This window comes from Tachypleus tridentatus, chromosome 8 (genome assembly GCF_004210375.1).
Source record: "Tachypleus tridentatus isolate NWPU-2018 chromosome 8, ASM421037v1, whole genome shotgun sequence".
In the NCBI taxonomy this organism is placed as follows: Eukaryota; Metazoa; Arthropoda; class Merostomata; order Xiphosura; family Limulidae; genus Tachypleus; species Tachypleus tridentatus.
Genome location: NC_134832.1, coordinates 127,339,208 through 127,483,386, shown reverse-complemented (window position 1 = coordinate 127,483,386; position 144,179 = coordinate 127,339,208). Strand labels below are relative to the sequence as shown.

The window sequence follows — 144,179 nt, the reverse complement described above, 5'->3', positions numbered from 1 at the left end:
TGAATATATATACAAGTTCTAGGCTTGTAAGTTTTGTTTTGTCGTTATTAATTTTTGTTCTTGTCTCTGTTACAAGAAATTCGTATCTACACGTGCTACAAGAGTCCTTTATTTCACAACTTCGAGAACTCCTGACTTGTTACAAAGAGTTATATTCAAAAGGAAAGAGTCCCAGTCCGCTTTGCTTGAATTGAGTGTTATTAACCCAATTTTTTTTAAGAGAGTTGAATTGGTATGGGAGGACCTATGAAGTAGCCCGCTCGTTCAACCTATTTAACCCCTTTAGATTTTTACCTCTGAGGCTTTAAAAAAAAAACCAAAAAACTTGGCATAACAAACTAAACTATCTTAAAGAACTGAAACACCTGATTCGTGATGCTATCTTATCCATCTCTACTCTGTATTGGAAAATGTTTTCTCAAAGGTTGATTAATTATATGGAATGGTGGAACACGTAGAAGTCCATTAATTATTAAAACTAAAACTTACAACTCCACTACTTTGCTTTATATTCAATTCTTGTTCTCATCTCATATAACAATAAAAGTATTCAACTTTATTTTCGGTATATTCATTTCCAGATATCCTGTACATAGAATGGAAGGTAGGCCTTCGTCTGACCTTAGCGCGTATATGCTTGTATTCTAGAGACATAGATCCATACCTCATAAAGAAAACTGGAGAAAACATTCATGACTGTTACTTTGAATGTTCTTTTAAGACACGGAAAAAGAAACATGGAACAAAACCTACTAGACCTTGTTAGTAATTTACCGCCTCTATTCCACACAGTCTGATTATTTAATCAAAAAATAACTTTCGCCATCTTTTCAGTCATTATTCATCTTTTACTATGAAGAGTGTTGAAAAAAGAAGTCCTAGCGTATTTACAGCACATTTCAAAGTGTGCCCGTACTCTTCTTAAATATAAATATGCCTGAAATTCTTGAGTGTTGAAATGCATAATGAATTTGTTCTTGTTTTCTCGGAACTTTGGCAAACATCTATAGGATTGTCTAATTTATTTTTGCCACTTACGATCGTGCATGAGCCCCACGTACGAACTATCATTGATCAGCCGCCGCCTTGTGCTTCGTCAGCTTATATACTAAGGACTAAAATAAGATGTTTAAATGTTTTCAGTCTCATTCTTACAACTATTTTTGATTTACGCGGAGAATATAAACAGAGAGACCAATGAGAAGAACCCAGAGCCCAGACAGAGTCTGTTTTATTACAGCTTTCAACTATTTACTTAAACTTTTCAATATAAACAAGGTTAGAAGGACGTGATTAAATGAAATACTTCGCATATGGTCAAATTTGGATTGTTTAGACTATAAAGTGGTTATGTGTATTTTGTATTTACAGTTATTTATTTGCATTGTAATGAAATGTTACTTTGGTGTGATGCATAGCATTACTTCTAACTTAAAAGGCTCGTACTGTTTCATCATCAGATAAGACACTGGAAAATTGCACATAGTTATAGACAATCATCCAACAATTTTTATTTGGCTGAAAGTGCCACTGTTAAAGAATTGTTTTTTTTTGGGGGGGTGGGGATGGAGGGGTAGTTACGTACATTTACCAGGACTAAATGCTCTAGACGTACCTAATTATGATCTGTCAGACTAGAAGGAAAGCAGCTGGTTTGTTTGTTTTGAATTTCGTGCTAGCTGCACTAGCCGTCCCCAACTCAGCAGTGAAAGACAAGCAGGAAGGCAGGTTAGTTATCACCACCCGCCGCCACCTCTTGCACTTTTCCTTTTACTATCGAATATTGGGATTAACCAAAACATTATAACGCCCCCACGGCTGAAAAGGTGAGCATGTTTGGTGAGATGGGAATTCAAACTCTCGACCCTCAGATTACGTGTCAAGCACCTAACCATCTGGTCATACCGGCCCCGAAACAGCTGGCTAACAGCATCCATCACAAACTCACGGGGTACACACTGATTTAATTTTGATTACCACTCTTTTTAACGGACCTACGGGTGGAGTGCAGTGTTTTGTGACAACTGGACCCAAACCATTGACCACTGAGTGCGGAATCTGACACGTCAACCATCAAACCACTCATAACCCATCACTGAATAACTTAAGTCTCTCTTTCTTCATTTGGTTTGTTCATTTACACATAACAGCAATTCCTTAAAATAAAACACTACATAGCAAAAATAAGATGGCGCTATTTTACATTTACCATACTTTGCAACAGTTGGCTTAAAATAATAAAACTTTTATATACGTATCTACTTAACACTTTTGTTTAGTAATAAATACACTTGACTGCGAGGATATTAACCGTTTTCAACCTTTAAATTAAAATAAGTACACTAACTTCAAATTTCGATCGGTTATTTTTTTTAAAATTAAAAACGTACGGTTCATATGAACGTATATTTATATTTCTGTAGATAACTTCACGAGGATTAATAGAAGTTATTATTTCAAAAATAAACAAACAAAAATCGCAATATATAGTCTGTAATGTTTAATTTATTAAATATTTGCATACACAGTCACCTATTTATGTATATAATTTCAGTAAAAACAAAACTTGTCGTATTTGTAACTTCAACGCTATAGCTGCGAATATAAACAAATAAACAATGTTTGACATCCACTACAAACACCTGATGATGAATCTCATTCCTCTATTAACACCTTCAGTTACTAATGTTTGAGGCAGCATCTTGTAATCGCTAGTGCCCGAAATCGCAGCTTTCGTAATCAATCTTTTGTAAGCAATAGCATATAAAATTGAAACTGACGAACTTTCACCTCAATAATGATAAGCCTAACTCCTTAATAACTTCTACTGATTAAAGTGACCAAATGGCAATGTTACTGTTCGGCTTTTATTTTGATTAGCAATTCAATCTTTCTTCTATACAATAGCTGTTTTTGAATATAAGGAACAAGATATTAAGTAAACACGTTGATGTAATTTCTATACTCCCGTCTCTATCTAATTAAGTTGTATAGATGATATCCCCCTTCACTCTAGTCTATCTAATTAAGTTGTATAGATGATATCCCCCTTCACTCTACTAAACAACCATGTCAGCTTCTGCACAAAATAAACACTTTTTGTTTCGTTATTAGCTACTATTCCGTGTTCCTAAGGTTACCATAGCGGTATTTAGTTGGTTCATTAGCGATTACATTTCATGGTAAGTTAATAATACACAACGAAAAAAAAAAAAAAAAAAGGCAGAGTGTAAAGGAAAAAAACTTTCTGAAAACAAACTTTACTTGAAAATTACAGAGCAAAAAAGAAACAAATGAAATTGTTTTTACTTTATTATGACACCGAAGAGCTTCGAGTATGATTCATCTACTGTGTATAATCTCAGCCCTGTAGTGACATACTGTATCAGTTTCCACGATTAGGTCAAATTACTGATTATAACATAAAGCCTTTTCTTTGAAGATCAACATATAAGTCTTGGATGTGGCTCAGAAATTTATTTACTAAACCATCATAGTTAAAATATCACCACAGTCATCAAAAACGTAATTCTAGTCTTTAATAACTTCTTAGAGCGTTTAATGAAATTGGCAATAATACATTAATTCTACACCAGCATCGGATGAAAAGCTTATTGTAAGTTCGATGATTATCTTGTAATGCCTGACAGACAAGTGTGAGAGTGTATTAATTCTGGAGGTCGTAACATGTGTAATATTACTTTCGTGCACATTAACATTTAACCTTTATTAATTCCTAGAATACTTCAAGGTCTTAGACAACCCGTGAAGTGTATTCTCGCTAACCAACAAGAACTCTTTAGCACTTTCTACGCTTTTAACAAAAGTATTAAGAAATAATAAAATAACGAATCTGACCTTGGAAGGCACCTATAGGTATATATAATTTACAAAAATAGGTAAAATTGTTTACTGACCATCGTACACTGAGGTTCTTTCATGTATATTTCTGTTTATATAAATATGACATCACACAGTAACGAGTCACGTTTTTATGTCGTACAGTTTTCATAATACAGCAGCACTTAGCAAAGATTTTTATCCCGTACACTTCCAGATACTTATTGGAACTAGTATAAACAACTTCTTAAAACATGGTACTTTCCTTGTCAAAGTTCCAACATAAATACAATTTTATGTTTTTACAAACGGCTGTACCTGTAAAATTATCTTTAGAACTAAATCTTTATCACCACTTTATCCCAAAAGTATGAAAACTGGATGAATATCGACGACACATTAAAAACAAAGCTATACACGTTTTAAGACATAGATGAAACGCATTTTGTTAAATTACATTTTGATTGGTACTTTACTTGGAAGAGTTTTAAAGTTGGTGTTAAGACCGTGCATACTTAGGTCACGGTCAATTTCAAGTACGACGAGGAACGTAAGCACTGACGTAACGAGAGGTGTTAAAGAGGTATGGAAAGTGCAAACCCAGACGAAAAAGAATAGCAAAACGTATCTTAGAATAATATTACAGGGCTGTGGTCATCACAGTGACACCTTATAAATCCGTGGTTTGTTTATTTAGCTTGCTAACTAAAACTTGTGAATTACTTCAATCGTTTCGGTGGTGGGAATTTTAGGAGGGGTTTGTAGGAACTGTTGTTTGTTTGTTTTTCAACAGAACTGGAATATCACAGTAAAAATAAAACCCTAGACGGTACACATCGACTCTAGGAAAAGGTAAAAAAAAAGTTACTAATCTTAGAGCACATTTAGAAGTTTCAGTTCCATCTTCATGGTTGTTCCTCTTTCAGAAACTATTTGTGGGCGATACAAAAAAGTGCAGAGAGGGGCAAATGCTAATTTTACCTCTCTTTCAGTTCAGATAACAGTTTGAGTGGAAATCATGAGGTTTGTAAAAACATTTTATGAAACACTTGTACTGTTGAAGTATGTGAACTTTTATTAGAAATCACTAACAAGTAAAAATAGAATTGCAACAATTTTAGCCACACTATATGAATTCACAAGCTCTAACCTCGTCACAGTAACTGTGCAACTGCTCATTATAAAGAAAAGCAAAGGTTTTTCCAACTTAATAGTATGGGACTACGATAAACGTTACTGGTTAATCAATATATTAACTACTGAAATTTTGCTTTTGAAATATATACATCACTAGCTACTTTGGATAAAATAAAACATCTAAACCACAAGTATTGTTTGTTCTTGGTGCAAAAGCTGTTTATTTTGTTTTAGTGCAAAGCTATATAACGGATTCTCTGCACTCTATCTAAAACGTGGAATCAAACCCTGGAATTTCGCGTTGTAAGTTCGTAAATTTACCGCAGCTCCGACAGGACTGAGTGAAAAGCTATATAACGGCTAACCGCACATAACATTCACTTCTTTAGAAATAATAAAGTAAAAGAACAGCACACGCCGCAACTATTGAGATACCATAATCGGTGGGATTTGAGTGTCATTCGTTAACGTGCCCTCGGCAATAGGATGTACGTCATGAATCATTGTTTCAAAATCCTGTACGCCCGCTACTACACAATACCTGACCCTACAAAATAATAAAAAAACAAAATCAGGCTAAAGGTTTGTTTGTTTGTTTTGAATATTGCGCAAAGCTATACGAAGGCTATCTGCGCTAGCCGTCCTTAATTTAGCAGTGTGGGACTAGAAGGAAGGCAGCTAGTCAACATAAACTCTTGGGCTGCTCTTTTACCAATGAATAGTGGGATTGACCGTAACATTATAACGTCCCCGCGGCTGAAAGGGTAGCATGTTTGGTATGACCAGGATTCGAACCAACGACTGTCAGATTACGAGTCAAGCGCCTAAGCCAAAGAAATAATGACAAGACTGTTTGATTACACTTCCTAAAAATGTTTACGTATATTAATTTTAACGATCCAACAATACAAAGAACACAAAAATGGTCTAAGATAATTTAGCTCTACATAAAACTACCGCCATCTACTAAGTTATCAAGGAAATATATTGATCCAATTTTATTTTATTCGTACACAACAGTTTTTCACGACTGAGAAAAACAACAACAACTGTACACCTCTTTTTACCATCACCATATAAAATACTATTAAACTGACTCAATCCATGTATTGTAATGTCTCATAAATAGTTTGATGGGCGACTTCAAACCTTAAATTGGCCAAAAATGAAAGTTCTATGTCTAAATTATATAATATATTTTGAGTTGCACCTTTAGGAATCGTTGTAAAGTTTAAATTTGGGTTAAATTTCTTAAACCTTTTTTGCCTTTTTCACTTGTTTCTAGTCAGCATTTTTCAAACTCATACATAACAAGTAATGAAAAACAATAACCATAACGTGACACATTCCGCGTTTCAATAACTGTTAGATATTTTATTACATATTAATAAAGTAATACACTGTAAGTCACATAACACTGTTGGCTAATAATCATACACAAACAAATATATAATAAAATGATGAAATAATAAAGTATTTGAATTAATTAAATACGTACAGGCCTTTAAAACTGATGTCCAAGTCCCTGAAATGAATATTAGACCTTGTATATTATTTACAACATAGAACACACTACACTTTAATAGATTGGTCAAATGAAGAATGCAAAAGGGGGGGAGGGGTTATATTTCACCCTTCTATTAAAATAATCTTACCTCCATCATGGGGGGAGGGGTTATATCTCACCCTTCTATTAAAATAATCTTACCTCCATCATAGGGGAGGGGTAATATATAATATTACCTCCATCATCAATGAAAAATTTATTGAAAATTGTGTTTGTGAGTATCTAAAAACACACACACACAAACTCCAACACACAAAATAATGTTAGAAGTGTAAGATTACACCATTATAAGGGAGAGCTTAGGTGTAAAAATACTCAGTTTTGATAGAGTATGATTTAGAATATTTTTATAAACTAATTTATTTCAAAATAAAATACTTATGATGATGAACATTTAGTAACAGTGGTAAGGACACCTCTCTCAAAGCTTTTTCCTCTTACACCTATATATATGTATGTATGTATGTATGTATATACACACACACAATAATGGGCAGAAGATACATGGAGTAAGCTATATATAAATCTGTTAGCTTCAGTTCAAAAGTCCTCTTCTTTTAGTGCTGGTTGACTTACGTTCTTTATGTTATTGATTTTACTCTGCTTCACCAAATAATTTCAAATACTTTAGGTGTATTGTGCATAGTGTTTCAGTCTTTTTCCATTACAAAATAATAATTAAAAACTGTAACCACAAGAAAACAAACAAAATGCCACTAATTTAAAACAAGAGATAATTAAAATGTGTACTTCATTACATTAAATGCTGATAAAATGTTTGAAGTATTTATGTTTATTAAATAAAATGACCAATCAGAACCATATAAAATTTAAAACAAAACTTCTACAAGGTTGGTTACACTTAAATTCAGTCTTTTATGTAGCATAACAGGTACACAAACATGCAAGTCTAGGCTACTTAAAACTATCATATACAAATTTAAAAATAGTCAACTTTCTTTCTGCTTATTACACATTTGGATCAGCTTTCATTCAAGAACCTACATCCACTTCACACCATGTCAATTGTACCTCAGGAAAACCTAGGGAATTTGTTTGCCTTCTTTGGAAAGGCCTGTAGCTTACAGTATTACCCCTGGCATCACAATAAACTGCACAAGAACAGCAGCATTGCATACTAAATATACCAACACAGCCAGAGATCTTGAACTATAGGTTGTACTGGAACATTAACTGTCTTGAATGTACCATAAACACTATAAACGATTCAGCATAGGTTGATAGTGACGTTGATTCCCAAATTACCATTATCAGCAAATAGTTTGGCTATGCTAGTGTCAAAAACCAAACAATCACTATTCATGATGGCTGACTGGACCCCATCATGAATACTTCTTGGAGTTGCCTCCCATGTTAATCTTCTTCTATGACCACTTAGTTCCAACCTGAAATTCATAACTTCTTTTTATCATGATAATATAAGTATGTCAACAACTCTGTTTAAACTCTCCTCATTGTTGTTTCAGTTCCACATATGTAGTTCTTTCATAGAAGCACAATAAAACACTCAAACTGACAAAATGTACTAGAAATCAATAAAACATCAAATCAAATTCTATATACATGGTATCCACAAGATGTACTGCAGAAATCATATACAAGAGAATGAGTAAAATTTACAGTTAAGTCTAAAATAAGGAACTAAATTATCTGCAACATTTATTATTGATACAAAGTGAAACAATACCTACAAAAGTGTTTATTCAATAACAAAATAAACACTAGCTAAGTTGGGGCATTAATAAAAAGCTCCAGGTTAGTGAATTTTGCATATTCTATAAGAAAATAAAAGAGAAAGAAGCCCTAAAATTACAGGACCCATGGAACCTGCCCTGTTTACTCCAGTTATAGTGCAGAACCTCAATGTTTATGAGTGCCAAATATTTTACACTTTAACAACTGATATATCGTTTATTACAAACCTAATGCTTGACAACAAAAAAGCTTGCACTATTTCAATGTAATCATACAAGCATTCTTGTATTCAAACCATTCTCTATAAAGATCAAGAAACAAAGTTTAAAAAATAGGCTAATTATCCTCTTCAACTATAATGCAATCTTTCTTTCCTTATAATTTTGTGATTTCAATTGAAAGTTCTTTGAAATATAATAAACTTGTATAATGTTTTTCTTTTAAGATGCCTACTTCTAATGTAATTAACTGAAATCATTTTACAGCTAGATGTTTTTGTTTTCTCTACCAATTTTCATTATTCTTCCTACTGTGATCTTTTACCTTCAACTATGTCTTAATGAACCTTACTTACAAGTAAAATGATAATTGTTTAAAAGCTGTTTCCAACTCATGTTTATTTATTCTTGGTGTTTAAGCCAACCAATAACAAATTAGGCTTCATAACAGTTTAGCTTCTCTAACAATCACAGTCACTGATATAATCTTTTTTGTCTTTACTCACTGAATAAAGTTAAGTTTGCAACACAAATCTTGCTACCCATTCCATACTTTGTGTAAGTTGAACTATGTTAAAACATATCTTGTAATAATCTTGTAAATGAAAGTTATGATCTTTTCATAGTTTCAGTTACTTTGATCAGTACAAAAAAATTGAACTTCCTGTGTAGACAGAATTTTCTGCCAATGTCTTTTTTTTTATCAGTTACAAAACATGAAAGATATTACCTATATATAAAATTTTCTGCTTGTTTTCTGGTACCAATCAGTTGAACGATTGCAAAGAATTGTTGATGGCCATCATATTTCTCTTGTTTTTCGAGGACCAACATGAAGTGATGACCAAAGCAAGATTGCATCATCACCCAGTCAACAGCACCAGGCAAGTTTATGTCAGTAGCTAGGAATACAATATCTTCACCTATGATAAAAAGAAGAGTTTTATGACATTAGCCAATAAACCATACAATAAAAATGGTTTGTTTGTTTGTCTATTTATTATAAAGCTTCTAAAGCTACCTGCCCCAATCAAAGGGAAGGCAACCAATCAACAGCATCCACAGTCATCTTTTAACCAATAACTAGCAGGACTGACTCACATTATAATATCTCTATAACATTGCATTTCCATCCAGTCAGCAGATTAAGAGTCAAGCACCCTAAACACAAGGACTATAATAAATTAGAAGAGAAAATGTAATTATCTGGTTGCAATCAATATAAGTGTAATTTACTGACATGGGATGAGAAATGTCAATTCATGACTATAACATCCACAAAAATAATCTATTTAATTGGAAAAAAAAAGTTTCAATCAATGGCTGCAACTTATTAATGTTAATTTTTTTTAGAAAAAGTCATTCAATGACTGTAGCAGTCAGATTGTTGGTTTGTTTCTGAATTTCGCTCATAGCTACACAAGGGCTATCTGCACTAGCTGTCCCTAATTTAGTAAGGTAAGACTAGAGGGAAGGCAGCTAGTCATCACCACCACCACCAACTCTTGGGCTACTTTTTTACCAATGAATATTGGGATTGACCGTCACGTTATAACACCCCCACGGCTGAAAGAATGCATGCCACAAGCCTTCAACCTCCCCTCTGTTGGAATTCAAAGTTCAATTTGTCTCATGCAAATCACTATGCAACACCTCTCCACCAACAGGAGAGCAATACTATAACAGGATGCATGTGACTCACTCTACACATCACCACCAGACTATCATTTTGAAGTTTGGCAGTAGACATGAGCACCAGAAGTAGAAAGTCTGAGTAGAGGAAAGTACCTATCAGAAATACATTTTCATTTAGGAAAATTATAACTTACAATATGGTACACTACCTTTACTCACAAGATTAGCTTGAATCCCACATTGAATTGGAGGAAGAACTGGTGCAAGGGAAGCACAAACATATCCCCTGGAAGTATCCAAACAAAACTCATAAGTTGAGGGGAACAGATCAAAAGATCTGAGGAGGGGCACTGTACCACATATGGACCAGGTATCTCTTCATCATGAAAAGTGAAAAGGTTGGAAGAACTAGACATGGCAAAACAAGTAGAAAATATGTTTGCGAGAGAGAGGATGGTGTGACAAAGAGACATAAAAGAAGTAGAATCACTGAGTTCCATGTTAAAAGGTAGGTAAGAGATGATGTGCTCTCAGGTATAGAATGGTACTTGGCAAGTCAATGCATCTAAAACCTCGCCCCCCCTGGTTAAAGACATCCTCTCAAGGATAGAATGAGAACCTATACCATTTTCACCTTAAGTGCTAAAGTCTGGAGGAAACCTATCAGAAAACTCCAGGAATTCACAGGGTGGCCTAATGCCAGGGACCCAAGAATGAGTTATCCAGAAATGAAAGAAAGTACATCACATAAATACAACCCCTGCAACTTCGAACAAGTCTGAAATGTGAAAACCCAGGACAGAAATTAAAACATGCCATGATGATTTTTTGCAACCAACTACACATAAGAGCAACTGAGAGGAATATGAACAACCTGAAACCTGTGTAAAAACTTACATGATTGATTCACTCAATCTCCAAAACCTCAGTCACTGGGTACTGACATCCATATGAGGGTAGGAAAATCACCCAGCTGGAGGATAATGTAACTCCATCTATACTGGCAGAACATCACCACCCTGCTGGGACTGGCAAGTGGGTAAGATTCCAGTACTTCACTGGAAGAAAAGAATGAAAAAGTGCACTGGTAGTCTGTAACACCCAATGTAATGCAAAAGGTGATCACAAAACCCTAGTTTTAAATAAGCAGACCTCATCAATTTATTCAGTCAGGGCATGACAGGGATGGGCAGCAATACCCTTCTTTTTTACACATGCCATCCATGGGTAGTAGGGTTCAGGACTGGCATATCATGATGCAAGTACCACAAGGAATTAAGAATTGAGTGATTCTGTTAAACACCCCATCTGAAGGGTGAGCATACACAGCCACTGAAATATAAGAATTAACATGGCCTACAGTGTGGATTTGATAGAAGAGTGTCTGCAAATGGTTATAGCCACCTGCATGGAAACAATTCAGAGTACAAACAGTATACCTGGTCAGGCATCACTCACCACACAGCAAGATATACAAAATGAAGCTGAAACAGAGGCCCCTGAAATAAAATAAAGCATTAATTAAAATTTACCTTGTGTCACAGTCATGTAGAAGTTGGTAGAATGGTCACAGAAAGCAGAAAAACCGATATGATGTCAAGAGTGGGAGTTAAATGTATGCATCTATATGCCCTATTGTTTAATCTCCTCCATTGGCTGATGAAGATTTGAGGCAAGGGAGAAAGGAAGGTTATGCAGTTGATGTGAGAAAATGTGCAAGAAATGACACCAGGAAGAAGCCTAAAAATAACCATATAGAGCAAACATCAAATCTAACTGGTCAGGGTAACTGGGGAAAGAACACAGGAAGAGGAAGGTTGCAAAGGGAGAAACAAATGGGAATGAGGACCTCAGAAAGAACCTGTGTGAACAAGATAACAATGGAGAGCATAGACAAAACACAGCAGTTTATCCCAATCAAGAGGAAGGCAGAAATGAAAAAAGAGGAAAGGCAGATAGGTGAAAAGAGGACCTGAGCATCATGAGTCACAGAGGCAGTAGGAAGGAAAGCACAATACAGATAAAGGATAAGGAAGAAGAAGTACAAGGATCTGGTAATATCAACAGTAAACTTAACTTGCCTACAGTTATCACAGGCTGAGAAGAAAAAGAAATATGCCATAAAGGAGGGGTAAAACAGGAAATACACAGACAGAGGTTCAAAGGATAAAGGACCATGATGATATCTCAGATCAAAAGTGACAGATGTCTCAGTAGCTGATGGAGCCAGAAGGTTGGTTGGTTAGTTTGGTGTTTTATGGCACAAAGCAGCTGGGCTATTTGTGCCAAACATCTGATAGAAAGTTAAAATTAAAGTAAATTTAGTAAAATTCATAAAAGGAAATTAAGGTAAAACAAGACAAAGTTTAAAAAAAACAACATAAACAGCATTAAAACTGATGTTTACATCTAGTCTACAGCAGAAAGAGAAAAACTACAGTAATACAAGTTGTAAAGGACTTTCTGTAGCATAATTGTAATTATCATAACTTTCCAGGAAGACTAACAGGTAAGTTCAAAAATCACCATCAGTCACCTGAAGTTGGCCTTTCCAGTTCTGGTTCCAAGTTATTTGACGTTATGGCCATTTTCAGAAAGTAAAGTAATAAAAGTTTAAAAAGACTTGTAGCAAAATTTTAATAATAACTTGACAGGATGATTAATGGGTAAGCTCAAACAGCAGTGTTCATCATCTGAAGTTGGCCTTTCCAGTCCTTGTTTGAAGTTATTTGACGTTACGGCCATTTTCTAATTTTAAATCGAACTAGATAGACTTTGATTCTTAAAAAAATGTCTACTGTATAAATTAAAAAACTTGAATAGCATTAAAAAGATTAATGGCCTTTAAAAAACTAAAACCATTTTAAGGTTGACAGTGTCACCACCACCAATAACACTGTCTAACTTTATGGATAAACCTTGGGATAGAACATGTTTAAAATGGTGCTGTTGTTGAGTCATAACAATGGCAAGTAAGTAAAATGTGGCTTATTGTGACCTGAGTGTTACACAGACAGCACATTGGTGCATCAGTCCAAGATAAAAGAAAATGATGAATTAAAAACTGTGACTAACGCATACATCTAGTTAGAACAACTTCCTCTTTCTGATCCTTATGGAAGCAAGACGGCGAAAGTCCAATATAGGGTTTTATTTGGAAAAGCTTGTTTTCATGTTGCTCACTCAAATTCGACTGCCAATTGGCATGGAGCTGAGCCTTGAATACAAGATCACAGTCCATGTATGGAACAGGCACAGGAGTGATAGTGCCAGAACAGATAGATTTAGCTGTGGTGTCGACAAGCTCGTTCCCGCGAATACCAACGTGGCCCGGTATCAAAAAAAACTGGACAGAATTAGATTTTAAAGAGAAATGGGCCAGTCAGTTTGTATATCGGCAAGAATAAGGCATGAACTAATGTGAAGTGATTCCAGAGCCAGTAGAGAACTAAGCAAGTCAGTACAAATAGTGCAGTTTGAGAACTGAATAGCTTCTATGTGATCTAAGGCAAGAGAAACAGCATACAGTCAAGCAGTGAACACAGAGGCTGTAGAGGGGATTCTGTACACAAAACCGAACCACAACAAACCATGGCAAAGCCCACACAGTCACCTGTTTTAAACCATCTGTGTAAATATGAATTGAAGGATGGTTCGAAAGATGTTCAGCAAATAACAGACAGTATTACCAATCAGGAGAGTCTGCTTTTCTCAGATGACTTAAAGATAGGATACATTTGGGGACTGTAAGAAGCTATGGTGGAATGGGCTGACCAGTGGATATAGCAATGTTATCCAAGAACAGACCCAATTTGTCCAATTGCACCTTGATACAAAGGCCAAAGGGAGAAATGGTAGATCATATGGTCTGAAAAAGTATAGCCCACAGAGGAAGGAAAACACAACCCCAGGTGGGTTGTTTTGGTAAAGAATGTAGTTTTGAAGCATACAGTAAAGATAGCTGCAACTGCGAGAGATGTAGAGGAGATTCATGAGAGTCTATGTGTAAGCTCTGAACTGGGGAAGTGCAAAAAGCCCCAGTGCAGAGCAGAAGTCGTTGATGATGAATGGGGTCCAGCATCTTTAAGGCTGAGGTATATTGATCTGCTCCCCAAGTAGTGGAAGAGAGGATATGGAAAATGTTCAGTACTCTTGTACATTTGACCTGTAGCTGCTTGATATGTGGTATAAAGGTCAGCTTATAGTTAAAGATAAGCTCCAAGAACTTTGTCTCAGGGACCACAAACAGCACAACTTCACCTATACAGAGTTCAGGATGAGGGTGAATACCCCATTGGCAGCAAGAGTGCATGCATACAGTTTCAGAGAGAGAGAAGTTAAAAGCTGTTTGTGTGGTCCACTTCAGTAAACGATTCAGGGCAGTATGTAGCTGCCACTCAAAATACCTCATGTTCGATGACTTACATGAGATGTGAAAGTCGTCGACATAGAGCCCATTTGCAACAATGAGAGGGAGTTGTTCAGTGATGGCATTAATCTGTATACTGAAAAGTGTGACACTCAAAACACAGCCCTGAGAGACTCCAAGTTCCTGTAGAAAAGAACAGAAAAGTGTTGAACCCACTAAAACTTGGAATCTCCTGTCCTTTAAAAAAATTATAATAAAAATGGGCAAATGGTCACGTAACCTATATATATGGAGATCTCATAAAATGTTGTATCTCCATGTTGTATCATAAGCCTTCTCAACGTGAAAGAATATTGATACAAGGTGTTGTCCTTTGAGAAAGGCTTCTCTGATTGACGTTTCAAGTCTAATCAGGTGGTCCATGGTGAAGCACTGTCGTCGGAACCCACACTGAGTGGGCTAGAGGAGGTTGTTTGATTCGATAAACCAAAGAGGATGAGCATTAACCATCCTCTCTAAAGTCTTACAGAGACAGCTCATCAAAGCAATTGGACAGTAGTTTGAAAGAATCTTGGGATCCTTCCCAGGCTTAGAGAAAGGTAGGACACTAGCCTGGTGCCAGGCATCAGGAAAAACATTCTCCTGCCAGATCTGGTTAAAAATAATCAGAAGAATAGCAAGAGATAGATGGCACAGCATTTTGTAGTGTGCATCATCAGGTCCAACTGATGTATTGCAGTGTACTGCCAGACTGACGAAGGGCCAGTATGAGATCCACCAGGGTAAAGGAACAATTATAGTCATAGAGACAATCAGCTTAAAAGGAAAGAGGTGATTGCTCTGTCTGAGTCTTGATGGTTAAGAAGGTGGAGGAAGAGGCAGAAGTGCTAGATACCCGGCAGAAGCTTCACCTAGAGTATTAGCAATGCTTCAGGTATCAGCTATTTCCTGGCCATCAGAGAGCAAGATCAAGAGGGGGGCAGAATAATATTGCTCACTGACCTTTAGAATCTTGTTCCATATTACTTCAGAACTGGTGGTAGAAGACATGCTGGTTGTGAACTTAATCCAAGATTCCTTCTGGCTTTGACGTTTTACCCACCCAAGCAAATGCAAGGCTTGCTGGAAAGTAATGTGGTGCTAGAGTATGGGATACCTACGACAATTATCCTGGGCCAATTTTTGAGCCTTCTATGCCATGTGTCAGGTAGGATTACACCATGGATGAAGATATCACAGAAAACGTGTGAAGGTTTTAGGAATACACTGAGCAGGTGCTTGCATAATACAGTCAGTTACTACTGCCACAAAGTCATCTATTGATGGCTTACAGATGATGGCAGGATCAAGTTTTGTGACAGCAGTGAAAAGAGCCAGTTTGCTTGATTCAGCTTCCACCAGGGCAGACAGGTCAGGTGGCATCGACCACAGCCAGTCTCTCCCAAAAGTATAGGAAAATAATCACTGTCTCATGGATTATTGTCCACCCTCCATGAAAAATGGGAGAATAGTGAAGGTGGAGCAAAATGAAAGATCAATAGCAGTAAAGGACAGATGAAATGCATGGAAATAAGTAGAAGAACCACTATTAAAAAGAAAAAGGTTGTGATCAGAGAGCATATGCTCTACAGAGTGACCCCTCCTATCAATTTCAGCACTTCCCCAGAGGGGATGATGTCCATTAAAGTCCCCCAGGATTATAAAAGGAGATGACAACTGTTCAATGAGAGCATCAAGGTCTGATTGATCATAGGTCTCTCCAGATGACAGGCAGAGAGAAAAAACAGTGATGACACGACCCAAGGAAGCATGGATGGCTATGACCTCAAAGGGTGTGTCGAGTGGCAAAGACAGAGTGGACACATGCTGATAAACCAATAGTGCCAACCCTCTATGCACTCATCCATCACACAGCCTGTCATTTCTGGATAAAGAAAACTGCCAAAAAGTGACTGTATCAGCAGGTTTCACAAATTTTTCCTGTAAGGAAAGACAAACAGGATGGTAGAAAGCAATCAGTGCATTTCATGTCAACCAAATTAGAACCTAAACCTCGACAGTTCCACTGTATCAGGGTGGCCATTTTTATTTACATGTAGGCGAACCATTCTGTTTACGACCACATCTTTTTTCTTTGTCTTCATTCAAGAGAGGTCTATTGACCTCCATGGATCCCGCCCTGTGTCGATTGGGAAGGTCTTTACTGTTGGAAGAGGATTCCAGAGACTGAGGATGTGAACAAATGATTGTTTTGCATCTTGGGGCGAGAGATGAAGATGTATCCGAGGAAATGACTTTACCTGGAACCAAAGGATGTGGATCTTGGCGTTTGGTGGAATGTATATAAGAGACAGAGATAAGTGTTGAAGTTGATTCATTAACTGTTTTAACCATGGCTGTCAAAAGACTTTTCATTAGTTTAGAGAATGATTCTTTAAGAGGCACAGAAAGATCTGCTTCCACTCCCACAGTAGCTGTGGAACGAAGCGAAGCAGCATAGTCTGAGATGAGGTGGTGGACAGCAATTTTTGAGCCTCAGGATAAGTAATGTTATGAATCATTTTCAAATGCTGCACCTTTTTCTTCCAACCATTTAGGGCAAGAATGAAAGTAGGATGGGTGAGAGCCAATTCAATTGATGCAATGAGAGTCTGCTTCATACTCATAGGCATCACGCTCTTTGCCACTGCAATGAGCGCATGTCAAGGAACCACGACATGACATCTTCAATTGACTGAACCACTGACACTGGAAACATCACAGAAGGTTTGGAATGTATTGTCATACTCTGCAATTAACATAAACTGCCTTGATGGTGGCAGGCAGACATGGTGATATAAGTGTGAGAATGAGGACATTGATTTGCACCGTAATTCCATCTTTGCGAGTGGAGATATGCCTCACTGCAGAAACTCCTTAGGTGAAGAAAGCAGCTAGAATCTCTGACTCTGGGATGTTCTTCAAATCCCTCTCAACAATATCTCCTTGCAATGAATTCAAAGTAGCATGAGGTGTAACCTCAATAGCTTACACAACCCCTTCCAAACATGTGGTCAGCTTATGGACAGTTACCTCTTTCTCTCTTTGTGAACCTGACGATGACTGAAGAAGGTCGAAACATTGTTCGCTCTTCTACGTAAAATATTTTCTCAACCCAAACGAGCCGTTCTTGCATATATATTTCTCGACATCACTGAGGTATATCCCCAATTGCCTTTGAATGCAAGAGGAGTTCACTGTGTTGAGATGTGGATGTTTCCACCAATATGTCACCAGATCGAAGCTTCTTTACTGACTTTGGAGAGCCAGCAAGTCCCTCTTGTCCCTTCTGAATGAAAAAGAGAGACATTTGCCCTGAAGGTTTGTCTGAAAGAGAATGTAGTATAAGAAAATGAGGTACAACAGGTGTTACAGATGTTGAAGACTACTGTTCAGAATCTTCAAAATGTTGTCATTTACCTATGGACTGTTTTTTCACTATTTTAGTTGGAGGATCGATAATAAAAAAGGAATATTTCAGTGCCCACTGATCCCACCCTTTATGGAGCCCTATGATGGGATGCACTACAATGCCAAACAAGGACACTGCAGCAATGTCAGGATTTCGTGAACACTATACCCAAACACCAGCATCAGATACAATGCTCACAACACCCATTGAGAGCATCCAACACTGGTACTTGGTTGACCCTAGCCCAGTGGACCAGCCGATTGACCCAAGGGGGCCACCTCAAGGCTGCCCATTTACAGGAATTCAAGGCCAAAGTGGTGTGTTAGGGTTGGACCCCTCAACCACTAGGACCCTCTCCTCCCCTTCATGGGTCATCACGCACAGCAAACATGTGTGAATGTTTAGATCCCAGAGGATGTAAACTGACAGAAAAGAACCTTCCCTGGGAGCTCCCCTCACCACGTACAGGAATCCACACCAATGGGGAGCCAGAAGGAATGGATCAACATGAAAAGAACAGTGAAAGCAAGGACCATCCAGAAATGGTAAAAATGGAAATTATGCAATAATGCTGTCCAACACCTGAAATCAAGGAGATTAAAAAAAACCCGGAGATAATGCCCAGAGGCAACAAATGTGCTATTTGCATAGACTGATGGCAAAAAAAGAAAGAAAAATAAAACAGGCTAAATGTGAAGCTATTTTGTGAGAGAAATTGGAAAATTTTTCCAAGGACATGACAAAAGCTAGGTGTAAAGATAGTAAACAAATGGTGAAGGGGGTGAATCACCAGTGACTGGGATTAATGAAACAGGTAAGGACTAAATGGAGAAGGAAGGGGAAGGACCACTCCTGCAGTTGAAGGAACTGAGGGAATCAAGGTTCCTTGGGATAGAATGGAATAACCAGAGGGGCCATGTCTGGAGCAAGGATGAAGAAGACCACCTAAGAAGTAAACGGATGGGAGGGTAAACATAAAGGAACAAATGAAATCAATCCTGACTGAAAGCATTGACAGCCTAAGCTTGAGAATCGGGAACCAGGGAGTAAAACTTGTGTAATTTGGATAGATCATGTTGGCAAAAGTGAGAATCAGGGGAATCCCAGAACACCAAAAAACTCCAGGATGCAGGAACCATATCGTGGGATAAATGAGGTCCAGATGGGAAATACAATCACCCAAGAGAGTGAAAGTACACTTGACATGATAATACCATGAAAAGAATTCTTCATCCAATAAAGAAGATCCATAATGCAAAAACACAGGAATTGAGACCTGAAGCCCATGGTTGATTGATAGAATGTCAGGATTGATTATTATCTGCTAGCATAGGGCAAGATAAAACAAATGATCCAAAGACCAACAAACAGCTCGGAGTTCAAGAACACTGGTGTAAAAAAAAATCTTCTCCATCAACCAATGAACCAAAAATCCTTGATGACAATTCATACATCCCAACTCTAAAGGAAAGTATCCTTAACATATGTAACTCAGGCCATGGAGGAGGAAGGGATACTCCTACTGACACATGGGCCTTGTTGAACATCAATGAAGACTGACAATCAAGGGGGAAAAAAGGTGAATAAAAGCATCCAAGGAATCCTTTGCAAGGTTTCAGTAGTCATGAGATGCCTGAGAAACAAATGCACATGAGCCCTGTCAAGGGATATGAAAGGTGTCAGAGGCAACCACCACCCAATAAGCTATAGAAATGTGTCAGTAGAAAGTAGAGGAGCAAAGAGGGAGGTCTGAATAGCCAGCTCTTTAGAATAGACCCTGAGATAAGGTAAAATCCAACTGAAATGGATGTTAAGGAAAACACTCAAATGTACAAAGTATTGAGGATGATAAAGAAATGATCCCTCCAATGTGTTCAACAATCCCACCTGTATAGATTTGATTTGGAAATGGCAAGAAGAAGCCAATTGTCCATGTACATGTGGAAACATGGTCCCCAGGATATGAATATGCAAGCAAAGGAGCAAATCACTAGATAAAAATATGCTGCAAAAGCAAGACCTAAGGATTCCAAAAATCTCAGATAGGAAAAAGGCCACTTTGAAAAAAAAAAAGGCAGAAGTAGGATGAACAGGAAATTTGGGACCTGTCCCCCCAAATAGGCAAACTGAACCCACAATTGGTGGTCCAGAATTTGGGAAGCAGCCCAAAAAGTCACAAGGTCGAACCAACCTGTAGCCCGCATGGGACAAGCATATCAATGCCACAACCAAACAAGATGGTAAAAGCACAGTGTCAATGAGAAAAAAAGGATTGGGAAAACAAAAAACAACAACAAGAAATAAAACAACACACATCTGTGGGAAGGCACAACAAACTACAGGGGAGAAGGCAGATCAAAATTTTTTGTCAGCCTATACCTGTGAAACGTCCAAAGAATACAAGAATAAGAACACAAACAGGAAACAACATGTCTTCCATATAGTGCTCCAGTTCCCTATAAACAAAGGTGGCAAAATCCCCCAATGGTTCACCAGCACCTGTGGCCAAAAGTGTGAGAAGAGACAAGTGATATGTACCAAAGTTATAATAGCAAATTTGAAATTCATGTGCTATATAAAACCCGTGAAAGTGTATGAAAAACGTGTAAATTAAATGCTCTCAAAGAAAGTAAATGAAGTTGAACAAAGTTAAAAAAAAATCAAACAGTGGGAGGGTTGAAGGCTTGTGGCATGTATTCAAAATGTTTGCACATAGAGAGCAGCACAAAACAAGAAAAACCTAATGGGAAACACAAAATTCCAACCCGAAGAAGAAAGTGGCTAAGTCAGGAAAAAAAAATACAAGATAAAAAAATATAAATAAAACTTTTAATCAATGGAAGAATCAAGAAACGTGACCTCATAATAATAAGTGTTGATATTACTATCGAGGTGAACAAGTATACTGTTTGTCTGAGAATACAAGTCAATTTATTGCCTTAGGCAGAGACTATTTAGTCATGAATTTGTTACATGTAATTCAAAATGTCTTCCCTAATATATGGCATGTTGTATGATTATAAAATCATGCATTCACTAGGGCAAATTTCTTCTAAACCATAAGATTCCATATCTAAAAACAGTTATGCTGAAAATGTTTTAGCAAACAGGAGGAAAATAGATAAAAGCTGCTATCCAACAAACAACCAATCATGTTAATATATATTTGTAATGGAGATTTAAAAATATACAACTGCAACATACATATGCAAAAAAACATGCTTTATGAATTTTCTTCAAAACAAGAGGGTTTAACATGACATTTTAAAGTATTGCAGTAAATTAAAATATTAATCAACAATGTAACAATTCCATCTTGTGTTCTCAATGTCTTAGAGCATATCACTTCCTTCCTTACCATGACATTCACTACAGATAATACAACGTGAAAGTACTATAATATACATTTTGTACTGTATAATTTCATCTAAATCAAACAAATACAATACTATAAGTTAACCTTTTGCCTAAAAAACATGAAAGCAATTTTGGCATTTGATAGAGACAAAACATTTACAATATGAGAATAAAACACCACTAATATAAACATTTGCTTATTACAATATTCATCCTATGGCAACATAACAGTCTAATAATGCTGTTGTATTTTTACGTAATATGTAGCAGACTTTTAACAGATCTTTTACTTAACCCTATCAGATTTAATACTATACCAACATAACAGGAAAGATTTAACACAAACCTTTTAAAGTGGTAATAGATTTGTGGACTGCTAAGAGATGACTCATTACTTGTTCAAGAGACCCTTGCCATTTACATGATGCTCCAGGACAAGGACAAGAATATGGTCTTAAAGAGAACATGGCAAGTAATTAGTAATGATAATAACACCTACAGTATATCCTAAAGGGAACAGAACTACATTTAAGTGTGTATATTTTGATTGTGGAGATCGTGGCAATGTCTCAACCCACCATTGTTTAACAAAATTGTCTCATTTAACTCTTCATTATCGCAAAATCCATAAAATTGACTGAAAAGAAATTCTGCATTGAAATCCCATAGCAATGAATCTTTCCGGTCTAGACAAATTCATGAATGATAAATCTAAAAATCTGGTACAACATGTTGTGCAAACATATACATTTGGTAAATTATATATACATACCACCAAAGTTAAGCATTATTTAAGTATAATTACTGGAATACCCTGTGTGTGTGTGTCTATACACACACACAGGCACATATATTTAGATAAAACTTAAAAGACAAACCTTAAATAAAAATGCATTTAAAACCATTAGGACACAGCCTATAATTTGAGGTATGAGATGTGTCCTGGATTTTAGAGGTGACTGTGGAAGCAAACCCCATACATTCTTCTGTTTTTAGGATACTGTAATCACAGAGTGGAAACACCTAAGGATACCATTTAGCCATACTTACAAGCAAAAGTGTGGTGATCAATACAACACAATTTTCAAACAAGGCCATCTACCAGACTATACAAACGTCAAACTTACTAGACAAAAGACTGTTTTCACACAAGATGAAGTTCCTGTTTTTTCAGCCCAAGCCACAAAACACTGACTTGAAGGTAAAGGCATTTTTTTTCTCTAGTTGCCACATCAATTTTTAGATTTGAATCCCCATCTAGCAAGTGCTTTCCATTTCTATTTATTAACCAAAACCTATTTTCAGGGACACCTTTACCCACGTTCTTTGCTAAAAGTTGAAATGAATCCCAAAAATCCAAATTCGAAATCTTATAAATAAATAGGCAACTCTTTATGATATTTATAGTTGTCTCCTAATTTCAACAAATACTTTTAAAAATCTCAATCTTCATTCTTCTGTGCTCTGACATATCTGAGCTCTGAACTTTTCCCTTTAAATTTTATAACTTTAATAATGCAGCATCTATAGAACTACTTGATTAGAAATACAAAAACCCACATAACAACAAGCAATAACTTAAAATCTGAGCTTTTACCTTCTCAAGTTGATTTAAATACACTTTTCAAACCCACCAGAGAAGATCCTCATGTTCCTCTAAGTCTATCGAGACAATTATATAATCAAGTGTATATTTCTGATACAATTTTTATAATTGATAGACAGAACAGATGATCACCTACACAGACCTTATGATCCTTTAATTTTTTTAAAGTGAAAGACAGTAGTTGAGAAGAAGTGCTTGATTTATCTTGAGCAAAGCCATTGCTCTGAGCAGTAACCGAAGTTTTTAATCTATTTATAACTTAGTTAGAAATCCACATATATTACAGCATCTTTGGGAAATTCTTCTCTGGAGATAAATACATTTTTGTTGTTTTAAGGTGCTTATTTGAAAGGTATATTAAATTTTTTTGGACAACTTAAAAAAAAACAAATGTGCAGTGAATGAAAACTACTATTTTCTTTCTGTTGTTATTTATATCAGGTCATCCCATAAGTAATGTTGAAAATTTAATACAGAAAGTGCATCATCATTTCTGTCTTTGTAGAAGGCTTTAATGACTAAAATATGTGATAGGACATGTATAAAAATGTTCAGACAAAAGAAACTAACCCAACTCCACTTTTTCAGATTATTAATCAAATAAGTCCTTATGAAGATGAATGTATCTGAGGAGTAGATTAGGCATATAGTGCTTTATGAGTTTAAAAAGTGCAGAAGAAACCATGCAAAACAAGGTGTTTATGGTGTGGAGTTGCTCAATGAAAGAAAATGTTGAAACTGATTTTAGAAGTTCAGATCAGGTGACGACAGCTTAAGTAATGTGCCACGTTCAAGTCATCCTTTTGAGTTTAATGATGACTTGCTGCTGGCTGCACCTGATGAGGATTGTGCTGTAACAGTTGAAGAACTAGCACAGAAGCTTATTTCAACCCATTCAACAGTTCATCATTATCTGCAACATCTTGGAAAGGTGTCAAAACTTGAAAATGGGTCATCCACAATTTGACAGAAGCCAACCTTAGAGCAAGAGTGGACATTTGCACTTCTCTGCACTCTTGTGAGCATTACTCACTTTTTTGGACAGGTTAGTGACTGGAGATGAGATATGGATATTTATAAAATTGTTAAGCACCGTAGACAATGACTCAGTGCAGGTAAACTGACTAAAACACAGCTTAAAATGGATCTCCACCCTAGGAAAGTCTTGTTAAGTATCTGGTGGGGTATGTTGGTGTAATCCACTTTGAGTTGCTGCTACTCAATGTAATGATTACATCAGGCTTCTATTATCAACAGTTAGAGCACTTGAATGTTGCATTGAAAGGAAAGGGGACTGCTTTGATCAATCGTAGAGGTGTTGTGTTACACCAGGATAACACATGGCCCCATACAACAAGGATCACATCTGCAAAGACTAAAGAGCTAGACTGGGAAAAACTTCCACATCATTCTCATTCTCCAGACCTTGCCCTATATGATTATCATCTATTCCAAAGCTTGCAGAACTATCTTCATGGAAAAGAGCTTGGAACACATGAAGAAATCAAAACTACCTTCTCCACATTCTTTTCCTCCAAACCCCAAGAATTTTATAGAAGTGGCATTTAGAAGCTTGTGAATCATTGGCAGGAAGTAATTAATAATAATGGAACATACATTATTGACTAAATAACATTAAAAGCATTTGAAATCCTTTCCCTTTTTTGATCCTAAAATCGAATATTACTTAAGGGATGACCTGATAGCTTTTAACAGTGGAAAAACTGCTTCTGTTGTACAAGTCAAACAATAAAACCAAAAAAGCAAAATAAAACTGATGTCAAAAGATTAACAATTGAAATTGTTAAGTAATTTGAAAATCTCATATCAACTATGCATTCAAAGAAAATATAGTATTCTTTATTTTTTTTTTAAACTTTCTTTCCATTGTCAGATCTAGACCATCAAAACAGTAAAGACCATATAATACAAACAACCACATCACACACAAAGCAACCCCAAAATTTAACCATGTTTTAACAAAATCATATCATTAGATAATGGAAACGTGGAAAAAATCAGTTAGAAACAAACAGGTTATTTGCAATACCACCGTTTATAGTGAAGAAAATAACAATGTAGCACCAGTCATTGACACTGTTGTTTCAAGATGGGGACAAGTCACGTAGAACAAAACACATCTATTATTCTCCACCTATCTTTATGGGTTCCCCATATTAACACAAGTATGCGCATTGTTTAACCAGTTCAACTTTTGATACACTTAGAATTCTACATAATATTTGGTTCATCAACTAATGAATAGTTATTCATGAACTGTTCTTCACACACAGGAACGTTTCACTTACCTCGCTCTAAGATTGAATCTATTCACTGTTGAGTTCACATCAACCACCTAAAGGAATTATTTAATGCACTTATACCTTAGTTAGAGATCCAGCCAGGCCATAACTACATAAATTCTCACACAAATTTTTGATAAAAAGTACTGAAAGAAAAAAACTGGTTTCTGTGTGAAAATTATTTGAAATCTTTAATAATAACTTATCCAGTTTTACAAAGATACTCTTACAACATTAAAAGTTACAGTGTGAAAACTTTGGTGGTTGAAAAACCAGTAATTTTAACTAACCCTGTATTTGGACAATTAATAGATTATTTGTATGACAATGAAGTACATGGACTGCACACTTCCACTGCCATGGTCTGAAACAGCCTTTGAAAGTGATCTTTATGTACACTGTAAACACAGAAAAAGTAGTGAATGTTAGGTGTTGGGACCAAAGTTTTTTGTAGACATTAACTGTTATTCACCTAAGTTGACATCTTAAGTCAACATCTTTAAGTAAACATTTAAACACTTTTTGCCAAAGTAGAGAGAAACATGGAGCAGGAACTTATAACGAACGTAACAAATATGGGATGCCAAAATAGGGTTAAGTGGGCAGCACAAGACATGTTAATAAGTGAATAAAACATTATGAATCAAAAAATTCCCCCTGAAGAAGTGATCAGTAAAGGGAATTCACACCAAAGAGTACTAAAATGTAGAACATAGTGAGAAAATTATTTAAGCCTTTCCTCACAATAAAAGGATAGAGGGCATGTCATCACATCTGTAGACTCGTATTCAAAATTTTATTAACGTTTTCACAACAGGTCATGGGTCAAAGATCACATCATCACTTTTGTTAAAGTGCATTCAAAATTTTACTGATCTACTATTTGATGAATTTATATCAGTAAGTTGAGAATGAAATTGTGAATTATAATTCCAACTTTAATATTATATATAAATTAACTTCTTAATTTAAAAGTAAATATTAAAAGAACATGCTTAAATATAGAATTTAGTGACTCATGTGATATGTTGAGCACAGCACTGTTTATAATAAGATGTTTGTATTGTTAAAATACTAAGTCTACAGTTTTGTACAAACTGGGAACTCAAATTACTAAAAGCCAGAATATAAAATAAGAACCTCATATCTTTTTACTTTGCTGAGATATCACTTAAGTACTAAATCAAACACAGTGGCCTTGTTCATCTCTTTCCATTTTTGAAAACAGTTTCTTATACACACTTCGATATATATGACAGGTGAGTGACCAATCAACACCTTAAAATACCCCCCTAATGGCTTTCTCAGCCATTTTAATCTGTGAAAAGGCTACCATGTGTTCTTGAACCAAGATTTCAAGAATGCAGATTGCATTTTCAGTCTGCTCAAAGTTTCATATTTTTTTTAAAATCTAAATACATCTTAGTTACTAAGTGTAACAAATTACAGTGGAACACTATGGTATCAGTATAGTTTTTTTATGATGTTTTGGTTCTTCAACTGTATATAGAGCCCTAAAATATTTTTGTTTGACATCCTCCTCATGCAAACTTTTAAAAAGCTTATCAGCAACTGAGTTCAAAGGTCATAGCAAAAAGAAATAATTGTTTGCTTTACTTCTTTATTGTTCTATATTTTAAGAAAAACAAGTTTAATAATTTATTTCTAAATTGTAATAATGTATAATAATTGAAATGTGACTGTTTTTTACATACTACCAGTCCACTGAAACACAGCCAAAACAGGGAAGACTAAAGGTCAGTTTTATATTATTGGATACGTAACACAAGTGCACATTTACCACATCAATGCAAGTTATGTAATGTTAGTTAGGCATGACTAGAAGGTCAATAAAATAAAAATAAATACATAGCATTATGAAACTTAAGCTGCATAGACATTTGCATTTTTGTGTTATAATATGCAGCCATTCTAGCACAAAGAAAGCATAATTTATATTTATTTCCTAATTTTGTTACGATGGTTACAAGGTTGGTCAAATGACAGACCCCACATAGTTGGAGTACAGAAAATAAAATATAAAGCCTAACTGAAAATATATGTTTGAAATGTATTTAGGAAGTTTTAGAGATTACGCAAATAATATTTGAGATTTTTGGGATGAAAAATAGTTTTTAGTTACAACAAGAAATCACTATATACACAGATTAGTAACTAAACAGACTCAATGTTTTCACAAACAAATCTTTAGTGATAATATTTAATTAAAAATCTTATTTTTTGTGTACAAAATACTTGTGATATTTACTGAAAGTCTACTAAATTCTGTGAAGATAACACATTCTGTATTTAAAGTTATAGTACAAATACTTAAGAGGTGAAAATAATGTATACAAAGTTGTGTATATTATACCGAGCCTGTTGCAAAAGGTTTAAATCACTATTTTATGAATGTATACAAGTTTGTATATATATACGTGTGTGTGTGTTTTTCGCATCAAATTGTAGCCTATAATTCAAATTTTAGTATTATACTTTTTATTTAATTGCTAATTTAAAAGTAATTTTTTTAAAAAATCTCTAAATATTGATTGTTGTGTGTCACATAGTTTCTCACCTTCTATTTTTGTTCAGCTTACATTTTATGACACCCACTATATAATGTGTATTTTCTTACAAATTACCAATAATGACAAACTAAAACACTAAAAAACTGTATTTGCAAGGATATCATAAAACTTAAACTTATCAAATCCACCAACACCACCCACATCTTATTCTTTTGAAAATACTTACTTACTTATGCCCACTTCTCCTACCAATTACACGTTTATAACCATCCAAAATCACTTGTTTGGAACTACATAAATTATGCCAGTTTTCTTAAAAGTATTTATATAGGTAAAGCCATCACTTAAACAGCAAATTTGAAGAGTGGTGGTCAAGGCAAATATAGTAATCAAAAATGAGTTTCTTTTTTTATAATCACGTACAACTTAGTTAGGACATCTCATAAATTACAGTGTGTATATAAAAACCTACAAAAAATATTAGTCAGGTATGGTTCAAAGGTCAATACAATATTGAGAAATATAAATAGATATACACTGTGGTGAGATTTACATTACTTAGAATAAACATTTGTGGTCTCCTGTTACAATCTGCAACCTTTCTAGAAAGAAACAAAGTTAATTTAAATTTCCTTTTTTTTTATGGTGGTCACAAGATGAGACAAATCAATCAATCACTCATAGAGAAGATACCAAAAAGATACAAAAATTTCTAACAACAACAAAATTTGATAGTTATTTAGGAGGTTATAGAGATTACACAAATTACATTTGACAATTTTCAGATGGAGAAAAGTATTTTTAGAAATGCTACCAAATTTACTTTTCATATTAGATAGTCAATATTCTGAAAACTTCAGAAGCAAATCTTTAATTAAAAATCTTAATATGTAATTTAAAATTAAGCTGTTTTCACACAATGACACTATATGAAAGACTTGTATGTAAGGACTAGATGATTCCAGATTTTTAATATACTATTATAGTAATGAAACATTTATTTCAAGAGAAAAAAAATAATTATTTTTTTAATTAAAAATATACTATTAGTTATAGCAAAGAAACATTCAAGAAAAAAATTATTTTTTAAATATACTATTAGTTATAGAATGAAACATTCAAGAAAAAATATTTTTTAAATATACTATTAGTTATAGTAATTTCAAGAAAAAATTATTTTTTAAATATACTATTAGTTATAGTAATGAAACATTCAAGAAAAAATATTTTTAAATATACTATTAGTTATAGTAATGAAACATTCAAGAAAAAATATTTTTTAAATATACTATTAGTTATAGTAATGAAACATTCAAGAAAAAATATTTTTTAAATATACTATTAGTTATAGTAATGAAACATTCAAGAAAAAATATTTTTAAATATACTATTATATATAGTAATGAAACATTCATTTCATGAAAAAAATTAATTTTATTCAATCATATGTGAAAAAATTGAAATTTTCACTGAAGTATTAAAAAGGTATACTCTAGGTTGAATTACATAAAACTGGAAGATTAAGCACATGTTTATTAAGCAAATAAACTTGCCTAAATTCACATATTTCTTCATGGTCCTGTTTATCTGTATGTAACAGTTGAGCATTGCACCCAGAAGCTGAATATTTACAAGGAAACATTACTGTGCTGGCCACTTTTTCCATAGCCAAATTCCTAATGTTACCTGTAATTAAACAAGATCTTTCCATTATCCACATTTCTTGAAACAAATTAAATATAAAATATTGTGAGTCGGAGTAAAAGTGATAAAAAATAAAAATGTGAGATTATAAGATGTCAGCTTTTCAGAAAAGTGTTATGTTGGAAATGTTTTATATATATATATTTTTTTTTTCTTTTCAAAGTTAGATTATTTTAATTGAATATCTAATAAGCATAATAGTAATAAACAGTGTCAATATTAGATACAGTAGAACCTTGTTTATTGGACACTGCACCATTAAAGTCAAATTTTTTCAGTCTTTCTTTTTTCTATTATTTGTAATCAAAATAAATCTTGCAATAAAGTTTACCTCAATATTCCATATTAAAGGCAGTGTCTTTAGTATCATTCTCTATATGTAAACTTGATCAATCAGACAATTATTTTTGTATGCTTGACATCCCACCAGAAGGTTAACCAATATTCATACACTTGCAATGTTTACTGTGTTGGATTTGAACCATCTACTATAATAAATGTTTTCACAGGCTCAAAGTGCAATTTTATTCTCTGAGGAATTCTCATTATAAACACTATACAACACATAAGCTGATAATTTCCAAATTGTGTTCTTGGAGCAAGGATTAAGTTGATTTATTTGTGTGTGCATGCTTTGTTGCTTTCAATACAGCCTCAAGTAAACAGTCTAATGTCACAAGCAGTTATTTGTTGCTTTATTCTCAGAAGACTTCTATTTTAATTCTTGACAGTAAAATAAACACAAAAAATAAATGTGAAACATTTAGCAGTTTAAACTCTGAAACTTTGTGACAACAATAAAGTAAAAAAGGGTATTGCTAATCCATCCTCTAAGACCTGCTGACAACATATAATTCACAATCACCCATGTCTTGCACACATAAAACAAAATGGGGGCCCTTGAAATTCATAAATTTAGTACAGTCATTACGAAATCCAGTTTTGTGAAGTTCATTATTTTATATTAAGGGCACCTTACTATAGCAGGCTTTTGGAAGCAGTCAAAATGGTGTCCTTAATTATGAGGTTCAGCTGTGATTATTCACTACTGATAATATCTTTACTGACAAACTTTACTTAAATTACAGGTATGGACACAACTGTAATAGTAAATTATTTTTAAAGAGCACTTTGTTTTTATATCCATTTAACCTTTCAGTATTTCTATACAACTGTAACAAAAACAAATGCTTAAACTACAAACAGTCATTATCAATAAATCACTCAACTCTCTTTCTCTAATTTCACTTTAAGTAGCTATCTTCCTTTTGTCACCACTATTAATTTTATTTCTCCATTTATCCATCTCTCTCTAGTCTTACTTTCTACTGATTCCAATCCTGCTTATGTTCACAGTTAAAACTACTCAGTTGCTAGTATCCATTCTCATTTGGAAGAAGTAAAACTACGGAGTACACAAACAAGTTTAAATGTTTGATACACTCTGAGGTGGCTTCTGCTTTTGTTTTCTATCACTGGATGTCTCCACGTTTCCAAGCAGCATAGTTAAAACACTATGTTATATGGTGCAGTGATATTACTCAACTTTAACAGAACTTTTCTGCTCTATAGTTAACAACTCTATTTTCATCCAAGATATAAACAAAAAACACTTGATCTATGTTAATCTTCTTCACAATTATGTCCATGGCTCCATTTTTCTCATATTCCTTCAAGCTCTGACCTTTGCACTTTGTACAACATGTAGGCTACTAGCTAGAGGATGAAAACAAAATTTTAAGCAGCAGATAATTCATCATCAAGCATTGTTCTTCAGTTGTAATCAAGAGTAATTGCCATAAAGCACCTTGAAAGTGGTTTTTTTTAGAAAGTCCACAGAGATCTTATAGATTTGTTGTGACCATTTCTTACATTTTCTCAAATGTTTTGTTCTTTGAGTTCCATTGTTACTCTAAGTTATAAAATGAAACTGATTTGCCACTTGTCCTTTAAATAATGCCAGATTCCACTCAGTACCTTAAATATTGTTGCACTTCAGTTTATTCAGTGGAATACAAAAGTTCAAGAAAGTAAAATCTTCACTTGGGGTAAATAACTCATCAATTCATACATCAACAATTTGATCAAAATATTATATGTTGAAAGAAATGTCAAAATTTGTGTATATGACATTTAGCCATCACCTTTGGAAAATATGTACAAATTAGGGATAACAAGACAGAAATAAAAAGGAAATTGTAACATTAAACTACAAAAACATATGACTAAGGTTACTTATATTCCAAAATTTATTTATAAAAAATATGCTTAAAGTCAGTAAGATCCATACAAATCTTAGATTAAAAACTCAAGTTTACTTCAACCACTGTAATCAGAAATTAAGTATAAATGTTAACAAAAAGTCATAAAACATTGTACTGAAATACGAAAGACTTCAGAAAAGAATGCTAATAATAGAACACCTTGAAAGGAAAATAGTTAATAATTATTCTTATATACTGTACTTGCCTTAATATAATGAAAAGAATGCTTGTTGTTATTTGTTAGTCAACATCACAACTGTGAAACTCAAAACAGTAAATCATAAAATTACCAATTGGTGCTCTACATGTTGGGCAACAAGTGATTTTCTGCCGGCAAGTTGAACACACAAGATGTCCATTTTGGCACTGAAGAATAGGAGGCAGAACAAACTCAAAACAGACAGGACATTCAAACAGGCTGACCAGGTCTGCTGCTGAGGTTGGTGCTGTCATAACTGGTAAAAGTAAAGCTTTTTCAGCTGAAGCAAAAAAAAATTAGTGACCTTCAAAAGCAAGTGCTAATTTTGGAATGTTTTACATGATTTACTCCCAAAACAGATTTAAAAAAGTTAATCTTGTCAGAATATAATAAAATTCTGATGAATAGCTCAGATCAAATTAGTAAAAAATAAAGATTTGCTTTTAATGTACATTTTACTTTAACTGTTTTAGAATAACTATCCTATAAACAAGTTTGAACACAGAAAGTTATGCAAAACAGTTTTGTTACTGTAAGGAACTATTATATAAGAAACTAGTGGGGAGAAAGCACTGATCAAAAATCAAATCTCATTTACAGAAATTCTTGTATTTTGTTATATTAACATATTACAGTTCAATCAACTTCAATTTGGTTAGATATAAAAAATCATCTAAATAGTGTATTTCAATAAAAGCTTTTATTTTCATATGTTCAGCATATCTCTTCATACATTTTAATATGTCAATTGTTATTTATAGACTTTTACATTTAAACTAACAGCATTTCCTGCCACATTTGACAACCTTATAACAAACAAAAATTTAGACAACATGAAAATAGCCTGTAATGTGAAGGCTCTTACAAATTTAAAATATTTTTTTCAAATTTACCGAATATGTTTTCACTATTAATTAAAAATGGATAAAATTGTTTCTAAGTTATGAAATACAAAATGAAATCATCCACATATTTATTTTGCATTTTCACTGCTTCCTGCCATGCATAAAAAGACAAAAAATTAGCAATATTACAAAGCAAGAAGTGCAGTAGAATTAGCAGTACAATAAAATGGTGCCATACCAGTTGTTGTGAAATGAGTCTTCACCTTGCTACCACTCAAACTTGGATGGCTCATGCTTGGTTAAAACAAAAGAAAAATAAAAAGTACATGTAAGCTCAGTGCTCTGAACTGTAAAGAGAAATGTACCACAAAGCAATGACATTCAATGTTTCCATAAATTATTCTGTTTTAAACGTAGCATTTTTCAAAATGTCTGATACAGCAAGTGATAGAAAAAAAGGTGGTGCAAAAGTTACAAATTTAGTAACAGCTGTTTAAATTTATGACATGATAGACATTAAAAACTTGTATCTGTCTTGTAACTAGAGCTGGGTGATTAACCTGATAAAACCAATTCTTTGTGACTATCAGCATCAGATAAAATAGCTGATTGGTCAAAATTATGATTAAATTGTTTAAGAAAATAATCAACTTACCAAAATTATTGTTTCTGGTTATTACAATTTTTGATTATTTCAACCATCCAAGCCTCAAGTGAAAATAATAGATTAGTTTAATGTAACTGATTAACAAGATCAATAATTAATTTATTAGCATATTACATGAACAAATGCAAAAGAAAACCATGAGAAAAAATAAGCACATGGCATATATGGGTTGGTCAGTGGGACTACAAATCTGGGTTATTTAACATGGTATTAGCTTATGTTATTCGTATCTATAGTTCTTTATTTCAAATGCAGGTTAAGTTTCAGTATCTAGTTTACAAATCATGCAGTATCTAGAACTTTACTGGGTATTCAGTTTATAGTACAGTTCTAGTCACTGAATCCTAGAATACGTTCTTTCAACGAGTCAGTTTCTTGAAGGACACATCTTAAACAGCCTGTACAATCTACTCCTCCTTTGTCATTTATTTTATCTGCTATTATTGCATAAATTTTTGATATCTTCAATTCATTGACTATACTGAATATTAATTTTTCTAAAAACCACTGAAAAGCTTCATTACTTCATAATTGATGGTGTGCTAGCAGTTGAAGGTTCAGTGCTGCATCATTAAGAATAAATAAAAACACACACTGTAAACCTCACAGTTAAAAAAAAGTCCAACTTTATTAATGTTTTCAATTAGAAAAAATATTTCTAACATACGTGTAATTCAGAAAAAAAAACTTACTAAAACAAACACTTTTCACCTTATCAAACAGTAATTTCAAGACAAATAATCACTACAAAACATGAAATATTTCCACTAAATTATTATTAAGACTCAACAACTAGGTAACTTAAACCCTAAAACAGCCATTTGTAGGAGTGCTACAACTTGTTAAATGTAGTTGATTAATGAGTCTAATTAACAACTTCCATTAATGACTCACCTCTGTCATTCAAGATTGCACAATCAAGTTTATAAGAAAACAATGAATCAATGCTGAATTTGCAGCATATAATATTTTATACTGACAAGAGAATTTTCAATTAACTTACTTTAAAATTATGTTCAAAAACACATCTGTAAATACACCTGTTTCAAGGACAAATAACTTAAGGTTATAATAACTTACCAGTAATTATATGCCTATTAGTCGTACATTAGTTGAGAGAAAACTCTGATAACATATGCATAACAAAATAATTTAACAAAGCTTTAAATTCTATTAGATAATCAATTAAGTTTCACTAATGGAAAATTTTGCCTTACAAAGCTTTTGACACCCTTTGAAAAGGTTACTGCTTATAGAGATGAGAGAAAGGGTGTAAATTTGTTATATCCAAATTTTCAAAAGGCCTTGGGCAACCACCATATCAAATGCTTGTAAAATAATTATTTCTATAGGTGTGAGGAATAAATTAGCTAATTGGATAGAAAGATGGCTGGATGGGAGAAAGCATATGGCTGTGTTGAAAGGAGTCCAGTCAAATTGGATTAATATCACACGTGTGATACCTCGGGGCTCAGTCTTGGAACCTTTGCTCTTTTTGATTTACAGCAACAACACAGACAGAGGAAACAGTCAATAAATTACTTAAATTTCCTGATGATATTAAGGTCTTGGGTGTTTCTGGCTGTAAAGAGGATGTTACTGATTTACAAAAGGATTTAGGTCATTTAGTAAGTTACACAAATGGTAGATGAGTTTTAATTATAAACACAAGTTAATGCATTATAGATTATCATAATTTGAATTAAAAGTATGATCTGGATGGAAATACTCTTAACATAGTCATGATTAATCAGTCTCTTAAACTATCCAAGCAACGTGATGTTGTTAGTGGTAATATAAATTGGGATTTTCAATTGCATCTACACAAATAATTAATACATGTCTAAAGAGTTTACAATTTCACAGTAGAAATCACCAGTTAGGATACATCTGGAATATTGTTGTAAATCTCAGACTCCTTACTTTAAGAAAGGCATTGATTTGTTGGAAAAGATTCAGAGAAGAGTGCTAGAATATTAACTGAAATATAGGGTTTGTGACATGAGATTCATATTTCTGAAACCATTTTTTCTTGAAAAAAGAAGAGTTAGAGGGGATCTGATTGAAGTGTTTAAGATTTTAAATGGAACTCACTGTGTTTCGGCATAATTTTTTTCATAACGTTGAAAACAATAGGACTAATAAACATATAAATTTGGGCAGGATAGGAGTTATCTTTAGCTAATCCAATTTTAATTTTTCTAACAAGATGCTTGACCTCTAAAACATGTTGCTTTTGAATGTTGTGGAGGAAGCAAGTTTAAAATAAAGCTTATTGGGACAATCTCAACCACAATTCGTTATGTAAACACTCAGTACTAAACACTGAAAACGTTGAAAACAATAGGACTAATAAACATATAAATTTGGGCAGGATAGGAGTTATCTTTAGCTAATCCAATTTTAATTTTTCTAACAAGATGCTTGACCTCTAAAACATGTTGCTTTTGAATGTTGTGGAGGAAGCAAGTTTAAAATAAAGCTTATTGGGACAATCTCAACCACAATTCGTTATGTAAACACTCAGTACTAAACAGAATAGGTTAGATAGCTTTTTAAAATGATTTTCCTGAATCTCAGAATTACTTGTTCGATCTCCGAGATAATATAATTAATCCAATATTACCAATAATAATAGAATTAAGCTTAAAAGTTAAGCAAACGTTAGGCCTTAGGTACTAATAATACTTAATTCTGAAGATTTAGCCTTAAGCCTAAACGTAACCATTAAGACTTGCATTATCGACATAATATAAACAGCCTTCAGCTTAATAGTATTTCAAACACGAAAACATATTCATTATCTGAAACACTTTATTTACTTTTGTAATATCAACTCCGTCATTAGACTATCTCAGTGCGTACTACCTTAGTTTAATACCAGATTTCAACAAACAAAAACGACAAAAGGTTACATGACGTCATAGCCTTTTTTATTGTGGGGTGGGGGAGCTAGCTAACAATAATTTTGATTAGATTTTACACAGTGATTACATAGGATACCCACAAACAAAATGTTATAGACGGACCAATTCAATGTGCTGAGATGAGTAGTTAATTAATATAGAATCACACGGTGTGCACAAAATGAAATAAGAGTTTTTGTCTAAAAATAAATACAATGTAACTTGAAAATATGAGAGACCATTATCGTAAATAAGATAGAATATCATTAAACAACTAAAATCATATGTAAAGAGAGGAGAGAAATTTTTATTTACCCTTCAAATATCTATAGCTCAGTTATATATTTGTTATGAACTAAATAAAATAACATTAGGAAAAAATAAAAAAACGCGCGAAAAGGAACAGTTAGTAGTCGCTGTGTAAGATAAATATTTTATTTTTCTAGGATTCAGAGACTAAAATTATTTTAATGCAAAACCAGATACTGAATAAAAACGCACTGCATTAGAGTTATCGGATTAGATTATCTGCAGTATGTATCACAAACATATGAAGATGGTGTTCAAGCTAAGTTGAGTAAATATCAATCACAACTTAACCCTGTAATCTGCCACATCCACAAAGCAACGAAAGAAGCTAATGAGTTTTTCTGTACATTGGAAAATACATAATGTTTATTTAGTGGATAATAAATCATTAAGAATCAACGGTACTCAAACTAAATTAGGATTAAAGCAAAACAAACTTTAGATAATCATTGGTATCGACCACAAACGTCCCAGCTGTTATCCAATGCTTTTTGGATAATAAATATCCACCAGCATTTACCTGCTAGTAAAAATGCACAAATTCCTTTCAGTGTACTGCATGTTTATGTTCCATTCTCTTCTTAACACAACAAAGAGCGTTTTCAAGTGAACATAAAATGAAAACCTTGATTTGACTAAAACCTGTGCCTAGTCTTTTTCTGTTTCTCACGAGCTCAGTCAGAGATTAGAGAAATACTTTTCACTAAATATTTTGACGACTTTTCTACTATTATGCGGATTTATCTCGACTCTTAGTACAAAATTAGTGCTAAGTGAAAACACCACAACTACAGCCGCTGTTAAGCTTGCATTGAGCACACTACGACACAGTGGCTGGTGTTGTTTTGCACAAAGCTACACAATGTACTGAAACCACTTGAGGAGGCATACCACAAAGAGAAATAAGGAAATAAATGTGATATTTAGATAAAGTGGGATATACGTTATGTTCTTATGTTTTGTAAGTTTACTACTAAAACAATATAGTTTTAAAAGTGTACTTTCCATATTTAAAGATGAAATTTTTTGGTTTGTTTGGAATTTTGCGCAAAGCTAGTCATCACCACCCACCGCCAACTCTTAAGTTACTCTTTTACCAACGAATAGTGGGATTGACCGTAACCTTATAAAGCCACTGCAGCTGAAAGGGCGAGCATGCTTTATGTGACGGGGATTCGAACTCGCGACCCTCATATTACGAGTCGAGCTCCTTAACTACCTGGTCTAAAGATGAAATTCTATTATCAGATAAAATGCACTTAGTAAAACAAAAAATGTCATGTCTTTATCTCGTGCGTTGAATCATCCTTGAAAAAAGTATATTTTTAATAATTAGTTTTATATTTACAATTTAATTCGAAATTTGTTTGACTATGTATCCGAAAGTGTGATTATTATATTACGTATTATGAAATTAATAATACTCATGATAATTCAAAATTTTCATATTCAATTTAAAATATGGTATGTGGTGTCATTTTATAAATACTTTCCGAACACAATACTGAAAATATTAATAAAAAACTACTAAATAACTTACTGAACAATAAGCACCGTTAAGCCTGTAAGAGTTGAGAGAACTGCAGCCAAACTCGCTTTTTACATATGACTTTAGAAATAAGAACATTAAATTCAAGTAATAATGTATTGTACAGGTTTCTATTGTTAATCGGTTTATTTTTCGTTACAGGGTAAATTTAATTTAGAGTTGATCCAACATAAACAAAAGTAAAACATTCTATTTTCTCAAATGAAAGTTTTGCAACTTACAGGATTTCAAGAACAAATGTCCCTCACTGACTTACAACGCTAAAATCCCGTGTTCGATTCCTCACGGTGAACACAATAGATAACTTAATGTTCCAAAACAAAGAAAGATATCACTAATGAATCAATAACTGTTTCATAGGCATAACTCACAACTTGAATAAAACTAAAAAGTCACTTACTTTGTAACGGATTTACCATTATACATTTATTTTAATATCTACACTTGTTTCAGTTCGAAATATATTTTAAAATGCATGTAATATTCATTGTTAAATGTTTATTATGCAAGTTCCTGCTGTTTCTTAAAATTATAGAAAATTATCAAGGGTGAAAATCAACAATACGTTTTACGAAAGCACTAGAGTTGTTTGTTTGTTTGTTTGTTTGTTTTTAATTTCGCGCAAAACTACTCGAGGGCTATCTGCGCTAGCCGTCTCTAATTTAGCAGTGTAAGAGTAGAGGGAAGGCAGCTTGTCATCACTACCCACCGCCAACTCTTGGGCTACTCTTTTACCAACGAATAGTGGGACTGACCGCACATTATAACGCCCCCACAGCTTAAAAGGCGAGCATATTTGGTGCGACGGGGATGAGAACCTGCGACCCTCAGATTACTAATCGCATGCTTTAACCCACCTGGCCATGCCGGGCCTAGCACTAGAGTATCTTCGAATATTGTTATCAAGTGAATTTTCGAAAATCTTGCCTAATAATTATAAAGGCTAGCCATCTCAAGACAAAAAAAAAAAAAAGACTAACACTTTTCCACTCTGAGGCTACTCAGGAAGGAAAACTAAAAACACATCAGACAGGAAAAGGCATGCTTATTTGCTTATGACTGATGTAAAGCGACTTGAGAGCTGTTTGCGCTAGCCATCACTAATTTTGAAGTGATAGAATAGAGATAAAGCAACTAACCGACATCCATCTACTGATAAATATTGGACTATTCTTTGCCAACAAATAGTACAATTAACTATAACATTATAACGCCTCCACGGTAGAGAAGGCGTGCATGTTTAGCAACGAAATTCGATCCCACATCCATCGATTACGAATTAATTGTCATAAACAGTAGGCCAAAAACTGCATGTTGGTGGATAGGTTTAAACAACAAAAAAGAAGAAGAAAAAAGCCCAACAAAACCTGAACCACCATATAGTTGTAGGGAATGTTTATTCATTGACCAAGAAACAGACACTAGGAGGCAGTGCACTCTCCAAATACATTCTGTAACTTCAGTTTCTATTTTTATATTTTTTTAAAAATCTGACCTATTGCTTTATCCCAAAGTCTCAGCAATAATTTCGTGAAATGCTTAGTTTCTGCATAACGCAGGAGTAGCATCTACTCTGACAGACAACCTGGTCTCAGTGAATTATTTAAGTGCAAACCTTTTACCACACAAACATCTGGCCAGAAATTCATAGTGATGTGCTTGTAGAGATCTGAAAAAAAAACATAATATAGTAATAACATAAGGTTCCACAGTACAAGTTTCTACATAGTTAAAAATAAAAAAATAACCATGGCCAGGTGGTTACGACACTCTACTCGTAACCTGATGTTCCAAATCCAAGTCGCATCAAACATGCTCACCCTTTCAACCAATGAGGCGTTATAATGGGAGGGTCAATCCCACCATTCGTTTCAAAACAGTAGCCCAAGAGTTGGTGGTGGGTGGTTACGACTAGCTGTCTTCCTTTTACTCCTACACTGCTAAATTAGGGACGGCTAACGCAGACAGCCCTCCTGTAGCTTTGCGCGAAATTTAAAAACAAACGGAAAAAAACCAAAACAAAGAAGAAATTCAGATAATACCTTTACGTCTGTGCTCTGTGCAAATAGACCAATGTAGTTATTAACCTGTTTCCTGAGATTGTAAAGACATTGACAGTGACAATCAATGGTATAAATTCCCAATCATTGTAAAGTTTCCGATATAGTAGCTGTAATACTTTCAACTTCATGACCATGCGATGATACAATAGTATAAATTTCATTTGCCTTGTTTGTCTGAAGTACCATATTATGAACTTGATCATTTCACAGTAACTGAATCGCAAGTTTCGTTGTTTCCATGCATTGTGAACTCTAGTTCAGTATGAAATTTAATATTTATGATAATTCTCCACAGAACACAACCGCACTACTGTGTCTTAGGTAAACTGAACCACAAATTGTGTATTACGATAATCTCCAATTTAACCAAATGAGCAGCACCATTTTTATGTTTTGAAATTCAATGATCGACATTCTTGAATTGTTAAAACGCTTAGAGAAAGCTGTGTCTTTCTTTGAAAAGGTTTACAGACATAAGAAATACACTACCATCAGAGAGAGGTTTTCTTTTTGTTTTGAATTTCGCGCAAAGCTACTCGAAGGCTATCTGCGCTAGCCCTCCCTAATTTAGCAGTGTAAGACGAGAGAGAATGCAGCTAGTCATCACCACCCACTGCCAACTCTTGGGCTACTCTTTTACCAACGAATAGTGGGATTGACCGTCATATTATAATGCCCCCACGGCTGAAAGGACGAGCATGTTTGGCGCGACGGGAATGCGAACCCGCGACCCTCAGATTACGAGTCGCACGCCTTAACCCACCTGGCCATGCCGTGTTCCATTAGAGAGAGAGTATATCAACCATTTACATATTTTCAAATCGATAAGTTTAGCTTTGGGTCGAGTTTTAGTTCAAGAAAATTACTGGTTTTCATATATACGGAAGCATAGTTAGTCGGGAATCAAACCAAATGATAAGATCAATTCAGTTATGTTTGAGATACGGCGGTAATCACTAGAACCAGGGTTACTTGTACATGTTGATATATACTATGACTGATTTGGTACAAATACTTCCACAAAACAGATAAATAGTGTACCGCTAATGTCTCTCTTCTTTAACTGGAATGGTACAGGTAAAAATGAGCTTATTTTTGCCTCTTTTTTTTTCTTAGAAGTCCTTTCAAATGACCACTTCATCCTTTTCTTCAATGTCGGAACTACAGTCATACAAAATAACAACACAAATAGTTATTTGGATTCAATTATATGGATATATCCATATAATTATATATATTTATCGTTATACTCTTTTATTTTGACAGATTTAGTGCAACTGATTCATATAGCATAAAGTTTTATCAATTATTACCGACCAACAATGCTTCCGTATATATATATATATATATACATTTATAAGGCGTTATAATGTGACGGTCAATTCTACTATTCGTTGGTAAAAGAGTAGCTCAAGAGTTGGCGGTGGGTGGTGATGGCTAGCTGCCTTCCCTCTATTCTAACACTGCTAATTTAGGAACGACTAGCGCAGATAGCTCTCGCGTAGCTTTGGGCGAAATTCAAAACAAACCAAACAAATTTATATAAAGACCAATAATTTTTTGAATGTTTCAATTTCGAGCCAAAGTTATACCTCTCAATATGGCACTTATTCACACTGAGCAACTCATTTAATTACAAAAGACATCAGGCAGCGTCATATATTTATCAGCAAGTAAACCCCAAATCAAAATGTCAATGTCCCATATTGTTTCTGAAATTGGGCCCGGCATGGCCAAGCGTGTTAAGGCGTGCGACTCGTAATCTGAGAGTCCCACTATTCGTTGGTAAAAGAGTAGCCCAAGAGTTGGCGGTGGGTGGTGATGACTAGCTGCCTTCCCTCTAGTCTTACACTGCTAAATTAGGGACGGCTAGCACAGATAGCCCTCGAGTAGCTTTGTGCGAAATTCAAAAACAAACAAACAAACGTTTCTGAAAGTGACTGAGAATACTGCACAGTTTTCGAAAATTCGGTAACCTGGTCATTTAACTCCTGTTGAATAAAGAGATTTAACATTTACTGCTAGTAGTAAACGAATTTATAACACCAAATTTACTATTGTCTTTTTATTGGAGGCTTAACGTTTCGCTGTACAGTTTCTTCAGGAGCGTTCTATTAAAACACAAACCAAAAGGTCGTTTATTATTCTATGAAAATTACTTTTATCGGATAAAAGAATACTGGTAATAAACGACCTTATAACACCAAATGCGTTATCTTTCTCTTTCGTTGGACACTCAGTTTTTTGGATATACACTCTCTTTTGGGGAATTTCAGTGAAACGTAAATCGTAACTGACATTTCAAAGCTTCGGTTGTACTACACCCTTGTGCAAATTAATTGAAACAAATGGTCATTTTACAATATTTTCAGCATGGCGGCCGGTGTAGGATCGCTGGACCCTGTTGATTTCCTTTAATAGTCATTTTTTCACACCGACGGCGTCATTAGCTATGTTTTGCAGTACGGTCGACCTATTTTTGGGATATATGAAGAAATTTTGAGGAATATTACGTCATTCGAAATTGCGTTAGAAGGGCAAGGAAACCAGTCAAAAACAACTTCTTACCAACTCAATGAAGAAAAAACGGTATCAATGGGATCTGAAATACAAGAACTGGACGCAAGAACAATGGAGGAAGGTGTTATTCAGTAACGAGCTTAATTTCTTCGTACAGGGTCAAAGAAATCTGCATGTTTGCAGATCTCCAGGTGAGAAACTTTGAAAATCTCACATCAATCAGTTTGTAAAACATCCCTTGAAGAATATGTTTTGGGGCTTTTTCAGCTACTATGGCGTCGGAGGCTTAAATATCGTAGAAGGTGTGATGCGAGGACTACAGTACATCGAAGTTTTGTAGAAAAGAGTCGTTTCAAAATTGAAAAAGAGATTTCCAGATGGATCTGGCATTTTTCAGCAAGATCTGGCTCCGTGCCACACATCGAAACTTGTGAAAACTTTTATGACTACAACGCGAATATAGGTGCTGGACTGGCCTGGAAACTCTCCGGACTTAAATCCTATTGAAAATTTTTGGGCGATTTGTAAAGAAAGACTTCGATGAAAAGACTGTACTACGAAAGATAAGCTAATTGAGGCCATAATTGAGGTGTTGTACCGCGATCCAAAAATTATTAAAGAATGCAGTCAACTCTTGGACTCGATGCCAAAGCAGATTAATGACCTTCTGAAAAATAAAGACAGTCATATCATGTATTAATTTGTGAATAATTTTTGGATTCTCAGAAATAAAACGCAAAAAAAATCGAAAAAATTGTAATTTTCCGTCTTGTTTGAATTAATTTGCACAAAGGTGTATTTTGTGACAATTATATATTTAAAAACGGCTGGTATGGGTAGAGAAAGCACTAGAGGAGCGAACCTAGAGGGTCTTTCTCTTCCCATACCAACCGTTTTTAAATATATAATTTTCTCTGCAGGTGGGTTTTCTCTTCATCACGGATTATTATTTTGTGACAAGTTACAACTTTTACAGCAAGGAAGAATGTTTTTAAAACAGTGACGATGTTTCTATCACTGATGAGATAATTCTCAAAAATACAATGATCGAAACGTTGTACCTGTTATATAGATATGCATCCTAGCTGTAAAATCTGTAATTTGTAATAAAAGGATACTTATAAACAGTGTTATCAGTTACTTATAATGAAAATGTTTATCAATGAACGTAAACCATATCAGTTAATAATATGTGTAGTAAAAAAACATGTAAAATGACAACGTAACAGTAACAAAAAGTAATGACGAAAAAATATTTATTTGTCTGAGATATATCTACGTGTGTGACAAGACAAGCTGTCTGATTGGGATTCTTGTTTAAGGTAAATAGAATGCGTTATGAGTGCAGCTAAGCTGAAAGTATGTTTACTTATGGATTCTGCAATTAGTCCGAAAGACAAAATAATCTGTTGCCTTTAAAAAAATTGTTTTCCCCCATTCAGCATTGCCTTGTTTTCATTTATTTAGGTCGTCATTTACTTAGTTATTTGGTTAACTCTTACAATAGGTAAAATAATTTGTAGTTAACAGTTATAACAACTAACTAAAATTAAGCTAATAACTACTAGTAACTAAAACTAAAGGTACAAATCTTGAATTATAAATATGACAAGAAAAGGCACAACCAAAAACAACAGTAAGTAAATCAGAATGAAACTAAAGCTTCAACTGTATCTCAGAACGACTGTTTTGGATATTAACACTGTTATTGGTTAGGAGAGAACAACGTTTCGACCTTCCTACGTCATCTTCAGGTTAAGAAAGAGAGTTTGAATGTGACCGTTGACGGACACGTGTGTTGGAGACGAGAATCCCCCCAGTGGCTCAACGGTATGCCTGCGGACTTACAACGCTAAAAACCGGGTTTCAATACCTGTGGTGGGCAGAGCACATATAGCCCGTTGTGTAGCTTTGTGCTTAATTCAAAACAAACAAACAAGAGACGAGAGTAAAAACGGGTACGGGATTGTAGGGGGCGTTGCATCCATCCATACTTTCATACATTGACCTCGAATCATTTTAAAATATTCAACTTTGTCTAAAGCGTCAATCTACCAATACTGTTTGAGATTGACTTAATAAGATGGGAGTAATTAATCAAGATGATTTAAATAATATAAATAGGGTAAGTTCAATTTTAACTCCCTCAAAACATACTCATAGTTCAGTGTTTACTGTGTGTGTGTGTGTATATATATATATATATGAACAAGGTTAATTGTGAAATATAAGTGAAACTATAATTAATTACTCTGTCTGGAGAGTAGTGTAAAAAAAACAGTACAAAAATATGTAGTAAACAAAAAGCAGAATGGAAGAATAATAAAATTACTTCACTATGAAAACCTGAATAAGACTGCTACATATATCTATATATATATCTATACAAGTATACATATAATAAAACACATTTTATTGTAAAAAATGTATTTTCCTTTTTTTACATGACTGATGTTATTAAATTCTAAACATTTAGAATATATAATTCACATTATAATTATAATTATAATTTAGAATGTATAATTCACATTCTCTGATGAATGTTACTCCTAATATTTAAAACGAACTACCATAAAATGTGAATGTTAAAATTATATATAACCTGTTATATAATAGTTTAAAATGCGTTTGAGCGTTTTGATTAAGACGTCTTGTATTGTTTATCTAGAGGGACTTTTAACAAGTAATGATGTGTAATAACTATACATTGTCCTAGTATTTAAATTTAACAAGACTTGAATTTATTCAATTTTTTATAATAATATAAAAACACCAGAGTTAGTGAGCAAGTGAGTTAGAAAACATATTTAGTAGTGTCAATTTTTGAATTTGTACCGTTGGTACAAGGGAAATTTTAAACAATTAAAGCAACTGTTTAGTTTGATTTGCGATTTGGCCTGTTGTTCAGTAACTAGAAGAAATAAAATGCTTTCCTTTTCGTCAAGTGGACCGAACTTTGCATTAATTCTACCAAAACGTAAAAATAAACCCACCCAATGTATGGAACCGTTACAATAATTAATATTTACATAATCTGTTGTTACTTGACACGTCCTTCGGGAACCTAAGGGTGTATTTACACTAAAATTGGTTGGATATTAATAGTAAATTTCATCCGAAAACTCTCCAAAAGGGCGGTTTGTACGAAGCAACTTTGAGAAAAGTTATTGTTTGTTAAATGATAATTTTAAAACGTAATACACCATCCTGAAGTCTCCACACTAGTTAGTACCAAGGTCTAACTTCTAGAAGTAAATTCAGTATATATCAATAAAGCCACATTATCAGCGTCATTAATAAAGTGATAACCAACATTTTATATTTCTGCTGTCACCTGTTCATGCTTAACTTTTACTTGAGATATGAACGATTTCACCTGTGATTGAGTAAGGAAGGTCAAAGCATCACGATAATCAACAGTAGGATGAGCAACAGGAACACTTTGAAAGTAGATTCAGACATAATATTGCACTCAGTTTGAGGTACAATATTACTAGAATGGTTCTAAGCGGTTCCGTTCCTGAACACCTCTACGTATCATTCAAAGACTTCCGTGTTTCTTGTGTTTGACCGCTAAGCTTGTGATGTGCTAATTTTCAACTTCAAACCGTTTTTCGCAGCCCCAACGCTAAAAGACTGTGCAAAATGCCTTCCTTTAAGCAAATAAAAGTGTCCAAAAATTTCAGTTCAAATTAAGAGAAACCGGATTGAATAGTTATTCAACAAAATTGTTCTACACTGGCTTGTGAGAGGCCTGTTGAAAATTTATAATATTCTTTTAAAACACATCACTTGTATGATTCTCATATGAGGCAGTCATAACGTAATTCTGTGTGACATTTGGGTTCTGCCTGAGCGTCTTAATTTGATATGTTTGTCTGTTTTTTGAATTTTGCGCAAAACTACACGTGGGCTATCTGTGCTAGCCATCCCTAATTTTGCAATGTAAGACTAGAGGGGAGGCAGCTAGTCATCACCACCCTCATCAACTCTTGGGCTACTCTTTTACCAACAAATAGTGGGATTGGCCGTCACATTATAACGCCCCCACGGCTGAAAGGGCGAGCATGTTTGGTACAACGGGGATTCGAACCCGCGACCCTCCGATTACGAGTCAAACGCCTTAACCCACCTGACCATGCAGGGCCATGATTTTATATGACCTCTAACGTGTCTGAAATTTCCAAGAGACAGGAAAAAGTACTGCAGTAATATGAAAACAACAAAGTTAATCAGCGAATTAGTTAGAAAGTTATTTTAGCGCTGTAGATTTTTGAGTTTGTGTCATAGATATATAAGTAACTTTAACAAGTAAGATGTTTAGCTTTATTTATAAAGTAAGCCTACATCCTGGTGAACTTATAGAACTTTTGGCAGAAGCAATAAAATTATTTTATCTTCAGTAAATGGACTGTACCTTGGATTATGTTTTACCAAATAATCAAAATGAACGTACTGAACGTTAGAAACTATTACATTTATTAAAGTTCAATATTTATATAATGTATTGTTACTTAATAATTTATAATACTATTTGAAAAATAGGCTGTTTAAATGATTCTAAAATATTTTGTTAACAATTAAGCACAAAACTATACAATTGACTCTGCGCACTACGGTATCGAAACTTGGTTTCTGGTGTTGTAAGTCCATAGACATACTGTTGTGCCACTGTGGGGTAATTTTAATAGAAGGTCACAAAAGAGAGGTAATCAAAGCTACAGTTCTGTCAATAAAAGTTCGCAGTACCTTTGTAGTCCGAGCCACTAAGTCCATGGCCGTCGCATTATGTTAAACCTCACTGCAGCTAAACAGCAAAACTTTCTAGAATCGTCTATATTAGAATAAAATGGAATGCTTGAAAGTACACGCATATCTTGAATCGTTCCCATGGTGATTTTATAAGTTATATGGACCTTCATAATACAGTTGTTGTTTCTTGATGATGAGAGTTAACATAAAGATGACTTAGAAAGGTCGAAACTTTGTTGTCTGCTTTACCAGTAAGTGTTATTACCCACACCAGCCGTCCTGATATACAGTTGTTGTTTGTTATTAAGTATAGAGCTACACAAAAAAATATTGAAACCTGGTTTTTGTGGTCTAAGTCCGCAGACATGTCGCTGTGGGGCTCATAACACGAAATTTGATGTGTCTAACCATAATTTATAATATTCAGCCAAAATCAAGTTGACATTTCAAAAACAAATAGTTTCATAGTAAAATATGATACGTCAAAGCATTGTTCTAAACAGGAGTTTTCATGTAAAATAAACATTGCGTCATACAAATCACATTAAAAAGTTATTTTGAACAAATTGAACACACAACACTTAAAATGAAGTGTAGTTATAAACCTCTAAAGACGGGACCCAAGAATATATGAATTCAGTTATGGTATGTAAATAACATATATATCTATTATTCGTATATCTACAAAATATTAGAATTTTCTAAGTCTTGTTTTGGAATATCAAGTTCTTAAAATGTTTCTTTCTGTACCATGGCATGATCATGGAACATATGTTCTGTTTTATGAGTTAGTTGTCTTTGTCCAACTTTACCCTGTGTATGGTTGACTTCTCTAAAATTTTGACAAAGAGCAGATATACACTGCTGGCCAAAATCTTAAGGGCAATAAACATAAAGAAAAAATATGCATTTTACGTTGTTAGACTCAACCACTTATTTGCGTAGAGCTTCGAAAGATGAAAGTAAGAAAAGGGAAAATAAAAATAAAAAACTTTTTAGCATTTAATAGGGAAAATGTGAGCACTATGAAATACTAGCTGGTCAATAGTTTAAGACCATACCAAAAGAAAGTCCTAAACAGGGTAGGAAATGCCCAACAAGAGATATCAGTAGTAAGTTGCACGGCCGTCATTGCGAATAACTTCAAACATTCGTTTTGGCATGTTCGATATAAGCGTTTGCAGAAGGCTGGCTGGAATGGTATTCCAAGTGGTGAAGATGGCTTCACGAAGATTATGCATTGTTTGGAACTGACGTCCATTTCTACAGACTTCCATTGCCATCCACCCCCAAACATTTTCAATGGGGTTCAGTTCAGGCGAACACGCTGGATGGTCCAAAAGAATCACGTTATTCGCCATGAAGAAGTCCTTTGTCCTGCGGGCATTGTGGATTGCAACATTGTCCTGCTGAAAGATCCAGTCATTTCCACACAAGCGAGGGCTTTTAGTCAATAAGGATGCTCCCTCCAATATGCCAATGTAGCCAGCTGCTGTTTGACGCCCCTGTATAACCCGTAGCTCCATTGTCCCATCTAAGGAGAAAGCACCCCAAATCATGGTGGAACCTCCTCCACTGTGTCGTGTAGAAAATGTCTCCGGTGGGATATCCTTATCGTGCCAGTAACGCTGGAAGCCAGCTGGACCATCCAGGTTAATTTTTTTTTCATCAGAGAACAAAACCTTTGTCCACTTTTCTACATCCTATGTTTGGTGCTTCTCAGCAAAATTTAACCGAGCTGTTTCACGGTGTGGAAGGGGGCGTGACCTATGAAGACGTTTACGGATTTCAAAGCCTTTCTCTTGTAGGTGCCGTCTTATTGTTTTCAAGCTGCATTCTGCATCCGTAAGGGTCTCAATCTGGTTCGACAATCGGCTGGTGTCTTGCCGGACAACTCTTCGAATCCTCCTGCTCAACGTCGGCGAAATTTTCTTGGGCCGACCACTTGAAACTCTCTTTCCGTATCCCTCAGGGTCTTTTAAGAAATTTTCAACAGCAGTTTTACCACACCCAATCTCACCAGCGATGGCACGTTGCTTTTGCAGCTCGACAATTCTGCCACGTTCAAACTCTGTAAACTTTTTAGACTTTGCCATGTTTTTACCCAATGTAACACAGGAGATGTCAGGGAGAAATGTTGACAACGCCAATGCTTGAACACAAATGACTAAATTTCGTTATATGTTTACCGATTAACGCTTCGTTTCAGTATGTTCTTGAACTTTTGACCAGCTAGTATTTAGGCTAATTTCATAGTGTTCACATTTTCCCAATTAAATACTAAAAAAAAAAAAAAATGTTTATTTTTCCTTTTCTTATTTTCATTTTTCGAAGCTCTACTCAAATAGGTGGTTGAGTTTAACAGCGCAAAATGCATATTTTTTCTTTATGTTCATTGACCTTAAGATTTTGGCCAGCAGTGTATTATCAATTGAAAAACGTACATCAAGACTTCTACACGATTCTTACTTTTTTTCTCGCACCACATCGGGACCTTAATCCTATTTAAAGCAGGGAAATGTGTAAGATAATTGTGTACTTATATTTTTTTGTTACAGAGTAAATGTTTTTATGACACTTGTATTATTTTGATTGTCAATCAAAATATATTTAATAGTGCTTTTGAAGTTATGTACCTCTTTATTACAGTGGGTAACGAACCTGGCAAAAACCATGACAAAGAAGTTTTGCACGAGTTTTAATATCTACTTGGAGCATTTACATTTTTATAACATCGGAAGAAGCTTTTTCACGGAAAACAAAACCTGACATTTACAAAACTTTGTATTTGTACCGTCCGTTCTTCTAATCTGTAACTAAGTTTCAGTTTGCTGGCCATTTCTTGTTCATATGACACAAATAGCATTAAATAAAAAAATTTAATGACATTGATCTGTCATATTAACTATTTCTCTTTATACTTTTCCACTTGGTAACGTATAGTGAAAATGTAACAGCATCCAAAAATGTCATTGTTAGTCAGATGTGTCATCCTTGTATGTGTCTATTGATAATTTTAGATTAATTTAAAAAATAACCGAAGGGTAAGAGGCCTGGCATGGCCTAGCGCGTTAAGGCGTAATCTGAGGGTCGCGGGTTCGCGCCCGAGTCGCGCCAAACATGCTCGCCCTCCCAGCCGTCGGGGCGTTATAATGTGACGGTCAATCCCACTATTCGTTGGTAAAAGAGTAGCCCAAGAGTTGGCGGTGGGTGGTGATGACTAGCTGTCTTCCTTCTGGTCTTACACTGCTAAATTAGGGACGGCTAGCACAGATAGCCCTCGAGTAGCTTTGTGCGAAATTCCAAAACAAACCCAAGGGTAAAATTTTTTAACATATATGTGACAAATGGAAAATTAAATTAGTCATGTCTAACACCGCAAAATGTATATTTTTTTCTTTATGTTCATTGGCCTTAAGATTTGGGTCAGCAGTGTACATTTGAATTCTTGTGATGTGATATTGAATAGGTCGGATACAAAGAGGTTAATTGTGACTTCAGTTTTGACATTTTAAAACATATTTTCTTTCTAATTTTGAGAGATTCAAAACTCGCTGTGAAACCTTATGATCATTTTTCATTGTTTCTTCCACCACCTGCTCATCACATATGATTTAACTTCATTGAAGCTATTTTTATCTTTTCTTAAATATGGTTATTTTTATTCATTTCGTTTACAAATCATTACATTTTTCCTTCCATATACTACTCCTCGAATATCTAGTTAATTCAAAGTTCAGGTAACTTTGTAGTTGGTTAATCCTTTGCTTACCACAACATAACTCATTCGACAAACTGTGATGCTGTTGATTATTATCCAGTTATTGTACAAGTGGTAGGTCGAGTTGTGTCATTAGCTCCTCCATTGCATCTTTTTGTCTTGTTCTTTTCCAAAGCGTTCTTTGGAAAACGTTTACTTTATGCAACACGCAGAGTTTGGTGTCAAAGCAGTCTCGGGTAGTGATGTCACTGATAGAGCTTTATGTAAGCACAAGTGTTAGTTTAACATTTGGCAGAATACTTTAATTACACCTGTCAAACAACATTCATGCATAATGGCAAACATGATAGTATACTGCCTTTGCCACAACTTCCAGAAAGTAGTAAAGTGAAGCAAACGATGTTGGCATCTTTCAGGAATTTAACAAAAGGAATTTTGATTGCATTTTTAAATGATTCCTTCCGTATCAGTTTAAAATTTCTGGACTGATTAACAAATGATACAACAACATATGTTGCTTAGCTTAGATGTTGTGGGATAGATAAAATCTGAATAATTCAACAGCTGGGAAGCTTTTTGTCAAAGCGTTATGCCAGTCATTTGAACGTAGAAATGTAAGTCAATTATTAGCTGGAATTTCAGGTTTGTAATTACATCAATCAGCTGCAATACTTACGCTATAAAGCATATACTAGAACCATGATAGCCAAAATGTCGGACAAGTCTGGTCAATAAATTCGTTGAGAAACTTTCTGTTAAGTTCATAGAACATCACCTCGGATGTCAATGATATTATACTTCTAAATGAAGCTATATCCATTGTACCAGATTTACTGTTATATATTTATTTTAATATCTCCATTTGTTTCAGTTTAATGCATGTAACTTGTGTTGTTAAATGTGTATTGCATAAGTCTTGCCTGTTCTCTAAATTTGTAGAAGATTCTCAAGAGTAAGAATCAATATTTTTTTACAAAAGCACTAGCGTATCTTTCAATATTGTTGAGTCATGTGAACTTTCGAGAATTTCGCCTATAGTTTATAAATCAACGCGCCAAGAGAAGGTTCAAGAATACTATTTGGTTGCTACAGTCAGTATACTACAAGCCTCGGAAGTTATAACTGTGACACGCTTATTAATCGGAAAACTGCAGATATTTAACCATAAACGTTTAAAGATTTTGAACACTACAAACTTCACTTGTATTTCTACGAGTGCATTAGATATTGTCGTCAGGAAAACACACGTGTGAAAAATACAGCTAGCCAGCATTCCAGTCAAGTGAAATGTATCGGTATATTAACATAAAATTAATTTGCTCGACGTGGACCTGGACAGTTGATGAAATATTCAGTTTCAGACAAGATAGAAGACTTTGTATTGCTTTAAGTTTTAAAACAAATTATACATAAATCAGTATTTGTGATAACTGTTATTATCAATTGTATTATTATTTGCATATTAAAATATACTTGTGTTAAGAAAGAAATATGGGTGCATCAATCTTATAGGCAAATATCATAAATTTGATACATGTCGACATTTATTAACTTCTAAATTAAAATTAAAATTTCTAACTATTTGAAATCTTAATACGTAACACAATAAATCGGAGCCTTGTCCGAGAAAAATTATAACACGTAACATCATGAACACAAGGTATGGAATTGTAGCTGAGTAAATTGCTGGGGTGAAAGAATTTTGCAACATTAGCCACAGTGTTGCCACTGGAGTTACACCACCAAAGTATGCAAAACCCACGTTGTGAGATGTAACAATCGATTATGCTACACTCACAGATGCTATACAGTAGCTTAGTTCAGCGTAAATGGCTGCTAGTTAAACAGTAGCAATACCGCAAATTTCCCACTTCATTTATGCCACTGGTGCAGATGGGAAGGCATATTGATCTATGAAGAAATAAAAGTTTGCTTGTTTGTTTGTTTTTGAATTTTCGCACAAAGCTACATAAGGGCTATCTGTGATAGTTGTCCCTAATTTAGCAGTGTAAGACTAGAAGGAAGGCAGCTAGTCATTACCACCTACCACTAACTCTTGGGCTACTCTTTACCAATGAACAGTGGGATTGACAATGACATAATAATGCCCTCATGGCTGTAAGTGCAAACATGTTTGATTTGATGAAAATTCAAACCAATAATCCTCAGATTGCAAATCAAATGCTCTACCTACCTGGCCATACCAGGCCACAGGAAATAAAAGAAAGACACCTGTTATAATTCTGGACAATTTTGTTAATGTTGGTATAGGCATACTATCCCTGTATTTGCCAAGGAAGATAACACACAGTTGTATACACGATTAATTTAAACTAACTAGCATGCTTAAATTGGGTTTGGCCATTGATCTTGGAAAAACAACATTTGTTCATATCTACAGTGCTGGTGAGGCTTGGTAAGCAAAAATACATGAATATGAGGTGGAGTTATTGGTTGATACAGGTGCTTCTAGCTCTCTTTTCAATTTTGTATTATATTAGTCACTAACACAGAAACTACTGCTTTAGCCAGTGAATACAACTTTTCCTTCCAAATACCCATCAGCTCGTAGCACAAGGACAAGCTCAACTCTGTATGACTGTTGCCATCATAAGAAATGTGAAAGCTTTAACACAGGTTCTTGACTTGAGTAATAACAGTTTTGCTTAGATATCTTGAATAAGATATCTACTAATATATTTGCTGCACTGTACAGACTATGGCTCTGTGTTGAAACAATAATATATCAAAGAAAATACGATAACACAACTATGCGAGTGTATATGTGTTGAGATGCAGTCACAACAAGGAGGAGGTTATCCCAAGGCTCAGTGTTAGGGTCTTTAATCTTTTTGATTTACATAAATGAAAGGCAATTAAGAACAAGAGAACAGATTAAAATCTTGGAAACTGTATTACCTTAAAAAAAAGAAGACTTAGAGATTTGATTGAGGTGTTTATGATTGCTATAGTAAATGACAGTGTTAACTTATTATCTTTTTTTCCATATTAAAGGTGAGCATTATAGGACTAGGAAACACAAATATAAAATTTGGCAGAGTAGGAGCCTTATTCAGCTACAAGTTTTATTTTTCTAACAAGGTAGTTGACCTTTAAGTGTGGTGAATGCAGTTAATTTAAGGGAAGGCTCAATAATACTTGAATGATAAAGGTCGACTTTAAGTTTGATATAAATATGTAGTTTAATTTGTTTGGATTGGATAGCCTTGAAGTAGCAGCAGGTCTCCTGTTCTTCTTGAATGTTTCAGTACATAAAAAAATGAGTGAATTCACATAGTTAGTTTTGCTTGCTCTGGGAAAAACATTAAGCTGACTCAATATGATGCCATATGTGGATTTCAATTGTAGTGAATGATATACAAACCAGATAATAATTTGAGAGTAAACATTATGGATGTTTTAGAAGAAAATTATCTGCCCTTCACTAAGAGTAGATGCTTAAAAGGTAACAGGTAATGAAAGCACTTTATAAACATCATTGATAAACAGTACATTTATTTTAAACATACTCTTTAAATGACTCTTAAAACTTCATTCCATCAGTTTTAACTACATCTTGTTAAGTAGTTTTATATAGTTTCTTATACTGTGTTGGCTACTTTGTAACATCATTACATTATTAAAAACTGTAAATCTCGTAGTGCTTGATCTCTGAAAAATTATTACATGATCTTTCTTATTTTTTCAATAAATTTAAGCTCCTAAAAGGTTTTGTGATTGATGAAAGTTTGATATGTTTTTCTTAGATTTATGTAAACCTCTACTGAAAAACATTACAATCAACTGTCTTAATCTTACACGGAACACATACAACTGTGTTAGCAAGAGGTGCAGAAAAAAAACATGGTAAATGTTTTTAATTTTTTTAAAATAATAGCACATTTTTCCAGAACAGACAACTCATTTGGAGAAATTAATTACTTCCAGATTTTTATATTTATATAGTCACACAAAATAACTAACAAAATTAATTTTTACACCAGTTTTTACAGCTCTGACATATTAAGTTGAAGTAAAGCTTCAATGGTTTCAAGAATACATAAAAAAATAAGGAAAATTTAGATAGTTATTTCAGTTAATGGCAATAAACACAACTTTCTCTACACTTTACATCAACAGTGTCAGGTTTCTAAACAAATTTTTACAGAATTAATACAAGTAACTGACTGTTTAATGGAATTAACCCAACAAATTTCCAAAGCTGTTGCAAGTATTAATACAAATTTAGATGAAAAATAACACCTTGAACATGAAACAAAAATATGATGATTCATTAATTGGGTAAACTACTTTAAATATTTCACTTAAACAACCAGTGGCTTTAACTGTAATCCACCAGCATATTACTTATTTATCAATTAATATGCTGTTTAGTTACAATATTAGTGCTCCAATAATGAGTTAGTTGTCTTCTTAACATCATAAAGAAAACAAAAACAGGTTACACCAAAGGTTCTTGATTGCCAGTACTTGACAGGTTTGGGCCCACAAAGAAATTTCTAAAAACCAACATTTCTGCTACAGAATATCATTATTGAAGTATACTCTTTGGAAAACGTAATTTCAGAAACTAATGATGTATGAAAAGAACCATGAAAATTTGGGATCAGGACTAGTTGGTCCTCAGTTGGTAACTAACTGGTTATGCAACAGAGTATTAATAAACATCACACTCATTCATCTTCACATATCTTTTTAACTCACCCAAGAAGTTTTAGTATAAAGTATTAACGTTATTACTTGTAAATAGTTATAAGTTGTACTTTTTTTAAATTGTTTTCCTTAATAAGTTCAATATACCTTAATATGAAACTATAATTTTTAGAAGGAAAAAAAAGCTGATTTTGTTACATTAGCCTACTACATACTTTGATAATATAAACGTTATGTTGTTTTCATCTCAAACACTGATAATAAAATTAATAATTTCAAATATTAAAGTTTCATACTTAGGTTTAATTTTTTTAAATCTGAAGAAGCACTTTAAAGTAAAACCTCTTAAGATGTTTCCAAATTATAATGAGAGAAAGTTTTAAGGCTTAGTTTGTAAATTAACTGCAAATCTTTGGAAAGAAAAAGTCAAAGGGCAATGTTATTGTTAAAATATTTCTGAAATGGAAAATCACAGTAAAAGACAATTCAGTTAAAGAAAATCACAGCTGTATTATTTTAACTAGAAAATTTATTTCAGAAGGCACAACAGGTTATATCCATAAATATTTATTGTCTGTAAGAAGAAACATGAATATAAGCCCTGTTCACAATCTGAGATGAATGAATCTTTCAACTAAAAGGCAGGTGAAATTCTTTAAGATAATAATTCACTTGTATATGTCAAACAAAGTGAAAATAAAGAAATAAGACACTTAAAAATAGGTTTTATAAATTTAAGTGTAAGAAACCCAAGTGCATGATAATATTAAATGTAAACGATTTTCCTGGTACTTTATTTGTAATTGTAGCTCATTTGCTAGTTGTGTAAGTAAAGTTTAGTGGATACTATAAAAAATAAACTCTCATCACAGTAAACACATTTCTTGATGTTATTTTTTATGACTATAAATTTGTTCTGCTTTATCCATTTATTTTCTGTTTAGTGAACTGTTCTTCTGACTAAATGATCTAAGTTTAACTAGTTGAAAACTGCTTGATAAACTGAAAGCCCTGAAGTTCTAAATCAGTTTTGTTACAAACAATACAAAAAAAAACATTATAACAATTATGTATTCACAAGTAGACAAAACATTTTAAAAAATTCATAATTTATGGCTGATCATAACACCTAAATAATGCTCTAATTTCTGTTTCAATAATTTCAATACCATGTTTCTGTGACCTCTTTGACATCAAGATAAAGAAAATTACCATATCCATGTTGACAGTTAAAAAACATCTACAGTATTAACATCATACCATAAACAACATTCATTGGAATGCTAAGTCTCCTAAACATGATAAATTTATGATATGTAACCACACAACACACATGACTACTGCTTCAATGTTTTAAAAGTCTCCACACAACTAGCATTGTATTAACATTACAGTATTGGTGACATTTGGAGTTGCAGAATTATTATCTAGGAAAGTGGGAAGGTCATATGTAAGGGGTTGGTGTTTAGTTGATGAGAGAAAAAGTGAGTGTAAGAAAAATATCCTATAGGTACAAATAAAATATTGGTATCAGGCTTACCAATGGTTTTGTTAAGTATTTTCAGTATAGGAAAATTATAGCTTCTAATATGATACCTCCTCTCACAAGATTAGCTGGAATCCCACAATGAATAGGATGTGGGACCAATGTAAGGGAATGGCAGAAGTAACTCCTAAAAGTGTTGGAAGGAAACCCCTAAAAATTAGAGAGTCTGATGAGGGGAACTGCACCACTTCTGAACTATGAAATATGTATATATGGAGAAAAAAGAAAGAAGCACATGTAAGTGAGAGAGAACTGTGGCAGAATAGTGACCCCAAACATGAAATGTATATAGAACTTAATCCTACAAAGTACAAAGGTTCGTAAATCAGTGGATGTGTCTCTGAATGTAGAGTGGCTAGGACATGACACACTATACTGAGTAAGTCAACTACATCAAAGACCCATGCAGCTGGGGGCCAATATCCAAGCAGAGGATAATGCCATGTCAAGTTTAATAGACTGCAGTGGAATCTAGAACCACTCCAACTTCTGAGCATGACACACGTGACATCTTTGGTCTGTCAATCCAAGACCTTACAACCAGTATCAAAAGAATGTGTACATAATATAAATCAACTCCTCCAACAGCAAAGCTGATTGGAACTATTCTAAAAAGCAATGACATCCTTGGCAGAAGATGGATGGCACAAAGGACAAAACTGAAAAAATTATCAACATACAAGGAGTAGGACCGAGGGAGGAATACAGCAAATCATAAACATATGTGAGGACTTATGTTGATTGGTTTCACTCTAAAATCAAAACCCAGCCATAGAGTACAGACATCCATGTGGGGTTAGTACAATAAAGGCTCCCAATTAAAAGAGTGAAGTACAATTTAATGTTTCGTTCCTTTGCATTTCTACAATGCATAATGGAAAATATCATGTCATTTACACTGACAGGACACCACAGCCATACTCTGAACCGAATGCTTATAGCCATCTTTGTGCTTAACCCATTCAGGAATGTGCCTCAATAATCAAACACCCCAGAGGTTTGGAATTGGAAAGTGGTAAGAACTCTTGTGCTCCACTTGAAGAAACAGGGGAATGAGACAGTGTCACGGGTGACCACAAAACCCTATTTTGAAAAGAAGACCATACTGAGTTATTCAATACAAGGCACAGCAGGGTAAAGCAGCTATCTCCTTCTGCTTTACCCATGTAGTCCATGGGTGGTATGGTCTGTAACTGGCAAGATTATAAACAGTGAATGTTGTAAAGCCATAGAACATAAAGCATGTGTCAACATGGCTGTACAGTACAGACTTCAAATTAAAGAACATGTGGTCAGGTACCACTCGCTATAGAACAGGGTCTATATACTAAATATATGAAGCAAGGATCCTTTAAATGAAAAGAAAGCATGAATATAAACTTACTCAGTCAATGTTGCACTGAAGGTTGAAGAACTGCCACAGACTGCAGACAAACAGGTGAAAAGCTAATAAAGAAACCTAGATATTATGTAAATAATGTGAGATGAACATATCAAGTGTAGTCCATGTGCCTGAATTTAGGATTTCCTCCAAAGGCAAAAAAGATGAGGTACAAAGAAAAAGGTGAGGTGTTGAATGTAATGAAAAGACCTTGAAAAATTATGGTGGGTAGAAGACAAGGATGAATATGCCAAGTGAATCAAAAGTTGAATTCAATTGGTGAGGGTAGAAGGAAAAAGAGCATGAACAGAGGAAGACTGTAAAAGGAAAAAAAAAGTCAGGAATGAGTATCATGGAAGGAAGCTGTGCTGGCAATACAGCAACATAGAAGTCTAAGTGGATTTAGATGAAGGTAGAGATGAGAAACAGAAGGAAGGGAAACAGGCAGAAAGAAAGTTACTTTCCATAAGCACCAAGGTTTTATGGAGAAAGCAATGATCTATATAAAGAAGAAGACAGGTCTGGTTGTAAAACATACATGAAAAGTCAATGGCAAACAAATCAAACATTCAACATCTACAAGCTAAGAGAAGGAAATATGTTTTAAGGGAAAGATGAAACATAGAACTGGAGCAAAGTTGTTCAAATTGAGGTAAGGTGAGGGAATGGCAGACCACATTTGTATCTCAGTCTGGAATATTAGGCTGTCCAGGGAGACAACAAATCTAGAAGTAGTGCAGTGATATGACAAGGACAAGGGGAACAGAAACTTAAAGGTATCTGGAAAAATGAAAGGTATGAGATAAAACAGGCCAATAAATCAAGAGCGAGGAGAAAAAAGGCCCCAAGTTGAAAAGCCATGCAAGAAACTCAGCCACATTTAGTGAGTGTGCAAGTAATACCCCAACTGCAGACCTTGTGGAACCCCTTCCCTCGTTACTGATACACTTCCATTGAGGGATTTATAGAATGAGCCAAAAGGAAAGCTACTTGATGGGAAAAACCTGATCTTTTCATCAAGTACCAGATAAAAGCCAGGCGAGAAGAAAAAGGATGTGAATGGCTGGATGTAGGACTGGTGACTGAGTTTGACAATGAAAGGAAGGAGCCAAGGGGAGAAGTACAAAAGGGAAAGTTGCATTTTGTGTAATTACGGAAACCACAACTGAAGTAGCCAATTAGGAGCAATAAGAAGGACCCTACACAGGCTTATGTGGATAAGAGAGACAACCCAATGAATTAATTGGATAAGAGAATATATATGTTGAAACTGATTGTACCAATTCTGGTTGAAGGCATCAAAAGCGAGAGCCCCCAAGGATGAGGAACCAGGGACCAAAAGTGAGGTAATGTACAATTGAGTGCATCTATATTGAATTGTCAGAACAGATAATGTGTGGTGAAAGGAAGGAAGAGAGTCAAAGCTTAACAAACTACAATAACCTTGAGGATGTTGATATGCAGACTTCTCGTTGACAGTTAAAAGACCTGAAGTCACTTGGTGAGTAACCCATGCATCCCAGCACTGAATGGATGTGTTGCTGATGTATGGGTCATATCCAGTCACCAAAGCAGATTGACTATCAGAGTATAAAGAGGGGTAACAGGAACTGCTAAGGGATCCTAAGCAAAGTTCCATTGATAGTGAAGAGTCCACCAAAAGGATTGCATATTTGCACGACCAGTGACATTATTGAAGACCACATCCACAAAAGACAAATGTGATAATCCTCATGAGCAGGAATTTAGGGTGATAAAAGACTGTGGTGAACTGATAATTCCATGAAACAAAGTTATATGGGAAAATGTTAGGCTCAACTGAGATAAGCATCAAAAAAGATGTCCAAATGGACAAGATATTGGGTTGGACAGAGTAAGGATGTCTGCAATTCAATTAACCACTAAACCTGAGCAGCCACTTTAAGGAGTTGATGAGTATGGCTGGCTAATTCCAGTTTGGAAAGAGCCAGAAGAAGGCAGTTGTCAATATGATGATGGAATTACAGCTCCAGAGTATGAAAATGGAAAGCAAAGGCTCTGGCCATCCAAAAGGGTGAGAAATGACTTCACAGTAAAATGGTTCAGTGGAATAATTCAATTGAGGCATGCAAAAATTAATAATAAGCCTCCAACCCTGGTTTTCTTGAGAACAACAAAGAGTCTGGAAGTAAAACCTGGTGAAGGATGTTTAACAGGTTTGATGGCCTCCTGAGATCAGTAGGTCCTGAACTCTCTCAAACAGATACTGGCCATTCATTGGATCCTGAGGTGGAGGGAAGAAAACATATATAGGAGGCACAGAAGGTTGGGAAAAAAACAGGATCACAGATATATTTGTAATAAAACTTGAAAAACTTAACGATCCATAATTAAAGGGCACCAGTGAGAAAGGAAATCAGCAAATCGAGCTCCTACCAGGCAGTCACCAATACTCTTGATGATTTGACATGCATTATTAAAGAAAACTACATGACAAGGCACCTCAAAAGAAGGGACAAGTAAAGGTTGAATAGGGGAAGGATGGGAAACTGTAAACGGTACCATATTGAGCTTCAACTGACATAGATGGGCAAGAAAAATGGAATGGGTATACTGTTGATGTAGTAATGCTACTCCTTGATTCCAAGGATTCAAGAATCATGTCAAATACACTGCAATGCAGAAATAGGGTCATATATAAATCCCAAAGATAAGGTGACAGAAAACAGATGCAAATTAAGGTCATATCATGACCTAGAAAGTCCAAACAGCAAATAAACCATAAAAGCCAGAAATAAAGAAGACAAATGAGCCAACATGAAGGAAAGAAAGGATAGAATTTTTCCCACAAATCTTTTAGGATTTCAGAAAAAGAGATGGCTGGGAAGAGATACCATAAAAGAGTTGTGAGGGTACGATGAAGGCAGGAAATTGGGCATGTGCCAGACTAACAGGAGATGTAGGGGCTGTATATCAAACACACAAAATAGAACCTATCAACTGTTGGTCTAGAAGAGGACAGTCTGCACAAGGATATGCAAGGGTAAGGTAATCCAAAATCCACAAGGATTGAGGCACATTAAATTTGCCACTTAATTGTGAGGCAAAGTGGTCAGCATGGATCAAATATCTGGGGAGGGAGAAAAAAACCATAGAGTGATGGAAAGAATGGTTATGTAGCTCATATAAAAAAAGGGGCATGAGACATATGATAGGTAAGAAGATGTAATTAAAAATCAAAAGTATAAATACCAAGGCTTGTAGTAAACTAGGTTAAAATTAAAGTGAAAAACTTGGAAGTAAGATAAATGAAAGTCACTTTGTCAGTATTAAAGAAAAACGTGAAACTTGAAACAAACAAAGAAACATGTTCAAGCAGAAGCACTGCCACACAAGAAGTGATATTTCAATAGAGATGTATAGAGGAGGTCACATCCGACGTAGAGTAATGTGAATATGTCTCACTCTTATTGGTGCAGAAGTGATACATTATGATCTATATGAGAGATATGTGTTTGAATCATTTCATTCCAATAGGGGGAAGCAGAAGGCTTGTGTCCATCATAATAAAATAAAGTTTACATATAGAGGGCAGCACTGAACAAGAATAACTCATCTTATGAGTGGAGTTAGGTACCATATTGGAAATAATTTCTGTGGACAAAATGTACCTGCAATGAAAGTGAGCAAAAACAAAAGAGACATGGGGTTTGGTATTTAGGTCACAATATTCTGTAATATATAAACGTAATTTGTAATTGCACAAATAAACATCCAAAGAAATTTCCACCACTCTATCCATGAGAAGAATTCAAAAATTCATATTTCTTCAGTATATAAACTTTAAAATTCCACTAATATTCCTGCAGTTTCATAAAACAGGTAGCACTTCTATTACAAACCTTACCAAAAGAGCACAAAATTGAAAAATCTGCAATGCATGGAGGACAATCCTGTGCAGAAAAATACATCTCTAATAAGGTAACTTTTGGTGTGGCACTAGAGTGAATATCTTTTTTGTATTCAAGGTTTCCCTGATAATCAGTTTTGGAAGGTGTCTTAATTTAAGAACTGATTCCTTCCTATTACAGTCACACTAACTTAACAAAATGTCACATGTCTTTGGTTTTGTTACTATGTGCCAATGTTGTTTCAAGGTCTTTTGTTTCAGACAAACTGTCACTGACATCTAAATGGCTTTGTACAATAAGACCATGTTGAAAGGAAGTTAAACTTGAAGATGAGTCCTTCAGCCCATTGCTATAGGTTCCAGTGCTACAACTGCTACTCTGAGGGGAGTTGTTGGGTAATATTTCTATGCTTGTTAAAGCTTCTGAAGAGCCATTTTCTCCAGCATCAGTGGAGTTCCTGTGTAATGTTGGAAACGCTGCTGCCATGTCATGCTTTACTCCTAGTCCAATGAACTAAAGCACACAGAAATATACACATTTATAGATATAAAAGACATGAATATTATGTAATAAACCACACACACACATATGCATTTAAACATACACATGTAGTACTTTCTTGTACAATTAATAAGATGTCTGGTGACTAAAATACTAATTCTTTGTATAGATACATGTAATAAACAAACACACAGTAATGTGCATCCTCTTGTAACTTAGCAGTGCACATTTACTGTAAAAAAAAACACGATATAAAAACAAGTCAGGAAAAAGGTTTATTTTTAACAAACAGGAATAAGTGAAGGAGTAAGCTAGTTTATGAAGCTTCCCTTATGAGTGAATGATTATTTTACGAAGAGCAATGTTTGTTTTAAGCCAGCATAAACCATTTTGTTTTCAACAAATATAGTACCAGTTCATTTTTCTAAATGGTATAGGATCTCACTAAATTCTTAATAAGAACATTTGCATTAATTGAATATTTAGATCTGTTAACCAAAAGTACATTACAACTTTCCAACTGTTCTTTGGTTATTTAGATTTAGCATTTAGCAACCATTCTGGCAAAATATACGCCTGGAAGTATTTTCAGAACTGTTTAAACTTAAAAAATTAATTTTTCACTAGATTAGAAAATTTCTACCACCTTGCAAAAAGTCTGATATTCTCTGTGTACCTATCACATGGCTGACTGAAATACAGTTCAAAAGTGGGTTACTCTTTTGATACACATTCACATTGCATATTGACATTTTTATTGCTTGCAAGACAAAAAGAGATTTAACACTGAGAAAGATGTGAACACACACAAACTATTCCATTTAGAGGCCTTTAAAAGTTAAAGTATATATACACGAGTCAAAATGCTTGTAACTTCCTAAAACAAAAATCAAAAAGTTGCTAAAATATAAATACAATATTCATAATAATAATATTAAAAAATATCAGTACAACTTCAAATAAATTTAATTCAAATTAAATCATGACATAAAAACCTGCACTATTAACTATAACTAATATCATAATGCTTATGACAACTGCTCTCAGTGATCCAGTGATTAGGTTGGTGGTTTATAATTCTTAAAATACAGGGTTAACCTATGTGATGGGGACAGTAAATTGTGCAAGTTTATGTTCTGCAACAAACAAACACAAAATTATAAAAGTTAAATCATAACAGTTCTGTCTTCTGATGTATTTTTTTATTATGCTTCTACTGATAATTGGTAAAGAACTTACAAGTTTTTCCTGTATGCCACTTTAATGAAAAATAAACTGAAAATGAATGTAATATGTTCTCAATTTCTGCTTCACAAATAAAGAAATTTTATATGAAAAAGACCATTGGAAAATGATGCAGTACACACTGATTTGTATTTCAATACTTTTGTTGTACCTATTGCAGTCATAACCTCCCAGTTAGATGTGATAGAGTACTGATTTGTATTTCAATACTTTTGTTGTACCACTTGTGACCATAATCTTCAAGTAAGAGGGACAGAGTACTGACTTGTATTTCAATACTTTTGTTGTGCCACTTGTGACCATACCTTTCATGTAAGAGGGACAGAGTATTGATTTGTATTTCAATACTTTTGTTGTACTACTTGTGATCATAACCTTCAAATAAGGGACAGAGTACTGATTTGTGTATGTTAATGCTCACATTGTGTTAAAATACATATATTCCAGTACTCTTGTTGTTATATTTGAGCATTACAAGTAAGAAGAGGAAAATAATTTCCATATTATTAGACAATTCAGTATGTATTTATTGTGGATGTTGATAATAAAATATTATATATATTGAAGTTTGGAGGTCTGTCGATATGCAAAAACTCTTAGAGTAAAATCAGCTGGTATGCATCAGATGGAATACAGTATTTGGATATGGGTAAACTGGTATACGTTTATTATCTATTATAATTTTAATCAAAGATGACTATGCCACATGGGTAAATCACTTCTGTTTCTCTATCAGATTATATTTATCATATGTTGCTTACAATTTTATTAAAATGTTGTATATCTTCTTATACATTTTACATTATTTATACATTAGTAACTCTTTTAAAAATACTTAAAGAATCAAAGTGTGTGTGCTACATGTAGTTTTCATGGAAACTTTAATAGAGAGGCAACTAAAACTATTAGATAAAGACAGAGAGTTTCTGAAGGGGATTTTCTGAGATTACGTTTTCTACATGTAGCTTGCTAGTTAATTGTACGTATCTGGAATTATTACTTACTTCTCCCATCACTGCTATTGGAGTTTCTCCCAGTGCCTTTGCAACCTTGTGTTCTATTAGATAGAACATGTATTCATCATAAAGAAGTCGAATCAAGTGGAAAGATCCAAAACTGGCAGCACTACGAAGAGTGAGATCTCTGATAACCATGGAGCTGAAGAAAGAACAACACTTTTACCCATTCTAAACCAGTTATACTTTACACACTAAACCCTGCATTACATCTACTTTTGAGGTAACATATATTCAGGCTGGATAACTCTACACAATAATATATAAGTTATCATTTTTTTTCTATTAATTTTAAAAAGATGGCTTAAACAAATAAACTGGAAAGATACTGTTAGTGGATAAACACAACACATTTAAAATAATAATTGCTTTTATTTTGTAATGAAACTCTATACTGAAATTAAGATTTTTTCTGTGATTTTTTAATAAATGATTTTTCATCGATTTGGAAATTTGGTCTTTTCAATAGACATAAGAAATCTACTGGTTGATTTCAGATTTTGTTTTTGAAACAATATAAAATTCATAAATCCAGAACAGCTCAAAACATAAAATTAAAACATTCTTCATCATGACTCACTTAGTATTATAAGAATGTATGACAAACATCTGTTTAAACTTACTGGTGTGTTTAATCACTTCAATATTAGCATAAAAAAGGCTTAATTTTTGTTATATTCTACATGTATTTGTTTTAAATTTAAAGATTTAAAATTATGTGATATACACATTAGTTTATATTAAACTTTTTCTGTGAAATACATGACTGTAGGGATAAAAATTGTTATTTAAAAGTATCTTTCTACCAAATCTATTTCATGATGAAATTATTTATTAACCCTATATATATTATAATGCAGGCCACAAATATATAAAACACAAACTATACAGTGCAATCACTTTCAGAGAAAGTAAAAATTAAATATACTCTTCAAAAAAAGAAATGCAAAAAGCAAAATATGAGACAAATTGTTAACAAGTTTATTCCGGATAGTTCTGTATGACATGTGTGAAACTTTGCACATTCACTGCTGAACATTCAAAGTCTGCAAAGGCGAAGTCCACACTCACTAGTTGAAGTTTAACGTCACTCAACGTCAATAATGAGTATGCCCCCCGTGAGCATCAATAACTGCTTGGCATCTCCTGCCCATGGAAGCGATGAGATGATGAATCACATCCTGTGGAATGGCTGTCCACTCAGCCTGCAAAGCTGCTGCAAGCTGAGGTAGAGTCTGCGGTTGAGGTTGTCGCCATCGCAGACGTTGGTCCAACTCATCCCAAAGATGTTTGATGGGGTTTAAATCTGCTGATCTGGAGGGCCAGGGAAGAACGTTGATGTTGTGGTGTCTCAAGAAGACAGTGGTGAGTCGGGCTGTGTAAGGACAGGTGTTGTCATGTTAAAAAACGTCGTTGACGTTCACCATGATGGGTTGCACATAGGGCCTATGAATCTCGTAGATGATTGCGTACGGTCTGATTGGAAATCCTACGCAGCCCTGGTATGGTTGAGGCAGTAGACGTCGCAGTGGTGGTTCTATCCCGAAGGTGACGTAACCATATGTTGCGATCTTGTGCGGGCGTGGTCACACGAGGTCTGCCAGATTGTGGACGGTCACGAGTTGATCCATGTTGTTAATGACGATTCCATAGCCTTGTGATGGTGCTTGGGTGGATATTCACAGCTCTGGCAACATCTGGTCGAGATTCGCCTGCTTCTAAGCGACCAATGGCGTTGTTGCGTTGTGCTTCAGTCAGTCTTGGCATAACTGTATTGCGTGTCGGTGGCTTAACACTGAGCTATGGAAACCGAGAACCTGTCACTTTTATAGGGATTTTGCATATGTTGCACTTGCAGAACATGCAGATCTCTCAAACAAATTTATTGGACACGCATGTGTTTTGGCGAAAAATCCGATGTTTTCCTCCGTTTTCAAAGTGCAAAACTTTTATTGTTATTTTGGTCTGATAATCAGTGCCTTAACACGTGTAACATCACATACTCTGAGCTTGTAAAGTTCTTACATATATTTCTCTTTAAAATAACAAAAATATCCCTTTTGCATTTCTTTTTTTGAAGAGTATGTTAACAAGAAACCATTATAATGTCCTTCATTCAGGCTTCATGTTACAATTTATCTATTAGTAAGATGTCAAACCTATGTACATTTTATTACGGACAACATTTCTTAATGGGCTGCTGTGACTAAGGAAACCTAACTACAGCATTCATAAAGATTGACTTTCATTATGTCAAGAAGTCAAACGGAAGTTACTTAGTAATATAAATGTTCTATTACTACGCACCTATAAAAGGACCACTTGAGAAGGAACTGACGAGCAGCCTTCGGAAAATCAGGTTTTCCCTTGAAGGGTTGTAGGACTAGATTAACAACTCCTTCCAACCAAGCTGCCCACTGTTCAAGAGAATTTTGTTGTTGTAGAGTCATTTTGAAGTCTTGTTCTAGATGTTGTACCATTTCATCTTCACATTGACAGACCCAAGATGCTTGTTCCTATTTAAGCACAGATCTGAACATTTACTTTAAAACTATGGTACTCCTGTGTTTTCTGAAACTATTAGGAGTGTATTTTTTCTAGCAAAAATTTAATAGTAAAAAATGTATTCAACAAGAATAAACTTAGACTTTACCAGCAGTGCAATTAGTGATCGACTGAGAAGCTAAACTAGTTCACTTGTTTCATCAATATATATGTATATATAATTACAATCTAAGAAAATATATCTTCTTTAAATTAACTGCATCCACCATGTTTTAAGGTAATTCATTCCAAGAGCCAACCAAAATGTTAGAAAAAGTACAGTTGTCTTAACTGAAGATGATTCCTACCCTGCCAAAATTTACATTTGTATCCCCTAGTCCTAAATTTCTCACTTTTAAGGGCAAATCAAGATGATGCATTAACACCATTAGTTCCTTTAACAATCTTAAATGCATTAATTAGTTCCCCTCCAAATGCAGCTTTTGGCTCTCCTTGTATGAAAACCTTTCTATTCCAAATATATCCTAGTAATCCTCCACTGAATCCTTTCCAATAACTCAATGCCCTTTATAGGGTACAAGCTCAAGACTGAATGCAATACTCCCAATCTGACCTAAACAATGATCTATGTGGTGAAATTATAGCTTATTTAGACTTGTATTCAATATTTCTGGAGATATATTCTAAAATCATATTTGACCTGCCACTAGCAACAGCATACTACATGGATAGTTTAAGATACTGATCAAAGTTAATTCAGATGCTCAGTTCATAACAGACAATTTTTGTCTTATCTCTTCAAACTTTTTGAAATTTGGAACAAAAATCTCATTATTTCTTATTTCCAACAAAACATCAAGCCTAATACAGTAATGATCACTTGTGCCCAGATGTTATCCATCTTCATCAGGATGTAACTCAAAGTTTAGATATAAAGCTACTTCTTCCTTTTTTTAGTACTATATCACCATTAAACAATCCATAGCCCTGAATTTCAGAAAAATTCCTGTTCATTAAAACTGTCTACATTTAAATAGGTTTTGGTTATTTCCAATACATTAATTTCCTCCTTTCCAACTAGTGCTCTGATGTTATTCATTTTATTTCTCATACTCCTACCAACACAATAATAACAGTTTAGCCTACCACTAAAACTGTTTTTGTACTTTGTTCCTATACTATACTTTTTGCACATTTTATTATTTTGTTCATTATTTTGACCCTCATCACTGTCTAATCCTCATTTGAAGTTTCCCTTACAGTTGAGTAATAGCCCTTGCAAACAAGCCAACCCCTACCCTATTTAAACATATACCATCTATTATAAAAAGCACCCTTTACTCACTGAACTGATCCTACAAATCCAACCAGTCAACCTGCTCATGCTTGCATATTAACTTAATCCTAGCTTTCAGTCCTAATAATCATATAATTTCATTCTTATAATTAAGTTCTATCAGTCTTCTTGAGAGAAGTAAGTTATTATGGCTCTTTTTTTTTTTAGATGTCTTTATCATTACCTTGTACCCACCCTTCTATACACCATTAACTCACTGGTAGCTAGCATCCTCTACTATATCACATGTTCTGTCAGATATATCCTCTACCCCTGCCCCTAGATAGCATAATCTAAGTCTTTTCTCCATATTTACCTCACAAACTAACCTATTTACATGCTGTACTAACGAATCACCTATAGCTTCCCTATCCTTTTCATTTTTATCCCTATCTGTCCCTTTTGTTACGGTTTAATTCTTAAATTTATCATCTGCACAAACTAAGGTTAAAATCTATTATGCAAAAGAACCAGTTTTGATACAATTAAATTCACTATTACTACCCTATCTGTATTGTTTATAACTTACTGAAAATCATAATTAACTATTGTATCCTTTTGTATAAAAACTTAAGTTTCTCATGAAACCCTGTTGCCACTTCCCACAGTTTATACTTCTCTATACCTACTGCCTAAACTCTATTTGTGATAGCTTCTACTTTCTTGTCTAACCTACAAAATGCACATCCAGATTGCACGTGTCACCACTAATTTCCTATAAAGTACATGTTAGTCCTAAATTTCCAAATAAAAATCACTTCTTGCACCTATTACACCTTAAAAACTGAGTGTTTAACACCTGAAAATGACCTAGGAAGGTTAAAACGTTGTTCTTTCCTTATCAATAAAAGTGTTAATACCCACACCAACCATTTTGACATACACGGAGTGTTTAACACTTAAACTACTCTCAACCATTGTACCCTAGAAATAAATAAGCAATACTACATACAAGCAGTATATGGACAAGAATGTAAAGCCTAACTTGAAAGATAAATGTTTTACTTCTTTTATTAATATTTTGTTAAAAGTTAAGAAAAAATTACTTTTACACTCTAGATAAATATAAAAGAACATATTTGTATTTAAACCAACATTTCGGCTTTGTGGCTTCTTTAGGGTCAACATAAGTAACATATTATCGCCTTACCAATATTCTCACTAAAGTAATTAAGTTTATCTTTAAAATACAATACATTTAACCTGTTTTAAAACTTACAAATAAGCTAAATTGTAGCTGAAGTCACATTATACTTGTAAGCCTTATCAAACATTTGTAATATTTAAAGCACTAAATTATAATTTAATATTTCAATCTTAATACTATTATTTACCAGTCTTATTGAATAAAATTATCTTTTTAGTAGTTCAAGTTAAGTTTAAGTAGTAATGCTTATTTTACCATAATTTAAAAATTTGCAAAGTACATCTTGTTTATTCATAATGAATTTGACATAATGAGCATATCAGTTGTCATTTTACAATATATGCACTGATAAATCCAACACTTTGTCATTTGAAAAATATACATATATTTCTAAAAAAATAGGACTATCAAGCTGTTTATTGCTTAAAATGCCTATGTCCGTTACACCTTTTTGTCCCTACCACATTCTACTAAATAAAATATAACATTTTTCATTTTAATGTAACCTTAATGGACAAAAGTTAAGTATGCTTGGAAATAAACCTGTGTGTATAAAATTTAGAAACTTAAGTGGAATACTAACCTGGACATTATGAAAATCTACACGATTCAGATCTGCTAACATCTGGCTTATCTGAGACGAATTCTGCAGGACAGCTCTGGCAGCTTGAGCCAAATGATTTAACGAAGTATAACGGCGTAATGTTTGGGCAAAGGCACTCACTGCACTAACCTTGACATATACAAGAAATTTGTTTAATGAAAACAGATTTTATAGTATAGGTAACATAATTTTATTCCTATAAGTGAAAAACGTTTAATATTTAAGTTTCAAATTAAAATTTATTGAGTTCAAGAATTAATCTCATTAATTCAAATTTTTCTCATGGTTTCATCATTCTAGGGTATCTTAATTTTTTTTTTCCATAAATAGTATTTCCAATATACTTTTGGATGCAGTTTAGGTTCAACCCATATGAATTCTGGTAATGTGTAAAAGGCCTCCTGATCAATGATGTGTGGAAGACAAAGGATGGATACAAATCTTATCTTTATATACCCCTGATAAGAAATCTGTAATGGACTAATTAAAAACTGCAGCTTAAAATGATTATTATCATGAATATGCTTTCATTCTACTTTTTTGTCTGAATATTGTTGTAATCTGCAGATGAAAATTTAACATAATACTTTGTTAAAAATATAAAACTATGTAGTTAGAAATATTACAAAACTAAGAAAATCTAATTTTTGAATTAAATCTACTGTGCTTCAAGAATCACTTTTTGTAGCTCAGTTTTTTCTTATAGTTTTATCATTTAAGGGGTTTTACATGTATATTTAAATTGTTTTTAGTATGTTATACATCATTTAAGCACATTTTTTTTCATTAGTAAATAAAAACACTACAGGTGTAGAGATTAAAATTATCATTTAAGCAAATTTTAAAAATTCCTTAAAGTAGATAACATCACTAAAACACTTTATTAGTTACAAAGACAAAACCACATATATTATCTTTATACATCTCAAGTTGGAAAAATCCATCTTTAAATTTTACTCAATATTGTTGGGTAACTTAAAAATACCATAACAGTGTCCATGTAACTTCCTTTATTTATATTATGTTTCTTTTTCTTACTCAATCTCTTTATGAAGATGTGTACTTTTCATACACTATGACTAAAGAAGACGGCAGTAATTTCTAGCAGAACAAAAAAACCTATAAAACATAATATTATTAGACAGGAGTTCAGGTACCTATATAAATAACAGGCTTGCATTTGTCTGCTGCAAAGTGTATATCATTAGAAAAGCTTTTATTGGGGGAGTCTAGATTGTGTATTGGATTTTCCATTGAAAACCATCTTACCTGTTTTTTGCTTAGTTCAGTTTTTTAATGCACCAAGCATGCTACACAGAGGCACAATTTCATTGCTATCATGTGATGACTGGCTTTGATTTCAACTCTAGGTTTTTTAATTTGCAAGGTATTTTGCATAACCAACAATTAAGCTGCATATAATTTTCTAAAAAATGAACATTACACTACATACAATTGCTATGGGCTTTTCTTGACTTATATTAGATCTAAAATATATGCACACAGTTCATTCAGATATTTCTTCATATTTAGTCAGCTAAGTTTGCCCTCATTAGAACTTTGCAATAATTTAGCTTTTATGTGTTTCATAGACTGCTATAAAAACAAAGGGTTTTTGTTCTTCATTTTTTGTGAGTTTCTTTGCTTCAACTCATAAAACCATGTTATAGAATGAACACTCGTAACTGTTTCATACTTTGTACGCTATTATAAATATCATTACAATAGTTTGCATCAAGTTTTATTAAATAAAGCTATATCTACATAAGTTTGTTTGTCTGACTGCATAAAAGTTTTCAAACAGACCAGGATTTATCAATGTAACACAATGTCTTTAAGAAAGCAGAACTTAAATGCAATACATAAAAATGACAAAATAAGAAAAATTTAAGCAAAGGGCATGAAAACAACCACACAAATTAAGTGTATACTATACCTTGATTCTAATCATTTCCTCGGGACACTCTGCCATAGCTGAGGTTAACCAACTTTCCAGACTCTTAGCAAAGTTACGAATAGCTTGGGTGAGAGAACCTAAAATTAAACAAATTGCTTTCACTTAAATCCCAAGGAGGAACAAAAACAAATTAGTGAAAGATGGGAACAATGTATTGTTCTATATTAAAATGTTAAATGTATTTCAACATGAAAGGAAAATGCAACTGCAAAGCATTTCACACAGCATCTGATATTTTGTATGGGATTTTAGAATATTTATGATAATCATAAACTAGTCCTGCAAAGAAAGCCTCAATGATATAAGCACGAGTAAAAATAAGAAACAGTTCTGGAAGTGACTAGTTTGGTTTGTTTGGAATTTTGCATAAAGCAACATATGGGCTATTTGCACTTGCCATCCTTAAGTTATTAGGGAAGGTAGCTAGTCAACACCATCCACTGCCAACTCTTGGGCAATGAACGGTGGATTTAATCACTATTTTATAATATCCCAATAGCTGAAAGGGTGAACATATAAGTGACAGGAATTGAAATCTTACTTATTACATAGATGTGTGCCATTTTAAAAAAAAAGATAAATTAAAAATCCTTATTCATTAGTTTTAAATATTATAAAATTTGTTACCTGAATTATTTTTTTTCCATGATAATTTTCATTTTCTAGCCTACAAGGTTTTTATTCTTAATAAGTGTCAGTTATGCACAAATTTCAAGAGGTTTATTTCACTGATACTGTTTTAGGTAATTTTTATCTAGTTTTCTTTGTAAAAAAATATGGTTGACAGCAGGGGCGTAGATTTTTTACGCCCGATGGGAGGGATGATTTTTGCAACCACTTAAGTGGACTGTTCAATTTGCAAATTGGTTATCTATGATTACGTGAACCTGAAAGCTGTAAACATGCAGTCACAGAGTAATCTTGTTGCCACAATACTTTAAGATTTCCATGTCGGTTTGTATAAGTGAGGTGTTGTGAACACTTTTCAAAATGTTAATAGAATAAAAACAAATGTGTCACAAATTAACTGCCACATGAATTTATTCCTCCACACTGCAAAGTATAAAAGATGGCCATTAAACCTGACAAGGTTACTAATAACTTTCATTCCATGAATTATGTTTTCAAATATTAATAAAATTAGTAATTACCCTAGATAAGTTTATATCTTCTCAAAAAACTGTTCATATTGTTTGATAAAATTAACATGTCTTTGCGAACTCTTGAAAATTACACATCAATACAATGTAGCACATAATTATTCATACTTTTCATTGAAGTAAGATTCATTTAGTCCTCTAGTCTACATGTTCCCAAACGTAGACCTCCTTTGTGATGATTTGTTTATGAATTCTTTCATAAGCTCTTCTATATTTATCTTGTCAACCTCATCTTTGTGAGTGTGACAAACTGCCACATGGTTGAGGCAGCACTGAGACATAGTTGACCTTAACCACGTCTTCTACCGTCTTAATGCAGAAAAGCTGCATTCACATTCGCAGCTAAATACTGGACATACAAGCAAAACTTTCATGAAAAGAAATACTTCACTAAACATCTGCTAGCTTGTTTCATGCATTTTACAGTAAGCATCCTTCGCATCTTTCAGAAATACTGCTTTTGTTGTCCCTTTGAACATGGGCAACTGAAACTCGAGCCATTGTGCAGAGATTTCTGGATAAAAGTTTATAACCGAGTTGTCAATCTTGCCAGATGTGATCATGTTCTCAAGTGCCAGATATTGCCTCAAGTCATTGTTGTCTGCACTGAATCTAGTGATCAGATGTCCTGTGACTGTGTCCACAAATTCAAAATATTGGCTTCTGTAGTAATCTCTAGCTGTTGGAGAATGGTGTGCTGAGCCATCACCTGTGATCCTTCTGGGGGGGGTCTGCGAATGCATGGTAGTTCAATAGGCACCAGATCTTGGGAAGTTAGCTTTTTCTCAGCTTCATCAAATATCTTGTTGTAATTTTCTTCTGTTCGCAATACCCGCAATTGCTCAACTGCCATTGCAGATGCTTCAATCATGCCAGATACTGTCACTGATTTTGCTTGAAATGCACAGTTTAGTTCCTCTAATGCAGCTTATGGATGCTGAGCCATCAACAATCCTAAAACTGTTTTTCCTTTGTCAAATCTGTCCAGTAGACCTCATGCTTTCACTGCTACATCTGATTTTTCATTTGCTAATTCACACAAAGAATCAACAATGTCACTGTAGTGATAATTAGCACATGTAATTGCAGATAAGCAGCACAACCAGCATGTTGGACACAGTGGGTGGATGTATTTAACTGGACCATTGTGGCTGTCTGACAATACAATATTTTCAAAGATTGTCTTGTATTTGTCTGACCTCTGAAGCAAGACACCAAGTTCACGTGCCCACTGGATAGAATATCAAACACATTCACAAACTTCAACTGCATGTTGCATTATTAAATTAGCCTTGTGTGCTCCGCAGTGAAAAAAAACAAGGCTGACAGTTGCTTCTCTTTTATTTTTGCCTGGCATCCACTGTATGCATCACTCATGTTAGCAGCTCCATCATAAGTTTGTGCTCTTAATCCTGACAGTGGTAAATTGAGTCTAGTCAGTACATCAAGTATGGCCGAGGATATTGTTTCACCAGTTGTATTGGAAACACTGTACAAACCAAGAAATGTCTCATGGTTGTCAAGGTTCTCATCTATGTATCGTACACATATTGCTTCCTGTTTGGCACCTGTAACATCTTCAGTGCCATCAACCATTAATGCAAAGATTTTACCTTGCTGAACTTCGTGTGCTATGTTCCTCAGTATTTGATGGCTGAACATCTCCATTATTTTATTCTGAGCCTGGGGTGATGTGAATGTGGTTTTCTTCAACTGAGGATCTTCCAGGAGCTTCATTAACTGCAGGAAGTTCCCCTCTGTATCAGTATGTCCACGTAATTCTAACCTTGATGCAATAAAAAATGTAAACTTCTGAATATTTTGGTTAGACTTATTTTGCATTCTTCCTGCTGCTTCTTTTTTCCATCATGTAGCTGGACAGTCATTGGAGTTACATCAAGTGAACCTTCTGGAGATATAGTGAATCTGTGCTGAGAGAAGGATTGGTGTTCGTTGAATTTCTGTTTTGCCTTTTTCCAGTTGCAAAAACCAGTGGATATGAAGGTATACTCCACTGGCCTCTCCAATTTCCCTGTAAAAAGGCCTCTATTTTCCGCCTTGGCACAATGAAAGCATATGACTTATTGAGTCTGATTGTCGAAGTGCAGCCATGTGAACTCATCAAACCACTTGCCCTAAAAGTTGATATTTTGAGATTTTGTTTTCTGTCGTGGTTTTAGTTGTGTGTCTGGATGATATGGCTTTCCACACTGTATCTGTGGAGTGTCAGATTTTTCATTACTGCACAAACTTGTTTCACAACTATCTGGTGGTTCATGATGTGCAATAGTTGCACAAGCATTTTTAGATTTGTCCTCTGATGAACATGGTATTTCCTCTGTATGGCAAGTTTCCATCCTTTGCTTGAGATTGTTGGATTATCTGCATCTGCATTGTCACTTGTAGTGCCAGTAACTGGCTCGCAGAACTGTCTAATGTCGGAAAGTTTCAGATGCTTGCTTGTCATAATTGGAATCTGTTTCCCAGATGACTCAACAGGCTAAAGTACAGTCTTTATTGAAAAACTCTAATGTACAATGAACAAAGATAGAACATAATTGAAGTAGGACTGAACTGTACAACATATTTAAGTCGAACTCATGAACTTCACAGAGACTACCAAACCGACTGACCACCTGGACATTACTGGGACAATAATGAGTACTAGTTACAACACAAGTAATTGCAAGTTTCTCGAAAAATACTGAAACAATCACAAATATATTATATTCCTGTTAAAGCTCATCACAAGGCAAACATGTGATATAATATCTGTAAGCACATCTATTAAATAAAAACATCTAAAGAAAAACTAGCAACACAATTCGAGTAGAGGCTTTGGGCCATTGAAATTGCTCCTTTTGTGTTCTAATTATAGAAGAAAATACAATATTTTTACTATCTATGATGAGAGAATATATTGTTCTTTTACCATAAAGCACTAGCACTTTATTAGAGGGCAGTGATAATCTGAAATTTCATGGATTAATGAGGGCCACAAACACAGGTCTAACGAACCCTGTTATAAAATCGAGGCAGACTAAAGGGAGCGGAGGGGGGTGATGTAGGGCGCGTCTGGATCCGAGCGGCCCGAACCTATCGTTAACCGTACACTAAGGTCAGTGGCTTCAGCAGCTTAGGAGAGTAAGGCATTCAACAACAATACTGGCTAGACATGCATAAGAACAAATGGAGTAGGAAAACCGCACAATATACACATAAGACTCATGCAGCTACAAGCTACAAATGGCCTGTCAAATCTAGATCACAGAAGTTTATGCTTGGGAGTAATATTTTCAAATTTCATGCTTTGTTCAATCTGTTGTGATTAAAATTTTACTTTATCTTATACTACATACAAGGTGTAGGTAGATTCTGTGATAGTGCTTGCAAGCCTTGCATGTATACTTTGGCCTATTGACTGATACTTACAAACTATCGCTTAGATCGAAAAGCTGAGAAGCATGCATATATTAAAGATGTATATTTCAGCTACTGAAAAAGCCTACCTATAGGCCTAATTATGTAATTCGATTGATAAGAACACAAGAATCACAAGAACAAACACACAATTTGTAGGCCTGTGATGCAATAAAACAATTCAACAGACCAAACTGCAAGGGGGGGATGATTGTATGCACCATACCCCCACCTAAAATGAAGGGGATTTTTCTCACCCATCCCCCCCAGGATCTATGCCCCTGGTTGACAGAGTACATTTGATCTGTACTTATTCTGAGTATATTTTCTTTAATACTATTTGGACTATGAACAAAATTATGACTTATGAATTTATTGTTTATAATGATGAGAGCAGAAATATGAATCAATATAACACACAATCATCTGTAATTAATGCTGTGTGACTAAGTTATGTACACAGTTATATATTAAACAAATAAACCTGCAGGATTTCAGCTAGAATACAATAACATGTACAACATGCGGAAAAGAAAAGGAAGCTGCAGGCCACAATAAAACATCGTGTCTAATGGCTTTACCCAAAGATTAATTTTGATATAAACAGTTATATTATGATTTGGTTTTATAAATATTAAATATTTATATTAAATTTAATTTAAAAAATGAAGTTTATGACAAATTATACTGAAATTTCAAATTACAATAGCAGGCAAAAAATAGTAATGCAATGGTAATATTTTAAAATTTAGACATGAAATGAACCACAGCAGAAAAATTTAATAAGCAGAGAGCACTGTGAGAAAAGCAAAAATCCAACTATGTATCAAAAAGTCCATTTTGTAAAAACTGGGTTTTAAGGATAACATTAATGGAAGATTAAAAGTTGCATCATAGGGTACAGACAACTGATATGACAATCCAAAACAGAAACAAAAATACTATTAGAAATGTGTCAATTTTAATATTATCTTTTAACGAATCATATAATTTTAACTTTTAAAGACAAGTGCATCTACTTAATATCATATGTTTGTGTTCACCAAAATAATACCTACTTGGAATGGGTCGCAGAACATCTGGAATCAGGACATCAACCAGGTTCTGATAAAACTGATAGTCTGCTTTCCTTACCAACTTTTGTATTTCTTCACAGAAACATAGTTTATACAGACTACTTTTGTTCAGAATCTTCTCATTAGTACTACAGAAAACAGAATAATTTACATTACTTTCCTCAAGGTAAATAATTCCTGAAAATTACCGCATTATATTTGTGAATTCTACTAACTAGAAATTAACAAATGACACATTTCTGAGCCTCTCAGCTCTTTCACAAAAACTAATTAGAAAACAATGAGATAACTAAATACAAAACTCAAAGAGATAGCTAAATACTAAACTTAACCAGCTTTTCAGTCAATTTTCTTAGATGTAACAAGGTTTGACCTATTAACAATTTTAAGTTGTTCTAACTTCCTGGTCGATTTTCTTACACATGCACAATTCCACATATTTAGAATTCCAGGTTATCTTAACTTTTGATTGACTTTCCTGGTTGATTTTCTTACCTTGCATGATTCCACATATTTAGAATTCCAGGTTATCTTTACTTTTGATTGACTTTCCTGGTTGATTTTCTTACCTTGCATGATTCCACATATTTAGAATTCCAGGTTATCTTAACTTTTGATTGACTTTCTTACACAATGATTGGTTTAGCATATTCAATAGTTTAGGTTGTTTTAATACCTTGATTGACTTTCTTACACAATGATTGGTTTAGCATATTCAAAATTTTAGGCTGTTTTAATACCTTGATTGACTTTCTTACACAATGATTGGTTTAGCATATTCAAAATTTTAGGTTGTTTTAATACCTTGATTGACTTTCTTACACAATGATTGGTTCAGCATATTCAAAATTTAGGTTGTCTGAACTTTTTGGTTGATTTTTTTAGTCATGGCAGGGTTTACTAAATGTATTCAACCTCTGTAAATAAAAAATTAGTGGACAATAATACTTAGATGACAACTTCATTATTATTATCCTTAATGACATCTAGTTTCTTTATTTTCTTTACTAACTGCTCAGTTCTCAGCACTATACAGTAAGTTAACTCAAACTTTAAAAACTATCTGAAACTATTATCCATAATAATAATTTTTAAGGATTCTGTAGGATAATGAAGTTCACACTTTACTCTCATATTCAATCAAATATAAAAATTGTTAAGTGAAAAAAATTAAGTTATATTTTAACAAAATAACTTAAGTTTACCTCTGGCCATTATTTTGCGTCCTCCAGAAAGATCTCCATAAAGTTTCTATCGTAGAGAACTGAAGGGTTATAACTGCATCAAGGAAGGCCTAAAACAAAGCATTCATATAAATTTTAGTTCTTTTACGTCCAAAAAAAGGTAGTTTTGATAAAAAATACATAGAAATGCAAAAATGGGTACACAGAAACCAGATTTCACTAGATACATATAGTTAACAAGTGAAGTGCACACAGAAGCATAAATATTAACAACTTAAACATGAGATATATGGTGCATTTTTAGGGAAATATTGCAATGCTTCCTTGATAAAATTGTATTGCATATATCAAATTAAACTTATACTTTATACAGTAAGTGCTAACAAATTTCTTCTAAAATAAAACTAAGGTAATATGTTAATTTTATATACTCTATAAAAGTGTTATTTTTTTGGGCCAAATGCTAGTTCAGGGCTAAAGTGAAGAAAAATATTCAGTCTAGAGAATTAGAGCATTTCTTGCAAGTTATTAAATGGAAAAGAATAAGGATTATTTACAAGGATAACAATATTGACTCAAGTGTTTTGAATATGAATGTTCAGCTGATAAACCCTTCTTGAAAACATGCACACACATTGTATATCAATAACTTGTATGGAAAAAACACAGAGTAAAAGTTAGAAAAGCAGATCCTAACTCATTAGTCATTACAATAATTTCAAATATTTTATAAACAATTATTTATATAAAGGCACAAACCTATGAAACATTTTATTCATATTTTCAATGTAAGAAAATGACCAACCTCACAGTGTTCTTTGTAAAGTACCCTAAAAGCATGTACATCTTCTATTTCAATATCATCTGGAAGACTGAAACTGCTTGAATCCAGATCCAGGTTTGGAATAGCAGCAGAGGCATCACCAAGATATAATTGATGCTGGTACTGATGAGGAGCCAGTTGATGTTGCTGTGCTTCACTAGAATGAGATGAAACATTTGTCCTACATGATCCTCTTCCTCCTTCTGAATTTTCTGATTTAGATGTGTTAGGTTTAAATCTACAAGTCAGGGAAATAAATTCATTTCATAATCACCTATTTTACATATAAATTGCTTGATGTGTTAAACTAGATCAATTTGGAAAAATAAGCAAATAAAGCTGTCTGAATCATAAAAGAGAGTCATGTTATAAAAGTTTTAAGCACTCAAGGATGAAATTCACATTTAGATTGCAGAAACTTGTGGTGTAATCTTTACATTAAAGCATTAATTTCAGTTTGTGACTGTTGTTTACTTATCACTGATGATACATACTGTGCTACTCATTCCAAGTATTGTATTTAAATAATAAAGAGTTTACATTACTGACTAATGGGCTAGTTTCACATGTAAGGAAAAAATATTTTCTCAGTTGTTTTTAAATTATTCTCAATTATACACTAACATCATAAATTTGAATGAAATGAATTATTTATATGTAATTACAAAATTAACTGCTCTCTCTCTCAATATGTATACATTTATCAATTAATATGTTTAATGAATCAGTTTCACTAGCAGTATATTACTGAATATAACTTGTAAGACATAAAGTCCCAAAAGAGTTTTATTGAATTTAGATCATGACTTTTTCATAACTTGTCCACTATGTATTTGGAATTTTTGTTCAAAATAATCCACCACAGTCCTGGCAGTATGACACTTGGCATTATACTGTTATAATAAACCCACAATAATTTATTAAACTGGGTCTTAATACGAGGTCAGTATTTCAGCACGCACAATAAGATCTGTAGTCCATTTGTACTGATGCTTTGTTTGTAATTAAGCACAGAGTTACACAATGGGTTATCTATCTGTGCTATGCTCACCATGATATCAAAATACAGTTTCTAGCACTGTAAGTCCACAGACATTCTGCTGTACTACTGAAAGACTATAGTGATGATTTTCCTCATTGTTACTCAACTACCATCAAAACAAATTATATTTTTTCCAAAATCAATTCCATTGATTAATAATAAAGGCAAGAAACTCTGGTTCATCTTTAAATGCTGCAGGCTCCCATTGGTGTTTCTGGTTGATTTCAGCAAAAGTCCAAAGAGCTGTTCTATATGGAGAAATGTGGAGGTGAGCAGACCCTTTGTTCTTTAAGGCAAAATAATAAAGTCTGTGCCTTACAATTTGATTACTAATAAATTATTCCAGCTGTTGTTCTAAAATTCATACTGAGCCTATGGGCAGTAGACTGGTGATTCCTAATGGCCAGTTTGTGCAGATATTGATTGTTAGTGGCACAGTTTATTTTACATGCCCTTGTCCTGGCTATTCAACATACTAACTGCTGTAAAAACACAAGTGTATAAGACAACATTTCAAAACTCTTCTGCATTTTGTCTACAGATCAGTACATGTACATATGGTGTAGTCAGTCTTTGTAGCATTCTGTTGAATTGTGGAGAATGTGTTATGATTGGTTGGTTTACCCCTGTATCTGATTGGTGGAAAGATTTCCTGTAGATTCAACCAGTGGCTACACTTGTGTTTCTACAACAGGCAGTTCCTGTCTATTCAACTAAGTTTCATCATGAAAACTGCCTAAGCAATTTATCAAAGAATACTGACTGTTGTTTAATTGTGTGTCCACAACTTTCCCACAAGTGACCTAAATATATCAAAATGGCCTTTGACTTTTTAATTATGTTTTTAAATTATTTAATGCATGAACAGAATTAAGTCTTTGCACATTACCTCTACCAATCACCATCAGGTATCACATAAAGAAATGCACAATAATTGGAACTTGAATGATGTCCCAAAGAGCAATTCTGCATATGATCAAACGTGAAAGTTAAAGGTGAGTGCTGTCTTTCCATGATGAGTGTATCTTTTAAAATGTGTAGAAACTGCTCTTATTTCTTACAATTGGCAAAGGAAACATGGATAATATTAATAACATACTGATTTTCAAACTGCTTCAAGGTGTAATATTTCAGAACTATATTAAATGTTTGCCCCTTTAAGTATTTAAGTTTAATGTACTTCAATAAAAGTTTAATACAACATACACTTAAAGACAGTATTATTTTCACAAATGTTAGGCAGCTTGTGTTTCTTATTTTACCTTACTTAAACATAAAACCCATCTGTGATAATTTAATGATTGAAACCTTTCTAAACATATGCACTAACAGGTCCTAGGTTAAGCTCCTAATTAGTAAATCTTTTTTATTAGTTCAATTTTAATTCAACTGACAGGAACAAATCCAACGTAATATTAAAATGATAGCAGTCTCTTAACTTTAAATTATATTTCTAACCCAGGCAAAACTACCTTTTAGCTGAATTAACAGACTGATGCCTTAAAGCAGCAGAGTTAAAATCTTCTGAAATATGATTTAGAGGAGAGTTGGGCTTCACACGGATACCATAATAATGATACTTTGAGTTACCTCTGTAATCAAAGAAACAAGAAGGGTTGAAATAAGAAAATCACAGATACAACAGACAAAACTGTACTTAACAAATGTAATCAAACATAACTACAAACTCTTAAGTAACACAAATGACAATATAAAAATAATTAAATTAATAAGAAGAAATACAGTTTAGAAGTCTCAACATTCATTCCATTCTATAAATGTTTATAGAACTATGCAATACATTACTAATAACAAAAGTTTAAGTCTGTGCTTACTTAATGAATATTAGAGCTGGGTGATTTGTAACTGGATGATCCATTAATCAATGAATTTATTAATTGTTAGTCAGTCACATTCAGCTAATCAACTATTCTCACATGAGAGTGGAAAAACAAAATGAATGAAAATAGTGCTAATTAGAAACACTAATTTTGATTACTTCATTATTCTAATGAGTCATTACACAAATGATTATACTGAAAAATCTTAAGTTAATCAAAAATAACAATACAGTAACTTACCTTTCTCACAAATATACCTAGAATTTTACATTTAATAGGTGGAGGAACTGGTGCAATAGAAAGAAAGAAGCACCCTTCAAAAGTACAGAGTCTCACTGCAGAGGATCCTACACAGGAGATCACACTTTATCTGTACAAGGTATACTTTACACTCATTGTGGAAAGAGGTGTTGCAAACATGGGCAGAAAAAGAGAATACCATTTCGAAAAGGGAAAGAAAAATGTTTGGATAGGGATCCAAGCCAAATGATATCAAAACCTCAATCCCTTTGAAGACAATAATTTGGGTGAGAATAAAAGAATGTGGCCCAAGATGTAAAAACGTTAAGGCATGATGGACAATACACTGGCAAGTCAACTGTATCCAAAACCCAGCCACTGGGGACCAACATTCATGTGGGGGGGTAAGATGAGGTTCATACCATTGGTAAGTCAACTACAATTCAAAATCCCAGCATTGTGAACCAAAATCCATGTATGGGTAGGAAAGAGGATTATACCATTATCAAGTCACCTACAATCCAAAACATAACCACTAGGAACCAAAATACATGTAGGGGTAGGATAGAGGATCGTACCATCCTCACCTCAAGTTCAGCAGAGGGAGATATGCCCAATAGTCCGTGAACAATACGCATGTGACCAAATAGATAATAAGTTACAGATCAGAAAACCCAACATCCAGATGATCAAAATAATCAGGATGCCTGTTTTATGCAATATCCCACTCAAAACCAAACAGACAGGAGCCATTCCTAGGGCAATATCATCTTAAGTTTATGTAAATTTTCAAGGGGTAGTGGAAGAGGAAGAACTATAACAACTTGCATATTCATCCACCATAACCCATAAAATGTTAGCAATGAACTAAAGGTCAACTGAATGAGGGAATAGAGATACCAGTAACACATGGGTGAGAGCTTATATTGGTTGCAACTACTCTAAATCTAAAACCCAACTTCAGAAGAGTGGTGCCAGGTAGTGAAACTATGGAATAGGAAACTAGCAGAAAGAAGGCTTGAAGGTAATTAAGCAACCAAGAGCACATACAGAACATGGAATGCCATCTGGATGTGACAGAGAATAGAGCTTGGAGATGAAAGGAAACAAAAATTATCAAGAGGAAGAACATACTGCACAAGATACCAAAATGCAGGTTGCAAAAAATCAATTTATAATAAAAAGAATTGAGCTACAGGGGTAAAAAAACCAGATCTGTGCTAGCCAGAATGGAGCAATCAGAAAAACCTGACATGAAATGGCATGGATGAACAAAATCACCTGGGAAAGGTGACAGATGGGATGCTGAAACAAAGGTATGAGCTGGTATCAATGCATAAGCTGCAAGTGCATGTAGGTGAGAAACCAGAAACAAAAAAAAAGATAACTTGAAATCAAGGAAAGAAGCAAATGTATCTCACAGGAGTATCCCACTGGCACTGGATTCAGAGCCACCAGAAATATTTGGGGATTGAGAGACCACTCAATGGGATGAAGTGTGTAAGAACTGGAAAATTAAATCTCAACAAGGTTGAAACCACCCAAAACATAACATGCTAGGAGAAATACATCAAGTTTATGGGCCCAAAAATGGGAAATCAAACATCAACCACAAAGGAAACTAGAACAGGTGTCCCCTTGGTGAATGGTATAACACAATCATCAAACTGTTGGAATGAATTATGATGAGATGAATCCTGACAAGAAGGAAAGAGTGAACCAAAGCAAGTTGGAGTGTTGGAAGTTCTTCAGCATTAATATGGTAAGAGGTTTCAACTGTACACCATTGTTCTGAAGCCTTGTGCTAATTGATCCATGGCTCCAACCTTGGAGGTAAGCAGTCTAAATGGCATGGAAACTTTGTTCAACCACCAAAGCTGGTTATCAAAGAGGGAAGGACGAAAGTTACAAGATTAATTCAAGAGAATCCCATCACAATTTAATGAGTCATGTAACATCTGAAGTGATCATATATATGCCAGACCCAAGAGGATAAGTGCTTCTATAGAAGCCACATCCTCCCAACACAATAGAACCTTGCTAGCAGTAAGACAGTTAAGAGTTATGGTGTGAACAACTTAAAGCTACATCAAAAGCAGTTGAAGAGGAAAAGTATGAGGCTGATGAAGTTTGGTGTTTAAAAAAGACCCCCCCTCCAAAAGACAAGAATGTTAGATACATAATGGGAAAAACCTCTCTAACTGCAAAATCCAATTATCTGAGCTGCATGGGTAAGTAGCAGATGAGTATGTTGTACACATTTTAGTAAGAAATGAGCTAACAGAAGCCAGATAATCAGGTTGTGGTGTAAGTACAATCCTCCATCATGATAAAGTCAGGTAGAGGTGACCACCCAACAAAAAACTGACAGATTCAAAACAACGTCAAAGGGTAAGGCATAAAATTGGTACCCAACCCCATGGTGAACAAAATTATGCTAGCATCACAAGAGATGAAAGATAGGAACATGGGTATAATAATATGAAATGCCTATCTTGGGTTTCTTCAGTCCTGGAGAAATGGCTCACTAGAATGTGATAAACAACAACACAGTAAAAGAGAAAAGAACCAAGATGTGATTAAGAAGGGGGCGAATCAATCACAGAGCTCCAATCAGCATCAAAAATACTTGACCAATGAACAAACAGGGTAGGTATATGATGAGAAGGTATCAGACATGGAAAATAAATAAAGGAAGCAATGGCTCAGAATGAGAAAAATGAGTAACTAAAATAGAAAACCAAATAAAGCATCACAGATACCCCATGTGATGCTAAAGTCATAGAAGCACCCTCACTCCCCAATGAAAAGGACCAGCAGAGAAAAAGATCTGGCCATAAGTTCCAGAACTTAAGGAGCCTATAATGGCAATTGCCCAAATGTGGAGGTAAGGATGGGGAAGGCATTCAACAAGATCCCCAAGAATTAGGTGGAATATCTCAGAAATGAGGTGAATGGTGAACAATTCCTGTACGAGGGTCATTAGAAGCAGATAGATGGAAGCTGGAAAACTTGGTTAGGGATAAAAAGATAGGATTATCAGGGTTTGCCTTCTATGTAGGCAATAGAGATTCTAAGTGCATTAAATCAAGAAAACAGTCTGCCTAGTGGTAAGCCAACACAAAATAAACTAAAACCAATAGAGGACAAGGTATACAAATACCCTCTTTAAAAAGAGAGACAATGGGCCTAGAAAGAACCATAATGCCTGGAAAAGGAGTGGAAAACAAATTACTGTGCAACATTTAAAAAGGACTGAGGTAGACCTAGGAGACTCTTTAAGGAGAGGTCTAGGAAAGCAAGGCATAATCATATGTCAGAAATATTTCAAAATCTACATAGTCTTGAACAGGTTTGACAGTATTAAGAGGAAACCAACTAATACTAGAAGGTTGAGCAGGACCAGCCCTAGAGGTCCTCACAAACTAAATTAATTGTAAGAAGTATAAAATATAATTACAAAAATGAAGTGGGCTTCACATTGTAAAATGAAATATGTGCGTATTACCAATAAAAAAATTTAGTAAAAGGTAATTGTTGAAGAAAACAATATATTTAACACAATGTACCAGTAATATTAATGACAAGGAAGCATGAAATAATGAAGACACTTGTGAAGCCTAACTTATCATTTTAGTACAAAGGATATCACTAAGCTCCAATTGAAAACTCTAAACCTTACAGTCAATATCTGCAAATCTCACTATATTTATGTTATTTAACACAAATAAGAATAAATAATACTAATATCTAAAAATATATTCAAAAATCTGTGACAGTTTAATAGCTTATTTGTCCAAATTCAGCAGACCATATTTAAAATGTGTGGGCCCCCAAACTCGAGCCCCAACAAAGGCCAACTCATATAATAATAAATCTCCTTACATATGAAAGCCTACAATTCCTCCATCAAGTACTACCACCTCAAGCTATGTTGGAAGTAAACAATATCACTTATGAAGTGGAATCATAAACTCTGGTCAAAACAACAAAAAAGAAAAGTGAAGAATAAAGATGATAGTAATGAGAATTGACAGTTTGCTGATACCAAATAGAGGGAGCCACATGCATCATAAGGGCGTATTGCACTCCTATATGTGGGAGGTTGTTGAATGATGATGTACATGAGAGACGTGGTTGAATCAAGTTGATTGTGGGGTACATGTGAGCCCAATAATTGTGGCAAAGGGAAAAATAGAAGGCAGCACTGAATGAGATTAGCTATATCCATGAGAGAAGGCAAGTTACTGTATTAGAATAAAAATGTTCTTAAAATAACAATTTCTTTAACTACCACTTTAATGGTAAGCATTCATTTTAACTATGCAGTCACTACTTATGTGCCATGAGAAGCAGTGAAACCTACACATACACAAACCACAAACACACTCATTTTACATTATTGGCTGACTAAAGAACATAAGTTTACTAACAATAAATGGTTTCTTTATAATAAGTTTAATAACTAGTAATGTATTTGCATATCTTATTGTATTGAACACTTTTATATTTTGTTTGTCACTACACTTAATGTGAAGGACTGACCAAAGAAAAAAGGAAGGATCAGATTACTATTTTCTATGTAAAATACATAAGAAAACCCAGCACTAGTATGTGTGACTAACTGCAGTATTAATGTAATTTTTATTAAATTCTTTAGTATGATATATGACACTACACATCCTGTAAACAGCATGCACCCACAAGCAATTAGTTGCATAAATTCATAAACATTTTAGAAAAGAGTTTTTATATAAAGTACATCAAATTTATTTATACCATATTCAATTGTCTTCTTTAACCCTAAATATCACTAATTATTCCATTAGATTTTTAAATATACTTTGTACCTACCTTGTTCCTAATCGTCTCGTCCTCAAACCTAGAAATACAGATCTAATCAGCTTTCCAAAGGATGCTGCATTAACTGGTTCAAGCTTATGTTCAGTACAATGCCGCATGTAGTGGTTATACAGTGTACTTCTAGGTAGGCTTACACCTTCTGCTGTCTCATAGTTATCTATAAGCCATTGAACCTGTTCAAGTGAAAACAAAATATTAGTTTCATGTTTAATGTTTTGACCACATAATTGTATTCAACTATTGAAAGTTTCAGTTTTGTTTTCGACAAAGCTATTTGTAACATATGAGATATATTCTTCCAAAATACAAACCATTCTGATTCTCCATTGTTTTTTTTTAGTAACCTTATGAAACTAATAAACATTTTAAAAATCTAATACCTTAGTTAATCCTTGTAATTTTAATTCTAAACATCTGTATTTATTTCATACAGAAAAGAAATGAGAGATGAGACATCAAAACAAAAATATCCTCATCTTTTAAGAATAATTACTTTCATTTTGCAGTATTAAAAAGTTCAATTTGTACATAATACAATAACTATACCATCAAAGTGTTATTAGCGTACTGAAATGCACCAGAAAATTCGTAACTATCAGTCAGAAACTACATTGATGACATTACAATAATACGCCAGCCTTATAATAAAGAATAATGAAGCAAAATCTTCAAAAGCATTTGTACTTATTTTTATAGATATTTCAACATGTCCTTTGAAACTGTAAAGAATAAGTTGCAAAAATGTAATCAATCATTAATAATCTACTCTTAAATTTTCAAATATGACTATAATATAAGTCATGTTAACTAATCTATCAGGCTAAGGTTTATATTAAGTAGAATTTTAATTCCTGAAAATATAAATAAAAAAATTAAAATATTAAAAATTAAACAAAAATATGCACTTCTATATTCAAGTCATATATTATTCTACACTGTTTTTTTTAAATAATTCATTAAAATGAATGGACTTCTAAATCTTTAAAACTATTCAGTGCTTTCTGAAGGTAATGTTCTTAAAGACTGGTATAAAACACAAAACAAATGGGAATGACAAAGCAAAAGTACAAGAAAAATAAACATAAAGTTTCTTAATTTTTATATTCCTGGAACTGCTGGTAGTTTATTCTTTAAATTCTTATACAAGTACAGGAATTTACAATCATATGCACACAACTGAGCCACCAAGAAACAGGAGATATTTGAGGATCCAAGAACAGAAAAAATGTTTTAAAAATAAACACACACACACACACATACAAAAAGTCATGCACAAGACATATGATACATGGTGTACACTAATGTTGTATCTGTTACTAAAAACATTATCTTTCTGTCAAAAAATAAGTGAATAAAGTGCAAGAAAAATATATAGATGTGGGATGACAAACAAGATCAGAAGAAATATGGAAACTGATATATTGCCAAAAATAAAGTATTAGTTCTCATTGAGGGAGAAATCAAAATATCTTCAACACAGACTATCTGCATTAAGGCTCTATGAGGAAACTGCATGCTATATAAGGGAATAGTCACTATATTCTCATGCTATTAAAAAGATCATGCACTACTGCTATTGATGAGCATCTGATCCAGATACTTGAAAACAAGACAAATCATCATCTTGGTTAATAATGTAAAATGAAAGACACTTGAAAGTTTCAAGCAATAGTGGCAGAATTATGTTTTTCTTCTGTACTCTTGATATTTTTTATTTGGTTCTTCTTAACCCTGTTTTGAAATCATAGAGTAAAGAACTCCTCAAGAAAACCTACATGAATTATATCCATGTCGCGCACATTTTGTGGTTGAGAATGGTGGGATGACAAGGGTTGAGGCTGAGGTTGGAGCTGTAGCTGAATTTTTTCAGGGGAACTGTGCAGAGTCTGAATCACACATTGATCGTTAGGAAAAGAGGGCATAACCTCTGCTATTTTTCGAGTGTCCTCCTGAAAAAAGGCAGTACATAAACCCAAAGCAAATATTAAATCTTTCTTTTTTTGGACATTACCTCAATATGTTGTTTTTTATATTTTTTACTAATTCAGAGTTTTTTTAGCTAACTCATTGCTCTCTTTGTAGAACTAGCTTTGAAACCATTATATTCACCAATTACCTAAACAAGAGCAATATGCAAGGATTTTCCACTTGAATACAGAGAAACTTTTTAAGTAAGCTATGATGAAAACTAATATACTAAAAACAATAGTAATGTTAAAGTCATCATCTGACTAAAATCTTTACATAAAGAATCTACACTTTTTATTACAGGTGAGACGAGCTTTTCTGTTTCTAATAACAATAAATGTATATATAATTTCTAGTAACTGCATTTGTATAACTAATATCTCAATGGATTTCTTACTATATTTTGCAGTTCTCCAGCCTAAAATTTCATAGGCATGAGAAATTCCATTTTCAGTTAACAAAGTGCATTAGAATTGTTATCATATGTATGCTATCTGGTAATATAAAATATTTCAGGCTACTTAAATGTTAGAATTTTCCTCCACTAAAAATGTATTTCTCATAGATATATATCTATTCTCACAAAATAGCTTTTCTTGACCAGCACTACCCTCTACTAGTTCAAATTTTCAATAAATGCCATCAGCCTTGCACCTCTCACTTCTGCATATATACATGCAAATGATCATGCAGCAGCTCCCTACCAATAGGAAAGTGACATCACTCCTATCATAGTCAGCACCCTCTTCACATCTTCACTTGTTAATCATCTCGAGATCAGTTAGAAGACCTGCATTACATATCGTCAGGAGTGGGGAGGCTGGGTGGGAAATGTGAGAGGAGGTAAGTATCTATTGGAAATACATTTTCAGTGTAGGAAAATACTAACATTCAATAAGATACCTTACCTCCTTTCACAAAACAGCTAGAATCCCACAATGAAATGGTGAAGGTCCAATAAAATAGGTCCCCTCCTTAGAAAGCACCCAAAGAGATACCTGTGAAACCAAAAGAGAAAAATCACATCTCAACAGGAGACTGTTCCACACCTGATCCAAGTATACTATTCTCTCTTTTGTGACAGTGTCATGAATACATAAGGCAGAAAAACATGAAAAATTCCAAGAATAGGTATGAATAATGAATAGGACTCCTGGGTGCTGAGTGGTGAGAGCATAACAGAATGTACTGGTAGTTCAATCTCATCAAAGTCTAGGCAGTAGCTAAAATTGTACATCAGATCCATGGTAGGTAGAGAATAACCTCTCTCTTCACCTCAAAATGGGAACTGGTAGGGAGAACAAGTTTCCATACCAAAATCTGTATCCATATGAACACATTTCCAAAACAACCAGCAACAGATTCACCAGAAACCAACATCCAGCAGACAGCAGCAAGGTGGAAAGCCCCAGTAGAATGACATCTCTGAGCCAAAACCTGACAACAATGGATATAGTACTTCCAGTCAGTGGTAGTGGGTGGATATCTGGCCATACACAACTGAGAAAACTTGCTGCATTCCTCTACAACTAACAGCAGAACTGCTGGGAATCAACATCCAACACATATATTCATGAGATGGTGGAGTGCTTCAACCAAAATTTGTCAGCACCTTGAACTGCACATCAGGTCTGTTGTAGGAAATGTATCACATCATTTACAGATAATACTAATTGTGACTTGGCCATCTCCAACCAAAACCATACCCTTTAGAAATGTACATCCAGGGGATGGTAGGAAGGAGAAATGCCATGGTAAAAAAACAGCAATCAGTCAGATATATAGATAGGAATACAGCACAGTGCCACAACCATAATGTCACAGCATCTGGAATTATACATCAGGTCTGTGGTAGGAAGAGTCTCAATGACACAAAGCATCAGAGATAAACAGCAATATATGTCTGTTTTACTGATGGTGGTCTATAAGTGTATGGTCCAAGATGAACTATTTATGAAGTAAAAAAAAAACTGCTAGAGAGAACTACTAGCAGTCCTATGGAACACCCTATCTCATAACCTAAACCTGCAGTGTAATTGATTAGTCATAGGTAGCAATAAAATGGAGATATAGAACTAACACCTGGCTGCATCTGAATTTGTATCTGAGGACCAGGGTGGGAAGGGCCAGAATATAATTGACATTGAACATGGTCAAAGAATAAACAGGTCAGGCACCACTTGTCACAGAGTGGGATTCACAATACACTAAGAAAAGGCCCCAAAAAATTTAGTAAAAAGAGCAACCTTTCAGAAAAACAACATGCAAAAATGTAAATAAATATTACAAAAAATTAAGTCAGTAGTATAACAGAAAATGACAACAAATCTGTTAGCAAAAAACACCTTACGCTTCTGTACAGTAATACTGCCAACTGAGAAGTGATTAATGAGTGTTGAAGTGAAAAGTGCACTGATTTCACACTCCTGTTAGTGGAAAGCTGATGAATGATAATTTGCATGTGGAAATGTAGAAGCAAAAAGTGAAAGGCTATTGGGTGTATTGAAACTTTCTGCCAGTAGAGGGCAATACTAGTCTAAAAAATACTATTTTGTGAGTAGAAGTAAGAAATCATACTGAAGATACTATAGTATATACTGATATAAACTCTTAGTAAGTCTATTCAAATAGTAAATTAATATTTTTACTGAAAAAGAAGGCAGAAAAGACAACATATTTTGAAGTGATTGACATTACATACTGTGGTATGTGATTTTGTGTACATATTAGATACATTTTAAGATTAGCCTTCTAAATGAAATTCAGGTGTGATCATCTGGAAACAATTCATAATTATAATTACTGTAAACTTTAGTAACATGTTTGGAATCTACTTCAAATGAGAAAAGTAATTCTAAAAGTGAATTCCTGAAACTATAAGTAGTGAAAAACTCACTAAAAATTGTATTTTATATATGTTGTTTTTCATCTTCAAACACTGCTAGTTTCTACAATTAATTCTTTACTGAACTTGAGAAAAGTGCACAACCAAAGTCTTAGAATGGTCTTCAAAGGCTTAAAGGTGTTTTATTACATCCACTAAATACCCAATGCTAATAATTACAAAACAGAAAGCTTGTAAGAACCTGTATACCATGTGATGATGTTCTCAGATCAATATAGATGTTGCAGAGTTTATATGAACTGAAGCAGCTCGAACAAAAGTTTTTAAGCTTTCTAAATGTAGTTTTTTTCCTTCTTGTAAATATGATTAGCACATTAAAAAATTAAATGATACTGAACAGCAACTGTGAAGTTATGTAAGCTTATAAACTGCTCAGCAGTTTCAAACTCAAGTAACTATGTAGTGAATCATGATACAGGCTACAAGTTAATTCTGAAGCTTTTTTGCATTACAGTTTGTGAGAACATCGTGTTTCACACTTCTTATTAACTACATTAGTTTTTTAGAAATGTCAATATACTTTGAGTTTCATTTTCAGTATAGAATATATGTATTCCTTGTTAGAAAGATTATTGTAGCAGGAAATATTCTGTAAAAAGTGGCAGTGATCTTTCCTACTGGTAAGTCAGGCAATGGCCCTAAAGCATGACATCCCATGTGGACAATGAGAATGATCTGGTCTCAATCATGTGGATGGTGTGTGCACATGGAAGGAAGAAGTGTAATTGTATAATGTCATGTTCTCTCAGTTCTGTGTAGAACTGTTACATATTTTCCAGATTAAGATACAGTTTTTTTCCAGTCATCAAACTTTACTTACATTCAAACTCTTAATTGTAATATTAGTGCACTTAAAGGAAATTACTGAAACACCACAAATAAAGATCTCCATCTCTCTTTCTCTCTCCAATTACAGATGCATCACAAAAAATTTTAATAAGTCTGTTAACTTATACTTTGTGTTTTGGTGAATAAAAATCATGGTGATGTGCCACCTTGTGTCCAGTATCTTTCACTCTGTCAGAGAAGTAGTCACTAAATATTTGTATAATTAAAATGAATCTACTATTTTAATTAAAGAACATTCCATCCATTGTGACTGTAATACTGTTTATTCTTTTTATAGTTGGACGTTTATATATATGATGGTCAATTATACTGCTCATCAAACTGCAGTATCTTTTCTAATATTATAACACAAGTTTAAAAGGAAAATAAATCGTACATCTTTTATACAAAACAAGTTTAATGTTAAAATAACTATTTCATTTTACACTGATATATCCTAGCGGAAGTTTCTATGTTGATTAGAATATTAAAGAACAGCATAAAAAGCAATACACAATATTATTGTTAGGCCTCATCTATGCACATTAGATAAAAGCAGAGCTATTAATGATAGCTTTACAATTACTTAACATTTACTTAATGTTATAAAGAAGTAGGAAATTCAGTAGAAAGGACTAGTCACCACAAAATAAGTACTTACAGTTACTGGGGAAATGCAAACAGCTGAGGAAGGAGAAGTGTTTAGGTTCTGATGAGATTCTGCCTCTAACAGTTCCCCCTGCACCTTATAGCCCCCGTTGTCCTCCAGAATGTGGACCAGTAGTAAGAACAAACATCAACAATACATGACACCAAGGAACATAAACCCATACAAAACAGAATTATAGCTTTCTCCTTTCACATTCAAACATCAAGAAACTGTTAGTCTTATAAGCAGAAGAAAGAAAAATGTTTAAGTCTGTACAAAAAAGTGTTTTCACTTTTGAACACTCTCATACTATAAATGAAATTATTGGTAATTTTTCATTCCATTCACTGGTATACAAAAGAATTGTTGTGAAACAACGTAACAAGAACATCAATATACATACAGTGTTTGTTTTGCTAGAAGCAAGATTTTCACTTTAAAAAGCCTCCATACTAGACATATATTTTGTTTGAAATATAGTTAGAAACCAATGGCTAAGATTAGTTACAAAATAGCACCACTACAATATTTCAACAGTAACTCCTTCAGAACCTAACAAAAGTGAAGTTAAAAATGCAATCTGAATAGCTTATTTCCTAGTCTCACTAATAATATTTAGAATTTTCCAAATAATTCTTCAATCTATTTCTATTTCTTGTGTATAAAGGTTTTGCTTAAGTTCTCTGTCAGTTGTCACTAATTTTAAAAAAATCAATTACTGACGAAACTTTGTAGAATGGATGGCAACTGCCTGTTGTGGAGACACAAGTATAGAAGACGACATTTCAAAAGCCGTCCACCTTTCATCTTCATGTCAGTGTGTGTGTGGGTGCTGACGGTTTTTTATAGTGTTCTGGTGGATTGTGGAGAGCATGTTGTGATTGGTTGGATTATCACTATTTCTGATTGGAGATTTCTTGTAGATTCAACCGATGGCAGCCACAGGTTACTCACCTCTAATCTGGAATCTCTGTTAAGGTCTAACAGTGTTAATATAGAATTATTCTTTTATTTTTCTTCTCTTCCAGAATTTGTCTGTGTTGATGATTCTAGTTTTCTCACAGTTTATTCTGTGTCCAGTTGATGTGGCATGCTCTGCAACAGCTGAATTTTGTGTTTTCATGAGTCTTGTACTACCTTTATGTTCTTTTATTCTTGTCACGAGTTTCCTTCCCATTTCTCCAATGTATGTATCATTGCAGGAACATGAAATTTCATAGATGACGTTTTTGAGATTCTCTTTGGTAGGTCGTTGTTTGTTTTTTACCAGAATGGACCTTAAGGTATTGTTGGATTTCCACCAGACTTCTATGTTGAATTTTTTGGCTATGTGTTTGAGTTTTTCACTGAAATGTTGTAGGTATGGTAGATAAATGGTGGTACTGATGGTAAATTTCTGATCTTTTCTTTCTGCCGTGGTTTTTTTTCAAGGAGTTTTTGATGAAGGAGGAGGTGTAACCATTCTGTTCAAATCTCTCTATGATCTTTAGGCATTCTGCTTCGATGGATGTCTTATCACAGATATTTTCTGCTCTCTTGTTTAGGCATTGGATTATACCATGTTTTATCAAGATTGAATGTTAGGACTGGAAGTGTAGGTATCTGTCCATTTTCTGAATACAGTTGTGGTTATTTGTCTTGCTTGTTTGCTGATGAATATGTCAAGAACTGATAGACTGTTTTATTTCTCTATTTCCACAGTGAAGTGGATTCTTTTGTCTATGGAATTGAGAAAATTTGCAACACAAATAAAAGAACATAAAAGATAGTACAAGACTCATGAAAACACAAAATTCAGCCGTTGAAGAGCATGCCACATCAACTGGACACAGAATAAACTGGGAGAAAACTAGAATCATTGACATAGACAAATTCTGGTAGCCAAGAAAAATAAAAAAATCATTTTATATTAACACTATTAAATCTTCACTTAACAGAGATTCTGGATTAGAGGTAAGTAACCTGCAGCTGCCATTGATTGAATCTACAGGAAATCTCTCCTCCAATCAGAAACAGTGATAAATCAACCAATCACAACATGCTCTCCACAATCCATCAGGGCACTATAAAAGACCATCAGCACCTACACACACACACACTGAATTGAAGATAAAAGGCTGAAGATTTTCGAAATGTCATCCTCTACACTTGTGTCTCCACAACAGGCAGTTGCTGTCCACTGTATAAAGTTTCATCATGAATACTCTGCCTAAACAATCAATAAAAGAATATATATATATACACTCTTCTGTCTCTTGAATTTTTTGTTCCTTGAAAAGCTAACAAATAAATAATTTTCAAAAACCTTTTGTTTTATAAAACATTTACAGTTGGTTGTACACTTCAAATACAACATCCAATGTAAGAGTTCAAAACAAGCATTGTACTAATGTGTACATTCATTCTGTATCATTTTACTATACCATTATTTTTGCTTCACTTTTTACTTTCCAATAGATTCTTACCTCCTCTCAAATAACAGCTAGGATCCTACACTGACCTGGTGAAGGAGCTGGTGTAACATAATCAAGATAAGCCGTCTTAAGAAAGCACCCAGAGGAAGCCTATGTGAGTATATGAATAAATAATATGGAAAACTGAAACATTTCTGATCCATGAAATTGAAGTGATGCAATAAGGGAAAAAATCACAGGAGGAACCCAATAATTAAATGAAGGGGCTACTGGTGTATGGTGGCTAGGGTATGGTGGACAGACCATATTGGGGAGTTTTACCATAACCAATATCAACTGTGCTTTGATATGAATGCTCAACCATTGGTAGAAAGAGGGTCCTCTACAGTTCACCTCGGACATGCGAACTGGAAGGAAAAAAAATCTTATGATCCAAGAACAGACAGGAGAAAGGTGGACAACAATGTGGCAGTTCAACTCCAGTCCAAAACCAGGCAAAACTGGGAATGAATCATCTAGTCTTTGGTAGAAGAAGGGTACTTGGGTCACTCACATATGAGGACTTATATAGCTGGTACAGCTCCAAACAACCCTTTTACCCCCCCTTCCCTGAACCAACAATGAACATCCAGCAGAAATCATCCAGTCCATAATCAGATAGCAATCTGGAAAAAACATCAGGTCCAAGATAGGAGGAGTTTTTATGTGAAAACCACACCAGCTGAACAATGAGTGGACCTGAGAACAATCATGAGGAAGTCTTCATAGTCCACTACTCCAGCAGTTAGGAGCTAGTGAGTGGTAAGGATTCTCATATTTCACTGGAATAATGGGAAGAAATACATTAGTGAGTTCAAAGGAACAAAACACTGGAGACAGTGCAATGAATGACCATGAAACCTTATACTGAAAACCAGACTGTTCCTGATACAGCTAAACCAGGGTGCAGCAGAGATGTGCAGCAGTCCCTTTCTGCTTTACTCATGTTAGTCCAGGAGTCTCAAGTAAACACAATTATGATGCAAAACATTATGAGGAAAACCTATAAGTGGTCTTGCAGAACACACCATCTCAATGGTAGACATTATTGACCTGAATGGCCATAAAGTGCAGATTTAAAAATAAGTACACTTAATAAGACGACACATGCCACTGAGCAGGATCTGTATATATGAGATAAGCTCCAGTAAAAATGAATAGTATAGAAAGAGCACCTACTTACTCACTAAGAAACTGTGTAGTTCAAAATGGTGACAGAAAGAAGACAGTAATCTGTAGAGCAGAAAAATGGTAAGATGATGCAGATAATGTGAGATAAACGTAGAGGGAGTAGTCCACGTGCCAAAAGAAACTTTATCTTCCAAAGGACAATGGAACTGGTTAAGCCAGGGTCATGGTAAGATGATAGATTTGATGAGAGTAGACTTGGAAGGGATGACAATCATCAGGATAAAGGGAAGAATAAATTAGACAAATTAGCTAGCAAATCCAATTCATAAGTGCAATAAGATAAATATCATGAGAAAGACAAGGACTCAAATGAATAAAGAAATAAAACCATGAAAGGGAGCAGTGTGAGACGTACAACAAAAGAGAGAGCACGGACAAGACATAAGAGGCAATCCACATGAGAACAAGAATAATTGTGCCAGAGTGGAAAACATCAGGGCATAAATCTTCATGGCAAAAATCACTCAGAGAAAAAAAGAATAGCCTTGCACAAAACATGAATACAGGAAAGATGAAGCAGATACAGGAGAACTGAGGTTCTGAAGTATTGGGATCTAATTAAAATTCTCTTCTGCCTTTGTGAACTCATCTGCTCTGAGCCAAAGCTAGGGCTTCCATATTATGTGGGGTTTGAGGCATACTAACCCCAGAATACAATTGGTTCATAAATCTACTGGCATGAATATCTGGTGATAGGAGTGGGAGAAAATATTGAAATGAAGGTGTCTCACTTAAAAGAAAAGGAAAGCTAAAAAAACAAATAAAAGACAAGAACAAAATATAACAAACCTGGCTGATGAACTCCAGGAAAAGAGAAAGAGGCTTGGGCTCATCCATTGGAACTAAACAACCAAAATGACCAAGTGATATAAGATAAGAAGAGGAAAAAAGCTGTTGAAGTCATCATTTTCTTGTTCAGGCATCTATGAACAAGGCATGACAGAATAAACTTCAGACAAATCTGAAGCATGCATAAAAGCCAACTCCTACCAAATTTTCACTGATAATTGCAGGCCTGAAGCCATTGTAGACGAAGTAAGAGTACCTGCTGCAGGATCAGAAGTAGTAGTAGTAACATAACACTCTCAATTTATTATACCATATTTTTCAGTGTATAAGAAGCACATTTTTTATGGGAAACAACTGTGGAACAGCGTTCAGTTAGGGAGACCTTTTTGTTTAACTTAAATTAGACATTGTACTAACAATACTAGAAGATAGCTTTGAAAACAGGGGTGCATCTTATACACCAAAAAATATGGTAATTATGAGTGGAAATAATAAATTTCCAACAGTTTCAGCTAAAACAATTATTAAAGGCATGTGATATGAATGTGTATAAAGGAGAAATTAGAGAACTGAGGTGTAACAAACTATGTTCTACAAAGAAACAAGCAACTGATCGAAATTCCATGGTTAAAACGTGAGTGAAAAACACATCTAAACAACATGAGCATCAGTCTCAAAATGAGGTTCAGCTAAGCTGCATAAAGGAAGTCAGCTGTGCTATTAGTTGGGTGGTGCTCCTACTGGTAGAAGGTTGTCACATGCTCATTTGCATGCTATCATGCAGTTGCCTCATGTGAAAACACATGAGAGTAGGTGGGAGAATACAAATATAGTGGTGAGGAAAAATTTCACATATGGAGGTCAGTGCAAGTTGAGAAAAACTGTTACATGAGAGGAGGTATGATATTGGAATCATGGTTTTTCCACCAGAAAAAAAAAATATCATACTGAATTTATGATATATTTCAGACTACTCTTATCACAAGAATTAGCACATGGAATAATGGATACATACTTAGCACAACACTAGTTAGTATTAGTAAGTATGGATATTACTGTAGCTATGTTATATGTATAATTGTATGTTTTAGATTGAATAAATGATCTGTTTCATTTGTTCTTAAAGAAAGCCTTTTAATGGCATAACTCATGAAAAAGAACAGAAAAAATCAATAAATCAAAGACTTGTGTTGTTTATCAACTGACATAATTTCAAGCCAGTACAAAAACGCAAGGGTACTTCAAATAACAAGACTTAATTATATACATGTAGATATTGTATTTTGACCATTAAAAGCTTTGTAAAATATTTCATTAATTAATGAATGTATTTTAATAATAGCACATATTCACCCAACCTTCTTAATACACTTATTATACTTGGTATAATGTGGATTCCTTACTGTATTGATAGCACACAAATTTAACTTAAAAGTAGTCAAAATTTAAATTCGTTAATAATATGTTATTGAAATTAAATTTACAAGAAACAGACGATTGAAATATTTCCCCATGAACTTACTGATAAAAACTGGTCACTGATATTACAGTTTAAGTTGCATTTATTCAATTTCTTGTAACTGTTTTAGTTTAATATATATTATTTATAAACTGTCTCGTGATAAATACATTATTGTTACATTTTCTTAACTTTCATGCTTTGGAATGTTTTCAACACTTTAAAACATTTTATCATCCTTAAAGTTAATTCTTGCAGTCTCTGTGTCTTCTGCTCAAAATCCCCATGCTTCAGTTTCAGTGAAGCTGAAAAACTCATACTAAGATAACGTAATCAGAGGGGCTTGCTTTTTATCTATATTAAGGGGTAAGCTGAAATCTATAGCTAACTCTAAGGTTCTAAGACTTACTGTGGCTGGGGAGGCACGTGTGGTATGAGCAAGAGGATTTCCATCACTATCAATAGCAGTATGTTGGACTAGGTAGGCGCCACCTGCTTGATGAGCCAATAGCTGTCCTTGGATACCAACTGCACTGGCACTAACTGTGCTTCCAACCTACACAACCAGCCAGTATACTTGAGATAATTTTAACTAAATGACAATTTGAAATAGACAGCTTATCTATTTCATTTTCATAACTAAGAAATCCACCTTGCCAAGATTATTTTTAAAATCTTACTAAAAATAACATAATTTCAACAATATTAATTAATGGTATGTTTTGAAATGTAAACATGCTTTTAACTTATTTGGGGGTTGAAGGATAGATTTTTGTTTTCAAAAATCTATATAAATTGGTAAAAGATAAGTTTACATAATATCATGCTTGTCCCACTAATAAGTTTCCAAAATTAATTATTTAAATACTGGTTACTCATGTTTAACTTAGCTGAAAAATATTGCATTTAGAAATAACATCAACCTTTCACATTAGAGAAAATAAATATCTATAAAGAGTTATTTTTTACTCACTCAACCTATTAAAAAAAAAAGAAGTTACAACATGAAATACATCATCACTGAGGTATCCAAAATAATGGATGAACATTTTACTAGATGATCTTATAATCTCTTGCTTTGCCTATAAACAGTTTCTCCAGCTGCAGAAAGCAACTGACTTCAAGTGGCATCACAGTTAGAGTTAATTACTGAAGGTAAGTCCATTAACTGTGTTGTAATTGATAGATATGACAACACATAAAGACACATCATACAGATTAGTGGTCATCGAGCCTCAGGAAGCACCAGTGGTTTAACTATGTGAGGTACCTATGTGCACATATATTGATTTTGTTGTTGTTGTTTATTATTAGTACCTGAGAATAAGTGACAGCAGTTCCAGTACTATAATAGGCTGCTGCTGTGGCTGGACTGTACATAGTTGCTGAATCTGTGACACTGTACACTGGATATCCTGTTCTGAAACAGAAAACCAGAAAGTGACTACAATGAATTATTATATTTATAAATAACTTAATTTAATATATTTGACATTTCTAGAAGTAGGATGTGTGAAACACTGAAAGTTTTCAAAGTCATCATATTAGAAAACTATAACATGAAACTACTAAACATTATGAACAGTCAGGAAACAATATAATGAAAAAGTAGAATATTCTCAAAAAATAGTTAAAAATGTAAGATCACACTAAAAATATTCAGATACACTTATATTTACTATAAATAACAGAATTAACAAAAAGGTACACCACAGTAAAATTATATATGCCTCCTAGAAGAATCAAGCTCCTTATCAAAGATCACTAAAATAACTTTTTAATTGCTACAATGTAAGAATGGTTGCTCTACATTACGTTTGTGTTTGTAAAATATAATTTTAACAATGAAATAGCAGGTGATATGTGGGAAGTACATACATTGAAGCATTTGTTCCTCCAAACATTTCAGGATCACTTCCATCATCTACGTACTGTACATATGTGGGTTGTGCAGCCTGAAGAGCCACAGTACCTTGTCCTTGTCCATCTGGTTGAGGAACTTAATGACAACCATAATGTACAGGATATAAATTTCTTAAAGACGTCAATCATAATTATTTAATAATTTCTAACAGAGGAGTTACTAAAAATCTTCAATAAAAATTACAATTAATAATTATTAGTCTTTATAACAGGCAAACAACAAAAATTCTTTATGACACTCTGCCTTAGGTAGTCAATTGGATATCCTCCTTATTAGGGGTTTATTTGACCCTCATCCAAAGAACATCTAAAAAGTTTGGACCTGCTTAGTGAATTACTAAGCACTGATGCAGAAATGGACAACCACGTTACAAAACAAAATAAAAGATAAAAGTTACCAAACTCCAGATATAATGTACATTATAAACGTTTGATTTACAGAAATATTTAGTGAATAAAAACAAATGGCTTCTTCCTGCTACAATTTTTCCATGATGTTAAACAAAGGCACACATACAAACAAAACAGGATACTTCAATTATGCTAGCATTGTACAAGATTTTTTTAAAACTACACTATACTTTACATTAGAATATATTTGACTCACCAGCTACAGCTATAAACTGACGAGTTCCACCAGTAGAACTTGCTTGTACCACAACACTTTGTTGCTGTGTCTGAAGTTGTTGGTTCCGAGACTGAGAATGGGAAGGAGCCACCACGGCTACTGTTACAGTGGTTCTGGAACCTTGTGATGACTGCTCCTGTTGATCTTGAGCAACTGAGACCACTTTCTGAGTTCCTGAGTGATTGGATGCCTGAGTTCTAGACACCTGAGAGTAAGTTATATATTTCATAAAAGTGCGATAAATTTATTTTTTATCTTTCAGTTTATATCTGCAGTACATCCTCTTTAGAATATTGGTATCTTATTGACTCATGTTCTTTTGAACATTATACTTGCTTAATAATATGAAAGTTAAGGAAAATTCATATTGAACCCTCAATTTTACCATGTTAAAGTTATCATTCCAGTTTGTTTTGCTTAGATGTAAAATTATAATAAAGCAAAATTATGCAACAACCGTCACCATGAGGCATTACAAATGACTAATAAAATGTTACTTTACTCTTACATTATTTTAAAATTATATTAAGGATTAAAGTCATAAAATCTTAAAATCTTAAATATGTAACACACACACACACACACATATATATATATCAATGACACTTTTATATTATAAGAAAAAGCAGTTTACACCTGTGGTAAAATCCTGGTGTACCTGTGTTTTCATAGGCATTTCTTATAATTTAATATAGAAAGTTATGGAGATTTTGTATTATCTTACAAAGCTTGTTCACTATTTTATAAAAATATCTGATGTAATTTTTTTTACAAAGGGGAAGGCTAAATGTGGTTTCAAACCTAGGGCTTACAGTCTGAAAATCTTGAAATAGCATTAACAACACAGGCCTGCAAATTTAAACATTACATAAGTTGGTTTGGTTTTAATAATGCATTTTCTATAATTCAGCTACGCAGTTTTCAAAAGTAATGCCCTTCAGTGGCACAGTTATATGCCAGTAGACTCACACTACTAGAAACTGGGTTTTTTTGATACCCGTGGTGGTCGGAGCACAGATAGCCCATTGTGTAGCTTCGTGCTTAATTCCAAACAAACAAAAAGTTGAAATTTCTTTTTTTTTTCTATCATGTGAGAATTTTTTTCTAAATTGGGAAGAAAAATAGTAATTTAAATGAAATTTACAACATATTTTCCACAACTATAACAGGATATGTTTGGGTCAATTACACAAACTCTTGTTATCATAGTGACAAATAAATAATATTGCAAAGAAAAAATGTCAAGGTGCTAACACACACAAATGTCATCCATACATATAGATTAACAATTAATATTAATAATTTATATACTGGCAGTGTCTCTCTCATGGATTCTAAAATGATCAATAATATTGTCATGTCACAACTGGTCTAGAGAAATCTACAGCTAGTGATTGTCAACATTTTAAGCATAACAAAATGTGTTTGTTTGTTTGTTGAATTTCGCACAAAGCTACTCAAGGGCTATCTGTGCCAGCCATCCCTAATTTAGTAATGTAAGACTAGAGGGAAGGCAGCTAGTCATCACCACCCACTGCTAACTCTTGGGCTACTCTTTTACCAACGAATAGTGGGATTGACTGTCACATTATAATGCCCCCATGGCTGAAAGGGTGAGCATGTTTGGCGTGACGGGATGCGAACCCGCGATCCTCAAATTAAACAAAAAGTGACCAAATTTCAATAAAAATGATTCACTTATGTAAAAGTACATATGTTTTGTGAAAATTCTATACATAATGGAGATAAATGGATATCATTTCTGGATTTATTGTACAGGAATTACTACAGAACATGTAACAATTCCAAGGTAATAAAAGTATGCCTAGCATGGCCACGTGATTAAGGCACTCAACTCGTAATCCGAGGGTCGCAGGTTCGAATCCCCATCACACCAAACATGCTCACCCTTTCACCCATAGGGGCATTATAATGTGGCAGTCAATTCCACTATTCATTGGTAAAAGAGTTTCCCAAGAGTTAGCAGTGAGTGGTGATGATTAGTTGCCTTTCCTCTAGTCTTACACTGCTAAATTTGGGACAGCTAGCGCAGATAGCCCTCCTGTAGCTTTGAGCAAAATTCAAAACAAACCAATACAACTGTTGCAGGCCTGTATAATAATAAATGCCATAAAATGTGATTCTAACTATGTTTCATTATTATTAAGATGTTATTTAGTGTCTTTAAACATTAAAACCTAAAGGAAACTTTTTATTTATAACATTTTTGGAAAATTATTTAGAGCTAACTTTAATTTACTAAAATGTATGCAGAATATAAACTTTATTGTTTCAGTTGTAAAATCTGTAAATATAATATAAAAATACACTCTTTAATACATAATCAAGTTCACGCCATTTTATCTCCGTTTCTAATCTCTAATGCTAATGATTCATCACACTGAAATAGCCTCCCGCAGCAGTAATACGAAACCCGTGGTTAGCACAGAAAAGACAACTTATTGTGTAGATTTGTGTTGAAAAACGAATTTAAATAAGAGTAGAATTATTTTACAACCTCTCCTGAAGTTTAATTATTTTCTTTTACGTATAAAAGTAGGAATGTAAACTTATGCTTAGGAAATAAATTTTGCGAGGCTGCCTATGAAAATACTTTGCATATACACCAAGTTAACCATTCAATTAATATAATGGTTAAGCCCACAATTCATAACCGAATAATCAGGCTTGCATGAAAAAGCTTTATTAGTAAATGCTACGCCACGAAACTCAATGCATTAATTTGCTGTCAAGCTTGCTAATTCAGCAAGTGCATTTATAATCACAGTTACATGTATTTCCAGTAGCAACTTTCCACTCCCGCCTTCAAAATAAAGTTAAAATCAGCGCCCACCCACTTTCGACTCTGCGAGTAACCAATCAATCCATGTTACTATAGGAACAAACTAGGATATTAATTTCCCCGCGATTTGTGCACGTGGCGTTGACCTGCAAATGCATCAACGAAATAATAACTTAGGTATTAAAAGCGACAACTCTTCCAGAAACAGCAATCAAGTAGTTATGAAACAAAGAAACATTAAATAGAAAGTTAATTCACCACAAAAGTTACATCAGTATATATATATTTTTTGCAAGCTCAATATATTTCTTGCTTGATAAAGCAAGCTACCTTCCACTGGCTCCGTGGTAATTCTGAGATCCTATAAAGCCAGAAATCAAGTTTCGATACTCGTGGTTGGCAGAGCAAAGATAGTTTATTGAGTAGCTTCATACTTAACAAGCAAACATTATTTTAATATTTTCTTAACTTGTCCGCAGCACATTACAAAGCAAGGTTTAAAGTTATAAATAACTAATTAAATACTTTTTTTTTAAAGAACGTAAACATTATCACAATTATGCGAGACATATCAATGTTATCTAACATTTTACACCTAGTACTTTTAATCACCAGTTTCTAAAAAACAACAACAACAATAAAACCTTTTCTTTTACTGATAAATTTTATTAACTTTATCGTCTACACTCCACACTTATTCGTCGCTACGTCTTATCTTTCCGAATTGGTCAACTAACCCTTTTTCACCCTCCATATGTTTTACCTTAAGAGTCTCGTTCCCGCCTCCTAGCGTCTAGTGACTTTCATCATGCAGCTCATGCTCATATAATTAGCGTTGAGTTCAATAAGTATATCTAGTTATTGTTAAAATAGGTTAATAAGTATTAAATTTATAAAATGTATAAAACCCAATTGAAATGACGTGATCAGTTGTCAGTTCAAAACTACAGAAATCCTGTATTCAAAATTGATTACATTTTACAACTCAGGGAAATGGGATTTCACCAGTGGCACATTGAAAATCGTAAGTTTCATTCAGGGATATTCGAATATGGCACGGGATATTTCCAAAACTATCGGAGAAGGTGCTCAATAAATTCTGGACAGACTTAACTGGCCATTCAATAACCTAAACACTGACACGAATTTTATTCATTTGAGCAATCTCGTATAGTTAACAGAGAACGATTGTTTGTTGTTATGCGCAAAGCTATACAATGGGTTATCTGTGCTCTTCCCATAAAAGGGAAACCCAAGTTTTAACGTTGTAAACCTGGCTACAAGCCGCTGAGGTCTGCCGGTGGGACAGCAGTCAGTTTATGGATTTACAATGCTAAAATCCGTGGTTCGATTCCACACAGTGGATACAGCAGATAGCTTATGTGACGTTGCTCTACGGTAAAACACATGCAAACAAACTCACTGTTAATCCATTAGATTGGGAGCAGCACATAAGAAACGTAAGTAGTGCAATACTTTTCAGAAACAATCTATACCATATCAAAACTTTCCTCAATAAAACTTCTAATTCTTAAAATGTTTCTTGTGCATTTTTTTCACATATAGCAAGCAATTTTTATATGATTTTTTTCTGTATGAGATTGTATTTATAGTTATCCTGTCTTTTACAATGAATGAGCATAAAAAACCTGTGAAATATTTTAATTTGTTTACATTCACCTGAAAAAAAAACTTTTCATTGTTTTCAGATAAAGATTTGTTTGTTTTGAATTTCGTGCAAAGCTACTCGAGGGCTATCTGCTCTAGCCGTCCCTAATTTATCTAGTCATCACCACCCACCGCCAACTCTTGGGCTACTCTTTTACCAACGAATAGTGGGATTGATCGTCACATTATAACGCCCCCACGGCTGAAAGGGCGAGCATGTTTGGTGTGACCGGCATTCGAACCCGCGACCCTCGGATTACGCGTCGAACGCCTTAACACGCTTGACCATGCCGAGCCCTTTAGATAAAGAATAAGTGCACTACTTTAACATTTATTCATTAATTACATATGATCGTGTTTAGTCTATTTAATTTTAATGTGTATGTTTGTTGTTGTTTTTATAGCAAACCCACATCGAGCTATTTGCTGTGTTTACCAAGGGGAATGGAGCCCCTGATTTTAAACTTCGTAAACCTGTAAACTTACCGATCTCCCACGGTGGGACGTCTAATTCAAATTCGTTTTGTAGTAACAAATTAATAAATGTAATTATAAACGTCGAGAAATCATCAGATAAATGACTATTAGCAAAACTATTTATATACGAGTAAACTATTATAAAAGTTTAAAGACAACTTGAATAGGTAATGAAAGAAACTATTGTAAATTACAACTTTCAACAAGATTAAATTTCTTTCATTACCTATTCAAATCGTTTCCAAATATTTACTTAAAAAAAAGTGGGTTCCTCATCCTCTGACTTAAAATATGTACTTTTCCAATATACACACATGGTTTAGTACATTATGTTAGAAGAGTTTTGAATACTGAGATCAATTAGACTCTTGAGAACCACAGCTGATATTAGTTTGTTTGGAATTTCGCGCAAAGCTACTCGAGGGTCATCTATGCTATCTGTCCCTAATTTAGTAGTGTAAAACTAGAGAGAAGACAGCTAGTCATAACCACCCAACGCCAACTCTTGGGTTATTCTTTTACCAACGAATAGTGGGATTGACCATCACTTTATAATGCCCCCACGGCTGAAAGGGCGAGCATGTTTGGTGTGACGGGGATTTGAACCCGTGACCCTCAGATTACGACTCGAGTATCTTAACCACCTGGCCATGCTGGGCCACAGTTAATATAAAGGCAGTGAAGCGACATATATAAGAATCACATTGTGACATGACTTGGTGTTTTGTAGGTAGTGTGATACCTCCAAAAAATCAGTCTCGTTTGGAAAAGACATGTAAAAGTTCTTTCCAAACCGAAGTATCCTCACACATTCAGATTATAAAGATGTGTTTAGACCAGAAATTAAAATTTCCAATGTGGGGTTATCCTTTCATTTAATGATATGCGAAAAACGAGGATATATGGATAAATCTGGGGCACTAGGAACTTCCAGAAATGGAACTGCAAAAATTCGTACCCCCAACTGCAATAAGCATAACGTAGCATCTTGTAACAGGTGAAAATCCACACTCACAAAGGTAATGGAAAAAGAAATCGACGAATTTCAGTCAACAATGCACAATATAATCAAGGGTAATCTCGAACTCGAAAGAACAACAAAAAATCACATATACAGAAATCGTTTTCTCAACATTTCCATTCAATTTTCAGATATCTCAAGCAGATGAAAAACTTACGGACAGTAATGTTATTCAATATGCACACATATTGGTAAAGTTGCTGGATTTAGCACATGTGGATTTCTATGCGATTGGACTGTCGAGACGGTTCATGAAAAAACCATCGTCCTTCGACACTAGATTGTATAAAGTAGCAGGAAACACAGGAGTACTTTGATCATGACATCCTTACGGCGGTTTGAGTTGTTTGATTTTTCGGGCAAAGCTATACGAAATTTAGCAGTGTAAGACTATCGGGAAGGCAGCTAGTCATCACCACCCACCGCCAACTCGTAGGCTATTCTTTTATCAACAAATAATTGGATTGGCCGTCACACTATATTGCCCCAACGGCCAAAAGGGCGAACATGTTTGGTGTGACATTGATTCGAACCCGCGACCCTCGGATTACGAATCGAGTGCCTTAACCACCTGGCCATGTTGGGCCCCCTTACGGAAGAGGTTTTTGATAAAAGAAACTAGGCTACAAGGCTATGATCAAGATACACAATCGCCAGAGAGAGTATGACCAGACGTGACAGTGTGTACTGTGTCGATGTGGTGAGGCTTCAAAATTATTTTAGTATGACGTATCCAACAAATAGATAAACGTGCTACTGTACCGCACTTCCACTTAAGAACAAACCACGCAAAGTACGATCGTTTTGATAATGATAACAAACAGTTCCAGCTGAAATATATCTATTTTTGTGTTTTGGTGCTTAACTTTTACTTATAAAAGAAAAAGCAAACACCGTAAGACGTGTGTGTCCATAACAGGACTGAAGATCCATCTACAAATATACATTAATGCTGTGAAATAAATCCACTTTGATATTTCTTACAAACTGAGGTACCTGTACCCTGAACGGAAGTTATGTAAATTCATGATTTACTGAAAGGTTATATTACGACATGAAAAGTTGCTTCCTTTATATGAAACCATAAAAACTCTCATAAAAACTGCAAAACCTACAATATGAAACCACATATTTCTATGTATCGCCATGCGGACCCAACAAACCTGCTTGCCAAATTTCGTGAAGATTCATCAACAGGGGGGAAAGTAGTGGCAAAAACGCAAAACTGAAAATTTGTATCTCCCCATGGACCGAATGAACCTGTATATCAAATTTGGTAAAGATCCATCCACAGGATGTGAAGTAGAGGTAAAAAAACGCAAAAACGCCTATAAAAACTGCAAAATGCAAAACTGAAAATTTGTATATACTATCGCATGGGCCTAATCAGCCTGCATACTAATTTTTGTAAAAATCCGTCCATACCCTAAGAAGTAGTTACAAGGACAGACAACAAATAGTACTATTATATTTATACAGATGCATTACGTGTACATTTCATAATGTATATATATATATATATATATATGAATTGAAATTTATTTTTCAGTTAAAAATGCGACTGTGTTGTTAAACATCTATTTTTAACACATGAAAACGATATAAAACACTGTACATCTTACCTGAGCCTGACTTGACTGGGCCACCTGGCTGGATGAACGGGACTGGTGTTGACTTGTTGGTGCATTATTTTCCATCCGACTAGTGCTTATGACTTGCATATCTGCTATAAAACTCTGCGTTGTCATGACGACGACTGCCAAACGCTGTTAGGGCGAACATACTTTCATGAATAAGATGTTTAAACAGCGCTACTGTTGACCGTAGCTTAGCCATCCAAGTATTAGTACTAAAAATTTACAGAACATATACCCATTGATAACTGTGCAAGTAACGTGAACTATTCAACTTTGACAGTTAAAAAACCTAAGGAGTGTAATGCAAACAACGCGGGATGAACAAGTTTGAATACATTGCGTTGCTATAGAAACACGTTTTCCAGCTACGCATGGATACACAAAAGATAAAATGGGTTTGCAAACAACAGCAAATACAACTGATTTTCTTTCGTAGTGTTATTTTTTAGCTTTTTTATTAATTTACGTGAACATATTTCAAATCGGAAAGTGTACTGTCTAAACATTAAATATACTTATTGTTCATATACGACTATGAATAAGATTTTATTTCCATAGTAAAATGCAGAGCTACTTTTGTGATGAGTCGTAACTTGTTCCTTGGAAACATTAAAAATTTAAAATATATGTCATTGTTTTGCGGAAAGAAATTTCATTAAATCACGCACAAAATAAAATTTTAGCTCGAAATCTCAGCATTTATATTTATATTTAATCCGAGAGTACATGGTTCAGGTGCAAACAGTGCGATTCGTACTTTAGGTTTGTGTCTTATCAGAATGACAGTCAAAAAGTCACGTGCAGTACGTGAGTTGGTGGTAGGTGTTGTCGGTCAAACTATTAGCTTTGCGCAGATGGCTTTTATTATAGCTTTGTGCTATAATTCTAAAATCAAAGTACCTAAGTGTATCCGAAAATGAAGGGGCAAAGTTAATTTATTTATTTCAATATTCTTTATTTTTCCTATTATAATACGACAATGAAACGTACATTATTTACTAAGTTTCTAGCCTTACATATTAAAATACCTTAATATATATAAAAAAATTATAATTACATTCTACGAACACTGTTGAATAACCTATTTTGTTGATACAAGTATCTATGCTTAGAAAACAGTTTTTGGTAATCTGTATGAATTTATTTTATCCAAATTTATTCCTGTGGTTTCATCATGTTTCAATTCTATGTTTGAAGTTAAGCACAAAGTTACACAAATGGGTATGTCCTCAGACATACTGCTGTGCGTACTGGGATGTTTGTCAACAAATATAAAGTTCAAGATATGATTTACCATTGAACATGCTGCACATCTGGAACTGGGGAAACTTTATAGCCATAGCAATAAATTTGCTACCAGCTACTAATATTGGTAGACCAATATTAGTCTACTCTAATAAGTGGTAGACTCGTTTGTCCCTACTTCTTTTCTAAATTAGGGACAGCTGTACCTCAACTTTGAGATATTATTACATGACCGCTTTGAACATAAATGTTCATTGAGAATGGAAGTACCAAAAAAAAAAGATGTCTGATTTTATTGTTTCATTGCTATAAAACTATCATTTTCACCAATAATTTAATTCTCATTTAGTTGGACTTGAATGTCACACATTTGTAAAGAATCTTAACCAAAATATACAGCATTTTTGTTCACAATAAATGAACCAAAAGTATTTTGTATTCATGACAAAGCTGCTGCTGTCCCTAATTTCCGTCTATGTATTAGACGAAAGGCAGCCATTCAATAGCATCCTACTATCCACCATACATGCTAAGTAATTGACTGTCACCCTTATAACGCACTCACAGCTTAAAGTGAAAAAATATATTTTGTGGTAATACACGAATTCGAACACAGCACGCCTGCTTCAAAATCCAAAGCCCTGTGCAATGCCAACGTGAAGTTTGTTTGTTTATTTTTGAATTTCGCACAAAGCTACTCGAGGGCTATCTGTGCTAGCCGTCCCGAATTTAGTAGTGTAAGACTAAAGGGAAGGCAGCTAGTTATCACCACCCACCGTCAACTCTTGGGCTACTCTTTTACCAACGAATAGTGGGATTGACCATCACATTATAACGCCCCCATAGCACGACGGGGACGCGAACCCGCGACTGTCAGATTACGAGTCGCACGCCTTAACACGCTCGGCCATGCCGGGCCCCAATGTGAAGTCAAACAACAACAAACCCTATAATATTGTTATTAAATTAATTCTTGCGATAGCATCATTTCGTCAATAACAAATTAATAAAAGTTACGTTCATTATAATTCAAGTATGACTTTGGTAGACTAACAGTTAATATTCATTTAACACCAAGGCGCGCATTGGTTATAGCTGTAATCCAGTAACTATTAAACTATTATGAGAAACGAAACTAGAATTTTAAAACCTAAGCAGCACCTCAGCGCATGTGAACCTACAATATTCAATTACAGCAATCCTTTATTTCGAACTGATTATAACCGGATAAAGAAAATGAATATAACTTTCACAATGCTACCACAGCTAAAACTGTAGAGAACGTTGATTTCAGTATCTTGAGCCACGAATTTTTGAATAAGCAGTTCGATATGCTGACCACTAAGCCATGCCCATTCCATTACGAGAAGTGAGCCTAAATCAGTGATATCAAGACGGATCTAAGTTTATGAAAAACATTTAATCCATCATAAAGCTGGTGCATTTTCAATTATATTAATGATTAATGAGAGTAATTAGATTATATATAGCCCGGCATGGATAAGTGGTTAGGGGCGTTCGACTCATAATCTGAGGGTTGCAGGTTCCAATCCTCATCACACCAAACATGGTCGCCCTTTTAGCCGTGGGGGCGTTATAATGTGTCTATCAATCCCACTAAGAATTGGCGGTGGGTGGTGATGACTAGCTGCTTTTTTTCCAGTTTTACACTGTTAAATTAGGGACGACTAACGTAGATAGTCCTCGTGTAGCTTTGCGCGAAATTCAAAACAAAGAAACAGATTATATGCATCTCACATGCATGGCTGTCGTTATCATAACATAGCAGTAGACAAATGAAGATGGAGAAAGAGTTACAAGTGTCATATATATGTAAAAACGGCTCGTTTGGGTTGAGAAAATATTTTACATAGAAGAGCGAACAACGTTTCGACCTTCTTCGGTCATCGTCAGGTTCACAAAGAAAGAGGTAACTGACCGGAAGCTGACCACATGTTTGGAAGGGGTTGTATAACTGAGTGTCGGAATGTAGAGGGCGGTGTTAGATGTTTGAATATATAATTTTATTTTATTATATTAACATAGCTATAAATTAATTTTGCGTTTGTTTATGTTTGTTTCTTTATTTAGTATTTGAGTGTTTTTCATGGTTATGTTGTGTTTATTTGACTTGCAGTGTTCGAAAACGTGTGAAGGTGACTTTTTATGTTCTTTTAATCTGGTTTCAATTTTTCTACTTGTTTCTCCAATATAGAAGTCGTGGCAGTTATCACATTGTATTTTATAAATAATGTTGGTGTGGTGTTTGTCAGTGTAGTTTTTACATAGTATAGACCTCAGTTTTGTGTCTGGTTTTTGAATAAATTTGGTATTAACTGGAATGTCATATTTTGTTATTAGTTTTTGCCAAATGTTGGTTATTTGTCTGCTGATGTCGGGAGTATATGGTATGCAGCAGTATATGGTTTCGTGATTTTTTGATTCGTGAGATATATTTACTTTTGTTGGTTGATTTTGCTTTCTGTCTAGGTGTGTGCATATAACGTTTTCTACGGTTTGTGGAGAAAACTTATTGATGTTGATAAAGTATTGTTTTATTTTGTCTGATTCATCGTTAATTTTATCTGGTGAGCATAGTTTTATGGCTGTGTTTATTTGGTTTCTTAGTATGTTGAGTTTTTGTTTTGTTTCATGTGCTGAGTCCCAAGGAATGTATAGTCTAGTATGGGTGATTTTTCGGTGGATTTCTGTTTTGAATTGTGTCGGTTCTTGTAATTTTGAGGTTAAGAAATGATATTTGATTGCTTCCTTCCTGTTCACATGTGAAGTTAATGTTGGAATGTATAGAGTTAATATGATTGAAAAATTTAAGTATGTGTTCTGTAGATCTGAATCCCGCAACCGTGTCATCTACATATCTGTACCAGTATAGTGGTGGATGTAATGCTGTGTTAATTGCTTGTGTTTCAACTTGTGTCATAAAAATATTGGCTGGAACTGGTGATACTGGGTTGCCCATGCTTAGGCCATTTGTTTGTATATAGTTGTGGTTGTTGAACATGAAGTTTGTCTTTATCGTGGTGAATTCTATGAGGGTTGCTAATTGGTTGCTGGGAATGTCTATAGTTGGGTTAGGGTCTCGGATATAGAGTTCTAAGGCTATCTTGCAGGCTTCACTGGTTGGAGCTTCTGTAAAGAGGGATATAACATCGAAACTGGCCATTGAGGCTTTATGATTAAGTTGCTTTAGATTAGACTTGAAATTAAAAGAGTCTTTGATGAATGAGCTGGCTGATGTTACATATTTGGAGAACCTGACGATGACCGAAGGTCGAAACGTTGTTCGCTCTTATATGTAAAATATTTTCTCAACCCAAACGAGCCGTTTTCGCATATATATTTCTCTACAAGTGGGTTTTCTCGACATTACTGATTACGAGTGTCATAGTTCAAAGATCAACGCACATTGACAACCGGACGATGTAAGGAATGCATTATGCTACTGTACCTGACACAATATTTAAATACGAGATTTGTTTCGCAGAAGGTTTCGATCTTTACCTGTGCCTATCACTTTAAAAGTAACTTTAAATATAATATATTAAAATGTACTGCATTCCAAACTTCATAGACAACCACATTACAGTACAAGAGAATTAATTATTAAAACCAAATAAGTCTGCTTTTGGGTAACCAATAAAAGTGGGTTTTCTAAAAAGCAAAAACAATAAGTTAAAGTCACAGTTTTCCTAAGTAATACCATTAATAAACACATGTGTTTGTGCTTTTCTTATAGCAAAGCCACATCGGGCCATCTGCTCAGCCCACGGAGGGGAATCGAACCCCTGATTTTAGCATTCTAAATCCGGAGACATACCGCTGTACTAGCGGGGGGCTAATAAACACATATAACATCGAGAAAGCACCAGTTAAATACAATAAACATGAGTTTTTATTCTTTTACAATAAAGCATATCTGTGCAAAAATAAAATAAATTGTCCACTTTTCAATAGAACATGACTTGGCATTAACTTTCAGTTTCGATTTTGTTAATTTTTTTATAAGATTTTATAATCTGCACGTTAAAGTCACACTATTCTCAAATGATTTTAAGCAACCAATCAAGAAGTAACTCAAACAGTACCGTAAAACACACGACGTACGTTGTATCCCAAGCATTATTAGGTGTCACCTAATAAATGTCAGCGAACTGTTATTCAGGTCAAACTATAACTTTTAAGTTATGATTTATTTGCTTGGTTTGCAATATGTTACTGTGGCAACGGTAGCCACAGTAACAGCAAAACCAACACGCTTAGGAACAAACATAAAAAATAAAATAAAAATAATTTTATGTGCGTAATAAATCATTTTTGACGTCGGCTTATTTTTACAGTTACATTATTATCTTCCAAAACAATACCTATAAAGCCAACAAAATACTTTTAGATACAACGACTTCTTAACAAGTACTAAAATCACTAGTTTTTTCTCTAACATCAGTCATTCACACATTAAACTTTTTAAGTAAACTATTTCTTTCTATGCTACTAACTCTAGAATGCAAGTGTATAAAAATATAGGTTTAATAAACGTTATTATTACATGGTTTTCCTACACACGTTACAAAAGTGCCAATTTTCGTGGATCTATAAATAAAAATTACTTTATCTTCCTGTTCGAGGTGAGACGTATTAATTATAAACTGATCAATAGATTTGTTTCAAGTCGCACTAAGTTCCAGAATCATTAGAATAGGTCAACTAATTCTATGAGAGCCTGTATGCAAATATATATAGGGGTAGACAAAAATGTTAATTTGTTACATCTTTTATTAGATAGCAGAACAATATGTAAAACTATATGTTTTTAGAACTCACTCAACAATATCTGTTCAAATATGATCTCAAAACCTAATTTTTACAATGGCTTTCATAAATACCTGTAATTTTCATAACTTTAGTTACATTTTCTCATAAAAAGTGTTGTGCACCTGCTGTAGTTTTTTAGATCTTCTCATTCCAATTATGAAATGATCAAACAAGTTTTTCTGCAGTTGTGGAGTCATTAAACGATATCTTAAAAATAAGAGAATTAATGTTACAGAATGACCAGGTCAATCATCTGATATCAATCTGATTGAAAATTTATGGGATGAGTTAAACCGATTAATGAAAGATTGCAAGTCAAGCACAGAAGATGAACTCAAAAAAGGATGGCAATCAATCACTCAGGATTATCTTCACAAACTCAATGAAAGCATGCCACACTATGTAAAGCAGTACTGAAATTCTAGACAATGCCAACTAAATATTGACTTGCAAAACTGATTTGTGTTATTTTGAGTTTCATATTTGTGTTTGATTATTTTTTTTGCTTAAACCTATCAAATTTCAATGGTTTCTTGCCACCAAACAATCAGCCAGTGAAAAATTCTTCTGTTTTCCCTGCACATCAAATTATGCTTCTTTCATTCAATTACAACAGAACACTGCACCTGCTCTTCCCAACCTCTTGTTATAAAGATCAAAGTAACTGTGAGCTTGTTTCATTATCAGAATATCACATCTCAATATCAAAGACTTTTCACTGTATACCAGGGTAATCTGTGAGGAGGTTTTCTGTTACACTGAAATGTTGAGCACCACAGTGTTTACAATTTTAAAACAGTAATTGAAATTTCATGCATATCAGCCTTAGAATGTACAATGGTTACCCCAAAAGGATTAAGTTACCCATGATGTTACTTGACAGTATGGATATTTTCCTGACATTATGTTTGTCATCTGTATTATCATGTTCAACTGTGTAGAACAGTCAACAGACATAGTTATCAAACCTAGGAAAATAAAAATCCCTTCACAATTAAGGATTCCATGAAAGATTTGGCAAAAGCCAATATTCAATGTGCTGTTTCTTTGTAAAAGAACCATGACACGTTTTGGTTCCAAACAAAAACACTGAACTCACAAACCTGCAAATGATGAAAAACTAGGAAGACAACACATTTCCAGAATGTGTGTTTTTCAATGTATTTCAATGAATATATGCCTGAAGAAGTGCACCAATGCCTAAGGTAAGCAGTATAAAAACATAATGGTACTTTGCATATGTCAAGAAATATATTGTTAACCACACAAGCAACAAAAATATCAAAATAATAAAAAATGTTGAAAATTGACAAGTTATTTGTTTATATTTTTATTTAAAGAAGATGATGTTTTGAGCTAGTACTCTTCATCAGAACATATAACTTACAACAAAAGGCACATGTGTAAAATTTAAAGATTGCATGCATAGCATTTTGAATTTTGAGCATGAATTGCATCTTATACATAAATAAAACAGACCAAAATTAAAATTGAAACAAATAAAGGAAAGAGTAAGAATCTACAAGAAAAAAAGTGTTTATCTAAATCAGATAGTTGTAGGGTCCCCAAGCTGTAGATCATGGGCATTTGCAATGTGTATGTGTGGGGGGTCAATATTTTATCATCAACAACCACACAATTGAGGACTTTTCAATTCTTAGACTTACTAGTGCACTTCAAAAGGATATTCCACTGCTTGAAAAATTTATTGTTGTCTGTTGGAAGCAGAACCAAAACCTCCTACCTGACCTTGAAATGTCTATCTTTGACCTTCTCATCACAGAAGTGCTCCTGACTGCTTAGCTGCATAGAAGCTTCTTCAAGCAAATTGATAAGTCTCCTCCAGTCATTTTTTAGGTTTAATATGTACTTGTGTGTGTTCTTTACTTCTGACTCTTCCTGTCAACAGTTCTTTCATCATCTGCATAAGACTTCATAGTATTCTTCCTTATAGTAACTTTTTGTACTTGCTTGTGTGACTTTTTGGTAAGCAAATACTACAGCTTGTAGGTACCTGTTCTAGTCACATTGTCTCTCCTGGCACATCTTTTTCAGCATGCTCTTTAAGACTCTATCAACTGTCTCACAAAGTATATTACATATGGGGTAGTAAAGAGCTGCCTAGTGCTGATGAGTCTGCACATCTCTTGCATCATTTCTGAGGTAAAGAGGGTCCCTCTCTCACTCAAGACTTCTTTTGGGAAGCCTAATCTGCAGAAAACATTCAGGAGGGCTTCTGCTACTTTCTCCTTCTCTATCTTTGGCATAGTTGACTACTGTCAACATGTACTAGTTGCCTTTATCCAACACAGGTGCTAGTGGTCTAATCGAGTCCACAGCTACTCTGCTGAACAGCTCTTCAATGAGAAGCATCTCACCCAGTGGCACCATAGCTACTTTCCATCTAGACAATGACCTTTGTAAGATGTCACATGATCTGCAGGATCTGAACACATCTCTGATGACCCCAAGCCAATGGAAGTTGTCAGTGGTTCTCTATGCTATCTTCTTTGCCCCTAGGTGTCCTTCCACCACTGACCCGTGATAAAGCTTCATCAATAGAGTCTGATATTCTGCTGGTATTATGCTGTGTCTAATTTCCTCTGTAGAATTGCCCTGATAGATATGGTACACCACTACTTTATAGTTCTCTATTTTGTTAGTTCCTTTTCCCTATGTCTTGCACATGACTTTCTCTTAGGCACTGTCCCAAAGTTTTTGTAGTAAAGGGTCTTTCTTCTGTGTCTATTTTAATTCCTGTAGACCTACAATCAGGATATCACTTTTTAACACTTGCAGGGGCTTGATATCTTGCTTAATCTTCCTTTCTTGAGTTCGAGAAGTGACTTCAAATGTCTCATCAGTCTCCTTCCTCTATATCTCTTCTGCCTGGTATACTGTTCATATGTGGGTGCCTTCATAAACATGTTTTCAAGATCTCTCACATAGTATGGAGTACCCATCTTTTTTCTTGCTATGGAAACTTTGTCACTGTTCCACCAATCAGCACACTGCCTGTCACCTGATCAAAACATACCAAACTGATTCTCCCTGCCACATCCAGTGTCTCACAGGGCCTTCACATTCATTTTCCAGACACAGCCTTCACCTACTGGCATGTTGTGTTTGTTGGCACCTTTTTATTGTTTATCACATGCACCAATCACCATTGGCACTATTGACCCATTTGTAAACTTGAAATGACCATTGGTCATTAACTGTTTAATCATGAAGGTAGCAATTTCTCCTTATGGTGAATTTAATCTGTTGTTTCTACTCAGTTTCTTCTGGCAGTAACATCCTTGATAATAGCCACTCTTTTGGTGTTTCATGCGAGGACCATCTTTGTATGTAGCTCCAGCTGCTTTACATTCAAATTTATGCTGTTGCTTGTTGATGACAGATTTACACTCATCTGCAATGTGTCCCATTTTATAACAAATATAATATTTCTTCTTCCTTTTGTCCACAGGGTTTTTGTCACCTTTGATGGTATCCTATTTCTGGTTTGCCACCACTGGTTTCAACTTAAGCATTTAATCTTGGACATACCCATTATACTACAACCACAGGATTCCATATATTGTTCTGCTAGCTTGATCATCTCATCCATGTCTTTTGATATTCTCTCATTTTGGAACAGTGATATCATCAATAGAACACATAATCATGAATTGTTCATGCACTAGTAGATCTGCCTGTCCTTCAAAACTATTTTCACACTTGGAAATGCCAGTCCATCTTGTGAAATATTGTCATAGACATGTCACAAGCTAAAATAGTCAGGTTTGACTTTTCTGAACTTCTAACAAAAATATTCCTCAGAAAGTTTAAATAATTTCAGCAAGACCACTTTTAACTTGTTATAGTCCAAGGAGTCTTCTAGTGTCATGCCTTCATATACTTGTAGGCCTTTTCTTGTGAGAAGGGGCCTCATACAGTCTGTCCAGTAGCCTTTGTCTTTGTTTTTTAGAAGTTAAGCACAAAGCTACACCATGGGTATCTAAAAACAGTTTCTAGCATTGTAAGTCCACAGTCATACCACTGTTTCACAGGAGAGTACCCAAAATAATAAAAACTATTACCTTTTCCAGAAAAGAACACACAAACATTTTATACATCTCAAAGAGTGTGCTAGCATTCTCTGTGGAGAGATGCAAAGAAACAGTTGGGTGCTTCTGTTGCAATAATCATAGTTTTCCATGAAAGCATCCACTTTATCTTTCTGTTCATTGAATTTGGGCAGCTTGAGATAGCTAGCCTTGACCCCACAGTCACTTTTGGGTTCTTTGTCTTTTTATTGGGTGAGCTTGGTGATTTCAATTTGTACTCTTATTATGTCTATTTCCAGACTCTCCTTTTCTTCTTTCAGTCTTAAATCCTTTCTTCTCTAATTATTGTTGTTGCTTATCAAATTCTTGTAAATCACCATCATTAAGCCCAAATCACTGACCCCTCTCTACCCATTTATCAAAATCAGTTTACATGGTTATATAATGTGATTGTAATATATATACTACTTTCACCATCACTATTGGTGAAAGTACATACAGTTGTTTGTATATAGGCCTACTTTAGCTGTTGTTCACATCCTCTTCTACTCCCATTTACCATTGTATAATTCTGGCTGCCTCGCTAATGTCAGGGTTTTATATATGTGTGGGCAGGATTCATTTATATGTATCTGTGATAAATTTCAACACTAGATGGACAGCATACAATCCATTTGTTTTAAAACAATATATCTATATTAAAAATTTTATTATACTGCTGATCATCACAGTTGCATCCAGTTTTAATTATCTGTCACTTTTCCATCAAAGTTCAATTGCTTTAAAACACCTTTTGAGAAGACATATTATTCTCCTCTATCTCTGTTGTTACAATATACATTGTAAAACTCATATTAGAAATTCCCACATTATGCTCTTAATGGCTAAATTCACAAAAATGTAGTCTAACTTTACTTTTTTTTTGCTTTTACTTCCATTAACTTAACTTTTTCTTACGTCACTTGGTCCCCTGTGTATACATTGCCCAACTGAAGCTTCAAAATTTCTACAAAGTATGTGACACTATAATGTAACAATATTCACCTAAAGCAAAGAGAAAAATTTAAAAGGTTCAAGTAACATGACATCAATTCACAACTAAACTAAGCAACAAATGATTTGAATATAGTTTCATGAGCAAACATCCAATCAATTATTGTTTTCAAAAATACTTAATTTAATGTTAGCAATTTCTAATTATTTAAATCATAACTCAAATATTAAATTTAAATGAAACAGTCTCTAAAAATCTTATCCATTTACTTTGACTGTCTATACCTTTCACAAGGAAACATTCTCATACTGTTTACCATACTCAGCACCTTACTATCTTCATCAAGTTTGATTAACTTCCTGCTCAAACCTAGTTCATTTTTAATTACAATTATCTAAACAGTAGTAGTGTTTATATTGAAAGTAGTATATATTATCACCACACTCAACATTCTACCTTGAATAAGCCAAAAATATTTAATCTGTTGAATATTCCAAAGTTTGTCCAACATAACTTTCTCTTAATCATCAACACAATTTTATGAATTCTTAAAGGAGAAAAATTTTACAGAAAAGGAACTCTGTCTTCTCAACTATTAAAAACAGTAGACAATTTAATTATTTACTCAAATTCATTTCTTCTACAATAATGCTCCAACAACAACAAAAAACCTGTAACTTTTTGTATATAAGTTACAGAACACATAACACTATTTGTGCTTCATATTTGGTCTCCAAACTTTCATGCTTTATCCTGGTCTTAACAATAACTTTGTTGATTTTATTTTTATAAATTTTAGTATATTTGATTTTTCTCCAAGTTTAAATTTTTTTTTTTAAGTTTTGTGTTTATGATTTATTATTTAGTTGATTCCTTATTTATCCATTTAAGATACAACGTGTAGTTGGAATGCAAGATTTTATAAATAATACAACCATTTATGTCATGTTTAACTGAATGTAAACATTTCTGAAGTTTCATTTGCAATTTTCTATTTAGGTCAGTTTCCAAGTATTTCTTGATTACGAGAAACCCATTTGAAATATACATGTATCTCAGATGGCTGGTATGGGTATTAACACTTTTATTGATAAGGAGAGAACAATGTTTTGACCTAGGAAGGTCCAAATGTTGTTCACTCCTTATCAATAAAGGTGTTAATACCCATACCCATTCTGAGATACATTTCCATTTGTTCTCATAATAATTTGTAATTGGTGAATGTCATGATTTTCAAAATTAAGAACAAGACAACTGTTTACAAATTTCTCCATATAAATATTAAAGGCAAATCTAATAATTGCTAAAGGTAATAATACAATAATTACCAAAATGCCATTTTATGGTAATGTTGACAACATAGAGTTCTTGATAACAAAAACATTATTCAATACTTTTACTCCCCATGTAGAATATTTGACATAATTAGTTAAAAAGTGTTAATCACCTGCATTCTCTAGCACTTGATGCCTACATACAAAACACTCATCTTAGATACTCAAAAGGCATGAAGATGTGAGGGAAAATCTCAAAATGCTCCTCACAAGCTGAGTAAAATATTCATTGTCTGGATTATGAATTGGAAAAAAATTTGAGGGTGAATGCTCTGATAAATAACACAAAAATCCTCTCTTTCAAACAACTTACTATAACATTATTACAGTATTCATTATTACCTCACCAAAAGTTTTGTAAAAGCTTTAAGAACTTAGCATGTATTTACTTAAGACATGGTATAACACTATGTGACGATCAGGGTAACTTTGTAGGAATAAGTGTCAGCCAAAACAGTGGAAGTATAGGTGTCTTCTCTTAGCCACTTTTAACATCCTGCTATTAATGTCCTTCTTCAATGTTTCACATGATTAATTAATCGACAGCTATTGGCCATAGAAGTGTATCATGGGCCAAAACATAGTTGAAAAGTCATGGGTCAGAGTAGGAAGTGGGTATAACTCACGAAATGGCTCTTCATATCAGGTGTATGTTAGTTGTTGGAATAGAAACATCAGATGAGTTTATGTATTATTGCAACAGAGGCACCCATTGTTTCTTTGCATCCCTCCACAGAGAATGTTAGCATACTCTTTGAGATGTATAAAATGTTTGTGCATTCTTTTCTGGAAAAGGTAATAATTTCTATTATTTTGAGTACTCTACTGTGAAACAGTGGTATGACTGTGGACTTACAATGCTAGAAACTGTTTTTAGGTACCCATGGTGTAGCTTTGTGCTTAACTTCTGAAAAACAAATTGTTTTTAGTGCAACAACATAGTGCTATCTATGAATGCAGTTAACTTAAGCCAAAGATAACAAATGCTCAGTAACAGAAATAATGGGGGTGAAGGGGGTTGTGAAACCCTCATTAACATGCCCCTTGTTTCAAACTATCACAACACAAAGTTTGGTTGGAATTGGCCAAGCCGCCTAGGACTAGTGAAAGGATAAACAGACAAACACACAGACTTTTGTGCTTTATACATATAGATAATGTCTCTAATGAATAAAAGTTATATCAGTACTGCACATATTTTTTTAAATAAAGGTACTTACTAACAAGTAATAAAAACTGTATAGCAGTTTGTTATATAGGACTAGTTTCAATAATATAAAAATTACTTTTATTTTACTTTTCAGCAGGAGCTATTAATAAATAAAAATAATTATTACAAATAAAGGAAATCTTTATACTGTGCTCTGATGAAGATTTTTCTTTCATTTATAAATATGAGCTGCTATACCATGAGTCACGATCTTAGTTTTTGTTATTTTCTGAATCAAGTTCTAAGTAACTGAGGCTATTTAAGCAGCATGAATATTTCTGCTTTTTCCTAATCTTGGTTTAACTATAAAACTGCAAGCTTGTAACTTGAAGCTGTTTTCTAATAGGCCTTAAAATAGCATCACCTCATGACAGTACAACAGAAACGTTGTGCTAATTCAATGCTATACACTCATTATCTTTAAAGCAAAAGTACTCACCAGTGGAAATTAACTTTACATAGCTTGACAAATTTCTGGAAAACATTCCCTTTATCATCTTGTAAAACTGCATTTCTGTTTATTTTTTATAAATTGGATGTTTCCAAAAATATTTGCAACTAATAATTTTAATGTATCACAATACAGTAGATCAGTATTATTTTAATATGAAATTGGAATTTAAAATGTGTAGATAACATTTACATTTTTAGGTTTTACTTATTAATATCATGAAGATTAGCATTAAATATAAGATTAAGAGTTCAACAGATAACAAATGCTGGCTGTCATTTATTCATCATGAGATATAAAACAAAATAAAAATAACAAACACTACATTTACACTCTTTTGTGATAAGTAGTGTTCTTACAGATCTCTCAGTTTTCCTGTATCATTATAAAGTAATACACAATAACAGTGATTTAGCTCTTAAAACTTTACATAAGCAAAGCATGATCCTACAAATTTATAAAAATGCAAAATATAGTGAATGTTGAATATACAATATTGTTTAGTATAAGAGTCATGAGTTTGTTTGTTTAGTGATTATTTAGTTTTCCTAACAAGTGTTTAAATTTCATTATTTTAAAAGCAGTAGTTATAACAAATGTCATTAGGCAACTAGTATGAATTGTACATTGTGTGTGTGCAGTTCAATTATTGTAAATTGATGCCACAATATTCAAACCTTCTGTATTTTTTTTTCTTTAAGTGAGTATTGCTACATCATAGCATATCCTAGGTTTTAGAAAGTTCTAGGCCTCAGTTGTAAAATATATATGTTACATATATATAGATGACCAGGTGAGGCAAATTTAGTTCAGCCATAAAAGAGTTAATTAATAAAAAAATATAAGGTTAGCCAGCATATGAGTGATTTGCCTTAACAGGGGATTTCTATAGTGCATTTCACAGCTGCATTGTTGCTGTTTGTTATTAAGTGCAAAGCAACACAAAGAGCTATCTGTCCTCTATCCACCACATGCATTGAAACCCAGTTTCTAGTAGTATAAGTCTGCAGATATACAGCTGAGACATGTGGTGTGTGCTGTATTGTAACAATACAGATATGAAATATAATCTCTCTTGTCATTTTTGTTCTAAAGTAACTGAACCAAGACTGTGTGGAGTTTTGATTAAAAAAAAAGACAATTATATTTTTAAAGTTCTGAATACAACTGTGGTAATCAACAAAAGAGTTAAGTAAGTCGGACAAGATGAAGTTACTGAAAAAATGAGGTTAGACTGCATGATTATTAGTTTAGCTGTATAGAGTGATATTTTAAAGTGAGTTTCACAGTTTGATAGGGATAATGCATCTTGTCAAATGGTGTTCTAAAGTAACTGAGCCTGTCTTTGTGCATTTTGCCAAAAATGAGACAATTATTTAAAGTTAGAACTATAACTGTGGTAACCTACAGAGTAATGTGAGTGAATCTATCACAGATTCTACAGTAACAAACAAGAGTAGAAAGATTAATTTTTGTCAGTTAGATTCTAAAGAGATTCAAGTAGTCTAAGTTGACTTTTGACAAGAAAAGAAAATTATTTAGCTTTAGATCCAATTTTGATGTCCTATCATGTAAAAAAATTTTGCACGCCTTTGACTTGTTGTGAATATGTATAATATTTTTAAAAAGTGGATTATGTGCTGTATGTTTACTGTTTGAATTTATTGCCAACAAGTCACAAATACCTACTGTAAAAGAAAATCTCTGCTTACATAGGTAAGACCCCAAAACTGAAAAATATGCACTTAATACAAATTTTGCCACTACATTATGGTTAATTTATTCTGTAAGAACAGATTAATGTTTAATATCAAATATTTTCATATACTATGGTGTTGTGTTGAAAAGATAAATACAACAATATATTTATAGTCATGGCTATGTAGTACAAACAAACAAAAAACATTTTTCTACTGTAGAAAACCAGCATGTCTTTGGCTTCCAAATTTAGCAACTATAATATATTTCATACTTAGTATAAATTCAAAATTATACCATCTTTCTATTATTAGACTTCATCAGACAACAGTACAAGTATAAAAGTAAAACAATATTTTAAAAAAAAAATGGTTTAAAGAAAAATATTTACATGTTATATAGATTTTAAGAAATTAAATTAACTAACAGGACACAGATAAACATATAATGCAACCAACAATTTGGAGAACTTCATACTGCTTAAATTGAAAACATTCAAATTAACCTAACATGTACCCATAATTTTGGTATGGATATCATCAGAGGAGTCAATTTAGTGTAAAATAATATATTTTATAGATCAATTGTACATCTAGATTATAAATATATTAAACAATACTACCAAAACTGAAAATTTCTTCCATCGTGGATATAATTATGGTCTTTCATCTAAATTTATAATCTGATTTTTGTCAGTAATTTATGTATTTATTTTTTTTAAGTTTCTTGACTGTGCAATAAGTTAGCACCAGCACAATTAACAATCATTGAAAAAAAAGGAGGAAATAAAAAATTGGCTGTTACTTAATATATGATAGGTGAAGATCATAGTGCATTAGTTGGACTGAGGCTAAAATTAATGCACAGCTAAGTAACTTCAAACAGATATAAATGTGAATCTATATAAATATTAAAAGAAAATATTATTTCAAACTTAAGTGAAGGATTGGGATTTAATATCTTATGGAAGAGATTGTTTTTCAGTGGAAAAATAATAATCAATATTTGTGATCTAAATCCTAGTTGGAATGTTTTCATTGTTGTTTGGTGAATAATAATGCACATTGAACTGAGACCTCTGTTGATGGCAAACTGTGCTTACAAATAACACATCAGGAAAGTTTTATTACGTGTGATGCAATCTTATAATTTATTATTGTTTGATACAATTATGAGTGTATTAAAGTGCATAGAATTTGTTATTAATCAAACAATGCCTAATTTAATCATGGCTGATAATGCCATCTGTTTAAATATTTACATAATCATATATGTACTTGAACAATTTTTTTTTAAAGCCTTGTTATTATTTCTGTAAAAGCTGTCATCTATTTCAATATCAATGTATATAACCTATTTTCTTGTACACTGTCTCATATATTAAGTGGTCTGTAAAAGAAGGCTAAATGTACAAATAAATTGCTCCTTTAAGTGATTCATTTGTGAACACTATAAAGTATATGGATAAAGGTTTACACAGTTTTTTACTACTGAACAAGAAATTTCTATCCTTTCTAGTTTATTTACAGCCAGGAATAATAATAATAAATTATATTATTTGTTGAAAAGAAATGTTTTGAAAAAGTTAATATTTTATTAAAGTGAAAATGTACTACCCATAGATACTTATCACCTCTTTCAAAAGACTTTCTCAATTAGCAGAGCCCTCTATTGCCACAAATGTTTCACTCATTATTAGCTTTGTAGCTTCCACTTCCTCCTGCATATGTGCATGGAAGTTATCATGTAGCAACCCTCAACTACCACTACTGTAACTAGCACCCTATTTAATTCTGCATCTGTGAATCTCTTCAGGATTAGTCATGACCAAGTCAACCAATACACCAGAAATGGGATGGACAGGTGGGTAATGTGAGAAATACACTTCCAGAGATTAGAAAAAATGTGAGCCCAACACTGAAGACATGGTCAGTAAATCTGCAGATGTAGTAACAGCAGTGACAGTTGTAACTACTTGAAACTATGAATACACATTCACAAAGTATAAACTCAAACAAATTGAACAAGAAGCATCTAGAGAAAAAAAAAGCACTAAATGAAAATACAATGAAAATCATGAGCTAAATAATACACATCATAAAAGTAAGACTGCCAATTGAGAGGATATTAACAGGTATATTATTAGAAATGGCACTAATTACAATAGGAGTAGTGTCACATTTCTATTGGTTGAGGGTTTTAGTATGATCATTTGTAAAGTTAGTTAGGCCTAACTTACAAGGTACAAAGTGTACAAACCAGTACAAAAGTATTAAGAATAAAATAAATAAATTTGTGTTTGCTCTGTGGACTGAACTTTAATTATTTTCATCAAGTAATTTATGATAACCTGCCAACAAAAGAACAATATTACAACACTGGTGTCAGAAATAGAATTATTTTGGGTAAAAAAATGGAGCTTTGAATATATCTGCATTGATCTTCAACTATAAATGTAATAACCACAAGGCCTCAGAATAAAAGTGAAAACTGTTTGTGATGATAAAATTATTATGGCAAAATTTACAGGAGAGAACTAGAAAACTAAAAGTCTAAGAAGAAAGAGACAAAATTTGAAAAATGTAGAAGAAAATTTATAAAGGAGCAAGAAGAAATGGACAGTAAATTAAGAAAGGAGTTAAAAGAAAGAGACCTATTATTTATGGATGAATTAAAATTAAAGATAAATCTGATTGAAAAAAAGATCAATGAAACTATTGGATGTGTACAGAGAAACCACAACAATAAGAGTGAAGAAGTATGGAAATTAATTAAGTCAAAAGTAAAGAAAAGCATCAATGAGATAGAAAAGAACATCAGTGACAAAATAAAAACCTAGAAAATGAATTAGTAAATGCAAATATTAAGTCAGTCACATCTGTTTTTGCACTGGATCATGAATTCTAATAGAAAACATTATCTACTGCCAAATATGAAATAGGAAAATGTACTTGTTTCACAGTTTTTATCACTACTGCTCCATCACCTATTAATGAAAAGTATTCCTGGAATATTCCAGCCATGACATTACCATATACAATTACATAATTTAGCTGGCAAGTTCAATATTGACCAATATTAAAACCAATTTACTACGATGGGAAGGCATTATGGGAGGCATACCACTCTCAATTTGAGAATATTTCAACAGGGAAGGGATGAAATAGTGAACAACAAACTATCAATCTTCCTACCCACATAAAAGGGCCAACCTTGGTAATTGTTATGGATTCCCACTGGAAGGTTACTTCATAACCTGTTCCAGAACAAAGTTCTGGATATGTCTTTTTGATGTGACATTCTGTTATATACAGGTGACTACCAATGAGTATTTTATCCAAACCTGTAGAAAAGATTGAAAAGGCTTACTCAATTATCTTATGCAGAAGGATTAAATAGCACTTATAGATGGCCATAACAGATGATGATATGAAAATCAGGTTGAATAAAAGTAGTTGTACATCCTTAGAGCAAACTTTATAGTTAGCAGTAGAATTATAATCAATTAAGATCACAATTAAACAACTAAAGACAACATCTCAAAGTTTTATGATCATAAGACTGAGCAATATGGTAAAATCAACCTCCTGCTCTCATGTTGCTTATTCTCTATAACAAAATACTTGAAAAACCAAATATGGACAAAAGTTTAATCTCTTGATACATCATGTACCATCAAAATGGCTGGTGAAATTTTAAAACACAGAAGAGCTGATGGCTCAACAGAAGTCAGAAATACAATTTTAACAACATACATTTTCCTGGAAGGGACTATGGAAATGCTTATGTTTTATCCCAAAGACCATGTATTAATGAAGAATGTATATAATAAAGATGACCAGCTTACGGTACAACAATGTACAATCAAAGATGTGACATTCTCAAATGATTTGATAAATTACTGTGGTCCAACACTCACCTAAAAGATACTCAGGCAAAACTCTGTGAGTTTGAAACCAATAATTCAGTGGATCAAGAATACTGCATAAAAAAACCTCAGGGCAAGTAGTCTTTCCATACAGTGCAAAACCAAAGGTATAGTGAGCACACTGGGATTCAATTATGCCTGTAAAAAGGCTTGCTGTTCTGCAAATGGGAATATATCAGTGGACAGAAACAATGAATACAGTTGGTACTTCCACAATCTCTACATTTCGAAGCACTCCATCATCTTTACTCTCTTCTACCAACTGAACATATGGTTGTTAAAAGTGATTGGAGAGAGTCGGAGAATGTTTTTATTCAGTTGGTTGTCATGGGTCAGTAATGAATTTCTGTAAATAGTGTGAAATATGCTGCATGTGAAAAGTTTCACAAAAGAAATAGAATGGTCAATTACAGTGGTATTGTATTGAAGCAACACAGGAGACTTCTTGTTTATTTCCTTAGTCCTCTGCTACAGAATAACAGTGGAAATGGATAGATCATATTTGTCATGTACTACTTCACCAAACTGTTGCAAAGGGACTCATCAATGCATTCATCTCAAGATTTGATGTTCCTGCAGAGCTTCATAATGGATCAAGGACTGAACTTTAAATCAGACCAATTTGAAGAAACACGTTGGATCCTTGGAATCAAAAAGACCAGAAAAACATTCCTTCATCCATGGTGGATAGATTGCCTTCACACTATAAAATCATTTAGCCACATATGTGGATAAACAACAGAAAAGATGAGATCAAGATCTCCAACTGTTACTAGTAAGTTATCACACAATAGTACACAAAACTACCTGCAACAAATCATCCTTGCTGATGTTTTGGAGAAAACTTAAAGTGCCATCCAATATGTATATCATGGGTTTCAGAAAAGAATGACAAATGGACAATTTAGTGTATTTCTATTTGAGCACCATTTATAAAGTTATTTAAACCTACAGCTTAAAAGTTGCAAAGTGTTTAAGCCTGTGAAGAAATGCTAAGGAGGAAATAGTCTAACTTATTAGCACTATGTAGACCATATAAACCTATTTTATTACACTTTACTGAACCAAAGCTTATGTTTCCACAGTGGTGACTAGTAATATATATGTAGTGAAGCTTCTCTCTTCACAAATCGAGTGATCAAGAAATGTTTGACTAATCTACAGTATTCTTTATGATTTCACCAATCCCATCACTGGCACATGTTGATTACTTATAACGTTGAAAACCAGATTGTAATCCTTGACCTGAAGTCAAGTTTTATATCAGTGTACTTTCACACAGAATGGAGAATCCTCTGTTGGTTAACCTCATGTATTCCTTTTGAAAAGATTACACTATGTAACAAAATTTTTACTTTTTCTTGTTCCTGGACAGAAAGTGTTATTTCCCAATTGCTTATGCCTAAAGTAAATGGAAAACACTTATTTTTCTCTTAAAACTTCGCTTTTGTGACCTTGGAGTGTATAACAAAAACATGATGGGAGACTATATTTGGGAGCTGATACGTGAAAGTGATTAACATTACAGTTGCAAATCTCAAAAAAACTACTCACTTCTAAGCATTTTTGTTCATTTTTGTATAACTTTAGTATAAATGCATGTAGATCTTGATTCATATGTTGTTTTATTCAAACCTTACGTAAATGAAAATGCCATTTTTACACAGAAAATAGGTTAATTTCTAAATTTCATTATCCAGATCACAAAAGCAAAGTTTGAAAGGAATAATGGCCATTTTCTGTACTTTTACAACATAAGCAATTAAGAAATAACACATACTATCCAGGAACAAAATTTGTGTTAGATAGTGTTATCTGTATATTACTTTAGAATGCTTTAAAATTAGCATAATGTTCTTGAATTTGAACTGATTTTATAACATAATTGTGAGCTTCGAAATGCATAAAATTTAATTTTTGGGATAATTGTATTTAACACCATATTTAAAAAATATCATTAAAAAGTTTTTTTATATTAAACCCATGATACTCATACACAATGATGGATTAACATTGACAATAGGCCTACAACAGTAATATGTATATTTCAAGAAAGTAATTAAACCTATAGAATTCACATGAACATATAAATTTTCAAATTCTATGAGTGTATTATCTAGCCATGTAGCTGCTATGTTTATTGTTACTGAATTAGCATTTGTAATATCTGAATTATTTGTGCACTGTGGGTTTATTTTATTACTACTTTTATACTCTTGTTTTGTTGAGGTGAGTTTTCCTTTTAATTCTGGAATTTTTGTATTTTGAATTAATGAAAATAATACAACTCTAAGACTTTTAAAGGGTTTCTGCACGTGCTTCCATTATCCTTACTGGTAATACTATCCCACAATAAGATGCAGTTTACCACAGTTACTAAATTTTGCTAACTCAAAAAATTAAGTTGGTTATCTCCATCTCATATAATTCAAGGAGAAAATAAATAGAGTATAAGAAATTGGGAGGCCAACATATGTGTTTGGCATGAGGACCACAAAGAATTATCTATACTCACCCCAATGTAAAAAAGGACTTTTTGGTATATTAAATGAATAAAAGTGAGTGTTAACTTGTTTAACAAACTTATGGGCCAAATGGATAATTATTCTCCTGTAACATGTTTCAATTTCTTCTCACAATTGTTTATAAGAACAGTCATTAACATAATTCTTATGCTTATTTAGATAAAATTTTATTAAATTAAACTTAAAGGTGGTTGTAATATGACATTCAAATGAGCATGAAGTCCAGAAAAAAAAAAGATTTATAATGTTATATAATCACTAGTTTATATTAAGAGTTGTATATCAAAGTTTGAAGAAAAAGCTGTTTAGCTACTTTTTCATCACACAGTAAACTTAATAGAGCTGTTTATCACTCAGCAATTGAAAAACTTGAGAATAGGTTCAGAATGTTTTTTAAAATTACAATATTTTAATCAGTTCTCTTATGAAAACACAACAATAATTAGCTAAAGCAGGTGTTCATTTTCAATTAGACCAATGGGCAAACTTTAATTATACCATTGCTTTTGAAACTATAAATCCTTTACTTACAAAATGTTATTGTAACATTTTCTTTTATTGGCAGGTTCTTTTAAATTATCTGGTAAAAATAATTCAAAATCCAGACCATGTAGGATAAACAATTAGTTTATTTCCTTCTTAACAATACTTACAGGCTTGTAAATTGTAGGCATAAGTAACTTTACAAATGATGCTAGAACAGAAATATCTTCATAAACATTTAAAAACTTATATCTTTGCTCAACTTTGCAGCTAATTGATCAAACAGTTGAGCATACAGACTGAATTGATTTGCAAGCTTACCTGCTTATTGATTGACTCGCCAATATCTAATAAATGTTTTAAAAGTTCACAAAGCTTCTACATTTTCACAACATAAATTTAAAATATCCTACACTTATCTTCAAAACTTCCTTGATCTTTATATCATGCACCCTCTAGCTAACAAACAAATTACAATATTAAAATATATAGTCTATAACTGTATAAACACTGAATTAAAGAAATTTCATACTCTATAAATGTTTTCTGAGCCTATGCTAATAAAATGTGCTGGGATTGATACAAGATTCAATTTCTCTCTAGCTACATTGTTATACAGAATTAGCCTCATCAGTTTACAAGTTACATTTTACATAAAAAAAGTAATGGATAATTAGTGGTTTATTTTTGCATGCTCAAAAGGAGCATATAGCATATATGTTTGGGCTTATGACTAGAACCCAAAATCAGTAGTATCTTCTTTTCAAAAAAATGCACAATGAGAATGTGTTCAGGAAGGAAATGAAGTACCTTGAAATGCTTAACACACTTTATCTCCAATATAAACATCCACTGATCATATATGAAGCTTGTGGCTACTACAGATATTGATACTTACGTGTGGGGGGCAAATTATTTACAGGGGTCTATGACTTGTGGGCAATACATTTCAACAATAAACAGACAGCACATAATTCACTTGTTTTAAAACAATGTATTCAAAACAAGTCAAATGTATATACAAATATTCTTTAAACAGTTCATCACCGTGGTTATATCCAGAACTTTAAATAATTGTCTCTTTTCATCAAGACTCTACACAGTTCAGTTATTTTAGAACCCAACTGACAAGACAGATTATTCTCCTCTACTCTGGATTACCATAGTTATATCCAGAGCTGTAAATCATTCTCTTTTATGTCAAAAAGTCCATACATTCTGTTTCAGTTATTTTAGAACCCATCTGATTAGACAACTTATTATTCTCTAATTAGTTGTTACAATACAATATTTGATAATTACACTTTAAAAGACCTTATTCTACACTCTTTATTATAGTTAAGCTTACATACACCACATAGATCTATTTAACTGTATATCTCATTAACCTTTTCTTATTTTAACTAACTTACTTAGTTGCCTACACATAAATATTGCATGACTAAGGCTTAGAACTTTTTACAAACTATAATATGTTACAATGTAACAACACTCAAGGCAACAAGAAAAATTCACACTTTTACATCTCTATCTGTAAATAATTGTCTCCTTTTTTTTCAAAGTCCACACACGCAGGTTCAATTACTTTGGAACACTCTTTGACAGACAAGACATACATACTATTCACCTTATCCATATTAAACTATAAAATGCACTTGAAAATATCACATGGCTAATCACTAACATGTTGGCTAAATTCCCATCTTCTCACTTTCTTCTGATGGAACTTTTACATTCACTTCACTTTTTCTTGTAAGTCACCTATCTATCTAGCTGTCTATATATATATATATATATATATACACCTTGTCCATTGAGGCCTCTAACTTTCTATAAACTACACAATGTGACAACTTAACAATACTCAATAAGGTAAAAAGAAAAACACCAAAAACTTCAGTAATGTGACATCAACAATATTTGTAAAACCTAGACAACAATGTAATTGAAAAAAAACATGAAAATTGTGACAAAATTTGTCACAACTAACACTTTTAAAACAATCAATCTCCCAGTTGCCATCAGGAAAACTAAATGATCATTAAATATCAAATCACGAAATAAACTAACTAATAAGACTCGCATTCAACAATCTTGTATATTCAACACTCGGAAAGTAAAGTGTGAGAAAAGTCAGGAACTGTAACAAAAACTAGTAATAAACAAAGTAATGCTTATGATTGATAAAACTTATTCTAACCAATAATTACTGAAGAGTGATGTCTAGTACTTTGCTTGTACTGGAGTAAAGCCATATTGGGTACATGATTTGTCAACTGCAGAGAACTGAACCCCAGATTTTAGCAATGTAAGTCTGTAAACAGACCAGCTACAAGAAGGAAAGTAACAAAGAAGTGGGCAAACCCTCTCCTTAACCCAAAGAAGTCCAAAAGGCAACACACATAAAGTTAGAATGACAGGATCTTGTATACCATACTGAACCTAAGGAAATAAAACTCATACAGTCAGTAATTATTAACACTTACCTACACTTCCAAACTATGTGAGCAAAGTAATTTCTACATCTCCAAAAAATTATGGGGAGGACATGAAACAAATGATGCTCAACCAAAAACAGAGGATGAAACCACTCTGCATTTGAAATTACAAGGATACAACAGACCCTCTTCCATGACCAAAGTACTGAACCAATATTGATCAAAAAGAAGAGCAACACTCAACCCAACTGTATTGCAGAGCATAAAATCTGAAATGATATTATGAGTAGGTTTCCAAAGTCCAAAAAGTGATATAAGACTTCCAATACTGCTGCAATGTTTGCTTAGATCCTATCCATGCTTCAATTCATCATAAAGTAAGAGTAAATGAAATATTCAAAAAGATAACAAGATTACTGTGTGACATATAATTAAACTGTTAGAAAAAAGTAAATACAGCATACTAGAAGTCACATAGTAAAATTAAAAAACATATATATATGTATATTTCTTCCAGCTACTAAAGATAAAATACTTCTATGTAGAAAATGCTACAAATATTTATGAATGTTATGATCCTTTGAATGATAATTAGTGTAGTACTATGACTATGCTTCTTTAAGACTTGTATTCAGGCAAGTAGTCATATAGTTTTATTAATAAAAACAGTAGAAATATTAGTTTATCACATGCATGCAGCAGTAATAATTTTCAGCTAGAAAATATAGTCATCCTCAAGTAAAAGGTATATAATTAGTAATGACCCAGTGGAGAGACTTCTGGCTTAAGCTTGAAGCATTGATGGCTAATTTAGTGGTACATTAGTCTCAAAAAACTGGTGCAACCCAGAGATCCTGGGTTCAAGCCCAAGTCAGAACAGATTACTTTTTACTTACTATGGATTACTACAACAATGACCTAAGACAGTGAACACAAACTAAACCTTGTTGAAAGTTTCAGTAAAGTTTTGAAAACAATATATAAAAATAATTAAATATATAAGATGCATGCTCAAATAAAAAATAAGTAAACAAACTAATTTGATTTTTTAATTTTACATTTCTCTTGATTTAACAGATAATAAACTTAAGTATTTTTATAACTTTTCAAATTCTGAGCCCATGAGAGGCAAATAGATATAAAAGCCAAATTATATTAACAACATCAAGAATGAGTGATGCAAAAGAAACACTAAGAAAAATATATGAAAGTTAGGCAGAATATGCAAAATCCACGTTGATACTTAACACAAGCTATGATTCATTTCATAATGTGTCACATTTACTTAATCTATGTATTACTTGATGCAAGTTTGTTTTTTCAACACTTCTTATTTTTGTAAATGTAAAAATGCTGTGCAGTTTTGAAGTTTGATGCATAATAAAAAAAAAATCACATTTCTTAATATTTTAAAACAATATATGTGAGAAAAGGTTGAAAATGTCTTTCCAATTTGCACTTTCTCTTGCACCAATAGACAGGGTTCAGAATTGGAAATATCATTTTACAGATTCACAGCTGATCCAAAAAGTAAATCAATATGGGTTGTTGTAGTTATGAGGTAAAACTGCCAGCCTTCACAGTATTCCTGTATCTGATGTGTATATTCATTGAAAGGTGTCAGAATAAGCTTGTAAGTTAACACTGTGTAAATTTAAATTTGTCATTTAAATATTTATCATAAGTATCATACTATATATTAATTTTTTAAATTACTGATATTTCATAAGGACCACATATCATCTGTGTGGGTAATAATGAACAGAGTAGATAATTATAATAATATAGCCACTGTCATTATATTGGGCTAGGGTCAAGCATACACATGACATTTAAGTGAATAAATATACCACTAATACTCACACTTATGGCAATATATTTTATGCTCAAAGTAGAAACTATGGAAGATTAAAAAAAACACTAGAAAAATAAACACTTTAGCAGTTACAAACCAAAATCTCTTTTACATCTCCAACCCATCCTGCTAAGAATAATTTATAATCATTCAAATTTTTATAGTAGTTCATAATTCTGTGGATTAACCTGGTGGTGGATTCAACAAGATACACATAATTATCACAACATCTGTGAGTTGATCATGTATTGACTTTGCATCATGATTAAACAAGTCACTGAGATGAATAAACATCTAATATTACTTGAATTGAAAATAACAGAATCATTCATATAAGGTTATCTTATTTTCATAATCCATTGTGGTATAGTTCTCAAATTTCAGAGTGTATCCAACCAGCTTTATCACTACCATAGTCATAAAACAGTGCATGGCTTCACTAATGAAGCTTTATCCTATGACCGACAACTTCCAATTAAAATGGTTATTTTTCCGTGTTTCTTCAATTAAGTTTAGGCTTATTATTCGTTCTATAAGACTTTCCTGCAAATTTCAAGTTTATACTGTTATGACTCCTAGTGCATGAGTTATTTTTAGGCCTAACACTGCTTCAAACATCAAATTAAATTTTTAAATGCAGTTAGTTTACTGAAAAGCTAATAAAAAAATCAATAAATTTTATGAAATTAATAACATGTCTCACAAAATTACTCATAATATACACACTCATACACATGCTTACACACAAAAAAAACTAAAACCATTCACCTTCTATTTCAGCTTGTTGACAGATTTCGGTTGTCTGGGTTACCGTCGATATAGCGATGAACGCCGTTATTCCAAGGACAACAGTTGCCAATAGCCTCGTCACACCATTTGCTAAAATTTGTATTGCAACACAAGTTTAGGAATCAAAATCAAATAAATAGAGACACAAATTTTTCCTGAAACATTTTTTTATGATATTAATTTTTTTCTTATTCAGTACGTTATTATCATGATTTTTTAAGAGATATAAAAACTAATGAATTACGTTTTCTGGAGGAAGAAGATGCCACCATTCACTTTGTGTTAATGACATTTGAGATTTAACAACCGTAATGCTTACGAAGGACGCCAAAAGATTAAATAGTGTTATGGAAAATGTGATCTTATGGAAAGAGTTAACTATTAAAAAATAAACTTATTAAAACTTAAACATATCTATTTACACAGAAAAGTAGATTAATCTCTTATATTTCCATTATAATAAAAACAAATTGTTATTAAATTTGTAGTGTCAGTAAATAAAAGAAATGTAACATACAAAATAAATTAATGCATTTGAAAATTCTATTAAGGGTAGGTGAATTAAGTGAACTGATTTCATATTTACAAATATTTGTATATTAAAAACATCAAATATATTCTGATTCATAAAAATTAGAAAGATATATTTGACTACGAAATTTAACATGTTTTTTTCACCACGTAACAAATATTTTTTATTTAATCAACCAAGAATTTTCAAGCTCATCAGGTGGAACACAATGCTAATTGAAATATGAAAACATTTATATTCATTTGTCTTGGCAACATTTCATGTATACAAGACAGTCAGAAACAATACTGTTATTAGTGACAGTACAAGTATAACAATGTGAAGGTGAATAAAAATAAGACTAACATATTAATAACACTGGAATAGTAATTAATAGACTTACAGCATAGAAATTTCAATATTCCACATACCTATACTAATTTAACGATATTTAAGCAAGAAATGCAAAATTCAAGTACCGTTACAAGTTAATTAACAAATGATATTAGATTGTTGTGTGGTACGGTAGCTACATTCTGGTAGGCTTTGTATCTGTTATGGAAACTACCCATGCACAAAATAACCTTGGAGCAACATAAAGAATTCTTTGTATACATATAATTCATCGAAGTTATTTAGTCACATTTATAAAATCCTAACATTTCTAAAGTTTCATTTAAATGGTAGTGATTCATCCAGAAAAGTTTAATACTTATTGATATAGAAAAAAACTACACTCTCATTTGCAATGGTATTTGATTACCATTAACTTAAAAGCACTTTTAGTGACAATGACTTATTGATTAAAGTGCTCAAATTCTGAATCCAAACGTTCCCGGTTCACAAACTGTTGCCACAAAGTGTGTTCAACATCAAATCTGTGGGTACACTATATGATTAACAATTAAATTCCACAATCCGATCACAAGAGGAGCCAAAAAAAAAAAAAGGTAGAGGGTGCTCTCGATTAGCTACCTCCCCTCTCCTCTATCAGTTTAAAATTAAAAGTAGCTATGTGCAGACAACCCTGTGTATATAGCTTGGATAGCTTTGCGAAAGAAATGTGAAATAAATAATTAACATTTTTGAATAGCTCATCACCAAGTGTAAAACTGTTAAGTACTGTTAGTATACCAAAACATTAAGTGACCAAACTATAAATTTTAACAAATTTCTATAATGTTTCATTGTATCATCTATGAAATCTATTTTTATACCAATGTCTCAAAAAACACTAAAATCACTTAATTTATTCTAACTTGTTTACAGACTTTGATTGTTCAGCTATACTTTGGAAGAGACTCTGCTTTACACGATGGCACAAAAAATTAGGTATCATTATGTTTTCACATTTTGAGCATTCTGAGGACATTGAATGAAATGAATATGGAAAATGATAAATCTGACTGTGGATATAAGTATTGAGATAGTATTGTACTGTTAGAAATTATCCATTCTATTAAAGTTATTTAGTCAGTAATATAAAAAAGCAAGATATACAGTCGACGTGAGTAATAATACTACCAGAACTGCTTTATATATATTCACACATAACATGAAATAACATGCCTAAAATTTAAATCAACCATGGATTCACACAACCTAACATTCTTGCACATTAATACATCGCAAGAACTGTAAGTAGTAGTTGCTGAAGTAATCATGAAAGATGTTTACTCAATTTCAGATGCACTGTTACTATAATCATTTTCTTTATATACAGTAGAGCATCAACATTAGAGGCACTTTTTCGATTGTGTCCAAATGCCCTCTAAAGCAAGGTGTCCTTAGTTTCAAAGATGAGACAGGCAAAGCTGTATTCCATAATGACGGTGTCAAATTTCTGAATTTTAAAGCCCACCTCATTTTGTTTGGTGTGTGCATTTTATTTCATTTTTATTACACGTATGTAGCAGTATTTTTGTCTATACTGAAAAAAAATATTAAATAAATGTAACAAAGAAATGCATTCCTATTTCATGGGTATTTAAATACTTGTCCGTGTAAAAGGTTACTATGCTCTTGTACATCACACACATTAGATCATTAGCACATTTGTGCATAGTAGCCTCACATGCTTGTTCTTTAGATCATTGGTTATATGTTTACTTCGTAAAAAATATTTAATAAATAACTGTTTGTCACATTTACACTGATGGTGTTGCAGTTGACCCTAGAGAGTCATGACAGAGTCTAAAATGTGGAATGTATCAGCTTATGTATCCTGCAGTGTTTACAATGAGAATTTACCAGGGTAATAAGACTGCACTTTGAATCTGTGAATATGTTTATTACAATATATGGTTTGAAGCCAATTTTCTAAATGTCAACAGTGTTTGAATTTTGGTCATCCTTCTGGGATGTTCCGACTTTAGCGGTACACTATACAGGTATACAAATATATTTGTACACACAGTTATGAAATGCTATTTTTCTTTCAGAAAACATTTTCGTCAATACTCTTTATTCACAACTCATTAGCCTGACATAGCCAGGTGGTTAAGGCACTCGACTCATAATCTGAGGGTCGCATCAAACATGCTCGCCATTTCAGCTGTGGGGGGCGTTATAATTTTACGGTCAATCCCATTATTCGTTGGTAAAACAATAGTCCAAGAGTTGACGGTGGGTGGTAATGACTAGCTGCCTTCTCTCTAGTCTTACACTTTTAAATTAGGGATGGCTTGCGCAGATAACTGTCAAGTAGCTTTGCGCAGAAATTCAAAACAAACCACAACTGTTTAAATTTTAGTTATTTTTTTAATAAAGCATAAAATAATAAATAAAAAATACTTTGAAAAACAAAGGTTTTTGAGTACTTAGAGTGTTATGGGCAATAGCAAAGGTATTTAAAAAAATCTTGAAAATAACTCTCTAAAAGTTCATGACATACGCACTCGATAAAGAGGGCAGTTAACCCTTTTACTGTGGGCAGGTTAAAGTGCGCTCATCTAGAAAACGAAACTAAAAACATTGCCCTTAATCCGGAATATTGAGGTGCCCGTTTGTAAGATTTATTTTTGTTACAAATAGTAGAAAAAGAAAGAAAATAAAAACTCTGCCTTTAATAGTGCAATGCTCGTTAATCGCGGTTCCACTGTATTAACATCAGGGTTTTTGTTGGTTTTGACAATCATCTTCTCCTTCACAGGAGCGTGCTACTGTACAACTGAGACCTTGTTAAGAACAGCTACAGCATCCCTTACACTGTAATGTACTGCATCCACATGTCACAACTTCTACCAGTGCCTTGAGTGAAGGATTCTGTGACGTCAATGTACGCTTTATTACTATCCCTTGAGTCTTCTATCTATTTCCGATTGGTGATGAATTGGTTTAAAGTGATCTGTTCCAAACGTACCTCTCATAATTAACCCTTTGAAGGTGGTGATACATCACATAACTTCTCGCCATTGCAGCATGTCGAATCAATCTGATGTCTGTTTCTTTTTTTGTACTCTTGATTTTATCATCATCCATGCATATTGAAGTCCAGTATTGCTTGGCCTCCTGTAGCCTTTTCAAAAGGTCGTTATTAATGTGTTTTTTTAGCCTCTTCTGGAACATGGCCTTGAAACTTCCATTCTGTATCCAGTCTAACACAAGTGAAGTTGTATGTATTATGTTTTCTCATCTGATTTTTCATCAATAATATTATTATTATAGTAGCAGTCTTTTCAGTCTATCTTATGCTAGAGCAATGTTCATGTATTTCACTCACCATAACTACAATGTCCAAAGCGATTGAAAATTACAATGAGTTGCTTACTCCTTCTTGTATCATACAGTAATGTTTTTTCAATGTGTTTTGATATTTGTATTTGCCTCCCAAACATGACATGTAGCATATCCTGTTCAACAGACAGGATCTGGCAGTGCAGGACTGGAAGTTTGACTGCTACTTGAACTGTATCAATGATATCTCTCTCTTTACCTCCCAGGATTCAGCAGTCATTTCAGAAACATATAAAAGAATTTGGAAGTATATTTGCTGCAGATTCTATCTCAATGAAATTCACTTTGACATCCAGCCCATGACATTTAGAAAAATCATATCAAGTATTACAGCTACATAGAATAATACTCTAGTTTTACTCTCAACTTCTGATATATGCAGATCTTGTTCAATATATTTCATAGTCAGTATTTCATTCATTTGTAACAATACCTTAATGGAATCTCTCATGGAAAGAACATTACTAAAAATAATGTCAAGCTTGATTTAATCAGAAGATGACTGAAAGACAATTTTGTTGCGTTATGCCTCTGAAGTCTTTCTTTTTTTTCAATTCCTCAGCTCTGTAGCTATCACTACCAGGAATCTTGTTAGTTAGTAACAGATGGAAATGCTCAAGTAAACTGGATATTGAAAAGGCTTCCTTCTTATACACTAAAGAGTGATTTATTTCGCCAATTATTTCCTGGAATACATCATCAAGCAAGTGCTTATTTGAAACGAATTTTTATGATACACATAATATATTAGTTTTGCTAGTGAATTTCATGTTTCATAATCTATGGTACTTTGCTTCTGCATCAATAAGACCTTCTCCCTAGATATGCAACAGAACATTTCGATCATTTCTCACTTCAGTAGTTGCTAACACAAATTCCTGTGCTACTTAAATAAAAATGTGGGATATGCTTGGGTCCCCTTTGATATGCCTTTTGACAGAAAACTCATTTGTTCGAGCTTACAGATCTCTTAGCAGTTCATAGTGACCTTATTGATGATGGATATTTCTCGTACTTGC

General features: G+C 33.6%; 2 protein-coding genes across 12 annotated transcripts; both read right to left on the bottom strand.

Annotated features, from left to right (window-relative positions):
• Positions 1-6,326: 6,326 nt before the first annotated feature.
• On the bottom strand, positions 6,327-36,380 carry LOC143223459 (E3 ubiquitin-protein ligase Siah1-like). 10 transcript variants are annotated; one of them, XM_076451473.1, is made up of 8 exons: positions 36,232-36,328; positions 33,398-33,450; positions 32,981-33,036; positions 31,989-32,177; positions 29,284-29,416; positions 21,637-21,743; positions 9,209-9,401; positions 6,327-7,950 (listed from the first exon to the last, which is right to left on the bottom strand). In XM_076451473.1, the coding sequence occupies exons 3-8, from the start codon at positions 33,033-33,035 to the stop codon at positions 7,773-7,775; spliced, it is 855 nt and encodes a 284-aa protein (XP_076307588.1). In that variant the 5' UTR covers position 33,036; positions 33,398-33,450; positions 36,232-36,328; the 3' UTR covers positions 6,327-7,772. The 10 variants fall into 10 exon arrangements, with proteins under 10 accessions (XP_076307588.1, XP_076307583.1, XP_076307584.1 ...); XM_076451468.1 differs by lacking the exon at positions 33,398-33,450 and having other exon boundaries at positions 36,232-36,380; XM_076451469.1 differs by lacking the exon at positions 33,398-33,450 and having other exon boundaries at positions 31,989-32,153; positions 36,232-36,372.
• An 18,348-nt stretch (positions 36,381-54,728) lies between these two features.
• LOC143223451 (DNA-binding protein RFX2-like) lies at positions 54,729-139,270 on the bottom strand. Of its 2 annotated transcripts, none has more exons than XM_076451451.1 (17): positions 139,159-139,270; positions 138,894-139,004; positions 111,065-111,208; positions 103,453-103,678; positions 102,801-102,921; positions 102,240-102,342; positions 101,332-101,478; positions 88,672-88,853; positions 83,209-83,328; positions 80,677-80,932; positions 79,893-79,981; positions 78,670-78,815; positions 73,011-73,108; positions 71,054-71,203; positions 67,790-67,998; positions 65,471-65,624; positions 54,729-63,233 (listed from the first exon to the last, which is right to left on the bottom strand). In XM_076451451.1, exons 3-17 carry the CDS (start codon positions 111,188-111,190, stop codon positions 62,922-62,924), a joined length of 2,439 nt encoding a protein of 812 aa, XP_076307566.1. In that variant the 5' UTR covers positions 111,191-111,208; positions 138,894-139,004; positions 139,159-139,270; the 3' UTR covers positions 54,729-62,921. The 2 variants fall into 2 exon arrangements, with proteins under 2 accessions (XP_076307566.1, XP_076307567.1); XM_076451452.1 differs by having other exon boundaries at positions 80,677-80,851.
• Between the last annotated feature and the right edge of the window lie 4,909 nt (positions 139,271-144,179).

Excerpts from the sequence above, each read along its gene's own strand:
- LOC143223459 (XM_076451468.1), bottom strand. The coding sequence starts at position 36,254 with ATGACGGAGTTGATATTACAAAA. Across the intron at positions 32,178-32,980 it reads GACTCATTTCACAACAACTG|CTGAAAAAGCTTTACTTTTA; the intron begins GTATGGCACCAT and ends TTTTTGCTTCAG. Across the intron at positions 21,744-29,283 it reads GAAGAAATATGTGAATTTAG|ACCATATTCTTGTCCTTGTC; the intron begins GCAAGTTTATTT and ends GTTCTCTTTAAG.
- LOC143223451 (XM_076451451.1), bottom strand. The coding sequence starts at position 111,190 with ATGACAACGCAGAGTTTTATAGCAGATATGCAAGTCATAAGCACTAGT. Across the intron at positions 102,343-102,800 it reads GGAGGAACAAATGCTTCAAT|AACAGGATATCCAGTGTACA; the intron begins GTATGTACTTCC and ends TTTCTGTTTCAG. Across the intron at positions 83,329-88,671 it reads ACGAGACGATTAGGAACAAG|AGGTAACTCAAAGTATCATT; the intron begins GTAGGTACAAAG and ends CTTTGATTACAG.